This window comes from Toxotes jaculatrix, chromosome 1, assembly GCF_017976425.1.
Source record: "Toxotes jaculatrix isolate fToxJac2 chromosome 1, fToxJac2.pri, whole genome shotgun sequence".
NCBI classification, from domain to species: domain Eukaryota; kingdom Metazoa; phylum Chordata; class Actinopteri; family Toxotidae; genus Toxotes; species Toxotes jaculatrix.
Genome location: NC_054394.1, coordinates 20444600 through 20588778, shown reverse-complemented (window position 1 = coordinate 20588778; position 144179 = coordinate 20444600). Strand labels below are relative to the sequence as shown.

At 40.5% G+C, this 144179-nt stretch overlaps 1 protein-coding gene across 10 annotated transcripts; it reads right to left on the bottom strand.

The window, feature by feature from the left end:
* Positions 1–48029: 48029 nt before the first annotated feature.
* tjp1a (tight junction protein 1a) lies at positions 48030–110726 on the bottom strand. Of its 10 annotated transcripts, none has more exons than XM_041050948.1 (30): positions 110673–110726; positions 77035–77091; positions 75802–75926; positions 75502–75604; positions 74967–75294; positions 74595–74701; positions 73657–73825; positions 73348–73483; positions 69166–69305; positions 68701–68806; positions 68237–68387; positions 66192–66300; positions 65857–66076; positions 64208–64392; positions 63828–63923; positions 62831–62857; positions 60547–60629; positions 59955–60165; positions 59180–59280; positions 58697–59047; positions 57535–57786; positions 55439–56275; positions 55209–55291; positions 54798–54974; positions 54501–54607; positions 53987–54246; positions 53015–53169; positions 52709–52929; positions 52195–52338; positions 48030–48967 (listed from the first exon to the last, which is right to left on the bottom strand). In XM_041050948.1, the coding sequence occupies exons 1-30, from the start codon at positions 110685–110687 to the stop codon at positions 48873–48875; spliced, it is 5151 nt and encodes a 1716-aa protein (XP_040906882.1). In that variant the 5' UTR covers positions 110688–110726; the 3' UTR covers positions 48030–48872. The 10 variants fall into 10 exon arrangements, with proteins under 10 accessions (XP_040906882.1, XP_040905241.1, XP_040909248.1 ...); XM_041049307.1 differs by lacking the exon at positions 110673–110726 and adding an exon at positions 95359–95775; XM_041053314.1 differs by lacking the exon at positions 110673–110726 and adding an exon at positions 95359–95775 and having other exon boundaries at positions 52234–52338.
* Between the last annotated feature and the right edge of the window lie 33453 nt (positions 110727–144179).

The window sequence follows — 144179 nt, the reverse complement described above, 5'->3', positions numbered from 1 at the left end:
ACCTTCACTGCCAGTTTGTTACTTGAGAGTAAATATGTAGTTCTGGGGCATTTAGTGAAACAACTGGTGATACTGCTCTTCTGGGGGAGGACGGTCTCCAACATTAAGGTGTAAACACTGTTTCATTTGTAGACTTCTACATAGAATTAGTTTGAATTTAGCAGAAATCAAAGTATAAAAAAATCCTCCCCAATTCCTAATAAATTACAGAAAAATTACAGTGGACATGATGTCAGTGTCCTCATTGGTAGCTGCAGCCCTGTACGTGCAGCGCGTGTATGTTTGTGTATCCAGCAGGAGCACAGTGGGAGATAGCTGCAGAAACATTAACAAATGGTGTAAGAAATATGGTGGTGACAGAGAAAGATGGCAGGTTCTAATCTTTACGAATCAAACATGAATGATTGTTTGAGTGTCTCAGGCCTGTTCGAGCAGGCGGCAGAGGGATGAGCATATCCCTTGGATCAGAGCAGAAACATGCTTCGGGTCCAGCCTGTCACTCTATAGGTTAATGGATGCATCACAGAGTCACACCACACCACCACTGAGGTGCCATTGGTGAAACACTTGTCCTCCCTGACGGCAAGATGCCTCTGTTGTAGCCACAACGCCAGTTCTCAGTCGAAGAACTGCTGGTTGTGGCTATTGTTTGCAATAACCATTTTTAAGGGATCCACACCGTTGTGAGAGCTTAAAACATGCTCAGCTTGAAGCGCTCTTGGGTATATACAACAGCGTCTCATTTTCATAGAAAACAACTAGGGGAAAAAAAGACACAAGCATTGAAAAAAAGATTTGCCCAGCAGAAATGAGGCTTTAATATTCTTGGGACCTAGAGTGTAGGTCGAGCACTCGCTGGCGTCGAGATAAACCTTTGTTGCTCAGTTGATTAATGCATTACAGTGGAAGGCCAGAGCAGCAATGAGCTTGAATTCACTTTCTGACATTATTTCAATACACAGTGAAACATTTCTAGGCTATAGAGAGTTTAGTTAAGAAAACATTTCCTGTGCTTATTCCACAAGCTCTACCAAGCAGGGTTGGTTCCAGCTATATTATTACATGGTATTTTAGATGTGTACAACATAAATGTACTATATGTAAGAATGTGAAGCAAGTTACATGTGGTACCATTTTTTTTTATTGTATGAACGAATTGTAGCGTGAGTTTGAAAAAAAAAAAGTGGGGGAGACTCCCAACACAAAACAAAATGTCTGAACCTTTTCTTCTGTTTTTGCATGTAACTACTTTTGTTTTGCATTGGTCTCTCAGCCTTGCAAAATGCAGGTGACCTACAACTTAATATTGGTGACCTACAACTTAATATTGTGCCTGAATGCATCGTGTGTAGAAACACACAGATCACCCAAACTGCTGCTGCAGTGCTAACATGCTGCTCATGCTATGTCCCCTGATATTGTGTAAAAGTTTACAGCTGCTTTAGCAGCTCTGTGAGGCTGTCAATGCATGACAACGAGCTAACAATGACATGGGCGCTAGAGGAAAAAATCAGGGGATCATCGAAGTCAGTGCGATTCATCCTCAGGGTACCATGAATGCCTATACCAGATTTCATGGCAAATCATCCAGCATCTGCTGGGATATTTCAGTCTTAATCATTTGTGGCTTTATGTTCCATACATAGGAATGTGGTTCTATTGTCTTTCAGAATACCTTCATAAAAAATACTGTCCTACTTAGAATAAGCTCAACAGTCAGACTGTTTCAATCTACTCAAACATAGTCAGTGGTACAGGGAAGCACTGTGTGACTCACCTACACAACCCTGCTTCAACCTTGTGCTCTCTCTAAGGACAACTTGCACTTCCTCCCTGTGGAAACATGAACATAAAGTAGCTGCTCATGTTAGACTCTTACTGCCTGACACCTCACAAGTGCAGTGACCGTTTCACCTCAAGAAAGATGTGCCATTCTGTCATTTTAAATATCTCCATGCTAGTATCAGGTCACTACAGCGTAAATAATGCTTTTTCTGTATTAATGGAGCAGCTAAACAGAATGGAGGCAAAATTAAAATAGAGTCTATTCTAACTCTAACCCATAAAGGGTTTCACTACCTACACTATCCTGTCTGTACTTTACTAAAATTAGAGCTACAATAGGTTGTGTTCAAAATTGCTCTCCATCTAGTATACAGTGTGCTACATTTACCCCCTGCCATTTAATTTGAGTGTAAATTTTATATTCTTCATAATGGTCTCAAAATTCTCACAACGGAACATAAAAAGCACTTTCTGTACTTTCTGCCGGCAATCTCACAACACATAGCATTTCACGTGTGCCAAAGCACACAACTCCACTTAAAATGACAACTTGTTGTTTTTTAATTTCAGTTTGTAATTGCTTGAACAAACATGATACAAATGAATTTAAATGTGATGATGTGTATTTTTAACTGTGGACAGAGCCAGTCTTGCCATTTCCCACTGCTTTGAGTCTAATGCTAAGCTGAGCTATTTGTCTCCTGATTGTAGCTGTTAACACACAGACATGAGTGGTGTTGACCTTCTCATTTAACTCTCAGCTTACATTCAGAATTCAGTGTACAATACTGCAAGTCACAGAGATGATGTTCTGCTACTATAAAGGGCTGTGCTGTGATTTGCATAGATTTAAAGTGAATTAACTGTACACTTACACTAAACAAACTAGTGATAACAACAAAGCAACACTTGTTGAGGCTTCAGAACATAAACTGCAAACTGCACACTATCACAGTGTTGATTCCCTACAGGGCAAACAAGGACTTGTTGCCCTCTAAGTCTGTCTCTGTCTTTCTGTGTCTAAACACATAATCCATCACAGTCACCAACAGCAGAAGACTGCAGGTAGTCTTGTCTTTCTCCTGGCTCTGAGCGATACAGAGTAAATCTGCCGTGGCATTAATGCAGCCGACTATACTGGATAGAAAGCTACAATGTTTATTAGCCGTTTCAGATAAGGCGGAGGAGCAGGATTTCCTTCAAACATGGACACAGTGTGTTTTCTTACTCCACTGAACACAATATACACTATCAATAAATCTTTCAAGTAGAGTTTACAAGGAAACTTTGTGGTCAACAGAATTTCATATTCAAAACATCTCCTCTCTCCACAATAGCGCACCTGTTTTTCCAGACATCTTACACACATCCCGTCTCCAACCATCCAAACACTGCGCTCAGCGTCATGTGCCGACTTGACGGCAATGTGTCAGAGCCAAAGATATTGCACAAGCTTTATTCTTTATACCCTGTCTCACTATTTATAACTCATACCTGTTTCTCTAAAACTTCAGGATAAATACAAGGCTCCTAAAATACAGACTGACTCAAAAACATTTCATGATATGTCAAGAATATTGAAGTAGCTTTGCAATGAAAAGGTACAACTTATTTTTACATTTCGTTCCAATTGTTTTAAGGGTGCAGTTATAGTGGTTTACAGTTAAGTCTATGCCATAAATTAATTAATCTATGCCATAAATTATTTAATTAATAAAATACACCCATCACAATTTCACTGAACCGTAAAGGAGTTGAAAAGAATATGAATATGCTTATTTGTTTCTTTGCCTTGAGTTAGATTAAACGGTTGATAACATTCTTAAACCCGTGTTTTCAGCTTAGCATAGCAAGACTCAAGTCTTGAGATAGCCAGGGAAGACCCATGCATACAACTTTGTTTTTTTTATACAAATTAAACAAGGTGCTTGAAGGTGGATTTTGTTACAACCAGAGCAAACTATTCCTTTTAGTGATGTGTTTAATTTGCTTGTTTGTCCAACCACCTGTTCAAAATCTGAAGATAACTAACTTACAGTGCCATAAAATAGAGAAAAATAGTCCAGTCCATACACTTAAGAAACTGGAGGGATCAGCTATTTGGCATTTTTGCATAACAACAGATGGAATACTAGTATACAACAATTAGTAAAATAGTTATAAAAGTTATTAAAGTAGTTGAAGATGAATCATCTGTCAACTGACTAATTGAGTAATCAGTAAACCCTTTCAGCACTAAATTGTTTTGCTGAGTAAAATCTGAACCTGCCCAGATATGAGACCAATCTCAAATACATTAGATAACAAAACCTTTAACACACATACTTGAACAGTATGGAGAAACTCCAGTTATTAGGAATCACGATTCAGAGCATGGCCACCCACATTTGGCACATGGGTTGGTGCAGCATTGCCAAGCCTGAAAGCGTCCAGCCGGTGTATTAGTCACCTGCCAGTCAGTGCTGGGTCGTGGCCAGAAACGGAAAAGCTCGGCTGTCAGGACTGAACATTAGATGCTACAATAACAGTCACAAAAGACACACCAGATATTACCTTTTAGACTGCTCTAAAGACAGGGAGCAGTGACTGCGGACTGACATTTCTGTATACTTGCAGGTTCAGACTATTCCAGTAAATTAGTCGTGCTTTTTAAGGAAAGAGAGGTAAGAGGATTTAACTCTTTTACAGTGCACAACGTGTGACCAATTTCTACTCACACCTCAATGATGGGATATTTCCTTTGATCCCCAAGAGCTGAAATGATTCACATCTCTTTCTCTGGTCTAACATTACACAAAAGCAAAAAAGGAGAGGGGAATGGAAATGTAAAGGGGGAGGATTCAGGTGGTGTATGTCTGGCAGGGACGCAAGGTGATAAAACTAAAAGGAGTGAAGCAAGTGAAAAGCAGTGAGAGGAGAGGGGTGCACACGATGAAGTAAAGCTGCATTATTTATGGTATAGCATGAAAACAGAGTTGAGCTGAGGCTTGTAGTTTGTGCTGTACCCCAGACCTGAAATGATATGTAGACAGAGAGAGATCATCCTCAGAAACAAGAGAACCATCATGTATTTGTCTGTCTGGTCTGGATGGGGTTAAAGTGAGTGTTTTATTTTATTATGCAATGGATCACACATGAAGGTAAGGGAAGTGTGGGCTACAACATACACTTAATGACATCAGCTAAAGGTTTTCTATCTCTGTTATGGCAGACAAATGACCTGGAACTCTTGGGAAGGAGAGACATATTTCACCTTCCAGACAGAAAGCAAGCAGTTATTTGTCAAAAGTCCAAAATTTAACTTTTAGCAGTTTGATAAATACGAGCCCAGGTCCAGTATCCTGTGATCTGAGCTCCGGATGTGCTGCTTATACTGCAGCACAGGAATTTCAATCTAGAATGATGCTATGAGTGTTTGAACGATTTTTCATCTGTGCAGGCAGACACAAGAAAAGTGAAAACTGAAAAGACTTCTGACTGACTTTGGTGCTATAGTTTCCAGGTCGGCAACTGTGAAAACACAACACTGGAGTTGTGATCCAGGGATTCAACACAACCTGAACATGCCCCTAAGTTGAAATCACGTTCACAGACACTTACAGTTTCTATAGCTGCTAAACCAAAAGAATGATCAGCAGCAAGGTTTGGACTTGTCACATTGTCACATCTGTCACTTTGTGTTAATAATCTCAGTAAGGGGACTATTTATAGGGTTACACACTCTGCACATATTTTAAAGAATTGATGACAGATTTTATTGTTATATAAGTAATGATTGATTTCCATGTTTTTTGATGGTTTGGTTTGTTATAGCAAGAGCATCCCAGGTAATCTTACTAGTTAGGGTTGTATTTATTAATGCAGTGTGTGTACTAATGTACATGTGGTGATAGTAAGTATGTGTCTTGTACGTCATCACAACTCCATCAACCCCACCATCGCAGTGAAAGACTCCCTCTTGGGTATTATTACTTTGTTCAGGGCTGTTGGATTAGCGACTGAGTGTGAGTGCTTAGAGGACACTCACCACAAGAGAGAGCGGCCTCTTCCATGACACCACTCCGATCAGTCCAGAGAGCAGCACCTGGCAGAGAAAACCCAAAACACATGCTGTAAGAGATGAATGATACTGACAAGTATGTGGAAACAGATGAACATATATTCATATGATGGATGCTCCTATGGCTGCACTAAAGATAAATTCCAGTTTAATTCAATCAGGGGCTTATTTTTATAGTTTGGGTCAGTTTTACATTAATAACAACATCATTGTAATCACCAAGTTAATTGCTGTGGCCTGGGAAAGAAGGTGATCTCATCAAGAAGAAGTTTGGTAGTGCCAGAAATGAGAAGTCAGATGATCATACAGAGCTTAAATCTTGTGTGTTAAAGAGTGATTGGCACCTCGACTCCCATCCTTTGGAACTGTATTCAACCAAATATAAATCTAGGTTTACTATGTATGGAAATATCTCAACTATTGGATAGATTGCCATGAAATTTGGTACAGAAATTCATTCTTCTCTCAGGATGAACTGTGAAAACTTTCGGGATCCCTTATTTTTCATGTAATGTCAGCATCTGGTCAAAATTTCACTTTGTCCCATGCTTTGCTTTACAACCAATTACCTGCCAAACTAATGACATTCCCATCAGCCTCAGCTGTACTTTGTCTTTAGCAGCAAATAGCTAATGATAGCATGCTAACACAATAAACTAAGATGGTGAATATGGTAAACATTTTACCTGCTTAATATCTGTACCTCATCATTATCATTGCATACATGTTAGCATGCTGATTGTGTTTTCTCTGAAACTCACCAGAGTTTACATGTTAGTTAGTTTGAAACATTGAAGAAAATACCAGGGAAGCCAAATAATCCACTTTTCTGGGAGTGTAAACAAATGCAAATGATTACACAGATGTCTGTTGTAAACATCCATCACAGTTTAACTTAAACTTTGACTTACAGTAGAATCCATAGTTGAGCACATACAATTTCTTTGTGTAATGAGGGAAAAATTACCAATGTTTCAGGTGCCCTCATTTCTCATTTTAGCTCCAACTGAAGTGGTTTGTATAATCCAGCTAATCGGTCAGCTTGTTTTTTGTAGTCTGTGTGATCATCTGACCACTTGTTTCTTGCACCGTCAGACTTCACTGAAACACAGTTGTCTTGTTCCCAGATTTCAGCAGTTACTTCAGCCAGTACGATGTTATCAGCACCCATTAAAATGATGCCGAAAATTATGGGAGATAAGACCGAAGTTGTAATAAACCAGCAATTAGCACGGCATCAGTTCAAAACCCTTCAGTCAAAACCCAGATTGATTGAAAAGATCATTTTCTACATGATGTGTTGAGAAGTGCACAAATCAGGTGGGAGTTGTTGCTCTTGTTTGACAATTCTGTGCCCATCTGCCATCTGATTTGTCACCCGTGTTTCAATGTTGATGTAGATCTCTTTGTCAACAAGTCTTCAAGTATTCTCTGGTTCACTCTTCCACAGATTATTTTCCCTTTATCAGGGAACAAATGGATGTCATCCTGTAGTTTGAGGTGGTTAATAACAGAACATTGAATGCAGTGAGCTTTTGTAGGATTGCAATATGCGTAAGTGCAATGCCACATTTTTTCACAGTTGGTTAGGATTTTTAAAGCTATTCTAATGTGTTCCCAGCTTCTTGTAAGTGTGATTCACTCCTTACACAACCTGATCCCCCATACAGGAAACTGTGTACCTACTTCTCATTTCATTTGGCTGCTTTCCAGGGACTGAAATAAGCTGCAAAGGCTGCTAAAAGTCTTCACTTTGGTCCCACTGGGACCTCAAGATGTCCTGGTTTTATTTATTTGTTTAGCTCTTTAATGGCTGACATTTATTTCGAATGTGGTACAATGTGGTATCATAGATCATCATAGATTATCACTCGGCCTGTGAACAAATAAGAAAATGCCTTCATGTGTTGTTCTGAAGGGCTGTTAGAAACGATGTGTTTTGTCATTTACTTTGGAGAACTTATTGAAAATGCATCTTGTGTTGCTTCTAGACTTCATCAACCTGTCTCTCAGGACTTATTGGTACTCCACTCCATTAGCACTGATTTGCTTTTCAGATTTTGTGCTCCAGCTACCTGGAACCAGTTACCCTGAAGCTCGATGCTGAAATGAGACAACTCAAGCAATCTGGATCCATTTTACTGTGAGGTTTGTGCTTCCGTCTAATATTTATTATCCCCATCTGTTATTGATTTGTCTGTTTGATTTAAATCCAAGTTCTTCTACCTCTGTAACACAAACTGTTTGCGTTTTGTAAGGATGTAGCTCCAAACAGCAGATGTTTCGCAAATGAGATGCCTGATTAAATTAACTTTAAGTTTGAAAAAAAAAAAAAAAAAAAAACACCCATTGGTTTTCTCAGCATGCTTCACTCGGGGTGTGGTGTTGCATTTTACAGTTCTTGTTACTGTAGGTGTGAATTCCTGTATCACAGAAATGTGAGTGAACAAAGGGTACTCATAGCCTCCAGTGCTCTATTCCTCCACAGTCGCTCTCTGCCTTCTTCACCCTCCATTAAACACCAACATGCTCTCCCCATTTTTCCCATCTTACTCCCTCCTTCCTTCTCTCCACTGACTTTCTGGATATCCACCTTCTCTCTCTTTGCCATCTTTCCCTTTCCAATTTCTCCCCACATCACACTCCATCTCTGTATTTCTTGCTCCTGCTCTGCACCCACACAGTCACAGTATATTTCTGCACTTACGGACTCACTTTCACTGCTCCCTACCCAGCCTTCTCATTTCTATTTCCCTCTCTGTCTTGTTCCACTCTCTAGTCAATCTTCCACTTCTTCACTCACCTTGATTCTCACAGGACCTGGCGAATGGGATGTCAATATTTCATTTGAGGGCACGCGCACACATACACTTACACACACACAAGAACGCAAGTTTTGGGAGCCAGATAAATAGAAACCTGGATTAAAGGATGAGGCTGTGCTATTTTATCTTTTTGTAAGTATCAACAAATTTTACAAAAGGATCGAAATGGACAACAAATTTATCCAACTCCATTCTCCTCCAAAAAAGTGCTTGTGTTACTAATATATTTACTGTTTTGGTCTTTATTTAATATGATTTAATGATAATAAAAGGAGAAAATTATCAGAGAACTATCATCAAAAGGTTGGTGGATAATCATTTGTAAAAAATTCCTGTTTACTTGATTTTAGATTAAAGGCTGAGAAGCCGACCAGACTTTTCTTTTGGGGAATTCTAAAGTTGTTGGTTGTTATGATTGGTATATATTTACAGTTGCAGTCAAGTCTGCAGTCATGCTTGGATAGTACCAGAATAAAGGCTGTAGCCCCTGCCAGTGTCCACTGGGTGCAATTATGTCACTGACCAGCTCTGATGCGACTGCCAGAGCCAATCAGTAGCCATTCTGGCCAATGTGTCACTGTCCACTGTCTCTTTTATTATTCTTCTACCTTCCCAAGCTGGGTCTATTTTTGCTAACACTGTCTGCTCTTAAGCCTGAAATACACTTGTTAATATATAAAGGTCTACATTTATATGGGTTCTACTATTTCCTTGCTAATACACACCATTTAGGATTTATAGATTAAAAAAAACAAAACAAAAACACAGCATTCAATGCTGTGCAGTTAATTGAAACAAGTAAAGAACAGCCACAAACTAGAAAGCTTCCTTATAACAGGTAAACTGCATATGTGAGAGTGACCGACATCTGACCGTGCCTCTATGCTCTGTGTCCACTGTGTCTTCTGTGTTCATTGCTGCTGAAAACTGCAACATGCAGCAGGAGACAGAGGCTTGTGTTACTCCTGTGTTGCTGCAGGTACCATTCACACTCTGCATGCTGGCGTTAGGCACCCCACCACAAGAGTCCAGGGATGTTGTGTCACCATTATAAGCCTCTCTCTCTCTCTCTCTCTCTCTCTCTCTCTCTCTCTCTCTCTCTCTCTCTCTCTCTCTCTCTCTCTCTCTCTCTCTGTCTCTCTGTCTCTCTCTCTCTGTCTCTCTCTGCCTGGAGCTGTTCCTGGCTGTAGAGAGCAAATGAACTGCCCAATGCACAATCAAGGCTGTACTGAGAACCTGTCCTCCAACTATTTCAGTCTCAGAAATGTTCATAACTGCGCAACTTGGGATCAGTTCATGGCATTCCCTTTAGGAGTTTAGGAGCTAAAAAGAAGTAAGGCATGGCACTGGACAAATCACAGACTGATTCACAATATGTATACTTTATTCCTCTAAAGTTTGTTGCAAACCCTTCACAATTAAAGGGTTTTAATTGTACACGCATTGTATAGGTGTAAGGGTATTTATTATATATTTATTTATCAATTTTAAGATCCTTTTTGTACTTGTAGGTTCCCCCTTCTAGCTTACAATTATTGTTTTTTTTTTTTGTTTGTTTGGTTTTTGTTTGTTTGTTTGTTTGTTTTTTTTGATGTTTTGAGATGGACCCTCTAAAATTACTTTGAGACATTTATCACCCTGAGCAAGTTGGATGATCAGCCACACCTGTCAGTCTATTGGTGTGTATGAATATATACATATATGGGTGTGGTATCCAACATCAGTGCACATTGACTACAAGGCACAAAATCTATGGAAAATGACGTAAAAGTGTTTCAATCAGATCTCCACCAGGTCAAAAATGCTCACCATACCATAAACCTGTATTTGATGTTTCACTTCCAATGGGGTGTGATGAAGTGGGCAAACAAAGATCAAAGGACTGCTGGCATGTTCAGACAAGCAGGTAACTGCAAACAGAGGCTTCAGTTTACTCAGTATATATAGAGAGTTTTCTCCATACACAACACATTACTTGTATGATGCATCTGTATAATGGAATAAGAGTGCAAACATCTACTGAAACTGATGTCAGATATCTCAGCTGAGGGTCTGTGAAGCCCACAGTTATCATTTCAAATCCTGCTGTATTTCACTTCAACACATCTCGCTATTTTATTCCATTTTTTATATCATGATTCTTACGGCATTCATGTCGAAGCATGGAGGAGGTGATGCACTTGACCCAGAGTTCTTGTGTAACATTATGTGAGTAAGACTGCACTTTCGACCTTCAGTCATGTCATATTGCTGTAGAGTGAAATCAAACACACACACATGCACACACACACACACACACACACACACACACACACTGATAGTTGAATGATCAACACCACTGTAGAAGAGACTGAATGTAACAGAAATGTGGGAAAGCTCTTTCTTTCATCATCTCATCCTGAATTTTTTTTTTTTTTCCTCTTGCCAGTCGCTCTTGTCCCTCCACCATGCTGTGCATTGCATGTGCCCACACATACATGTGCCTATGTGTGTACCTGTGTGCCTGTGGTGTATGCCAGGGAAATTTCTGTGTGAGCAGGAACCATGTGATAGCTTTGCTGGTCGTCAGTCACTGGAGGCTTTTCCCCTTGGCTGCTCATAGAACAGGATTAACATGCAATACTTAGCAGCATTAGTCACTGAAACCTGGGCAGCACGCACTCACTCAAATGCTACAAAAATGCTGAAGCATATTTCAATATGTTTGCATATTTCGTGGTTTCTATACTAATTTATAAACTGCTGAATAAAAACAATGACAAGTTCAAAAGCTCATTATGAGTAAAGACAAATAAAACAACAGAAACAGGGCAGGGCAACAAATGATGAAATTACAAGTTTGTACACAAAGGATATTTTTAAAGATACATTGACCCTGGTAAAGTATAAGTGCTTTCATAAATTGATTCGAACCTGGACAATAGAACAGATTTTAGTCCGTCGCCTTGAGATGGGTTAGTGCAGAAATGATGCAGAAAACATCATAAAATATATTTCAAATAATGAAAGTGTTGAGTTGGAAATTTTAAGTTGCTAAATAATAAAACATGGAAAAATGAAATTGTAATAAACTTGACGGAAACATTTGCATAATTGCATTTAAATATATTTTTAGGCAGCTTTGAATTAACTGTAAATATTTCCTAGCAGAAGGTTTTATGATGACAGTCAAACACTGAGGACTTTGTTCAGGAAAAATAATCAGTGTCTTAATTTTGGTGCTGGATAAGATTTGAAGCCATCTAATAGCAGGATGTTCAGATCATTAAGCATATCAGCTGAAGTGTCATACAGCCGGTGGGAAACAAGTTTAAAATGACAGAAGGCATGATAAAGTGAGTGCAAAAAAAAAAGAATTAATTTTTAAAACTGCAACTCTTCAGGACTAATGTCAGGAAAATGTGAGGATTTTCTCCGTGTGTCTCTTATACCTACACACATACACACACACCATGCTCACATGCAGATTCACAAGGACACACACAGAGAGTACTGACAAGTGTAAATGGAGCAGGGAGATAAAAGCAGGGCTTTGGCTTTTCACAGGACAGGATCAGAGGAACCAGTGTCACAGCCATGAAAGAATGCATTACTCTGGTACGGTGACAGGGACTACTGACACCCACACAGAGCCTTGCAGAGGTGACATTTCATTTGAGGCCCACCACAAAGCAAACATTTAAAAATACAACAACTTAAAATTCCCTTTTTACAGATCAGCGACTTATTGCAAAGTCAGAGTGAAAAGGTTGAACTCAAACTGCTTTATGACAGACAAAAGGCACGTGAGCCCTGCTGGATCCCGGGATTGAGAGAAGCCCCAGTAAGCGATAAGTCTCTGCAGCTGCCACAGCAAATTCCAGCTATACACACAACACACAACGAACGTTAGCAACACAGTACACAATTTCAGTACAGGAAAATGTGGGCTTTACTATGGAAGAAAAAAAAAAGAAACATGGACAAGTGTTTTTTATATTTGTTACAGAAACTAGCACTAGCACATTCTGTTCTTTATGTCAGTTACTTTCATTTAGGGTCTCATTTGGCAAACTACAAAAATTAGAAAATAGGGCTCAGGATTAACACTGTTAAACTTTGGTTTACTTAGTGGTCTGTAGACTTCTATGGCTGTAAGTTGGAGTAACACTTCAGTGAGTTACAGTAGTTATTATTCACTCGCAGTGAAGAAGTTTTTTGCTCTTCAGTTTACACTGTAGGGCATTATTAAGTGTAATTCTTATGAGTCAGATAAATACAGGCCCTGAGCTTTAAACAAAGCTCTCAATGTCTCGTTCAGTCTTTGCACCAACCTACGGATACAAACAGCTTTTTATGTCTTTGTCTGCTCTTAGTTTATGTGATAGGATGAGGAGCTCAGTGATTTAGAAGGACCTTTATATTAAGCCACTTCACTTTGAGATGAGTCAGTTAAAGTGGCTGAGACACTTAAGGCTGCTTCCTGGACACCTCTCCTTGAATATGTTCTGGGTACTAGGAGACCTCGGGGCTGATCCAAGACACAGCGCAGGGTTAGGAAACCCCCAGGAGGAGCTTCTGGCGAAAAGACGTGGGGTTCTCTACTTTCTACCTTGTTAGTTACCTGACTTTGATATTAACTTTGTTTTTTGGTAAGGTATATTAGCAGGTATTTAGCGGTTAATTACTGGGATCTTTTCCAAAGTCATTTTGGAGGATGTAGTTTGTGGCATTATACAGAGATGTTTATTACTCAGCCTACCCCCACTGATGTGAACTGGGGAGGACAATATAATAAAAATGCCTGTCAATATAAAACTGGTTCTTCCCCCTGTGATCTTCAGATACTGCTACATTGCCTTCTCTCTTAAAAACATTTATTGTCTCCAGTTTTCATTTAGGAAATTCTTTACTTCACCTAGTAGGCAGTAGGATAATACATCATTACTGCTGGTGTACAAACTACATTGATACAACATGGATAAAACTGATGAAATTAAATAAAACTTTGTGCTTCTGTCATTTTGTCTTTCTTTGCTCCCTTTTCCTGTTTTCATGTACCTTGTGATTTAGCAAATATTATAAAGGGCCACAGACATATAAAACATAAGGTTGTTTATCATTTCCTACCCGGTTTGTTACACACACAAACACTTGCCAATTATACAACATTAATTGGAAGAAGGGGGTAAACAGTGAGTTATCCCATCTTATAGCTCACCAGTTGCTGAAAGGGCAGATTTGATGATTAATAGAAGTAAGACAAAGAAGCTTTGGTAAATATCAGCCCTTAGAGTTTTGTTTAATGACCACCCTGCAAAGATGTAGTATAGGATTTTATGTAGTTTTTGACTGTGGGTTGAGCTTTCCACAATATGGTGAAGAATGTATCTCTACAAGAAATGGAGCCTTTATGATGCAAGATAATACATTTTAGAAACAGTTAATGATTAAAGTTTGGCTGTGTTTCTTTTTTTCTTCGTTTGTAAGTGTGAACCCAGACTACCTGCCTTCAACAGAGCCAAACTGACCTGAACTGTAAACATACCCAGCAAAAGTTTCTTATAAGATCACAAAAAACAAATGGCAAATTTACACAGTGTCACCAAGAAAATAACACATAAACAGAATTTGTTGGGGGACTGCTGTATTGCATTGAATTTCATCATACTTGTTTTTTTTCTCTTTCAATCACTCAGTGTGTATGCAGATAAAATCAAGTGGAACTATTTCTTCCAGCAAGTAGGTCTATAGATAAAATGACAATAAATTATGACATGTAAAATCAGTGAATGCAAAGGAAAAAAAATTCCACCGCTATAAATTTATGTGCAGTAAAATTTTAATGTAAAATGATTTATATGTCTTATTTGTCTTGTTTCTTCCTATTAAACAACCTCTTAATCCTGGTATTCACATTGAAGGCTTCCTATAATAACCAGGCAGCAGTGGAGGTGTTTATGGCTCCATGCTACTGATTCGAGAAAAAAAAAAAAGAAAAAAAAAAAGCTATGCAAAAGCTGAAACTGCTTCGAATTCTACCTAAATCACAGTCACTTCTATTCTTATTCATTTATGCATGGCACCAATCAAAGAAGCCATTACTGGAAGTGAGGGTTTAGAAAGCAGGCCGTTTCTCAAACATCATCACAGCCAAGATGGATGGAGCCAGTGCGGTTGCCGTGGTAACCACAAACTGGCCATTTGCCAGGATCCATAATGATTTCCCATCAGCTGAGAGGAGCAAGGGACCCTCGCTGGTTCAGACAGGCTCATGTACGAGAAAATGCACTAGAATCCCCCACAGCCACCCAAAATCACCCAACACACACACACACACACACACACACACATTCTTGTCCTCCAGTCTTTGTGAGGACATTCGTTTACATAAAGCATTCCCTGGCCTACCTGCCTAACCTCCTAAAACACCTAGTCCACTAAACCTAACCTCCTAACCAACCAAACACCCCTACTGAGAGCTCTGTTGCTCAGAGGAGAGTCAGTTAGAGCTTCTGCTCCAGGCTGCTAAATGGCAACTGTTTCATGTAGGCATCTGTGGAGCCGAGGTAGTAAAAATAAGCACTCACTGAGGAAGAGGTGTCTCCATCCACTGCCCTCAGTGTCACCACCTCGGTCTCTGCACGAAGCAGAATCAGAATCAGAAAAACTTTATTATTGTTGTCCAACTCTCACGTGTGTGGGTGAGATCTGATCCTGAAAGACCACAGCTCCTGTTTGCAAACTCTGCAATATTACATCATTGCAGTAAAATCTAGTATGATGATTCTAACCTGAACCCTAAAACATCTTAATCCTAAAACAGCCCTTTAAAGTCATGAGGACCATAATGGTTCCAAACCAATTTGTCCACACAACCATGGAAAGACACGTACTCAACAACAAATGTGTCACATGGTCATTTACAGTAGAATGTCTTAACATGGTAAAAGTTAACACTGGAGTGGGAATAGACAGAATAGACTCACAGTAAAGCACAAACTGTCCGAATCCCTGTCAGTCAGCTCCTCTCCTGCTGTTCTCTTTCAAGTGAAACAGCCCCTTTTATTTCACTTTCACTTTATTTTGGTCAAGAGAAGAAAGTCTCTCCTCTCAGAGCTCTGCAGCCTCTTAGCACACACAGTAATCTGACACAGTACATGTGTGAAAGTGTGTGTGCAGCTTTGTGTGTCTGTGGCTTGCCTATGTGAGTGCATGTGTGTTTCTCCCTATAGGTGCAGGCATGTGTAAATCTGTGGAGACTGAACAGAATATGCCTGGGCTTTTAATGATATGAAGAGCTGCTAATTAAATTGACATCTATAAGGGAGGTGCCTTCTTTTTTTTTTTTTTAAAGTTAGTTTGTCAGTTGGTCTGTTGATTCACCACTTTGATCCAGACTGAAATATCTCAACAACTATTTGATGGACTTGCATGTAATTTTGTACAGTCATTCATGGTCCATAGAAGATGAATCCTGAAGACTTTAATGATTCCCTGACCTTTACTCCAGCACCACCATGAGGTTGACATTTGCGATCCCTTTACTTCTCATCTAGCGTCATTATCAGGTCACATTTTTTATGCCTATTACAGTACATGCCAATGCCATCTTGAATTTTTTGTATCCCACCTCATATCTCCCTGATTTGTGTCTGTTGGCCTCTACATTGGAGGGATTTATTGTATTGCTTTCCCAGCTGAATCCTGTACTGCTGCTTAGATTGACTGAGGAGCACCTAAAAAATGACTCAAGCTGTAAGTGCTCCCATATCTTCAAAACACAAGAGCCTCTAAAAGAAAGTGAAAAGCAGGAAACCATATTTTTAGTATGCATGCTACTGATTTAGAGTGTCAATCGATGTGTCTACGTTTTGCTTTTGAGTGGTGAGGACGGTTTTGTTTTAATTAGATTCCTACATTGGTTTGATGGAGTAGCATTTCATTCCTCTATGAAAAATGCAAATGTAAAATCTAACGCCTAATTCTAACATTAATGCCATGCAGAAGTTTACATGGGGAAAAGGAATGAAGCTCTCAATGTAAATGAGATGAGAATTAAAAAAAAAAAAAAAAAAAAAAATATATATATATATATATATATATATATATATATATATAATCAATCAATCAATCACCAAGAACATTTCTTTCATTTTGTGTGTGTGTGTGTGTGTGTGTGTGTGTGTGTGTGTGTGTGTGTGTGTGTGTGTATGTGTGCATGTGTGTGTGTGCTTGTTTACCAATCCAAGTGGATCTGAGAGCCCTTAAGCCCAGGACACAGTACTGGCAGAGCCATACATGGTCTCTTGTCCAACAGACCACTGTTAGTAATGTACAAATATGGGTATGTGCGTGTGTGTGTGTGTGTGTGCGTGTGTGTGTGTGTGTGTGTGTGTGTGTGTGTGTGTGTGTAGATGTACATGTCCCCACATTAAAGACAAATGAAGGTGAGCATGTAGCATCAGGGGAGCTGAACTCCTAATGCTTGTGTGACAATTTTGGCCCTGCAGGCCCTGTAACCTTTACTTGCCATGAATGAGCAGCAAAAAATGTGTCTCTATTTGTGTGTAGCCTACTGTATGGACGCGTGTTTTTCTAGGAACATACGCAGCCAGTGTAAGTATGAGCCACAAAGAGCATGTAAAGCACTCTGAAGAAGGTATTTGAGGCTGCTGTGGCCGTAGCTCCACAGAGCCTCTGCACTGCAGCCTGTCTAATTCGTGCTCGTGCTGACAAAGCGAACAGACGTGAACGTTTGGCCTCCTTGAGTGCCTGGTGTTCCAACAACAGCAGCAGCGGTCCTCCTCAAGATTCCCCTCCTCTTCCCTGACAACCGTCTCTAACAGTATTCTCTTCTCTCTCCACCCACCACCTGCTTCTCCTTCCTAACCCCTCCCCCCATCTTGTATATCATCGCTCCACTTTGCCGCTCAGCAGCACCTCACCACCGTTACTATGGAAACAGTGGCACAACAGCAGGTTGGCTACTGCTGCTGCCTGGGGGGTGTGGCATCTCAGCCACCTTTCGCTCCTCTCCATACTCTCATGGAGGTCTCCAGTACCTCTGCTGAATCCATGAATCGAGACAGAGACATCCCTCAGTCAGTACAACAGCTAAACAATATACCACACATATTGTACTTAGCAGCACCTCTGTGCTGCAGCTACAGCAGGAGTATGATAATGTTTCCATACAACATTTACATGGTTCCATTAAATAAAGATACAAGCATTAAACTTAATTTTATCATTTCTGTTTGGCCAATAAACAAGTTCCTTGTTGCTAAGTAATGCACACGCTTGCTTGTTGCTCTCTGCTCAGTGGCGGAGTGACACTGCCTCAGTGTTTTAAGCTATAGTCTCAAATACTGAGTTTAAAAGCATGCCTGCTTAAAGGGAAGGATGAATCAGCCCAAGCACATATTGCTTAGTTCAGAATGAACCTGAAAGTACTGTTACATCTGTGTCTTTTGATAGAACCATGCCAAAGCTGTCATCATCCTCATAAACATGGAGATATTATCTCACAGGGGCAAAAAAAATAATAACAGTTTACCCAGTGGAATGCTCATTCATTTTATTATGGCCTCTGCAGCCAATGAAGAGCTAGTCTGGGTATGAAATGCTTTTTTTCTCAGAGTAATAAAGAAGAAAAAAATGAAGGGCACCAGTCTTTGGTAAGCAGAAATCACAGCACAAGTTTTGGACTGGGCAAGAAAGATCTGTGTGTGTTTTACACACTGATTTCTTGGTATAGGAACAATGCCACAAAAGTCACTGCTGCTTGTCTATATGTATGTATATTTTTAAATGCACGCACTTCACAAGATAAAGATGAATATGGTTCCTTCCTCTCTGATGTGAGATCATTGCGCACCCCTGTTTCATCAGTCACAGTGTTCTTCCAGCAAAATGTTCATTTCAGACAAAGTGACTGAGGCCAGGATGGAGAGACGAGGGCGAAAAACCCTTGACCTGTTTCCGTGCATCACAAGTATCGTGAGAACAGAGCAGATCTGATTGGCTGTGAGTGAGCTGAGAGGAAAAAAGAGAGAGGAGAGGAGAGGCTGCTCAGTGACTCTCTGGCTTCTCTTCCTGATTTAGATCAGCATCAGACTCTCTGTATCTTGCACACAGGCCTTCACACATGCACGAGCATGCACGCACGCAGGCACACACGCACGCACACACACACACTCATTTCACAAAAGCTTCTTTGATGCTGCAACAAATGAATCTGGAGTATGAAATATAAGGAAAAAAAACACCAATTCTTTCTTTCAATTATCCAGATATGTTTGCACAGTGGGACCCAACTGGCTGCATCTCTCGAATGAAATTCAATGCATGACCGAATCTGTGATGTCCGGTTGTTAAATCTGCACGGCAGAGAAAATCAACAAGACGACACAACAAATTCACACAGAGAAGTTTGTAGACACGTTACACAACTACTACAAAATACTTTGAATGATGAAAGACAACAATATCTGTATTTTCCCTCCTGATGGTACATCACTCAAAAGGTTGAGTTGAATTATACCATTCTGGATTACAGTCTTCTTTCTTGAGAGTTGTTTTTTTGTTTTTTGTTTTTATTGACAGTCACTGTTGAACATGACGTGATATACTGGGTACATGGGTGTAAGTGCGACAAAGGAAGAAATGTAAGAAAAAGTGAAGACAGATATAAGCACTGATTTGCATGGATATGAAGCTTAACCACCAAACTTCTGCTTTAAACTTCAGTTGGAAGTCCTTATAGGCACCTTTGGGCCTCAGCAGCTATAATTCAGGAGTGAAGGGCCACAGCTTTCAGCAGTGTGCAGCAGCAAGGCAGCCACACATCTATCCTGGATATGGCTGCAGTGACACCAACAGCTGAATCAGGCCTTCAGTCCTGTGCTGACAGGATAATCTCGCCCTGTAGCCACCCGGATTTGACAGGGGAGCATGGTGGACAGAGAGAGAGAGAGAGAGAGAGGGTTTGTGTTTGTGTGTGCTGTTTGGTGAGTGTGTAAACTGTATCCTCTCATCTGCATCAGCTAGCTGACAATCTGACCAAAATATCCCCGAGTCTTTTTTTTATAAATATTTCAGACTATTGTTGCTGTATTTTCAGTTTTAAATTAATGTATGCCACAGTGTGGTGGCTACAGCTCTACACCTACAAGTCTACACCCACAGGCAAAATCTAATCAAAGCTGAACTTTTTGTTATACTACTACTACTACTAATGATAATAATAATAATAATGATAATAATAATAACAACACACTTTCTTAGGTCTCAAGAAGGGAGAAGAAACTAGTAAATTAGACCTAAACCACATAGTTTGGAAATAAAAACAAAAAAAAAGTTTCTGCTGATATCAAAACCCACACCACATTAAAAGAGAATACTGAGTTTACCTGCTTCCGTCCATAGACAGGGAGTTCCATGGAGTTAATTACTTTCACTGAAAAAGAGTCTCTGAATTTTTGTAATGGAAATGATCGGTTGGCAACAGATTTTTTTCATCTGTATTTTCACTCACCCAAGCGATGCTGTGACACCGTTCACTCCCATTTATAGGAACAAGCACAGATGAGAAAATGCTTCATGAGAGAAAAGATAAAATGAACACGAATAAGCTGCTGATTAAATGTAAAGTCCATATAAGTTACACAAACAAATTCCCATTTTCAATTTCTGATTTCCACTTTTCTTCCTTCAAAATAAAACCCATAAACCCTGATTTTTTTTTTTTTTTTTGTGGTTTAACAAAAATCTTGTATCTGCAAACAACTAGCACTGTCATATAGTCCAGACTATAGTCCATAAGATCTTTAAGTTTTCCATCTGCTGCAAACTCTTTATCCACTAATGAGATTGTCTCCATCAGACACTTCTATTCTCAGTGCTGCTGGGAAAGCTCTCTCGCTTCACAGCCACAAACTCTGCAAGTCATTACAACAAACTAAGAAAAACACCAAACTGTCATTCACAGGGAGGCGGCTGTGCAACACTTTCAAGTCAAGAAGCAATTAACGCTGAGAAAGGCCTCTGCGAATGATTACGGCCTCGAGCTTCATTCAGTGCCTTGTAATTTCTCAACCACACACACACATACACGCACTCAAGATAATAGATCAGAGATGAGTTCTCCACGACTTGTCGGAAGCTCACTGATCCAGGTTTACAGTCCGAGTGTCAGCAGCCTTGATCTGAAAGAAATTAATTTGGGTGACACTTAAAGGACGGCTAGTGGGTTTCAGTACTCCCACTACAGAGTGAACATCACATCTAAATAGTGATGGCCGCACTGAACTGAAGCAGCTGGCATCCGTTGGTTTGTACAACCCTGATTAAAGCAACAGGATTTACTGCCACTGTGACTGAGCTTTAATTAGTTAACCAGGCCTTTATGAGCGCACGTGTGGTGTGTTTGTTACACTACATTAAAGAAAAATCAACTGCAAACTCTGGGCAAAGTAGAACTACAATCTTCAGGTGTCACCATCAGCCTCTAACCTCGCTTTTACATCAGCCTTGGTAATTCTGCTTATTCTATATCTGAGCTTCCGGTTTTTTGTTTTTTTTTTTCCTCATAAAACAACAATTTTATGGTTGTTTAAATATTTCTGTTGAAGTTTTGTCTCACAGGACAGCCAGCCACCGGGTAATGTTCTCACTTACATGTCAGCCAGGCGCTATGGCCTCTGGGTGAAAGCAGTTCACATGATACAAACTTACACAACGTTTGAAGAGAGTGGAAGAGACAGGCGATAGCACCCACAAGGACTTTACTGTACCACCTCCTCCCCTCTCCAGGAATGAAGCAAAGGCCAAGTGATTTACAGCTGCACTGCCACCTAAAATCTATTCCGTATCAAACACTCCATAGTTTTGAAAGTTGGACATAAAAATGTGTTTTTTTCCTTTATGGATGACAGAAGCTGTGGTCAGCTGAAATTCATTTAAGTTGGTCCTGAATCATTATCTTTCACATCTAATCATCATTTACCTCTCAGCTGTTCAATGGGTCATAAATGGACAAGCTACCATGAGATAGGTACTTCCATGTCACTAACAATGCCCTCGTCAAAGCTCTGTCAGTAGCTGTGTATTTAGTCATAATTTTGTGTGGTGGTTGCAGAATGTTGTTCATTTTAAATTTGTAAAATTGTAAAATTGTTTTTACGCCTGGTTGGTGCATAGATACAGTAAGAAAAGGATTTTTGTATGTGTGGTAATATTACATCAGCTTGGGTTTTGCATCTTTTTATTGGCAGTCGTTCTGCAAGCTATTGCTGCATTCCTGCTCTTCACAACAAGATCCCCAAAAATGTATAAAATAAAACATGGTAGCAGACAGAATCACAGCATCAGTCGGTTGAGAAAACAACTTAATTGGTAAAAAGTAATCTGTAACTTGAAAATCGCTATTAGTAATAAACCCGCAGAGAATTGCAACCTGAATCTGAGGCACCCCTCAGCTTTAAGCTGTTTTATAACTAGTTTCAGTTCATGGTTCAGCTACAACTTTACTGTCCTGGTTCATTCTCACTGTTCTGAGTAGTGGTGTATAAGGGAACATTAGCCAGCTGTTTTCTACAAAAAGCCTCTAAAAACTCACTGTACTCTACTTCTCAGCACCAAGCAGCAGACAGACACCATCAGTGACTAACTGGTGAACATAGTGGAGAATTTAGCAGCTAAAGTGCCAGATATTTCCCTCAGGAGTAGACTCCAAAAGCAGAGCTAAAAGTGAATGAATAGTGGAGTTACATTCACCAAGTGACTAGATATGTCACTCCAAATGAATGATCATGCTGCTTCGACTGGTTCCCAATTAGCCTTGCTTTCACTATGAAATTCTGTCTCCCGGGAAAATCAAAGCTTGATTTATGGCACAAAGTGCATCTGCCATTGTGCAACCAAAACAAAAAGAGGATTGCGCTTTTGTTTTCTCTGGTAGCTTTCCCCAGTTAGCAGAAATGGTGGATGGTTGAACAACCAGAATAATTATGGAAGCTCTACCTGGCAAAATAAAAAGAGCCCGGTTGTCGGAGAAGCCAAAGAAGGTGGAGAGTGATAGAAAAGTGAACCTCGGGCAGGCATTCACTCGATGGAGAGAGCTCTGGAATTTGAGTGGGTTCAAAACCAACCAACATTCATTTGGCATTATTTCTACTAAATCAGCAAGTAACAAACCTGCTTATTAATACAACCGGGTGTCTCACTCTGCTTTTATCATGGCACTGCTGTAGCTACTTGGCATGCATTTGTTGGCACCATGCACTTCAGCTTCCTACATAAACAAACTTGCCTTGAATTTCAACCAAGAAGCTAGCCACCCCCCAACCACTCATGTCAATGCTTTTTAATCATCTTTACATAAAATAAAATTAAAAGTCCCTGCAGTAGCCTTCACTGTTGGCCGTGTTTGACTTTCTTGGCAGCAGTAAGTGAAGAAGCAGATTCATTGTTTAAGCACATAGACAAATGGTGGGATGGCTTGTGCAAATAATTCAATACATTTTCTTTTTCTGATTTCAAATGTACTTAAGATTGATATTCATTGAAATAACGAAATAAAAAGCCACAACCACCACGAACATTAGTGGGAACAACCTTTTAAACAAAACCAGCAGAGCCTTTGGTTGTCCACCAGAAACAATATGCAGGTTATCTACCATCATGGAGCACACTGCCTATATACAGTATATTTACAGCAGAGTCTTACTTGTCTGAGTCAGAGAGAGAAGGACAACAACTGTTAACTTATTTATTTGGGGAGATTTTAGTTTGGTTACTGGTTTTAAAGTGGGGAATTCCTAACCATAAACTGATGGTTAGGCTCCAGACATGAATGTGGAGCTACTGTCATCTAACTGAACCCAATTCACTTAGTTCATTTTAAAAGAGGCAGTAACCACCCGCTGTACAGAGTCATGCTGTAATTCTGAGCTTTTCAGGAAAAATGTAACAAGATTGAACCATTTTTGTTAACAGTAATGACAGAGAAGTGTTTTAGTGCAAGAGGTTTCAAATTAACAATACGGAGAGACACACAGAGAGGAAACATAATAGACGCATAGTGTTTTAACAGCCAACTCTTTCCCCAGCCCTCTCATTACCAGAATAATTGTGCGACAACACCCAAGAAAAGCATTCATCACAACTAATGAACACACTCAGCTTCATGTGACCGCAGTCGTCCGCGCAGCACATTCATCATTTCATCAAGGAGAGCATAAACAGATGAGCAATGCTGACTCCCAGCTCACTAAAAATTACCAGTGTGGCCAAGTACAATTTCCACACTGGAACACTAATTATAGTGTATATGTGATTATGCAGCATTACACACCTCTACAGCAAGGTTAGAAACAAAATAAAGAGTGCAGATGGGCAAATTTACAGTGTAACCTCAGAGCTGTATTCTGTGACTTCATGTGAAATCACTGGGTCGTAATAATTTCTATATTTAATCCACTGGGATGTGAAAGGTGTGTGTGTGTGTGTGCACTTGCGTAGGTGTGAGATTGTGTTTGAATGCATGTGAGAGGGAGACAGAAGAGAAATATCTCAAAAGCCCTTAGAGAATAACTGGAATAACTTCTTTTTTAGAGTTTTGCAAAGGTCTCAGTTTTACAAAGAAATACGTCCTTTTTTAAAAAAATCTGCTACATCATTTTTGCTTTGATTATGCCCTCAAAGCATGCTCCTTCTCCAAGCATTAAGATTTATGGTTTCTTCTCAGAGGCAGTTTTTATAGGGATGTAGGAAATTAAAAAAAAAAAGCATTTTGGCAAACTCCCCATTTGAACTGCTAACATTTGTTTCTTCAGATTACACCCCGCAAATTAAAGAGTAATTACTTTGTATATATGGGGCATCAACAAAATTCTTACTGGGGAACTTAAAAATACGTACCATAAATACAGAGAAAGATGACGAGAGATTAGGGAATAAGGGGGGTAACAGTAAAAGTTCAGTAGAATTATTACTGGATAGCAAGGAAGGACAAACGGGGAAAGTGGTCACAGGGTTCATAGAGTAATGAAATGAACGATGGTGTCATTTATGTTAAAATACATATTTGCACACATAACTTGAAAAGAAATGTATAAAATATTTGTCATTATCAAGCTCTAATATTTATTTAAACTTGGGAAGAAGGATGTATCTCTGGTCTTATAGGACCAAAGTTTTAGAGAAAGACCTAGACACACTTTAATGTCCTGTCATATTATCAGATCAAAAATATCCTCGGTAATTTTATACCTAATGCGCAAAATATTTACACTTTAATTTGGGGGCTATAATCTGAAGTGTTCTAATTTTTCTATCCTATTACAACTTCTCCTTATGGGAAGGGATTATTCTATTTTCCCCTCTCTCTGTCCCAGACCAGCCCACCTTCCACCGCTAAAGGTTTTACTTAGATTAGATTAGTTGTTTTGTTTGTTGCTGATGAAGTGCGTTGCTTTGTGTGGAGTCAGCGTTTTATTCTACTGCTGGCTCTGTGCAGTTGTGCTTTGTTTGCCCCCTCATTTTTAATTTCACGGCTGTGTGATTAACTTTCAAGGGCATTTCTGCCCCAATTAATTTCTGTCCCACCACAATGTTGTCTGCAAAACACCTGAATACAGCATCACTGAATGCATAAGGTAAATGTCAGTTGACTTCTCTCTCTCACACACACACACACACACACACACACACACACACACACACACACACACACACACACACACACACACACACACACACACACACACACACACACACACTGCATCCAAGAGTATTTTAATCTTTTCATTTCTGTAAACACCTTCCTGCTAATGGAAAGCAGAAGCAGTGGGCTACAGCTGCACTGATGATAAAATATATCCCACCTACAGAAGCTCTGCACTGTATTAAACATAAATACAAAAGATGTTTTTTTTTTCTGCGTCTTCTGCTTTGAATTATGAACTGCATGTTGGTAGCTGTCATTCTCTGTAACAAATGAATGCACAAATGAGCCCCCACACTTTCATAAATATTAATAGGGATTGTCACCCACACATTAATCATTAGCATATGAAAGTAATTGGCAGAATAACTGTCAAATGTCCCCTAAGTGAAGATCCCCTCTCTCTTTTTAAGGTGGTCAATAAGTTACAGTACAAAGACTGAAAAAGAATCAGATAGTGTTTATGAATCAGGAACTTTTTTGTACTGTAGACTGATCCATAGGCATCAATTCAAAACTCCCACACACACAACAACAACACAGAGGGAACCAAGTGTTGTGCAATGGACCAACACAAACCTAAAACCCCCTCAATTTATCAAAGTGGCCCCACAAATCAATGTGGATTACTTTGGGAGAAAGCATTGCTCATGTGGCAGTGCATTTCCATTACCACACAACAATATTGGCCTTTTGGGAGGCTGCGGTAATTTTGTCTATTGATCAAATCACAGGCAAAGATCACATCACCGTGTCTTAGTTTAGGCAATAACTCAAATACAGAGAAAAGGCAAAACCATCATCTCTGTGTAGATAATAGCTTATGAACAACACACACACACACACCTATGGGCGCGCGCACACACACACAAACATACCCTGACCACACAATCACACCACTGTAGAGGTCAGACCAGTCTCAGGTAACATATTGTCAAATAATAAAGGGATTATCCCTGTAATCCAAATGGTGAACACCTCCACCACAGCAGTGGGTGTCACCTTGTCTGATGTCAGCGCAGCCGCCACACTGCGGTGATGAGACAACTTCAGCTGCAGCTTCAAACCATCTGTGAAATTCTGATAAGCCCACCAATCCAAATATGCACAGTTTAAGCCTTAAATGAATAGTTCCACATTTTGGGGGGAAATACGCTTATTCGCTTTCTGGCAGAGAGTTAGATGAGAAGATAGATACCACTCACATTATCTGTCCATTCAATATGAAGCTACAGCCGGCAGCTGGTTAGCTTAGCTTAGCAGAAAAGTGAAAAATTGATGAAGGCTTAAAAACTGGAGGGGAATATTTCTTTTTACCTTACTTTTTTTTTTGCCTAAAAGATAAAAATAATTCTTACTTTCCAAACCCTTAAAAATCCAAACTGATTTTCTTCTTTCTTCCTTACAAATACTGGTTTTCCAGCCTCTTGTCGCAGATGAAGGAAAAACCGGCGTTAATCACATCAAACCCATCATTTCAGTCATTTGCATTTCAGCTCAAATATTCTTCACTCCCCAACACAAGCAACACACTGGACTAAAATCACATGGGAGCACATCCTTAGTGTTAAACTATTAAAACCGAGGAGGGGTAGTTCTTCTGAAACCACACTGCAGCCTTGGATGAAACATGAAGTCAATGCCACATGAGGAGAATCAATGCACTAAGCAGTCATGTTTGAGACCTGCTGCTCTTCATTTATACGCCTCAGTCTGAGGCTGAGTAGAGAGTAAAGTTAGCCTTGTTGTTCATTGGAGAATAGATTTCAAATGCTGCTGCTCAAGAGAAACTCTACTGGGAATTTAAAAGGGGGGAAAAAGCTGCAGTGGTGTTTCTGTGTGGCTATAAACATCAGCTGACCTTGGAAAGTGGCTCAGCAGGGAGTGTGACAGTCAGACACACACTGCGAGGGGAGGATACTAATAATGGGAGTCCTGTCAACACTTCTTACACTCTCCTGTTATCCATCTCACACATATTCGCTCCTCTCTGTCCACTTAAAATCACTTATACCTTAAATGAGAAATATTTCCACTGGATATGGCCACAATTTATTTGCCATCTTTTCCTCATTTTAGGGCTGTAAGCAAGGATTATTTCTGATTTATCTGTTGATTATTTTCTTAATTAATTGGTTAATCACTGGGGCCATAGATTGTTAGACCACTGTGAAAACTATTCTACCCAACCATTAGGCCAAAACAAAAAAGATATTTCATATAGTAAAAAGAAAGATAGAACAAAGAAAACCCATGGTCAGTCATATTTAAGAAGCTAGAAGCAGTGATTGATCAAATATAAGAAGAGTTGCTAATCAGTTTTCTGTTGAGCAACTAATCGATTAGATCGACAGCGCTTCAGATCTAAAAGTCTTCATTCGGTTGCATAAACATGTTTCTATTCCTGGAAAGATGGTGAGAGGATAAAGGAGGAAATAAATCAGTATTGAACTGCCAACACCAAATCCTGTGAGACACACACAGCACCTTTGAACACACACTGCAGTGATAATAGCTTGGATATGTGGTATTTATCTGCTGGGACTGAGCAGAGATCTGGACACTGCTCTAGAGCAGGGACGCACGGTTGCTCCTGCCACAAGTTTCGTTGTGCAGCACTGCAGAGAGCAGGGTTCAGTTTCCAGCAGTGGTATGTCCAGCCTCATCAAACATAATTATTACTGTTACTGGTGAGGTATCATGTCCTTGTTGCACCAGTGACTTGTTCTGGTTGGTCTATCAACTCTCTGCCTAAGACAAGAGAGATGGGAGTTTGCAGCAACAAGGACTGCAGTGCAGTTAGAAGACATCACTCAAACGAACAAATTGGAAGACAAAGAAGACAAAAAAAGCCAGCAAATTGATTTTAGAATTAATGCATAATGTTCATAGTATTTTTATAGGTACATTTTGGTTATTTTGGGACATAATTGTACAAATAATGACTGTAGAAAAATCCACTAGCAGGAAGCACACTGTCCTCCTGTGCCTGCATAGGCCCAGCAACATGCTTTTATACTCAAAGGTCCAACTCTGCTCTGCTTTCCCCTGACAGTGTGACATTTTGATCAGATCCTCACTTGTTATATTTCAAAGGACTGCTGCCCCTCCCTGTTTGAAGCCCACAGGTCCATCAAACATGCACTGAGGTCTCTTTTCATGTGCTCCGATCAACACACTTGCCAAGCAGGTTGTTGACGGGTGATTCTGCAAAAACACAATGAACCTCATATTTCTGAACTTTCAGTTTGTCTAATGACAACTTCAGTATAATTAAGGCTCGCAAAGGTTGTTCTGCCATGCTCCACTGTTTCAGCTGATTAAATTCTTAATGGGGACCTATTTTGCTCATTTCCAGCTCTGTGATTTTGTTCTGGGACTCCACTGAAGTAGAGTTTTTATCATTATCACTCTTTAAAAAAAAAAAAAAAAAAGCCTTAATCATCTCACACTCCCTTTTATGCGGCCCCTCAGTTGAGGATTTGACCGAAATTAGCTCTGGGCTCGTTAAGGCCTAGGAACCCATCCCAAGAAGCCCACTTTCTTCTGATTGGCCAACTTCCAGAGGGCAGAGCAGTCGCAATGCTTGTGAGCACCACCTCATCCTCTTAACAGAGGTATTGAGGTTCTGAAAACAAACTGTAAAGCTATTAAGTACTGTAACATAACTGATTGGAAATGGCAACTTCTCATATCCATCTGTACATGTTTGAGCCTGAATCCGATCTGGAATATGAACATTGACAGCACAAACATCTGCAGCAACAAATATTACAGCAAGACACTGAGACAGCCTAGTTCTCTAACAGCCTACCTGCCACGTACTTTGAAAAACTGTGCACAGCCACAGCGTGGAAAGTCAGTGCTGTTTTAAAATTTTAAAGGCCAAATTTTCTCTTTACTGCATTTTGTATGACATTAATTGAATTCCAAGAACAACATTTCTGTTGCAGTGTCTCCCTTCTAATAAAATTGTAGCTGGGGACAAACCAGCAAGTCCCTCCCTAACAACAATAGCACATTTTTTGTATATACACACACACACACACACATATAGAGAGAGAGAGCAGTTGATGGTGCTGTATACAGACGTCACACATGGCCTCACACTTATTGTCCTGTCCAGTCTAACTGCTGTCCATCCAGGATCAGCAGAGAGTACAGGAGAAGCCTGAGAGTTAGTAAGGGTTGAGCTGTTGCACACATAAACTAAAGTTGTCAAACACTGCTTCTGTCCTCCAGTGCCAGCTAATGAGAGGGATCCAGAGACATGGCCAAACTCATTACTCCATAGAACCGCAGCTGTAATTGACTTCAAACCAAAACATTTCACTCTCCATCCTCATTCCGCTAATAGAAGTGAGTCTTCTCTGAACCCTTTTGTTGTTCCTTTGCTTTCATATTTCTTGTTCTCTCTCTCTCTCACACACACACACACACACACACACATAGCGTATCATTTCACCCATGACAGCCTCTTGTCACTGTGATCTTCATGTGCTACAAGCTCTCTCTCACACACACACTCGCTCCTTCTTCCCCTCAAAGCTTATTTCAGCAAGGAGAGAGAGAGAGAGAGAGAGAGAGAGAGAGAGAGAGAGAGAGAGAGAGAGAGAGAGAGAGAGAGAGAGAGAGAGACCCCCAGTCACAGATTCCCTTACCTCCACTCAAATGATGCTGACTGGCAACAAGCCAAAATAACTGTCCCTGGTTGCCACGGTAGCCGACCTTGACGAGGTCCTAATCAAAGTCGACACTGAGCAACAATATTGCTTTTACAGTCACAGAGCACATTATTAGGAACACCTCTAAACCTGTTTATTCATGCAGTTATGGGTTGATTTGAGTATTTCTGAAACTGTCCATCTCCTGGGATTTTTCATACACAGCGGTTTTCACTCCGAATGGAGCAAAAAAACAAAACAAACATCCAGTGAGCGACAGTTCTACAGACAGAAACACCTTGTCGGTGAGAGAGGTCAGAGGAGAATGTCCAGACTGGTTGGAGCTGACAGAAAGGCTACGGTATCTCAGATAAACACTCTTTAGAACTCAGAATGCACAACACACTGAACCTTGAGACAGATGGGCTACAACAGCAGAAGACTATGTCGGGTCTCACTCCTGTCAGCCAAGAACAGAAATCTGAAGCTGCAGTGGGCACCGGCTCACCAAAACTGGACAGCTGAATTAGGATTCCCCAAATGTGGGAATTTCGACTGCATAATTTTTATGAATTTCCCTTAGGGGTTGAATAAAGTATCTATCTATCTGTCTGTCTAGAAAAATGCAGCCTGGTCTGATGAATCTGGATTTCTGCTGAGACATACAGATGGTAGGTTCAGAATTTGGCATCAAAAGCATGAATCCATGGACCAAACCTGCCTTTTGTCAACAGTCCAGGCTGCTGGTGGTGGTGTAATAGTGTGGGGAATGTTTTCTTGGCTCACCTTGGGCCCTTTAAGCCTATCTGAGTATTGGCGCTGACTATGTTAATCCCTTTATGGCCATGGTTTACCATTTTCTAATGGTTACTTCCAGCATGAAAATGCACCATTTCACAAAGCAAAAGTCATCTCAAACTGGCTTCATGGCCACGACACTAAGTTCAGTGAACTTCAGTGGCTTCCTCACTCACCATCTGAATCCAGTAAAACACCTCTGGAGATGAATGCATGAATATGCAGCTGACAAATCTGCAGAAATGATGTGATGAACACATGGACCAGAATCTCAAAGCAATGTTTCCAACATCTTGTGGAATCTATACCACAAAGAAGTGAGAGTGTTTGGGGAACAAAGGGAGGCTACAGATTGCCATTGTGTCAAGATGCTTCCATTTCCATTCTGGATCAAAAACCTTTTTATTCTTTGGAGAACTACTGTGTGTTGTGCTTTACTTGTGACTGGATCACAGCAGGTGTGGAGAGGAAAGAATTGTATGGAGCTGGTGGCAGGCACGCACGCACGCACGCACGAACGCAGGCACGCACGCACACACACACACACTGTCATAAGGCAAGTTGGTTTTTTTTTTGTTTTTTTTAATTTAGGCCCCGTCTGTCTCAATTCTGTTCCTGACTCTTGTAAAAGAATTTTCTTATTTTCTACAGCACAAAAAAACTGCTCTGTTTTTTGTGAATGAAATGTTTACTGCCACTAGCAAAGTCTTTGTTGAGAAAGCTTATTTTATTGTCAAATGTTTCCATGACAGCTACTGAAATACCCATAAGTCTCACCATCTCCTGTTCAGGAAACAACACAACCAGAGAAGCTCTCAAATTTGTCAAACAGCCTGCAACAGCCTCTAGTACTGCTTCTTTATTTCCTATTCAAACTTATTTCATGCCCACAACTCAACTTACTTTCTGACAGCTTTAATAATGATAAAGTTACACTAAAGAAGAAAAACTGAACTTTATTGAAGGTCAAACTATTTCACATCACTACTAAAACAATGTTTTTCCACTGTTTTTTTTAACAGAAGAAACACTCACTATAAATAAACCAACAAACAAACAAACAGAAAAGGGTGAAAAAAATAACCTCCTTGCCGAAGGTAACTAACAGTTTAATGTACAAAATCTTTCAAAATTGTGAAAAATTTTCTGCGCAATTTCTGAGAGCCCAAGATGACGTCTTCTAATTGCTTTGTCTGACAAATAGTTCAAAATCCAAATATGTTCAGTTTACAATGACAGAAAAGCATCGAATCCATCACACTGGAGAAGAAGGAACTAAAGAATGCTGCTTTTTTACTTGATGGAACGATTAATCAATTGTCACTCTGTAGATTGACATATCTTTTTAGTTCTAACACACACGCAGAGGGCTCTCTGGCTCTGATTCACTCTTACTAAGCACAGTGAGAGGGGATTGATCAATGCAAAGGAAAAAAAAAAGCTTAAATGCAGCAAATTCCTAGGTTTGCCACTGCAGTGCTGTGGTAGTGATGGAGACGTTTGCTGAATAAGGAGTTAGAGTTAATAAGGCAGAAATGTTTTGCAACAAAATAACACACACACACAGACTGAAAAGTCTACAGAAGTACAGAAAGAGGAAACTGTGAAATAGAAAATCAGAAGACTTACTCGTAGATGTATATTTTCAGAAGATATATACACATTTATACACACACACACACACACACACACGTATATAGTATTCACATATATGTAGATTTATTTAATGTTTTAGGTTGTCAACTTCCTAAGGTTTTCAGAGGGTGGAAAAGGAAAAGACACACTGTTTCTGTGACATTCACGCTCACTCCTGAAGTCTAAAAAGATCCCAGAGGTGCTCACACTCCTGCAGCCACAGCTGAAACATGGATCCTACAGAGATGCAACCTCCAGGGACAGAAGCAGGCAGAGAGTCGGATCAAAAAGAATGTAGATTATGAGAAGGTGGGTGGGGGATGAGGCTTGCTAACCAAGCTGAAATGATGCCAAAAGAAACACTCTGAGCCGATAAGGGGGAGGAGGGAGCTGAAATATCAACCTGAGGGAGGAGCTGATGGCCCAGGGGCCGGCTGGCCTCCTTCACACTGAGCAAACACCCACAGATTTCCCCATCATCCCCTGCAGCGCAGGATCGAAATCTGCAGTAATGCCCCCCTTCTGCTTTTATTTCAGCATGAATCCATTCCTCTCTTTCTCTAAAAGCACATTTTCAAAAAAACAACTTGTGAATTAAGAGAGACTAAACAGCAACTCCCACAATCCACTCCAGCCCCAGGACAATTTGAAATAAATGAGCATTTAGTACGATGCCCCTCAGCAAGAGACAGTGGGGAGAACAGATTTTTCTCTCCCCAAAACCTGCGATGTCATCCCAGTTCCCCACAGCAAAGACTACAGATACTGAAAGATGCAAAACGTGAGTAGGCAGCAGCTAATATGGGAATAAAGTCACATAATCTGAAAAGACAGCAACACAATCACGGTTGATTATGTAATAATTATAAAGAGAAAAATACAACCGAGGTGAACACACAGACTGCCGACAGAGAGACCCACAGAGCAGCAGAGGTGAAGTTAAGAAGCAGGACGTCGTTTCTACAGAGGAACCTCAGCTGTGGAGAGAAAATAAGATTCCCCCCCCACCCCCACACACCTCGCCATCTTTTCTGGAGGCTTTTGCTCTTATTAAAGTCTCACCAAGGCTCTTCAAAAAGGCAGATGTGTTAGACTGTAAGATCAATCCGTCCTGTACTTTGTTCTTTCCTTCTCCATCTTCTCTCTTCTGTTTTACACACATATGCATGGAGGGGCAGGCAGATATACACAGAGATTAGCTGCTGGCCTGTCTCTTTGTTGCCGGTCCCAACAGATACCATGAGGAAATGCATCATTCAGGCTAAATGACTTTAAGAGCAAGAGCATGATGCTGGACTCAACCAGGAGACAATGGTGACAACATAATAGGCGAGAAATCACTGCTAGACATTGAATGATTTTTGTGTTTGTGTGTGTGTGTGTATCCTCTGATCTGATACCCTTTTGTACACCATTAACTGCTGTTAAAGATTTGACCCCCCGACCTGTAGAATTTATCCTCAGGGCTCATTTATCCTGACAGACAGATCACATCCTTGTTACCCATTTCCAGCAGGAAATTGGTGTCATTTTTCTTACACTCATTGTATTTCTGAAGGTACAGAGAGCCGAAGTCTTAACGTCACCTTAGGGCTGTTCCGCGAGTTTATGCCGCACAACACAATCTCTTGTTGAAGGTCTCTTTTTTCTGTCTTTCTGAAAAAGAGACTTGTGTTCCTGTCCTGTTTAAGGCCTCAAACCAGGGCTGCGACTAACAATTATTTTCATCACTGATTAATCAGGTTGAACACAACCTCCCTCCCGATTCTGCCAATTAAAAAGAGGTGTTAAGATGATCTGACAAGCACTTTGTTTGAAGCACACAGCGTCACCACAGCCTGAACAGCAAAACCAGCATTGTTAACATAGCAGCAGCCGCTTCAGTCCTGAGGCCTTTACTGTTACTCTAAGATGAATGAGTATCTATTACACAGCACTTAATAAAGTACTTGCTTTAAAATTTGAGCTGTTCATGATTTTGACGAACAATTAATTTGTTAGCATTCTGAAAAACTACACTCCCATGAAATGTTACCAGCACGTTATCTTGCGTATCATCAGAATGTAAGATCACCCAGTGATCTCCTCAAATATCTTTTTTTTTTTCAACTTCACACTTGGTTTGCTTTGCTTTGATTATAACTGTGATCTCGGATGTCTAAACATGTCTAAGCTTTGCCATTTGACACTGCCCTGCTATTTTAACAGTTATGTTCAGAGAAGACGACTTACAGGTCCACTCGTATGTCAGTGGCTATTCAGTGTTAGTTGAGTTAGTGAGATACGTAATGGGAATATTAATTAAACAACAATATCACCGCCTTTTTTAGAACGTATCATTCTTTTTCAGACACATGGAAGTTCCAGTTTAACTTTAACTCTATTTTAAAAATTTCTTTTGATGCTCAGACTAAAAGTTTATGCTGCAATGTGAAGATGGGGAAAAAAGAAATGGAACTGTGTGTTTATGTAAGCCTCTCAGGTTGTCCTGGAGCTCCTGATTTATCTTTCTCGCCGCCAGATTAACCTATTGAAGCAGTTTTCAGCTCAGTGGTCGGCAGCTTTCTGAGGGAGTGAGAGACAAACAGATAGGGCAGACAGACAGACATGTTTTTACATGCTCTCTCTTCTTGTTTCTGCAGCTGGCAGCCTGATAAACACAAATATCCCTCTTGTCCCTCTTCTGTCTATACAACTCTGTGGTCTGCATTAAAACAGATAAAGGAGGAGGTATACAACCGACCTTTATGTCTGCTCCAGCTCCATATAGACAAATAAAGGCACATAAGCACACATTCACACACCTATGACCTCCCCTCCCACATATGTACAGACATAAAAGCACCATCCAACACAACCCAGTTGCTAATCATAGAACAAAAGGAGGCTCCAGTCAGCAGGCTTCCCCCATTGATCAGCTATAGAAAGCAGCAGGGAGGAACGACAGTCAACTTTGTTACAACAGGAAGAATTTACAGCTCAATAGCAGGTACAGAATAGAAGTCAAACACATCAACAAAGCTGCATCTGTGTCTGTGAGCGCTGATATTAGACCTTCACGCTGATGATGGCCTGTTGCAGCATGCCACTGAAAAGCGTTTCTTTTTTTTTTTCCCCAATTTTGTTAACATCTTCACTCAGGTCCACGGCAGGAGGAGGAAGTGGGTGTCTGTCACTTCACTGGAAAATAAAAACTCTCTATTCAGCCCGAATAAAAGATGAGTCTGCCTCTTAAAGCTTCTCTTTCCTGTCGGATTTGACATGAACACAGTAGCAGAATAAATGTAAACACAGGTGTTGCACAGTTGCAGCACCTGTGAGTGTTTTCTTCAGTGCTCATCTTATAAACCAACAACAGAATCATTCATGACAGACGTTTGCCTCTGGTCATCTTCTGTTTCCCCCTCGCTGCCCTGGTCTCTCTATTCTGGTTTGGCTCCCTCCCTGTGAGCTCAGTTCAACCCTGTTGGCCTTTTCTATTCAACAGTCTGCAGGCAGACCTGCTGGCAGACAGGTCGAGACTGTTTGTAAAGAAGTGCAGCATCAAGCGTTCTGTCAGACACGTCCTAGGCTGCGGGTCAGACTAACACAGAGGCACACTACAAACAAGAGCAGACACAGAAAAGAAAAGGAGGATTTATGAGAGAGATCAGAGATATATGCACATACAAATATATCACACATCCAGGACATAAAACAATTTCTCCAAATATGTGACCTCATCATTCTCGTTCTCTCTCGCTCTCTCTTATCCTGTCTGTCCTCCCCAAATGCGTCTGAAAACGTCCAGAAAAAAAATAAAAAAATAAAAAAACAGAAGACCCTACTGCTTTCATCACACATCAACCAGCTTCACTCTTCAAAGATCAAAATGAAGCATTATAGAGGCTGTTTGTGTTTTTATGTGCGTACATTTGGGTGTGCCCACATGCATGAAAGTGTCTGTGAAAAAAGAGCGTGTAGGCACTACGCCGAGATGCAATGTCTGTGCACACATACAAGCACAGATGTGGGGTCATTCTGGGGTCTTTAAAGAGCCCCACCCCCACCACAACCACCACCATGATGTTTTAAGACATACAAATACAGTGTGGAATACTCATTTGTGTCAGATATGGTCAAAAATACAAAACAAATCAGCTCATACATACACATTAAACACAGATTTAAGGTAAGCACAGAAACTGATGAATGCGAAAACAACCTTCCATCGCCAAACCCTGCACATTTACATCATTCTGCACAGTGAAGGTCAAACATCCAAGTGAAGTAACAATAAGCAAAGCACTTTTGAGTAGACAGGAACTTAAAATATTTCTTAAAAGTTCACAAATGACAATTTTCTTGATTTTCTCTCACAGTCAAATGGATATTTAGGGGTTTTTGGACTCTTGAGAGGACAAAACACTATTCTATGTGCCAGAATACTGATATGAGTCATTTTCTTACATTGTACGCTTGTACCAGTTTGATTGACCAGCACAGTGCTTTGCAAGATGACGATGCACTGCCTTGTAAATGCACTGCCTTCTAATTGTTTAGCCAAGTTCAACTTCTTTGCACAACCCTGTGTTTTTTTCCCTGGATTTTCTGCATCAATGCAGTGAGAGCTGCATCCTTTCACACAACCATTGCCAGTATGAACCAGGCCTCAGTGAAGGACTGTTTGTTCACAATGCGGCAAAGAAAATTCCCTTTATTTGGCCTCCTCACAGAACACAGCACGAGTCACCAGTGGATACAATTAATATTGTCAGATCCTCCACAGAAATACAACCCCAACATTTATCTTTTCTTTGGCATGGTACTACGCCTGGTTGACAAAGCAGTCATATGTGAAATGCAGTTTTTCAGCTAGGTTGCTTCTTTGCTTCATTACATAGCAAAGAGAGAAAAGAAAGATGGGACGGCATGTGACAAAGGGACTTTAATCTTAACATGGCACGCACCGAAGAAGCTCAGATCATCCTGTTCCCGCTGTTGAACACGGATCATGAACAAACCAAAAATATCAGAGTACAAGTGGATGGAGGAACGAGACGAGGCAGAAAGTCTGTACGTGTCTCCAACGTGTGACGGCAAAGCACATCTTGAAAGGGAATTAAGTAAAGCTGAAATATTAGAGCCTCTCTGGAGAACTGGTTGCGTGTGTGTGTGTGTGTGTTAAAGTGGTAGCAAGGACAAACTGTTCTCTCTACCATTGTGGCGCTCACTGGTAGCACTGGAGTGGGGGCAGGATGCACTGGAGGGTCCTCAGAGTAATGAGTAGCAGCAGGCTGAGTGCCTACTTACTTATTATGGAAAGGTGCGGCAGGAAAGTGAATTACAACTGTTCAGCGACACCTCGGGACTGAAACGACATGACATCACCACACACCTGGGTTAAATACAAGATTGAGGTCACTGCAGAGATGTTAGGAAAAAAAATACATCAACAAGTCAAGCAAAAATTGAACACAAGTCAGATGATTGATGGGAATCCATCTAATTAGCTGATCAATATGAGATTTAAGACTGGCCGGTCCAACCGTGAGTGGTCCGGTCTGAGAGCATGTGTGCTGACCGCACTCTCCATTTAATCTAAACTGAGGAGATGAGTACAGCGGCCGAGGAGCCACGTCCTCTATTGACAGCTGGGAATAAATGGCTGTATCAGAACAACAAAGTGGAGCTTTGTGTCTCTGTCACAACAAGACGGTCATCAAATCATGTGATAATGTGGCTGCTGGACAAACTCATGATGCAGTTACATAATGTACAGTTGTGACTTTAAATATCACATCACAAGGAAAAGCTTTCTTCTTCAACTGCAAAGGGGATTTCCTCTGAGCCTCTGCCACAATCTGTGATTCATTAAAGGGTCATTTAATCTCAAATATATAATGCATTATACTATTATGATAAATATATATAAAAACATTTTTTAATATCCTTCTAGTTGCACCAAGTCATACATATAGTTTGGGTCTTAGTTCCAGGTTTTGAGATATCTCACTCCAAATACTGTGGAGGTGAATTAAGTTTATTTTGTGGGTCTCACAGCACTGAAAAATTGTACTTTAAAAACATTACAACAGCATCTCTTCTCCAGAATCAATGTCTGTTCCTCTGGATGATCCACAGAATGTGCTGTCAAAAGTTTTCATTTGGACATCTTTCCAATGAAGAGACAGTTTTCTTGTGAAAACTGTTCTGTGGATTATGCAGAGAGACAGTTTCTGGTGAGAAATGTTGTTTTTGATTTTTTTTTTCTTCTTCATTTTTAATGCTTCAATCCTGTGAGCACAACCAAAACATCTTAGAAATGGATATCTCAAGATGGGGGAAAATGAAATAAACTATCTGTATGTTTCCACAAGAAAGTGAGAAAGTGTGTTTTGACCCTTTAGTTCTTCCTTGGATCCTGACAAATATTTTACAGTATAATATCTAAACCACATGCTGCACAAGAAAAAAAAAAAAAATTTGTTCTGATAATGACAGCTTCTATTTTAGATCAATCAGTCTGTCCTAAAAAATGCAACACTAGCAACTAACAGATTCTGTTTGTTCATATTTAAACCTGTATCAGGTCTAACACTTTACCCATCTCTCTGACTCAGACTCAATAAGCTTTTCAAGACTTCAGTAAAACATTTCCAGTCACTGAGCAGAAAAGGCAAAGGAAATCAAAGCTACACGAGTGACACCAAAGGGACATATATTACTTTAATGAAATAAATATCAATGTATATCTAAGCTCAAAAATACACTGATTCACAGCAGATACTCAAATAGTTGGCTGTTCATGCACTACATTATTAGAGAGTTTCATTGGAGCTGAAGCTATTACTCATATGAGCTTCTTGTAAAATCATACAAAAAAAGGCAATAAACAGCTTCACACTCGTTTGACACTGGGGTGAAAGTGCCGATGTTCGCTTTGAAGGCAGAGAAAGACGACTAGATGTAACATTCACACCTCTGTTCACTTTGATGTAGAGTCACAAGCTACACCAAAAGAACATTTTTTTTAATAAATAGTGCCTCAGAATTCCTCGCAACCACATCTGTATCCACATCATTCTTATGCAGACAGACAGAAAGCCTTTTCATCAAAATGATGAGGATTTCCAAAGCAACAATACAGACTTTTCTTCAAAGCATGAGTCTAATGTATGGGGTGTGTGTGAGTGTGTGTGTGTGCACGTGTAACTGCGTCTTAAGACCTGTTGCCAGGATACTGCCTAAGCAAGTTAATAAGCCAGTTAATTAATGATGATTCACACTCCCTTGCTGCAGAAAAGCAGAAACAACAGATCCCAGCAACTAAACAATCAAATCTTTGTCTTCGTCTGCTACCAGAACTGCTGCTCTCTATTCCTCAAGAAGACTCCTCAAGACCACTCAAGAAAACGGGGGTGCTTTCAAGAGTGTAAGAGATTTTCCTGCAACAGCCAGATTAGATATGGCCAAATCCAAAATCTTTACACTTAACGGTGGACCTGTGCCCCTTTCATCTTTCATACTTTCCTGGTTATTTCCTGGGCGTTCCAGTCTCAAGACAGCACAAAACACAAAGTCTCGATGATAAAAGTGTTTTTGTATTTAGAGTCAAGGTTCAGGACAGAAATGTCTTGAAACAAATATACACAAGCAACCCCACTAGCAGTTCTTTGACGTTGTATTTAGGCACAGTAAGCTGAATGCTAGCATCAACATGCTAACATGCTCACAGTAACAGTGCTAACAGGCTTATGTTAACAGGTTTACTGTTTACTTTGGTTAATGTGATGGGATAAGATAATATTGGCTAACTGGCACTAAACATAAAATACAGTTTGTATAAAGGCTGATGGGAATGTAGTTTGTTTTGTAGGTATTTCATCATAAACCTTAAATAAACATTGTAAAGAAAAAGTCAATGAACAACACTTTGATCAGTTCATCCTACAGACGTTGCAATAATGCAGAGGACAAATGAAATGTCAGTGAGTCAGTGGGATTCATCCTCTGAGGACCAGGATTTTTTTTTTTTTCAATAAAATTTAATTGTAATCCATCCAACAGATGTTGAAATGTTTTGGTCTGGAACAAAGTAAAGACCAACATGATCCTCCTTAGAGCCAAGCCAAAGACATAAGAGCCCCCCAATACACACCCCCACAACATAGCCATCCCCTTACAAAACACATTGGATTCAAACACACACACTCACACACACTCAGGCAGAATTTGCTGACTGTTTGGGCTGAAAATTCAGTAGAAAGAGCTGCCTCACAACAAACACCAAGAATACCGTCTTAAGCCGCCTTTGTTAAGGCAGTCTGCAGACTGTTGAAGTGGTACTTTTAGAGAGGATGTACACAAAATCAACATTGCTCTTCTTTCACACAACCAGGAGAGCGGGGGAGGAAAAAAAGAGAGAAGTAAATCTGTTTCTTGAGCTGGCGAGGAGAGGAAATATCTTAGTGAGAGAGAGAGAGATAGAAAGCATCAAAACCTAATGTGAATTTGTAAATGATGCCTGCAATAACTCCTTCTGATGGATTTACATATTTTGTGTAAAGTGTCTTTTATTCTCTGTGGCAGGAAATGAGAATCAGTTTATGTTTGCGAGTTTGTGTATGTGTGCTCGGACACTTGGATCAGTTCCGAGCTTAATTCATGGAGATGTGAGGTGGACGGTAATTTGTTCTGCATGTCAGCTGCCGACAGCTGCAGAGGCCCTTTGGCTCGCTCGTTCACGACGTCTCATTTATTGGCCAGACCTGGCAGGGCGGCGTGATTCACAGCCAGCAGGTAAACCTGCTGGTAATGTGGCAGGACGGGGCAGAGCAGAGGCGACTGAATGTCGGGCCTCACGTACTCTGCAGCCCCAGAGTCTGCACTGCTCATCGTTACAGCCCTGCGTCATCTTTTTTTTTTGTCACCCGAATTACACCGACAGGAAACGACTACGGCTGGCTGCTTGTCTGCCGAGTTAAGGAGTTACAGCAGGGTTGTGGGATAATTACAAGCCTCAGGTTGAGTGCAAGAAAGAGCAAGATATTTGTAGGATTATTCTCTGTTGGCCAGGCAAGTGTGAGCGTGCATGTGAGATATTATGCTATCAAACACACTGCGCAGAACATCAAAGCTGTAAAAATGTTGGAGTGTGGAAAACAGAACGGCCGATATGCACAACACTGAGATGGGATATATTTGTGTGCATGTTTCTGAGCATGTATATATGTGTGTGGGTGTGTGTGTGCGTGTGTAGAAGGAGGAGGAGGGACAGCCAAGCTCAGCAGTGATTGCTCTGAAATTCCACAATACCAGTCATCACACAGAGATCCTTAATGATGTCCCACAGTGACCACACACAGCCACCTACAGAGTGCACACACACACACACACACGCACGAGTGGAGATGGGTTGAAGATTTGTCATCACCATTAGCACAGGTCACCAATATGAGAGGAAGCTCGATGAAAAAGGCTTCAAGGTTCAGTGCTGACTAGATTTACATGCTCAAAGAATCACGTTGTAGCTGAGAGTTATCGGTTTGCTCCTGGTGACAGGGAACCTCATCTACAATACATGAGTGTTTCATATAAACAACTTAGCCCATTTAGGACCTCAACTCAAATACGGATACACTGCACTAAAGCATCTGAAACACATTCAGGATGACGGCCTCCTTTCTAATTCTGCACATTTGGCCCACCACCGTGAGGACTATTAACTGCTCGCACACATCGAGCCAGAGAAAAGGAACACTTTCTTTCTCTAAAATTAGGAGTAGATTAGCTCTGCAGAGACTTAAAGCCGTACAAAGTGAGCTTTTGTGTACAAATATACTCATCTCATTAGATTTAATCACAGAGCAGAGCCACAAAAAGCATAACATCGCAGCTAACTGAGACGCTGTTGATTTGTCTTATTTACTCAAACAAAATTCTCGATAGAGAGGGACACAGTTTTTCTAATCAAGTCAGCTCCCAGGTCTTTCCCAATAACCCAAGACACCGCATTTTCTGCCGACATTTAAGACCGTATTGTAAAACCTGATGCCAAGAAGTGTCACAGAGCTGACAACTATTGTTTTCCAGACCACATACTTTACACAAAAGCCCTGATTGCTAATTCTGTGAAGATTTAAAACGTATTTCACTGTGTTTTCAACTCTTTAAAACTCTTTACTTTACAAAGACTGACTTCCACTGTGTTTGCTTGTAGGCAAATGACTTCCATCACTAAAGTCTCCAGATGGAGACCTGGTGTCAGCCACATTATCTGGCGCCACTGTGGCCGATGGCTCTTGCTGTCAGCAGGCTTATTTGTATCCAGCACCTGAGTCAGACTGAGTTACAGAACTAAACCTCTGCTCATCGGGAACATTTCCCTAAAGAGTATTTCTTTCTTATTTTTTCCAGTTTACAGTATCAGTTGATGCTTGGTACAAACAAATTATGAATTCATGAAAAACAAACAGCCATGGCTCTGGAGGTAGAGCAGGTCGTCCACTACTCAGGTTGGTGGTTCGACTCCCGTCTCCTTTAGTCCCACTGAACCCCAAATTACTGCCAGTGTGCTCCTGTGGTGTATGAATGTGTATGTGTTAGTAAAAAGTGCTGTATGCATAGTAAATGCCCTTTATGAATGTGTGTATGTGACTTGTAGTGTAAAAGCGCTTTGAGTTATTACCATAACAGGCAGGTGTACTGGTCTCCCTGAAGATAAAAGGCTTTGTTTGTTATGCGATTCAGGTAAGACTGAAGATGAGGTTTTCATGTTTTATTGCTCACTATATGAAAATTTAGGGGCCAAGCCTTTTAGTGAAGTGTCCTTCATCTTTGAGCTTCTTCTAGATGGATGATAAGAAAAAAAAAGTTATGTTTTATGAAGGTTTTTGTAGTAGGCTTTGCTCTTTGTTTGCAGTAGTAAGTATGTAAAAAGTTATGCACTTGTTTTACCCCTGCAGCTGTGTTTTTGGTGTTTTATTTGTCTGGGCTGGGAACTTGTATGTACACAAAACAGCAAATAACAAACAACTAACAAATTATGCAGAGTTTACGTTTCCTTGAGGCTGTGTGTCAGGGCACAAAGATGCTTCAGGTTTTGGTGCACAGAGATGACAGAAGGCAAGACGCAGCACAACAGGCTGACAGGCCTGAAACACGTTCCACACAGAAGTTTGTCAAATCCCAAGCCCAAAACGCTGATCAAGAATGTGTGTTGACCTTCGCTCCGGTTACTAACTACTCCCCTGTAACGATACACTCCCACACATACAGGCACTAACAGCCCCCACCCACTCACCCCCCACTCCTCACACACAAACACACCAACCACACAGATGGCCCTGGTGCCACAGACCTCCCCTCACCCCTGCACTCTGCCCCACTGCCTCTATAATTAATGGACCAGCCCAGCCCCAGGTCTCTGGCAGAAAATCAAGGAAGTGTGTGTTCATAAATATTTACAGAAACCACCATGAAAATTTCACATATACAAAAACACAACATCTCAGTGAGATTCCTCCAAACACATCCTGCTGTGTACACGTACACACACACACACACACACACACACACACACACACACACACACACACACACACACACACACACACACACACACACACACACACACACAGGAAGGAGCACAGTATCACGTTTAGAATATCCACCTCCTCCACTCCAGTGTGTGTGCGCTGCTTCACTGATTAGGCTCAGCAGCCAATTAGTTTAGTTCTCTGCCAGAGACTAAAAAACTGGATGTCTTTGAAATTCAAAAATCAAGTTATAATATTCTTTAAATGGTGAATCAGTAGTGACCACATAAAAATTTGGATCATCTTTGCTTTAATGTGTTTTAGTCAGTAGCCCGTGAGACCAATGTAGGGACAATTGACAAATATCCCTCTTTTGTGGACACAAAAATAAACAACATCCCCATCATATTTCCCTGCTGTTGATGTCTCAATAGCCAATACTCATCTGATCTTTCAGGTTTAGGCTTCTACACCGTTTCGCTTTTTCTTCAGAAGATGAAAACTTACATCATGTTTGATTCATGCCACCAAACAAGCATTGTGTCATTGTTGTACTCACAGAAAAACCTGCCCAGAAGGGACAGGAGTGCCGGACCCTGGGTGATGTGGTGAGAGCCAGAGCCGCGAAGCTGACGGCCAGGATGAGACTCCCCAGGACCATCTGAGAGACTCCCAGAGCCAGCATGATCCTCGTCCGTGTCCGGTACTCCCTTAGCCGGGACAGGCTGCGGGACAGCGACGCCGGACTCAGGGACCCCGGGCCGCCCATGCCGCTGCTGCCGCCGCGGGGCAGTGCGTTCACCGGCATTGTCACTGAAAGATACGACCAACCGGGTGAACGACAAATACAGCTGCACCTGAGGGGGACAATAACATCCAACGGCAGCTGAATCTTTGTGTTTCAGCCTGCACTGCGCTGGTAAACGGTGTTAACTCGTGGTCAGTGTCCGGTGTGGATGATCTCCATCAATTAAGATGCTCGGAGTCGCTCCAATTAGAGATGCGCTGCGGCGGATGGGAGGAGAAAGGTGAGAAAAGCGCGGACTGGATGAGGCACCAGATGTTTACCATAACACGCACAAAGTGTTGATATTTTCAAGGCGAAATATACACAATAAACCGCTGGAGGTTTATCTCGGGGACAGCTCCGGCAGAGAGCCCATTCCTCAAAAGTCGAAACGCAAAATGGCAAAAAGCAAAAGCGCATCATCCTGCTGTCAACCAGCCTTGCACCATTGTCATGCTGTCATGCTCGCCTCTGCGGGCTCTCCAGCAACTCCAAGCGAGAGATGGAGCCTGGGTGAGACGCGTGAATCAGAGGTGAGCCCACACCAAGCAGAGAAAAAAAAACGTCCAAATAGTTGAAATCACGCTGAATTTTTGTGGTTTTTTTTTTTCTGGTGTCTGAAAATATCCGCAGTCCTGAGCGAGCAGCGCTTCTTCTCCTTCTGTGTGAGGCACCAGCCGTGGTTTTCACGGACGACAGCAAATCTAACAGCCTGGACAGGAGATGCACACTGCGTATTGGAGATGTGCCACTCTGCGCTTCTACATGGCGGCGAGCTGCTGCGCGGTGTCTGTTTTACTACGATGGTGAAGGAGGGGAGGTGGGCTTTCTCCTCTCAGGCAGCATCCACCGAAGAAAAAAAAAAAAAAAAAAAAAAAAAAAACCTGCGCGTGATTTGTTACCGCTGCTCGTGATGTAGTGGTGGCTGAAAACGTGGTAGGATCTCATCTCCAGGCGAGGATCACCATAAATATCCTGTACAGTACCAAAAAAAAGAGCTTTATTCTCTAGGAAAGAGAGCACATTTTTTGATGTTTAGTGTTTGTCAAAAGGCGATAGTCAGAGTCTTATTAAACCTTTTTATAATGCCACCAGGATTCCTTGGAAAATTAGACTAACAGACTAATTACAGGGAATTAAAATGACTACATTCAGGTGGGTTTACCTTATATTAGACAACGTGACTGTAGATTAACCTCAGCTCCAGCCGCAGCCTCCTGCATCAGCACTGCATTGTCATTGAACGCTGGTTCTGTGTGATCTGCCCTTCATCATGCAGGCGATGGGTAACGGCAGGTGGTAAATGCAACACACCTGGTGAGGATTTTGCTCCATGACGTGAGACCGGAAGCACATGATTAAATAACGAATTTTAATTAGAAAATGTTCTGACAGGTTTGGGTTTGCATTATGAGTTTGTCTTGCCCCGTGGCTCCCGACATTTTCGGCTTGTGGCCCATAAAAAGGAATCAAAATTCTACTCGTGGGGGTCCCGACCCACATATTGAGAACCGCTGGTAGCCAACATCCTGTGTAACTCCTTTAATTATGCAAATGCTTGATAGTAACTACTGTTTCCACCCCCCAAAAAGTCAGTCACTGTGCAATTTTCTCAATATAATTTCAGGAAAACACACATTTCAAAGGCTTCTGCATGCAAGCGCATAACTTTAAGGTCTTGCGGCTAAACACAAAAATTAAAACTTTAAAAATCTTTATCCAAATGCTTTTTATCACCTGTAGGCTGCAAGAATGAGAAGAGACTTAAACGAGTAAAACTGAAATATGGAGGTATTATGATGATTTCTCTGTTGAGAAGAATCCTGAGTTTTAAGGACTGACCTTGTGTAGCAGATTCATTCAGAGCTCACCTGCGCCACCTAGCTGTGAAACCTGAGTCGTGGTGCTGAGATGACCATTTGCAGCCAAAACTAACTCTCCCAAGTAGAACTAAGACAAACAGCCATTTGACTGATTAGTTAAACGAGTTAATCTGCAGTTACTTTGATAATTTAATCATTTTTCAAACAAAATGCCACTGACTCATCAATGTTATGAGAATTGGATGCTTTTCCTGTGAGTGATAGTAAACTGATTTATCTTTTGTACTGTTGGTCAGGCAAAACAAGCAATTTGAAAATGTCTGATGGTGAATCCTGATGAGCATTTTTACTATTTTCCGACATTTTATAGATTAAAAAAGTGAATCGATTTAGAGATGAACTGAAATCCTACAAAAATTATGTATGTGACAGCAACAGAAAGCCAAATAGATGTTGATGAGTTGAGGTACGAACGTAGCACTTTTTAGAGGATTAAAGTTCACAGTTCACTTTGTAGTGAAAAAACAAAAACAAACTTCCTTTAAGACACACTCTTTACTTTAAAAATGATTTTATTTATTAATACAGTGGTATACTTAAAATTGTGTTGCAGAGGAGAAAAAAAGTCAGCCACACGTGAAGAGCTAATATCCAATTAAAGCCGTGTTATATCTAAAAATAAAATGGTACTGGTGTGCCATACATAATATATTGTCTATTAGTACAAAAATACATTTAAGGGCACACAATACAGCATCCAGTATCACAAATCAGTGAGGGGGACACTTTGAGAGCACACCCTTTGAAAAGAACATGTTTTAAATGTATTTTAGCCCAAGTACTTTCCTGATCCTTAAATAGCCATAAAAAGACCTTTTTCTGAGCTGTAACATAGCGCGAATATATTGGTAGAAAAGGTGTGATGTATTATTGTTAGGTTATAAGTTCCAAGGCTTGAGGATACAGATCCAGAATACAAAGATAACCACGTTCACTTTCTTCCACTTTTTAAAACATGTTTTCTCTCGGTTTTATACAAAAAAGAAAGACATACAAAAAGTTCATTTACAAACAAAAGAAACAAGGCAATATGCTAGCTTTATTTACAGCCACTTCTTTTCCGTTTTGTTGTTGTTTATTTTTTTTAAGTAATGCATAGCAGATAAACGAAGAGCATACCTTTGTTATCCTTTATCAACTGTTATTGTGAGCTAAACCCAAGTTCATTTACAGTGGGTTCACAAAAAAATGAAATGGCAAAACAAATGACATACCATAATTTATCATAACTTATTTTTTTCCTTAATGAAAAGTGAATAATTTGCAGATAAGGCATCACTGCTTATTTGTGTGTGAGTGCAAGAGTGCACAGACAGAAAGAGAGAGAAAGAGAGAAGAAAGGAAAGATAGATAGAGAAAGAGAGAGAGAGAAATAGATGTGAGGAAGGAACTGAGGAGGCTACTGGACCTGAGTAAAGAACATGCATAGATCTCCCTCAGGCTGGAAGGAGAGACGTGGTACTCTGTAAGAAAGTAAGCTACGAGATATTATTGTAGGAAAAGGAAGAATAAAGGAAGGAGTGAAGGAAGAACGTCTCTAAAAGTGTGCTGCTTGGGTTCAAATCCAGCTCATGCTTTGCCAACTCCTTCAACAGATACCTGCAAATGTCACCATCTCTGGGTTTTATTTCACGTCTGTCTCAAGCCTTCATTAAAATTCCCTCAATGTGGAAAAAACATGGAGATACATATTTGTTTTCAGTCACCTGAACTGAAAAATAAGATGTTGTCTGAATTCATGAGTAAAATTTTAGTAAATCTTCTCTATACTACTATATATACTGTATGCATATATAGCATAAATATGTTTGAAGCATGTACACTGCCTCAAAAGCCATCCATCCATCTATATTCATGTCAAAATTACATTAAACATTGCTTTATATATAATGTCGATCCTCAGTGGCATGGGGGCATGCATCAATGGTTCCATTTCACATCAAAACTTCAAATGGGGAAAGAGTTTAAAGAACAGCTTGTAATGATCATCAGTGACTCGCCTTCATCCATGGGTGCAGTAAACAGCACTGACTGGATCTTCTTCATACTCCGTAATGGTGTGTGTGTTGGTGTGTTTGGAGTGGACCTATCAATGTGTGAGAGTGTGTGTGTGTGTGTGTGTGTGTGTGTGTGTTTATGTGTGTCCATCCTCTTCATTTTATCCACCATGGTCCCACATTCAGTAACATCACACCTGCCGACTCGTCCTTAAAAGTGGTCAATGAGCACAGAAACACAGTTGGCTCCCACCAGGTAGTTGGGGTCCCCAGGGAGAGACTTGTTCTGCCAGCTTTTTGGGTCACCTGAGGACAGACAGACAGACAGGGAGGGAGGGGGGGTGGGGTGAGTGATAACAGCTGCTTTTTATGGAAAATCCAAGCAGTAATGCATTTTATAAGCACTGTTCACTTGCAAAACCCCCTCTTCACACCACAGAATCTGTTTTACAATAAAGTCATGAAATACCACTCTCATTTTAAAACTCCACTGACTGCAGAACTTGATTATATCTATTGTCTACAAGTCATGTTAAGTGATATTGCAAGCTTGTGGCCTATATCCAAGCACAGTAGCAAAACAGACCAGTAAAACCAATTTCATTTTTTTATTGAACATCCCCAGTCTCTTGTTGACTGCAAATTAAACCTCAGGGACTGCGAGGTCTCAATGTAATTGCAATTATAAACATACAGGTCTGAGCCAAGTGGAAAGTTCCAGTAATCAATCAGAGTAAGCGGAGCCAGCTTGGCAGAGGTCCACTGCTACAGCAGACAGACAGACTGTACATGCGACAGTATAAATAAAACCTCCTCATTGAGATCAACTGATCTTTAAACTGCTGATCCTGTGGTAAAGTTTGGGTGATACGGAAGTGACAATAATCAGAGGAACATTCTTCTGCTTAATAAAAGAAGAGGGGACAAAGGCTCACACATGACTCAGATCCAATGCTTAATTTCAAGTTCTACAGATCAATGTTTTGACACACTGCCTTCATCAAGTGCTCAAGGTTCAGGATCGATCCTGAGCTCTTCCTATCAATATGTCGGGCAACACTCTGAACTCCAAATTGTTCCCAACGATCAGGCTGGCAGTCTGCATGATGGCTCTCTGCCACTGATAACTGATGACAGACTACCTTTACCTTTGTTTCCCTTTTGGACAATCACAAAACAACACTTGTTTTTGACCAACCCATTGACCACTTGTAGGTCTGTACTTGAGCTAGCTGCTGATGTAGACTCTAGGTAATCTCAAAACCACCACTGGCAGCCCACCTTCAAATTCCTTCCTTAAAAGGGACCTTTAGACTGTGCAACAAGTGTTGACATCTGTGTTAAAAACTCTAAATTACTGACCTTGGAGTTTTTGCTCATATAACAAAAAACTGTTGTTTTTCTTTAAATAAATATTCAAGTTTATATTCAGTGATTCTCACCAAAGTGCATTTTGTGTATCCTAGCTGCAACTAACAAATACTGTTATATTATTAATTTATTGTTTTGTCTATAAAATTTAAGGCAATAGGGAAACATTTCAATTATAAATTGACGTTTTCCAGAGCTTTCAGCCATATTTTGTGGTCTTCATCAACAGATTGCTCAGTGTATTGCTTGTGTATGTACATGTTCATAAAAAAAAATGCTCCATTATGCCATTAGTGGTCAAATACTCTACAGGGTACCTGTGACCTTCAGATAACATACTGTATAATTTGCTTTTATAATGTACTGTGGTTTATATGGATGCATGTTTAACATTTTAGTAGTTTCATGCGGTTTTCAAACCAAACTTGATTCTACATTAACAGAAGTCAGTATTTGTTTTGTACAGAGCTGTAAGTTAACACAGTGATCCACAGAATAACACAGTACACACAGAGGACAGGCAGCAGAATGCAGAGAGTTGTATAGGAGCAAAAAGGAGAAGCAGGGAATCAAAGTGAAAAGAAATCCACAGAAGGAGATAGGAGGAAGCCGGACAGTGGCCTTGCTTTACAATAAGAGGATTACGACGCAGCCTGATAATCCTCCCACAATTCAGCAGGACAACGGAGCGGGCGGACATCATTCAGCCCTCCAAGTCTCATCCTTAAAATGAGGCTAATTAACAGCTAATCCTGACCGCTGCCAAAATTACCACTGTTTTTGAAGACAGGGTATGAGAACGACAGTATTAAGAAAAGTGAAAGGAGGCATTTGTTGCTTCAGTTCGGTTCTCCTTTTTCTTTCTTTGCAGACGTCTGACTTGTATATGAGCCCAGAGTCTTTCTGAAATGTTAGTTTGTTTGCCTTATACATTAAATAATGATCTGCTTAAAGCAGTTTGTCCTAGTTTTGATCTCCATTAGTATAATGCATACGCAGCATTATCTCCTTATTTAATTTCTGTCCTGAATACATTACTGATCAATGCTTAATATAAATATGAATTACACAAAAAGTGCGCTCCAGGACTCTGTGGCTTTACTTTCATGGTAACTTCTTTGTTAGGTGGTTAACTGTAGAAATCTTTTCTACTGTATCTATTATGTCCATTCTCAGAAACACACATTAGAATTGATGTTTTTGGGTCTATCGGGATAGAAAATAATGAGAAAACGATCAAGTGAAGAAATCTAAATTACAATTCGTTGATGGTGGAGGTACAGTTATTTTAAGAGATTTTCTTAAATGTTCATCTCCTGCAGCCAATCAGATCTGTGAATTGTTTACGTCTTTGCACACTTCTGCCCCCCAATCCTTTTTGCAAACGAACTGAAGCAAGTCTGAAAAACTATCTGACAAGAAAACCTGTTTTCTTGCCACCTGAAAGCTACCTTGAAATAAGAAAAAAACTTGGATGAAGGAAGCTAAATTTAGACAGCTATATTTTGACTTGGTAACAAAATGTCTTTGTGTAACTTCAAATCAGTTTTTTAAACTTGTAAATCAGTTTTTTTTTTTTTTGGAGGATAATGACGGGTATTATTGGTTATGACAGTGTCCCAGTTTCCAGAAGATCTGTATAAGCTGTTCTTCAGGTCAGGATTTGGGTGGCTATGTGAGAAAATCACTGTTAGCAAAATAGCATGCACTATAATTCTACCCGATGAAATTAAATTATAGAACAGCCAAGCATCTGGTGCATGCATGTTAAATGAAATAAGAGAAACTTGTTAAGGTGACTCAGAGGTGAAAACCAAGGGAGAAATACGGCAAGTTCAGCATGTAAAATTAATAAACGCCACATAATGAAAACCAGTGATACAGCAAATGAGAGATAGTGTGGGTGAGTTAACTAGTGTAAATTATGAAAATCAATCAACCCAAAGCCGTAAGTATGAAAAAGACAGATTTTCCCCCTAAATTGATTCTCAGGCATTGTGAAAATGAATAAATTATATAGTTTAAAAATTTTCAAAGTGATTTTTGAATAAGAGGAGAACCAAAACTAGGGGTAAAATCTCATTAAACAATGACCCACAACCCTCAAATTGTCACACAGCCAGCCCAAACGACCCCGGAAGAACAGAGAGAGCGCAGCATACCCGACGAGGAGTCGGAGGATTTTAGAGCAAAAGACCAACCATCAGGGGTCATTGACGCACAGTGAGGTAAGCGTAGCTCCACAGGCTTCAAAAACTTGAGGCCATGAGGTCCACACATCACCAGGGGGCTGAGCAGAGTCTCTCCTGTACACGCACATAAAGAGCATGGTTACAAACCCAGAATGAGTACAATTACAAACACAAACATCTCGAATGCAATTTTCTCTACAGTTCTCATAGGCTGGTTTTATATTACTTAAAGTAAATAATCTCATAATCAACAGAGACATCCGCAATTGGTGACTGACGCTTCACAGGTCGATAGTTAATCAAATTTCGGCACAGTCCTACTTTATATTCAGCACGTCTCCCTAAAGGACCACAAGAACAGTTAAATTTAAATAACTAAAGCTAAAACTCAACTGGACAACTGGCCTCATAAAGAATTCAATAATTCAGAAGGGAATAAAGGAAACCCTCTGGCTGCTTCATCCCTCCATCTTTGAAAAGTCACCTTTCTCCTTGTCGAGTGGTGGCAGGATGCTGTTGTCTCGGCAGACCTTGAAGTAGATCTCCTGCTCCACGCCATCAGGGATGGCACCTTGTGGGATTATTATGCTGACACCTGTCTCGATGGAGCTCAGGACGCCACCGTTACAGTTGAAGATACCCCGAGCTGTTGCAACCACTGTGTGGCCCTCATCTTCATCATCTTCATCATCCAGGGCGCTGGGGCTGGGAGACAGATACCTTTACTGTCAAACTCACATATTCAACTGAATACATTCGATTCAATCTGTAATCAGACTGAGCTTGTTACCTCACAGGGATGGCCTTGGGCACAGCGTTGATGTTGTTGTGCTGGTATTTGGAGCGGTGGTCCATAGTGCGTGTGAAAGTGTCCAGGCCACTGTCATGGTCTGTGTTCTGGGGCTGTGGAGGTATCTGAGGCTTCACTGGGCTGGAGCTCCGGCCCTGTTCCAAACACAAGGGGGTCAAGAGTTATAAACAATATTGTAACAGCTGTTTCAGATCAATCTGTTCTCAGTAATAAAGAATGACAAAGTGTGGGCATTTCTTAATTTTATGTCAAAGCAATGAAAAGTTTTCCACTGTTTAGTTCACACCAGCTGCTGTTGTGTTGATTGTGTGATGAGTTCTGAAGATGTGAACTCAGTATAGAGAAATGCATGTAACCACCTGTTATAAGTATATGGTATATAAGGACATTACGAGATGAAAAATATGAATAATCACAGCAAACATACTGTATAGATAGCTTAATCATGAAATATATCAATAAATTGTTGAAGCTGAACTCATCACTGAGAAATGTTCTTCTCATTTTCACAGTAACAGCTTATTAAATATAGCAATTTGTTTATAAAAACTGACTTTCCGGGCACCGTATAGTTCACTTGGTAGAGCAGGTGCCCCATGAGCTGAGGCTATAGTCCACTCTGCGGCTCTTTGCTGCATGTCATTCCCCTTTCTCTCTCTCTCCCCAATTCTTGTCTCTCTCTAACTGTCCTATCAATAACAAAGGCACAAAAATACTTAAAAATAAAAAAAGACTTTCTTAAAACTAGACTACCTTGCTTGCTTGCTTACGTTTGACTTGGCTGCAAATCTGAGAGCCAAAGTCACACTTATGGCATCATAAACCATGTCACCTGTTTATTTGATTTCAATTTAGGTCCACATGGAATTCAACAGTATGGCCCACCTTGCACCATTATATATTTGACCCTCTTTACTGCTGTAGAATGATCACTGGCCACAATCTGCTTACCTTTGGAGCAATCTCTGGCTTGTCATTGGGCAGAAGGTTGTGGTTGAATTTAGGACTGTCGAACATGCGTGCAAAAGGCCTGGCAGAGGTGGTGTAGGGCTTGGGCACGTAGCGGTTGTAGCTGGATGCTGGTGGAGCCCCAGTGCTAGTGACTGTTTTTGGAGGCTGCTCACTAGTGCCATTAACTGGAGACTTCTCAGGGAAACTCTTGTGAGGCAGGAAGTTGGTCTGAACAGTGTCCTCTCGGGCAGCAGGCTTGGCTGTGGAAAAGCCATGAGGGTCAGCCATAGAGCTTTACAGTGTGTATCTCTGAGTTGTAGAGCTTTACAGTGTGTATCTCTGAGTTGTAGACTACCTGTATGTTTTCATTTGTATGAAATAATGTACATTTTAGCCTACACAGCAGGCAGTGTCTCTCAGTAGACAAAGTACAGTGTGATACAGTACACAGATAGATCTTGTATAAAACAACGCCCTGACTGTTTTTCCCTTGAGAAAATTGAATAAAATTTACCTTCAGGTGAGGGTTTGGGCAGTGTGGCTGGTGGCAGAGATGGTGTCACCTGAGGAACAGGTTCATATTTTTTCTCCACTGGACTTGGTTTCTCCACTGACTCTGTCCTATATCACAAGATCAAAACCAACTTAATATGACCACACAGGAGATGTGACCAAGACATAAATATAAAAATCATCAAGGATGTTAAAGTTATTTCAGAGAAAATTTGAAAAAGACACCTTAATCTATCTGATCTAAGAGGAAAAGGCACTGTACTCAGAATGCTTGGGGATGTGGATGAGTGAAAATTACCTGGGGTAGTTGTGGCTTGTTTGTGCTTGTGGCTGGGGTTTGTTGGGGCCAGCTTGGAGTCGGTCGAAGTAAGACAACTGTTTCCTGTAGTAGTCTTCATCCTCATCAGGGTCGTAATGGTTGGAGCGCACAATATCATCAGCTACCTTGGATTGAGGCTTCTGTGGCTCTGGTGCTCTGGGTTGGTGTCATAAAAAAAAGGTAAAGTAAGTAAAATGCTAGGGGGAGATGGTGAGAGCAGAGGAGGAGAAGAAGAATTTACAAAGACAAATGCCCAAAATAAAGATGGCTGAGGATAATGGTCAATGATGTGAAAACTAAAGAGACTAACTATGCAATTTATTTCCTATATTGCTCTGAAAAACCAGGGTGAGTGAAAACACATTAACAGCAGCATAAGCATGGGCTTACCTAAAGGTCTTCTCTTGATCCAGGTTGCTCAGGGAGTTTGCTTTAGGGATTACTCCACCTGCCTTCAAGGGTAAATCAGCTGCCTGTAGGAGTGAAAGCATTGAACCTTATCAGTAAGATAAAAAATTATGAATGTTCACCTCTAATGTGCCACTACTTACACTAACAAGCACTCTTACTCTTACTGTATAAGCATAAATTATAAATATGTACAAAGCTAAACACTTTACCCTGTTCCCAGATGAATCCCCTGTATCTCTGGCTCGGTCCATGGACACAGAACGTTTGTTCTCAAACATCTTGACCCTCGTAAGGACTGACTGGGGCCGCATAGCGGGGTCATCGTCCTGTTGCTCATCTCTTGCAGGTGCAGGTTTTGGAGTGTCCACAGCAGAAGGTGAAGGAGCCTCTGCTTTGGGAGGAGGTGTGGGGCTGGTTTCAGAGTTCACAGGAACAGGGTCATACTGCTGAGGTTTGTAGCCTTTTTGTTGCGGTGTTGGACCCTGGTTAAAGGCAGGCCGCTGCGCAGCAGGGTCTGGGGAGCGGGCAGCAGCGGGGTACGTATTCAGGTGAGAATCCTGGTCATAGTGCAGGTCAGGCCCCGGGGCAGGAGGTGGAGGATCATCATAACGGACAGGTGGGGGACCTGTCGGTTTACCGTAGCGAGGCCGTCCGTCAAATCCCTGCTGAGGTGGAGGCTCGTCGTAGCGGAGAGGAGGGGTGTATTGGGACTCAGGGCCGTCGCTGTATGGCAAACGGGGGTCGAAGCCCTGGGAGTTGGCAGTAGAGAGCGGCTGGCTGTAGGGGTTCCACTGTTGCTGGTCGTAGTGAGGCACACTGTTCTCGTAGGGTGGGTTAGAGTCATAGTTACGGTACTTTGGTTCTGGGTAACCACCTCCACTGCTGACTCCGCTGCTGCTGACATCATACCGACTGGGTGGGTGGTCGTAATCTCTGTATGGCTGCTGGTCAGGGTGATATCCCTGCTGAGGGTTGTAAGTCACAGGCTTCATGCTGTGACCCATTCTCCCTGTGTTGTCTGAGTTGTATGGATCCTTTTGAAACATCTACCAGACAAATACACAAGAAAGAATAAGGTTAACAATTGCACAGGATCCACTAACTAACTAACTAGATATAAAATGTGTGATATAAAAAACTGGACATACAAAAAGGCAGTTAAAGGATGAGAAAAGGAGAATATTAAAACAAGTCTGTGAAACTAATAGCTGAAGAGGAAAACGAGAAGGGAAAGACCTGAAATAGAGAAACTGAGAGGGAGGGGTTACTGGTCAGATATTATATTAGATTAAACAGGAATTGTAGCACAGCCAAACACTCATTGCAGCATCACAATGTACCACTGCAATTCCAAATTAAACACTGAAATTAAATAAACAATAAACAAGTTGTTAAAGAAAGTACAACAAAACAATGGGTTCCATTTTTCTTAACTCTTTTGGATTCCTTTGTCTTAACTGACAAAATGTGAAAATGGAATATAGACACAAAACTACTTATAGAGGATCAATCGATAATTTGACTAATAATCTGCAGTTGTGTCACACATTACATGTGCACTGCTGCATTCAAGGGAAAATGGCACCCACTGTCTTGATGCAATTATAAAGGCAACTTAAACATCCACAATAATTTTTAACATTACAAGCACATACCCATTATACAAAAACATATTTAAATCCTCATATTTAAGAAGTAACCATTAATTATCCATCCAAATCTTAGCGGCCTTTTTCTTTGGTCTTTGTTACTTGGCCATGGCTATATTTCAAAACATAAATAAAATGGTTGGAAAATTATTGGCTACTTTTACAAGGAAATGATCCATTCAATCTGACTGATCAATACAGCACAAACCGATCTAATTCTAGTGGTTAACAGAGAATGAGGCAAACATGTTGCAGCCATGCAAAAAGGATAAGCAACAGTGAGAGCTGCAGGATTTCCACTGCTCTTCTGCATGTAGGCATATCAGCGCAGCCATCACCTCCGAACCCACTGTTGTTTACCAGCGTTTGCTCGCACTCTGGCACGTGCACACACATACACATTCTCGCTCACACAATAATGCCCACACGCACGCACGCACGCACGCACACACATACACACATCTCTGTCTCTTCTGGGCAGCACTGTGGTCAGCACACATGCAGGGCGGAAGGAGAGAGAGAGAAGCGTGGCAGCAGGAGGTAGGTAGGTAGACAGGAAGCAGCAGCAGCAGCAGCACAGGAGGTCAGCCAGGTCAGACCGAGCTGAGCTGAGCCGGGCCGGGTCACGGAGCATCCAGAGACGGTCAGATGGATACCTTTGGTTCAGAACTGGCCAGTCCAGACTGTAGAGGTTCTGGTGTGGCACTCTGACGGGCTAGCTCAGGGGTGGGTCTCCTAAGTGAGCCAGCCTCTGGGTTGGGGCTTGGCTGGCTGTGGGGAGCTGGAGGAGCCTCGTCAAGGCTCAGACCCCCTACAGTTTTTACAGTAACGTCGACAGCAGGGGGTATTGTCTCAGCCAAGGGCTCAGGCTGCTGGGGGATGCTAGGGATGGCAGCGGCCTCTGCTTTCTGTGAAGTGGTTCAGAAATGTTTAATAACACGCGCTGACACACTACGGTGCAGTACTAACAAGTGCTACTACCTTCATAGCCCCTCTACATCCGTCTGCTCCTCACTTGTGCCTACAGTTTACAAACAGCCAATAACCCGACTCCACATTTAACAGTAGCAGTAAATCAACCAATGCCGTGTGAGGGTTAGGAATTAGCAGCAGGACAAGTTTTCACTGTTAGAGAATACTACTGTGATTTTAATTCTACGGTTACAATACAATAATTTCTTTTTTCCCCCTTTTTATGTTCATTAACACATCATGAGACGACAAATGTTTAGATTTGGGTATCACAACGGCCAATCGAGTATTGATCAACACATTTCACAATTACACTGGTTTAACACGGGCATTCCCAGCATGCACATAATACTTTCTGGTGTCATATTGTCACAGTCTCAATCACAGGTTAAACAAACGTAGGAAGTGCACATAGGTGAGTACTGGTACAGACACGTGGACAAACATTAGCTTCTTTTCCCAGTGACATCAGCAACAGTAACACTATTAAAACAGCTTATTGTAATACAGAGTTCAAGAGTAACAGTAAAACTTATCAAGTTCTTCTCTTTTTCAAAAATAAAAAAACACACGCTCACAAATATCAATCAACAAACATTTAGAGGCGAATAGATTAAATAAATATAATAAATATAGAATATATATATATATATATATATATATTTATATATTGCAATAAATACCTGACCACAAACGTTTTCACTTTCCCACTGATATTGTTTTGTAGATAGAGAGAATAACTGTAAAAATAAAAGAGTGCCTTCAATAGCGCCTCCAGAAAACCCTTCTAACGCACACCACGTCCTCCAGACAACAGGGGAGACGTACAGCTCTCAGAAACGCTACCTGCTGCGGCACTGGTGCCTTGAACCCAGCCGGGTCGATGCGGTTCAAGGGGTCCGGCTGCACTGTGTGCTGGTAGCCAGCGTAGCCTGGGGGCTCCTGGATGACAGGCGGGTCTTCACGAACAGGCTCAGAGGAGCGGGTGATGGCAGGCTCCGTTGGTGGACCCACATCGTCATTCAGTGTTTCGTCCAGCTCCTGGTCGGTGTAGGCGCCACCCTCTGTGTCCGTGTCCTCGTAGTCGGAGGTGTGACGGCTGTCGGTGCTGTACATGGAATACTCACTGCCTGGTGCCGACAAATAGGACAGACGGTCGTCGTGGATGTCCAGGTCATCCTCAGCTGCTCCATCAGCCTAGAAAAAAAAGAATACAGTGTGAGAGGGAGCAAGAAAAGTTAAATTTCAGTCTGCAATTGTCCTTTGGGATAAATAAAGTACCATATCTGTCTATCTAAATGTTTGTTTGTGTGTGTGTGTGTGTCTTACCTTGCCCTCTGAAACCCACACCAGCTGGTTCTGCTGCTGCTGGATTATCTCTTTCAGTGCTCCAAACCAACCATCATTCATGCTGTTCAAGTTAATGGTTGCTGAATACACAAAGAGGGGGGAGCAAAGGAGAATAAAAAAAACACCTCTCCAATTAAATGAGCTCTGACAATTATTCACTCAGCAATTATGTACAACCATAGCATCATAATTAAAAGTTCATTTTAGACATGCACTTTAATCCAGAAATGCTCTGCCACTTTTGCAAAATTGGCATCATGTTTGCAAAGGACTCCCGAGTCATTTCTAAGTGACAAATCTGGCAACTTCTCCATTTGCAACCCAGTTAAAAATTTCTGTGCTGCTCAAGTGTGAGTAAAAGCAGCCACATTGACAGTAAAGGCAAGTGTGTAAACCAATCATGGCATCCCTCCCATGCTTTAAATGTGAATACTCTCTACCACCTCTCAAATATGTTTATCTCCAACAGATGCTCCTAAAGCATGGTCACACCACATCCCTTGACAGGAAGAGTGCCCGCTGAGAAAGGGGCCTGGGGGTGCTCTTGTGTGACGGTCAGTGCTGAACAAGCTTTTATATAAGACGTTTGACAGAACAGGGCCAGGCACAACAAGTGCAACGTGGCCACACTGTGACACTCAATTGTCAACTGTCTGTGAAATGTGCGCTTGTGGGATCTCTCCCATTCAAACCATCCCGTTCTCCCTCCCTGTGGATCACCCATCTATTCCTCCCTCTCTAATACTGGACTCACTGGTGAAGAGGTGGTGGTTGTTCTTTCTTAATTTGAGGGCTCGATCGTAGAGCTTCCTGGCGCTCTTCCTAGACTCAGGGCAGAGGCGGGTCCTCATGTTCTTGACGCCTTGCTTGGTGTCGGGGTTGAGAAACACCACAATCGGATACCACTGAGCGTAGTTCAGACGGTCCACTGCATTAGGGGTGATGTCCAGCACTGCATGCTTGTCCTTTATACACAGAGAGAAAATATGAACAAAAACATAAATGTGTTGCAAATGTGTGTTTTTTTTTTTTTTTTTAAAGCACTGTCTGACAACACCTTAATGATTTTTTTCCACATATTGTGTGCAGCAGATCAGGAACCCTTGAGGTTGCACAAGTGAACCTGCCATAATAAAATTTGCTGAGCTTCAAGCACCAAATAGTACTAAAGAGCGAGGTACACCAGAGGGCAGCAGTGAGTTGTGAATACTATTGTGGCTCACTGCCATCTTTTCATTACCATAACAAATCTGCCAAAAGATGTTTATATCTGTATCTTTTGTATCTTGTGTTATTTTATATGAGTGTGTGTGTGTGTGTGTGTGTGTGTATCTAGATTCACTCACTCGGTCAATGATCTGTTTAATGGTATGCAGACGAATGATGCCGGAGCTTTTCTGGTCGGTTCCTGCATCCCTGGGTTCGCTCTCTATGGAAGACAAATGTACAGAGTTACTGCATTACATCGGCAGAGACAAACAACAATAAACACACGCTGCACACCAATTAGACATCCTATTAGCGTGCAGTTGTCGACTCCCATAAATAGAGCATTTAAATACAGAACAATAATCTCCATACAGGAGAAGACAAGTGTACGTTTATGAAAAGAGCTAGATGGTAAAAAATGAGAACAGCAGCCAATCCATGCAATAGTCATTAGGTAATTTGGGTAGATTTAGGGAAATGAAATTCAGTGTATAATCAATGTGTGCGTGCAACTGCATGTAACAGTATAAATCATGGTGCAGGAAATGTGTTATGTGAGAAACACTGACATGAAATATGCACATACAAGAGCGAGAGGGACAATTCAATGAGAATAAAGTGTCATTGTAAGGCTCAGGGATTTAAGCAAGGATGTGTAGAGGGATTTTTGATTCAAACAAAGATAAGCAATGGTTTCCTGCCTAGAAACACAAGGTTCAAACGAGGGCAGTCATCTCACCAGGATGTTCAGTATGGAAATGAGTCAAACTGGGCCTGGCTTAATTTCTAATATCCTAATAGGATCTATGATCTGAAAAACACTAGTCATAGCTATCCAAACCATTTAGATGTTTCATAAAGAGCATATAAAAAAAGCCATGCATGCAGAGGTTCAAGCATATGCAGCAATGTCAAAGAGTAAATGTTGTGATTCCGTGTTGTCCCTGTTTTCCTAAATTTTAGGTAGGCATTTTTGGTAGTGATTGGGACATCGAGCCGTTCAAATGTTGACACTTATGGGCTTTACACTTTCATCACTGCATTATGAAAACTGGGACGGACACAATAACACACTACTGACAGATCTGTACAAAATCTGACTCTTAAGCTGTGAAGAGCACCACAGTAGCCCACTTTTAACTGTGGTCTTAATTTTGAGCCATCAAATGATAAATTATGGTTACATTTTATACTAATTAATTTTTGGTCCTGCACTTACTTGAAATCAGGCTTGCTCTACATGCAGGGTTATACACACAGATATATTTTAACGCATGAACAGCCCACAAACATGGCTAATACTTTTTATATTTCCAGAGATGTTTAACTATTTCATCTTAACTGATAGTTTGAGAAAATATATGGATGAGTTCAGTGACTCTCAACACCATATAGCTCACTGCACTATATAAAGCCTCAAAACTTGGTCAGTGTTGACCTTTGATTTAGAGCCTCCCGTCAATTTGCATTAACTGCCATTTTGATGTGCCTTCACATTTTTAATGTGGTGTAATTTATGGGTAAATTGGGGAAAAAAACGAAGAAATCCATAAAAATGTGTAAATAAAATAAAGTCAACATTCCAGTCTAGTAAGTAAATGCTATTGTATTGTTCATTACTTTTGATTTTTCCATTTAACTATACATATGGTTTCTAAAATTTTTCAAAGACCTCTACACAAATCTCATTTTCCACTGCATATTAAACTGCACAGCTCATCATGCTGCTTTGCTGTTGTCATTCTATATGATGCAACAGTGTTTCCCAAATAATTAGATTCTACTTGTGGCGGGTTGCTTTACCTGGTCTGTAAGTTAAAATGACCACAGTGTCCGCATCTTCCAGAAAACATCTCTCTCTCTCTCTCTCTCTCTCTCTCTCTCTCTCTCTCTGTTTCTCTGCAAAGTATGTATGATTCTCACTAGACCCTTCTTGCAATAGCAGAACAAAGAGGGATAGAGTGAGGGGAGGCTGCCCACTTGTTAATCAATAGCAGATGGTGTCGCTTTCTCAGATGGATAAAATAGTAAAAAATAAAAAATGCTAAGATAGGTCACCAAATACACGTACGCCCCGCCTGAGTAAAGTCTATGTGTGGGAAACACTGATGCAACCTGCATTAAGGAGGGGAATATCACTGAATTTAAATATAAAATTATTTCCATTTGCAGGAAGGTATACTTAACATTTATCAACATTTACTCATCTCTTCTGTATCTACGGACAGGAGAAGATATCACACTGATGCATATATTGGACTGTTAAATCAAGTGTTATTCCCCATACGCATTAACCAGACAATGGCTATTGTTTAAACATCTACAGAATAGGCAGCTAGCCACCAGACACTATTTCATAGATTATCTGCCATTCACTGAATCAAATAAAACAAATAAAAGTTGATGCACTAAGTGACATACTTTCTCCTCCTTGTTGTTGCTGTGTTTCTGAAAAGAAAATACAGTTACACAAATATCACTGTAGTTGTGCAAATAAACATCAAGGAATGGAATCACGTTTTTATGGGGGTGTGTACTGAATGTGTGTGGTTGCACTGGCATGTGTGTTTGTGCTCTCAAAGTAATTGAAATTCAATACTGAGTGTTAACATAAAAACCACACATTAAAGAAGCTTGCAATTTCATCAAGTAAGAGGGGGCATATGAGGACTGAAATGAGAAAGAGGGCGCAGATCTTCTTGGAGTGAGGAAGAGTGAAAAGATAAACAGAGAAAACGGAAGAGAAGAGCTATAAATAAATGGGGGAAATAACAGACACAGCTTGACTAACCTGATTAACTGACAAACTAAAATGAATTGGGAGTATCTAGTAGTGGTAATAGTATTCTGGAGTTAATCAGAATGCCACCCAGTAAAAAGAAACTTCGTGGGAAAATATTTTGTCTAGGAACTTGGTTGGAATCCATTAGATAATGTCTATTTGCTGGACTTTGACATCTTAACCTATACTGTTTGAACAGCAGTGGTCTATTACAACAGAAAAAGGCCAAAGACTTAAGGAAAAAACTACTGAAGTAACTTAGTAGCATAGGTTTAACTACATGGAAACAGCAGAGGTTGTTGTGTTTTCACACATTTCAGTCATAAAATTACTGTGACTATTACAATTAATTGCCAAATAAACATTAAAGTAGGAGTGCTTTTATATACTTTTGATGAGTAAAATCAAGCAGAACAGCAGAGAAATGGAGTTAAAGAGCAAGGGAGAGTCAAAGGATTGGATATTGGATTGTGACCACTAATGTGAATATTTGATGAGAAGTTAAAAAGCCCTCAGCTTTGGTGAGGTGTGATGCATAAATTAAGAGTCTGGTCCCCTATCACGTAAGACACACAATAGCACATTACACAAATCGTGAACGTTTGAACAGAAGGAGACAGGTACTTTATTACTTACTCGCTAGTTCAAAAATGTCTGGCTCCTCCCTGGCCAGTTTCTCTCTGGCCACATCTGCTATTGGCCCAAAGATAACCACAGGCCTTAGGAACCCAGCTGCACAACAACAACAAGACCATGTTAAGGAGCTTACCAAAGGTTAGCGTAATGTAACACAAGGACAATACTTCCTTAGAGTACACATAAAATACACTGTGATGAGTAATTGTTGACGTGGTCAGTTAGCTCGACCTCACAAGCGTCAGGGACAACCTTGTACTTCTTCTAGCTATAAAGCTGAAATCTGTATTCTATTTTTGTAAATTACTGTTACAATAATAAAAAGATATGCGGCAGTCTCCAGTTCATTGCTGTGACTGCCTTGGCCTCTGTACTCTTACCTTCCCTCAGCACCACCCTCTCATAGGCAGGGAACTTGGTCTGAACTGGCTGGGCTGACAGGTCCTCCCTGCTCTTCCGCAAATTCCTCTTGGAACTTCGTAATCCTCTGAATCTCCAGAAGTCTGCTCTGTCACCTCCTGGTGTTTTGGGGAGGGTGTACTGCACACTGGACAGTTGTTCAGCTCTGTACAGAGAAAGTAAGAATAAGGCCAGCTGTTAGCACTTCAGTGTAATTTATGCCACTTTTAGAAAGCACCGTTATTCAGTATTATTTTTTTAATGGTTTAGAGCAAAAAGACATGGTAATATACTGTAATTGTAATGCCACTGTACAGTACTGAACTGTAAATGGTTGTCAAACTGATTATAGAGTATTTGTCATGAAAATGCTGGTGATAAATAAAGAATTTTACATAGCTTAAAAGCCATTTTGTAAAGCTAACTGAAATGCTCTCTTTAGGGTGAGTACAATGTAATTTACAGCTCAATGTTCACATTACAAAGAGCCAAAATATTCTGTAACTCAGTGATATTTTTCTGTGAACTAAAGGCTTGTCTCTAGTTGGCAACATAACCGTCAGTATTTTGATATCATATTACTTTAAACATCAAATATTTTCTCAAGATAATGACAGGGTATTGTGATAAAGACATTCCAGTGATGCTCCAGTATAATCACAGTAACAGTATACTGTACAACAGAAACTAATGCAATGTTCTGCAGTGAAATAATAAGTCTTATGTATAAAATGCTGACATACTTTTCACCATGACAGATTTGCAAAGCACACATTTTTTGATAAAGGCCACATATGTTTCGCAAAATTTCACAGGCCAATAGGTCAATATATTTTTTACACAGAAAATCAATGGAAAACAGCACACACAGGAACAAGGGACAAAGTGAGAGAGTACTTGGCCCTACAGGGGGGAAGATCTCATTCCGAGTGGTTTTGAATAATAATGATCTTTCTTTGATGTATGTTTTTAAAAAATATTATTTTAAATATTACTGAAGTCTGAGTGATTTCAAAGTTTCGTGTTTTGAAAGATTACCAGGGGAGAGAGGTTAAGCAGAGGAGCTGAGATATATTTCAAAGTGCTTAATGTATGTGATAAAAATGCATGCTCTGTCTTTTCTGTCAGCAGGATAGAGAGGAATCTCTGTATAAACACTCCTTGAGCCTGTTAAAGGCTGCTGAGACAGGCCTTGATAAAACAATGCTGTTGGCTAGATTATGATGTGCAGTATACTACATATCCTCAGACGCAAATGCCTCAGAACGTCCTTGCAAACCTCACAAAGTAAGTAGATCCTTATAAACCACGTACCAGACACACAGGAGTAATACATCCTGTGTGTATGCCCTACTTTAAAAACACTTCTAGTATATAAAAGGCTATAACACAAAACTGAAGATTTCTCTAAAACAAAATTAAAGAAAAACAAATAATAACAATTACAAATGTGCAAAATACACATATTAAACAGATTAGTAAATAGAAATCATCTGCACTCACAGATCTTTCCTTTCTACTCTGAGATCAAGCACAATGCTTTTATTATTTTGACTCCACCCTTTCCCATTCATTAAGTGTCAAAACAAGCTGTACAGGTATTAAAGGTGTGACCTGAAACTTCATTTACCTGTTCTTGTTGGGGATGATGCCCCTTTCCACTTCCTGATGGTTCTTGCCAATACGGATCGCGAGCCATGAGCCTAATTTGCCATTGTAGAGAGTGTCTACTACACGGAACACCTCGCCCTTGTTAAAGCTCAGGCCGTACGGTGACTCTTTTTCATATTCAAAATGCGTCCGAATGTAGAAGGAGTCACCCACGTCCGACTCCACTATCCTCCGATACACTGGTGAAAGAGCAGAAAACAAAAGAGATGACTACAGCAACATTTTAAATGCACAGCTTATGATATCTGATGTGTTTACACTACTAACACAGTACTTTATTATGCCATCACCCACCATCCTTTTTCTTCTGAGCCAGAATAGTAACTTCTTCTCCTCTTGGGAGATCCAGCAAAAACAGCACAGCCTCCTCCCGGATGATATTCGCAAAGTCCACATTGTTCACCTACACAGTCCAAACAGAAGAGGCAGAAGAAATAAACTTACAGTGCAACTGAAGGACTAGTGAACTATCAGACAAAACAAATAAGCCAAACCCTAACCCTAACAAAAAGCAAATTATTAAATCTTAATTGTGGCCAACTTGATCCTATAAGTTTATAAATCACTGTTGTTAAATGCTTAAAAAATAGTTGAAAGCTAATGGTATATTTAAAGCACACTCTTTTCCCATTTTTTCAACTTTAAAAACTTTTTTCTTCTTAAAAAACACAACAAAAATCAAAATAAACTCTAAGTGCTATCACTCAATCACTCTTTTAATTTCTCACAGACTGTGAGAAACAGAAGAAAAGTTGTTCCTCAACAGAAGCAGCAAGATGTATTCCCCCTACAACAGAGCAGCCTCCTCCTCATCTCCTGCTGCTGTCCCAAACACAATAACCGCTGTTTATTGACTCTACTTGAGGGGCAGCAGGGGAAGCAGAAACACATGGGCTGAGTCACTGAACCTCAGAAAGACACCTTTATCCTTCCCAGAAACAGGAGGGCTTGATGTCTTTATCTGCACTAGCACACCATGACCAAAGGGAAACCGCCTAAAGATGGAAAACAATGTCCTGGAAGTCTCTAAGATGTGTTTGTACGGTGGGAAGAACACACACACAGGCACAAAAAGAGATCTACGTCGAGGACTGGGGGGAACATGAGAAATTGTATATTAATTAAAAGAAGAAGCAAGGTAATGCATAGCTTTGTTTGTGAGATAAATGTAGTTTGTGAATGTTAATGTCATGGGAAAAATGCGTGGTATCCAGCCTCTGTTGCACAGGATGCAGCTGAACTAAAGACCATCACAGTTACAGCAGGTGTAATCCTTGGCTTTTGTATAAACATAGCAGAATGAATCCAACACTGACATCAAGAGGGTTTCCATCATCCCATCAACAATGTTACTCTAGTATTCAGTGAAACAGACAGTCAACTGTTCCGAGGTCAGAGTGCAAGAACGACCTCTATTGTGTTTTCATATTGGAAAACAAGGGGAGTTTTGACACGAGGCACAGCCTGGGAATGACTCACAGAGCGACTGATAAATTGTACTGTATTCTCTAGATCTGTTTACGCAGAACTAAAATGATTGCGACCATGGGATCTCATAGTTTCAACACTGATTATCTAAGTTAGTGTGGGCAGCTATGGCTTGCCTATTTTGACAATAACACCAGATGTTCTTCCCACTTTCATACATGTGACATGGAAAAAAATAGTAATGAACTCTGACAGAAAGCACTACCTTGAAATCATTTTACAAGCTACATAATACTAGGACAGCACAATGTAATGACAAGGCACAGGAATGAGGTCTACTTTGCAGTCAGTCTATACAGTACATCTGAATGTGACTTAGGTGAGCAAATCAAAGAACACATTTACACACTGGTTAGTGTTAAGCCTGTGTTTACATGCAGCAAATTTCTGTTCCTTGTACATTTTTTCAGCAATGGCTGTTATATTTAATATATGATGATGATGCAGCCTAAGGAGTTCTTTTTCTTGAAGCACATTGGCTGTGCAGTGAAAGAAGACCCCCAGTTGTAGGAGAGGACAGCTGTTCCAAAAGTTTATAAATAGCCCACTTCAGCTGTGAAAACCAACTTCGATCTACTTATTTCCAATTTAGTTTCATTTATTTTGAGTCAGAGCAACAAATGGTCTTTCCTTTCAGCCCACCAAACCGCGGCCTTTATGATACCCTCCCTCTCTGAAATATTTATTAAGTACAAAGAATACAGAGTACATGGTCAACAAATCAGGTTTCTCCAGCAAAACACAGCTAAGTTAAAAGAGCCTCTTGATCCCTCAAAACTATTTAAAAAACAGGTCAAGCAACTGCAGAAAGCAAACAAGTCATGTTGTTTAAATGATGGAGTACACCATACCCTGAGAATCTGGTCTCCTTCCTCCAGCCCCTCCTTGGCTGCAGGACTGTCCTCCAAAACTCCTGCCACAAAAATTCCCACGTCGTTCCCTCCTGCTAACCGCAGGCCGACACTCTCTCCCTTCTTGAACTTGACCAGCTTCATACTCGGCCTGCAGGAGAACACAAGTAGACAGACAGAATTAAGCAAAAAGGTCAGCAAATCATTGTTTTAAAAACAATCATTCTAAGAGACACAAAACACAGCCAACTATTCAAGCAAGCAGAGTGTGGTGAAACAACAAAGCCATAACAAAAGCTGACCAGAACCTCTGACCTAATCTGAACTAACTATAAGGAACTAAGTATATGGCAGGTAGGCTAATTTTCTAATAGAATTATAAAGTTTACTCATATTATCAACATGAATAATATGCACACTCAATACTGTGAGATGATTTGGCTGAGAGCGTCTAAGGCATTTACCTGAGAATACTGTCATCATGAGCAGCGCTGGGTACAGGGGCATCAGAGGGGCTGACAGGCAGATCCACATCGGGCTGACCGGGCTGTGCGTAAACTGGCTTTGGTTCTGCCACAAATAAAAACATGGTAAGTAGATTAACACACTTACTTCTAAGAAAACCTGCATAAACTCGGTGCTGACACATATTAAGTTGGATTAATTTGTGACAAAGACTCGCATTGTCTTTTTAATAATTTATGATCAGGTGTCTAAAACTAACAGACACAGCTCTATATAGAGAAGAAAACACTTGCAGAGAGGATTAAACTACAGCAATACGCAGACTGGGTCTTTGCTTTAAGACCTGAATGGTACTTGTCTGTACTACCAGCTATGAGCTGGAAAAATATAAAATGTGGTGGAAGTTGAGACAGATGTAAGGGACTGAACTTATCCCTAATGATGGTGAGAAGAGGGTTTTATACCAGGCAGCGGAGGTAACTGTTTCTCATCTCTGGAGCTGGCCTGGTCACTGGCCTGTGACAAGACCCCATCATCAGAGCTCTTGACTGGTGTGGATATGGCCCCTGGTTTGGCTATGCGATCCTCATCTCGACTTCGATGGCTGAAATGAAAAAATAAAAAAATAAACAGGCAAGTACGAGTGGACAGTCAATGCTAGAAACTATGACAGTTTTAAGCTGACAGTTTAGGTTAATGCATTCCTTAAAAGACTGCCACATCTTTGTTGATTTCATAGTGTGTATGGAGGACCTTGTGTGTTTTGTATATGTAGTTTTGTCCTATGCTGACATCACCTGAAAGACACAGACACTAATATGAACCTAAAAGAAAACAGCATGGACCATGAGTTACGTGATAAGGGCACATGGACATCAAGCCATTTAAAGTAGGATGTGCCGGCTCTGTCAAACAGACCCTGCAAATGTACTTTTTTCTTTTTTATCTCGTCATACCTAACCAGAAACTGATAAGTTCCACTGGCGCAGATTGGATTTCTACATGTTTTAATTTCCAAACTGCATTTTTTTCAAAGACTGATATAAACTGACCATACAGTCAAATTTCCAATAAAAGCACACAGGGAGACAAAGAAAAGAGACCAAGTCCCCTAACATAAAGTCCTGAGTTAGGATAGTTTTCAGTCCAAGTTCCTGTTTAACCTAGATAGAATAAACAAGGTAAAACTGTGTGTGTGTGTGTGTCTGTGTGTGTCTGTGTCTGTGAGTCTAGAAGGCTATGTCTGACAGAGTAGAAAGGGCTCTGCTGCTTAAAACAATGGTTGAATTCCAGTCTGATCACATGACTGCCTGCTGGCACAGTACTTGAGCAGTATTCAGAAGCTTTTGTAGAGGAATGTGAAGGTGCAGGCTGTGCCACTAGCTCAGACTAGGCAACTTCTGCCATACCCATTCTTTCATTGTTGTTCATGCAGTATATGTATATCCATTTACTGGATATGACTGATACTCAACTGCTGAACCTATTTAGTGTTGGCCAACACAGAATGGCTGCTTCTAGATTTCTGATTTTGTCCAGCTGCTCTATAATTCGCTCCACTACAATTCCGTTTTACACATAAATCTGATCTGTGCAATTTTATATGTGTGCACAATCAGCATTAAAGAGACCAGTATGGGAGTTAGTTGTTGAGGAAGAAGGGTAAATTAGAGCTCCAGCCTGAGGATAAATAACAGAATTGAGAGGCAGACAGTGCATGTGTGTGTCTGTGTGTGTAATGGATGAATGAGAAAGAGAGTGTGACACAGGGGGGAAAAGGACAGAGAGAAACAGAGCAAGCGTGAGGGACAAAAAGAGAGAGAGAGAGGAGTGAGAGAGAGTGTTGTGGCCTAAATCTGCTGTTCCTTGCTGCAGAATGGTGCTAAAAAAAGGCTTCACGCTGACAAACACCATTTGACAGAAGCCTTTGTTCAATCCCCTCGCTTAGACATTCTTACAGGTACAGGCGAGAGAGTGCAAACCAATGAGAGACAGAAAAAGTGAAGAAGCAGGGGAGATGTGGGTGCAGAAATATCAACAAGAAATGAAAAATATGGTACTACCACACCACAATCTCTGAAATGCATAATAGTCCCAGTCTTCGTAATTTCATATCCGCCTACAAGCTTCAAAATATCCACAGAATAGTGCTGACTAGATATACTAACATCATTTTGAGAAACAAAGAAAATTCCCCAAAGCAAAAAATGTACTTTTGCAAACTAATATACTACTAATTAAACATATCATTAACAAAAGCTAAAAAATATTTTTAAAACAAAAATTAATTACTCACACGAATGTTTCTGCAAGTTGAACCATGACGCTTATTAAGAGGATTTTCAGTTTAATTCCTTGAAAGACAACAGAGAGCTTTTTGCCTCTGCACAAAGTATACTCATGCTCACTGAGAGATGCTTTGGATGAAGGGCGTTTTTGATGATCTGCTGTATTCAGAAACATGGAACAGCGCTATGTCCTGGGGATAAGAATGCCGCTAAGTCCTACAGCCAATCAGGTTAGGCGAACCATCTGGCTTGGGGCAAAGCTCTGTGGGAAGTGTGTCAAATTCCTTTTCCCCTCCTAAACTGGGGGATAGTGACAAGATTCCCCTAAATCACAGTCTAATGAGTCAGACTGTTATTACCTCAGTTACCTCTTAAACCACACGTGAAACAGGTGTAACTCCTCTTATGACAATTTGTGTATTTACCAGATTAAGCACTCATACATGGTAAACAAGAATAAAAGAATAAAATGACTAGGCTTTCTTACTTCTGGACAGACGTACATTTGATACACAAAGATAAAAGAGGGGTCAGGGACAGAGTAACAAAAGTATTAGTGATAAAAGCTCAAAATAAACACATACTAGCCTGTTATCAGAGAGAGATGCATTCACTTACATTTGGAAGTAATCCAATGTAAGTGAATGCACTCATGCTTGTTTCAATGCAGGATGAGTGAGTGAAAAAGACACAACTGCACAGTCTGACACAATGTACCATCTAATGAAATGGCAGCACTGGAGGTCAATCTAGTCATATGACATGACTGACAAGCAACTAGTAAGTCATACAGCTAAACTAGCAGCAGGGTACTAAGCTATCATCCCAGCTATCATCCCAGAGCTGTTTTAAGTGTGTGGCCTGTGCAAATCAAATAATGTATGTAATGTCTCAATACATCTACTGGTTTTCCAGCTAAAGTTGAGCTTTGCGTACCATTTCCAGTGAGACATTTTACCCTTTAGGAATAGAGTTTATTATAAACAGCATGTTTGGCAGTCATATCTTACGTAGCCACAACTCAATCTCACCAAGATCACAGAAGTCTGGAGAAAATTGCCACTATTTGATTTGAAATGAGTTGGAAAATGACTGCCTCCTGAAATAGCACCTCTGCTTAGTTCTCTATCTGGCTACAAGAACTCTGTAGGATAGTTTTCTTTGTTTGGAGAATAGCAGCTCACTGTGTGTGTGTGTGTGTGTATTTGTTTGTCTCAAGGCCCATTTAAACATGATGAAATGGAGGTCTGGTTACAGTAGACTCTGACAGCTCAATCCAGAACATGTGCTTGAAGGCAGCATAGATTCGGGCCGCTGATTCAATAACCACCCCTACTTCACAGTATCAAACTGAACTATTTACTGTGAACCATTTAGACTTAGACTTAAACTTGTTTTTATTGTCATTCAACAGACACACCGTCAGTGTATATATTAAACAAAATATCGATACCTTGGCTCACAGTGGAGTGGACACATAAATTGTCCAAAATACAAAAATAATATATTCACAGAATATAGAATATAAAATGTAAGAATTTACTGAAACAAGCAACATACCCTCTGTCTTTTCTCACTGCAGCCTATGACAGAATTTGAGTAGGTCTGTTCCCAAAAGAGGCAATCCTGTTTCACTACTTGGCCCTGCTTTATGTACTGGATTCAAGTCTGCAAGAGCTAGTCATCTTGACCGATTCAACCAAGATCAGTATCTTATTCTTACACTACCGACATGTTTATTTCTTCCTCTAGGTTGTTTTTTCCACCTATGTATTTGTTGGCTACAAGAAGCTATGCAAGCTCTAAACTACAAGAAAGATAACTTACTGAAAACACCAACTGTCAGAAAGAAAACAGGACAATAAGGAGACAACACAGACGTTAAAATGAATTGAAATAATAGCACATGGTGTACACAGAGTATATGTGTATGGTATCTGTCAAACAGCATTGCGTTCAATGAGCATTATAAAATATAGTATGGTAAAACTTGTGTTAAATATTAAATGCACCTAGCGTTGCATGATTCTAGGATATTTTTCAAAACAAGCCCTTAGTCCATCAGGAGATGGATCAATCCCTCCTCTCTTCCCCAAGCCCTCTCCCAGAGCAAAGCATTATTGAAACTCAGTAATGGCTCCAGAGGGAGCGTGATGGTTTATGCATGCTATGTCTTTACTATTGATTTATGCATTAGTGGTGCAAGGTGCTTACGTAGCATCCACTAATCCGTGGGTGTGAACATGATATATGAAGTTGGAGTGGTGGGAGTAAGGATGTATGACTGTGGCATGTGTGACAGCTGTGTCCCACCACCAGAACTGCAGTCACATGTGTGTGCATGTGTACTTCGCTCACCTGCCATTGCTGATCTGTCGAGGTGAGTGACGGAGATGCTCCGATGGTTCAGTCCTGTCAGGTGAACGTGATCGACTACCTCGCCCATGGGATCGATTGGAATGATCAGATGTCAGTGAATGTATTTCTGAAATGTCTGTGAAATTAACATTAAATATGTATTAGCATTTAATCAATGGTATAAATCAGGGCTGAGTTAAAATAACAAGAAAACAAATGTAGATCTGTCTTTTGTAAAAACAGGCACAGCTTGAGCAATCAAATCCTAGCAGCATCCAACAAGGGACTGCTCCATGTGTGTTGTCTCACCATCTCTGTCGGAGTTATTAGCTGATGGGATACTGTCATCAAGGTCAGGAATGTTGAGCAGCGTGGCTCGCTCATCTCTCTGCACCACCATCTTCAACTTGCCCTTTGACCTCTCAATCAGCTTCTTGGCATCTATCAGTGATAGGTTCTCTGTAACTGTGCCATTGATCTGCGAGAGGAAAAGAAGCAGGTCAACACAAGAACTGAATGGACAAGTTATCATCGCTGCAGAATTTTGCTGTAAAGCCCACAATGTGCTTTTGAAAACAAAATCATCGAAAGGCAAAGAAGAATTATGAATGGAGTAGTTCTACCTCAGATTAACATTATGCTGTAAATGGAAAAAAAAGTTTAGGAGGCTATTAACAAGTTTAAAAGTGTATGATAATTGGGATAGCAACACTTTGAGTATTGTATCATATACACTGTATAAAGCCAAACTTTCTTTTCTATATTCAAGTATACCTTTCTATTGGTGCTTGTCCTGCAATCAAATTTCACTGAGAAAATGTCTCTTCAGAACTACTGATACAATAAATTAGATTTTGAATGCATCTCTTAAATGTGAAGAAGGACTTTTTCCCTCCTCAGAGACTGAGTGGATAAAAATTCAGAGGAATAATGGAATGTGTGGTATTCCTGCTGGTGAGCCTGCATACTAATGATCTGTGACCTTACTCTACGGGCCACTTTCAGCAGCTCACAGATTACCCCAGAATACCAGTGAACATTTTTTCATCATAAAGAATATCTGGTACTTCCTCCTCTTCCACCCCACCTCACTCCTTCTATTTATGAAATTATTTGAAGCCATTTCTTTACACATTCGCATACACATTTATTCTAATGATGTTTTTATCATTTTACCTCCCCATTACTGTTATACCCACTCTGAACAACCCTGTCTTACCACATGCTCTCTGGTGCTTTTCTCTCACCTTCAGTACAACATCTCCCTCCTGGATGTTTCCATCCCTGGCAGCAAGGCTCTCAGGAGAGATGTCCTTCACAAAGATGTGGCTGGCCAATCGGAGTCCATACTCTGCTTGTTGATAAGCATAACAAAGTAATATTAGCAGAGCACACAAATTTAACCCTTTAACTAGTCCCCATTTAACTAGTCTTGTCTTCTGATTATACTGATTTACCTTTACTGTAAGTGCCACGAAAACTGAGAAACTCCAGAATCTGTCATTTCATTTATACATATGTCTTTAATAATCTGTTTCAGTATTTTGTTATAATATTTTTTGAGTTTTATGTAAATTGGATGTATTCACAATAAGAATAGTCATCTTTGTGTTGCCCACCTTCGTTTTTGCGGGACTTGACAAGGGTGACCTTGGCAGGTCTGGGTGGAGCAGACGAGGCTTGCGATCGGCGATCAGAGCGGGGTGAGATGCTCCTCTCCCGTGAGGCACTGTGATCCCGCCTGCCACTGCTGCTACGCTCACGATCGTGACGCCTGCCAGTGCCCGTGCCTCCACTTGCTCCTCCATAGGCACTTTGGCCACCACGACCACTGTGGTGCTCATAGCCATCATCCTCATCACTGTCCTCTTCCTCGTGCTCTGACATTGTCTCCCTGTCTCCTGGCCGCGAAACAGGGATCTGTACTTTCCTTTTCCTTCGGATGGTCTGGGAAAAGGGGACAAAGTTCTGAATGTTAAAAAGGTGAAGACATTATTTTCTCTAAAAGACTCACAATAAAATCATTGCATTCTGTAATACAGCAATTCGAAGAGAATAAACACAGTCCCATAATAGTGCTCTCTACCATGAGGCATCATTGTAAATGTATTTCACCCTAATCCAGGCTTGATAAATACAGTCTGTTGAACTCACTATCTTTGCATTTTTGCCACTCTTGCGGAGTTGCTGCACAGCGTAGGCATGCTCTACATTGTCCATAGAGACAGCATTGACCATCACCACTCGATCATTTTCTCTGACAGGAAAAAACAGAAAAAATAACATTAACAATGGATAAATGCTTTATGTCTGTCTTTAACAGAATAAAATGATAATTCTGACTTCAGACTAACTTTGCTCCAACAAATTTTGTTTTATTTCAGCATTAACATACTGAAAAAGATTCAATATTATTATCAAATAATAATTATAGCTATGTAGTCAAACACTCACTGTAGCAGTCCCTCTGCAGGACCTCCTTTCAGCACATCGGATATCACAATGGATGTCTCTCCACTCTGGAAATGAGGGTTGTCTCGTCCACCTGAGATGGCAATGCCAAACCCAAATCCTGGGGCCTATACACATAGAAATACATACAAGACTGACTGATATGGCATAAATAGCAGATACATTAGACTTGAGCCTGGGTTTGCTGTAAACAGAATTAGACTAAATTAGACTCTCTGCAGGCTAATTATCAGTAAAACTGTTACTTAAGTGATGTTTTGTGCAGTGAAGAAGGGCTGTAAAAGACTGAGGCACTTACTGTAGACAACAACAAAACCATGCATTTGAAAGTTATTTTGCTAATTTTCTAAGATGTTTCCATGGAGGTTTTGAGGACTGCTGTGTTACTGCCTACACTAAAGCCAGCACCAAGGGAGCAAACCATGTGGTGTAAACGGCTAATCTTACAACCACAACAACTCAGGAGAGCAGCAAGGCTGAGAACTGCAGGCCACACTGGGCCGCTCCTTCAGCTTCAATAAAGCTGCTGCTAATTAGATTACAGCAAGCAGGCCAGTCTAGACAGGTGCTCTACGAAATCCCACGGCACAACAGCATCAAATAAGGAGAGTTTACTGTCTCAAAGCAAAGTACATTCAGAAGTTCAGCCTGCAATAAGAGAATGAGTATGTCTGTTCTCTGTGGGGGAATATGGCGTTGAACAGTTTGATAGTTAAACAGATGACGCGGATTGTGCCAGAATATGGTGATATTGTGATTGTGATATTCACCAACCTTACAATGGCTCCTGAAGTTAGGAAATACAATCGATCATAATTACATGTGACAATACTCAGAACAAAAAACACATGTCCCAAAACTATCCTCCCTCTTTCCCTGGAGTTGTGTTAAGGAGAAGAATATGTTGCCAACAGGAAGGAAATGAAATGAAGTAGTAAGGAAGTGGTTACTGATTTCTGTCTTCCTTAGCATTGTTTCCTGCCATCTGGGTTCCCTCACTATTGTTTCATTACCGCACATCCTGCTGCTACAGCTGGCCCACTCAGTGCAGAGTGAGAAGAGAGATGGATGGGCAGAGGACAGAGAGGAACAGTGAGGAAAAAGTGAAGAACACACAAGACATACAACAGGAATAGGATGCCAAAGGCAGGCAGAGAGGGGAAAAGACAAAAAAGAAGAAAGGGGAGAGTGGATTAAAGAGTTGTAAACACTTACCCTGTGAAGGGTCACTGTGTGCTGTTCCCATATGACTGTTTCCTCCATCGCTGCACTCTGCAACACAAGACACAAGAGGGAAAGGATCAGTACCCTAAGGCCAGTTTATTAGATATATGTGCGCATTCAAATGCAGTCTACAATAACCCTGCAACATATTCAATCTTTGTGAACCATAGTGTCAAAAATCATCAGAAAGTGCAAAGGAACCATGAAAATTGCACATCAAAAAAACAGGTTTTAATCCACTTAGAACTGAAAAAAATAATCACTAGTTTTTATTGTATATGTATTGCTGCCTTTTTTTTTAAATTTGTTTTACTGTGAAATCTTTCTGTTCCTATAAGGACGTGGAGTACTGACACAATGTGGGCACATTTAACCAGCCAAGCCTTAATGCAGCAGGAAAGAAATACTTAACAGACACATACAAAATGTCACTGATTCATGAAATTCTGCAAATAAAACACTGTTTATATGTAGCTTTAGAAAAGAACTGCAGTCTAAAAGCTACATGTATACCTAGTGCTTCCATATCCTGTTCAGTTTCAGTACAAGAGTTGTTCTTTGGCTACCAGCAAGGTGCTGCTTTTGCTTATTTGCATGACTAAGTCGTGGAGTCGCAAAGGTCTACATGTGAAAAGATTATGAATGACAGCAGCATGAGTAAACAACTGGCAGAGCCTGACTGAGGCTACAAAGATTGAGTGAACATTCCTATATTATTTCTGGCTGGGTCATCTGAGAGAGCTGAAGAAAATAAAGTATTTAGCTGCTCCTCTGACCTGCCACACTGGATTAATCTGCTGCCAGACAGGCATCTTTTGCTTACACATTCTCTAATTTAGTTACGTCACACAGGTTTCTCTTTCTGTCTGATTCATCTTTCAGTAAATTTCTATTTTATTAATTAAAAGTCTTCAGGACTACCAGTGTCTTTCTTTGATTCACCATTGCCGGTTCCACCACATGGAGCAGAGAAAATTCTAGAAAACTCCCAATGTGAAATTATAAGAATGTGATAATGTTACTATTATTAGTTCAAACAGACACTCTTCAATTTCTGTCTCAAAGCACTGCTTTTTTTAAAACCCAGACTGCTTTGTCCCAAGCTTTAAATTACAGCTTTACTCTGCTTCCCTCCAGCTGATGAAGCAACGCTGCTGTCCTGTCTGCCTGCCTGCCTGCAGGGAGTGATGGTACAGCTGTCTGTGGCAGAGTGCTGAGCACGGACTAATGTGGCAGGAGAGGGAAAGACATAAACACCAACACACGTGGCAGGGTACTCATTTACTACACCTTCTATAATCAGCCTTTTAAAATAACACACCATGTCATGTGTGCACCCTATCATCGTGTTAATCTCACTCCCTCACCCCTTAATCATCACCTAATCCCCAAACCTTCTCACCCATTATCATGGTCATTACTGTCATCAGCTTACCTTATCCTAAATACACAGTTTACAGAGGGTTCACACTGCAGAGTTGCCTTGTGCATGTGATGAGGAGACAGACCAAGAGCCAACTGATAAGAGTGTCTGGTGTTTGTTGACATGTCCAGACACATCATATTGTTCGCTGAGAAAAAGACACGACCAAAGAAGGAAGCTCGATATGAGATCTAGATAAGATGCAAAGAACCAGTTTGCTTTAAGTTTCATTAGTGTTTGTAGCGGCAAGGCGTGGAGTCACAGTCAGCACATTTTCACATGAATACAACTTTCAGCTGAGACCATTATTCAATTAGTCGATTGACTGAAAATGAATTGGCAACTGTTTTGATAAGCAATGAATCATGTGAGTCACTTTTCAAGCCAAATGTCATACATTTGCCTGTTCCAGCCTCTCTCATATGAGCATTTGCTGCCTTTCTTCACCTTACATAATTGGAGTATGTTTGGGTTTTGGACTGTGTTAGGTTAGTGTTTACAGGTGGCCCTGAAAACACTAACCTATGCTGCATTTACTGTAGGTCTCCTAATCTGGGTTTGGGCTGCAGTCTTTCCCTTTCACTACACTGCAATGTATAACAATGAATCAGTTGGCCTTAACCTCCAGAATGCAAAGCTAACCCTTTGACCCTAATTTCCATGGCAGCACTGTGTGGATGTTATTTATGTCCATAATTGGCACAGAGGGCTTGGGTGTCCCCCCTCTCTATCCCTCCTTCCCCTCTCTCCCCTCCCATGTCTGCCCGTACAACTCCCACAGTAATGCCACTATTGTGTGAAGGGACCTGACCCATTTAACCACGGCTCCCCCCAACATTCCCAAATACATGCAGTCCTCCAAAGTGTTTTGTGATATATTCATCCATCCGTTCATCCATTCATTCATCCAACAGTTCAGGCAGACACAGAGGGGCTACGCCATGAGAAACAACGTCCTGTGATCATGTGACAAGGCGGTCAGGCAGGCAGGTGGCCTTGTCCTTGAACTATGGGTTGCACTGAGAAGCCAGGAGAGAGAGGAGGAGGAGGGGAACAAGGATGTGGGCTGCTTATACAACGTACATTTACAGTACAGAGGGGACAGGGTACAAAAAACTGTACCAGAGTTCATGTCAAAAGACATGATTGTTTTTATTTTCACACAAATTAATGATAACCATTAAACTAAATCCCTATTCAAGGCAACCTGAGAGAATGAAAAGGGCCAGTAAGCCCTCTTGTGTAAAACATGTTTTGCTCCTCCAAGTCTGAAGTAATGAACACCCACATCTACTCACCCACACACTGACCATAAGCCCTGCAAGGGAGTGCTTACAGTATAAGGGAGGCTGTATGAGCCATAAGGGTGTAGACATGCTTGCACCAGTAAGTATATGAGTCCTAGGAGAAACCAAAGACTTAGAGATTACTGGCCTGACTTCAACTAAAGTTCTATTTAACATTTGAGTGGGTGCTGTATGAGAGAAAGAGTCATTCTCTGTCCAATATACCATGGTGGAAAAGTGTAGGGAAATGTGTAGTTATGTTCAGCTCGCAAGAGGTAAAATCTCTGCCCCTCTGCAGGCCACAGTGGGCCACTCCTTCAATCTCAGGTACAGAGAGATATACAGTACAGCCAAGACATTTGAGATAGTTTGGTTAGGACTGAGGTAGGCTGTTAATTCAAATAAGATGTATCTAAGACCTGATCTGTCTCTTAGGCTACTTAGAGTATTTACTCCATTGGGAGCACAGCTCTGTCTCTCAGATGAGATTATTATAGTAATTAATCACTGCAATGTGAAGTGATGATTAAAATACTGGTTGACTGAGTCTAAGATATAAACAGAGGAGAAAGTAGACAGCAACAGAGTGTAAGCCTGAGGAAAACTTTGAAAGCCCTGGTCATAGCAAAATCAAGTGGCATAATCATGCCAACAGTAAGATTTATTAAGAGACATCAGAACAATGACACACAGTTCAATCAGTTTAATTGAGTGAATTTCAACAACTAATATTAAATGATGTAGATGAGGGAGACCAATGTGGTCTCATCTTTCATAAAACAAAAATCCACAGAGAGGAATTTTCTGTGCTGAAAAGATCTCACCAGTTGCGTTTCAGTGTCAAAGGTCATTTCGTTATCTTGTGTATTTTGTTACAGGCACATTTTAGATCATGCAAACGCAAAGATCACATAACATGTAGGGCCAAGACAAACATGAACACAAGTGTGTCTCATTTTCTAGAGTAAAACAATAATAAAAATACTGACGGGAACAAAGGATGAGGTTTATCTCTGAAGTCACAGAGTTGTGTGAAACAATGGTGCGCTTGATGTTGCACAAACTGACGGCAGCCTAGTGTGTTTTATACATCCATATTAGTCAGACTTGAGCTCTGGCCAGCAAAGCCTAGGGCTGGGAAACAAAGAGCACCCATCAAACCACACACGTGTGTACTTGCACATGCACGCACGCAAGCAAGCACACACACACACACACACACACACACACACACGTACACACAAGCCATGATCTAACACTACAGGGCCTCTTTGTTAACGCTACAGCCAGCCTGGCTTGGCCCTGCCTGGCCCACCATAACACACAGTCCAGTACAGATGATAACAGCTCACTCAGGATCTTCAAAGGCAGAGACTAATCCAGTTCTTTGGGGCATACTGATGAACTTGACTAGAAAAATGAGTGCTAAAATGGACAATAATAACCTGCTGTAGAAAGCTATGATAAATAGGGTCAGGTCAAGCATGCAAGTCTTCAACGCATACCTCTCACTCTGCATATTCATCAAACTTGTTCACATTTGCCTAGAGTCTACACAAACTGAGCACACACTGCCAAGATCATAAGAATCTGTGCACTGTAAGCCCATCCACTCTGCGACCAAATAAAAAGTCAGCTGATGAGCATCACTGAACTTTTGGGAAATAGAAGCATTCAGCCAGAAACAGCCACAAACATGTTGACCTGGGTCACATACCCAAGTTGAGGGTATTGAGTACACAGGAATAATTAAGCGCAGAGATGTGCAGTCAAACACATCCCTAACTACCTCTCCTTTTCCCTTACTCAATAGAATTCCATTCTTTAACATGATAAAGAAACTGACAAAGCAGCAGGTGACAATGAGGTCATCTTATGAGTCGTGAGCTGAAATGCAGTTTGGAAGCTCTTTATCAGTGCTTCACCAATGAAACTGTTGTTCAGTGGTCCATTACTTACCACCTCCCTTCATCTGAACCACAGGAATGCTCCATAAAGTGGGTGTATAAAACAGAAAGTGTAAAAGGCACTTTTAGAAAAAAAACAGACAGGTTAAAATTTGGGACAAAGATGAAAGAATGGGTCATGACTGACATTTCAGTGAGAACAATTCGCTATTCACGCCAGGCCATTCTGAGGAACACAGAGGAATACTGAGCAATGGGCTAGCAGAAGCGAGTGTCTAGATGACGACAAGTGTGAGGAAAAATCCTGACAAAGCTTTAGGTCAGTGTGCCTGCTCTTCTCTGATAGCCCGAGACAGGATGTAAGCAAGAGCAGCCACAGCACCCACAGGAAAACACTCCACTTCCTGTTTGCAGGAAATAGCTTCAGCTTCTAATCCCTGTGCACACTATTGAAAATTCCTCCTTGTATAGCTCACCTCATCTTACAACACACAGCCTTAAAAAAGAAAAAAAAAAATCAAGCCTCACTTGGAGGGAGTGTTAGAAGGCAAGTGGCCACTGCATTAAGGACCAGGGCTGTAAAATATTATAAAGGCTATTTATCTCACATGTTTTTATTCAAATACACCAAGGTCAAATTGCTGTTGGTCTTAGCTGGCCTTAGTTTTTCTTCATGGCTATTAAGCACTCCTGTAAACACAAATACATACACAACCTCAACCACAAACATGGATCGATGGAAGGGGGAAAAAAAAAAAAATCAACCCTTTACTACATAAATACCCAGCTATGTTGCTCAGCTGTACTGCAGAGGGATCAAAACACTGCAACAAAAACAGCTAGGATGGTCATATGTATTAGAGTCCTATAAATTCATGGATAACAAGAAAGAGAAGATAAGAGAATAGGAGAAGAGAGAAGAGAAGAGACTAACATTTTTGGGACTGTTTAGACTGGCATATCCCACAGAATCACCACCCTGTACCAGCAGTTCAACCCATCACTGGGGCAATTGTATCCATGGTAACCATATCTTCCCCTCTGACTGGACCCAGAGGAAAGAGTGAGGCAGCAGTACAGTCAAACAACACATAATTAGAGACACATGCTCATGCTCTTTCTGGAGGGCAAGCACTCAACAGCAAACATATGCAAGTGCATGAAAGCATCTAATGTAAGCTGTTACATTCAGTCTTTCATATTTCTTTCATAGTGTGTACTGTCCTGCCCTATGACGTGCACATGCAACAACAAACCCAGCACAATAATTGCTGTCACCTTCAGTGTTAAACAGATGAATTCAGCAATAGCCATTTTTAGGGCAGTTTGCGATTGTGTGGGTGTGCAGATGAGGGCAAGTAGCCAATAGGCAGATGACGTTGATGATGCAGAGCCTCAGTCAGCAATGATGTACTGTTGTGCTGACATGCTCAAATATGCTTGAGGTAATTAGTCTCAAACATCAGCTCTATTCTGTCACACAGCTCTGTTAAAAACCCCTCAATCAGGACCGTCCTCAACATAACATACAGCATACACACACATACTCACACATCCACACCTCTGACTGAAAACTATCTGACACAGAGTCACTGCTAGAATAGTGAGGGTAGGAATAAAATACAAAACCTATAATCCAGGCTTTTGGATTAAAATGTTAATCTGAGCCATGCTTCCCTCTGAAGTCTACTGCTGCTGTCTCATGAAAGCAGACAGAGTGAAATGGATAGATGGATGGATAGATGGATGGATGGATGGATGGACGGATGGATGCAGAACTGGAGAACACTGTTACAGCAGCAAGCATGGCTCTTACAGTATACTGTTAAACATTTTGGACACAGATAAAAGTCATATTAAAGTAGCAGGGAACATCGGTGAACACATCTGTCTTACTGCTGTAGTAGCCTGCCAACTAGCAGATGACTAGTCTATGTTTTATCTAACCTTCAACTACACATGATTCTGTCACTTTACAGAGAGATTACACGTCCAGAAACAGATAAATGAAACTGTGGTTTTTAGAGATGTCCCAAGATGAAACTAAGGATCGGTATCAGGGCCAATCTAGGGATACTTCAGTGGCTTGGTATCAGCTAAAATAACGCAGATCAAAATCAGATCCTTTCATCACTGTACTCTGCTATGTTTTGTACACCTCAGCCTAATTGTGCTGCAGCTCCTCTCCTTTAAGACAGCCGGGTTCTACAGCGCAGCATCTTGCGGCATAAGTCAGAGAAAATTAGCGAGTGAAAGTGAAATATTAATTGGGCGCAGCGGTGAGTGACTGAGTTCAGAGACTCAGGTTGGAAATATACTTAGATTCACTGAGCTCTGACACTAAAAACCATTAGCAAAGCAGTGCAGCAAACATTTAGCTGCAACTTCTCATTTCAGTCGGTGCTGAACGTAGCTTTCGGTGGTTAATGACAAACATCACCGCTGGTAGTTCATATCAGCTGTCGCTGCTTCATGTTAATTCTGTCAGTAACTTGATAACAGTCCTAAATTAAACTTGGCTGTTGTCGCTTTGTGTGCTCTCTGCACGCCACTGCCAGTACTTGTCAAAGATAGTTTGTGAGGGAAGACCCTCTGCTTTGTAACACCATTGTAAAACCACAAATGAACTTAGTGTTCTTTTAGTTCTAACAGAGAGAGTAATTTCTTTGTAGTGGATTGCTTCATGTCACTGTGGCAGATGGAATTCAAGCTTACAGACCTTATATTTTTCAACCATGACCTTCACTATTTGGATCAAGAAGTTAATTAAAAACAATGAGATTAACTAGCCTACAGCTGTGTTATTTCAATGTGTCAGATTCACAGGCTACGTAATGAACATTTAAGTAACGTAAATTAAGTAAAGGGTTCAGACTTGGTATTGGCAGATACTCAGTATTAAAGGACTCGGATCGTGGCCAAAAAATCTGGACATCACTAGTGGTTTTGATTGTTGTAAAATCCGCCACTGACGAGTTCAAGCTTCACCTTTTTGCCTCTGTGAGATAATATAATGATTTTGGTACTGGAAGAGAAAAAGAAATCACTACATGCCTAGCTCTTGGTAGTTGATGATGAGTTACCCATATCTATTTTATATATTATGCTCAAATACTGGAGAAATTCTTGTTATGAAGGATGTTGTGGCAGATGCATATAACTTTATTTAACCATGACAGGACATAGCTGAGATTGAAACCTCTTTAACAGCAGTGCACTGACCAAGGTATAAAAACCATACAGAATATAAAATGTGAAGGTTACAAAACATAAAACACAGACCTATAATGAATTAGATAAAATATGAAGGAAATAATGAAGGATTACAAAACACATAAGTTAGGAAGGGTAAAATAATGAGGAGCTGTATGTAGATTCTTCTATTAAGCACTTCATCTTCTGAACAGGGCTGACTCATGAGCATGCTTTTTACATCACAGCTGCCTACTGAGGTGCCTGAGGTAACACTTAACATTTTAATTGATTATACTATTAATTGTAGGAACATTTAATCTGGCATTTAACATCTATTTGCAACCGGCCCGTTTTACTCATAGAAATCATGTGTAAAACACAAAGGCAAAGTATATCTGACTGAAATAAAAATGAAAGCCTCATTGAAGCCTCTGGGTCAAGTGCAGGCTCTGATTATTTTCACTGACCATAGTGCAGCTCCACAGAGTTGATGTGCAGTGGGCTGTTCACTGCTATCCACTGACCCAGACACACGGCTAGGCTAGGCTAGCATCTCATGTGCAGCTTATCCAGCAGCAAAGTCATCCCAGCTCAACCACACTAATTGTTCTCTGCCTAGAGAGACAGGAGTGTCAAGGTCACAGAACAGCAGTGGTAACTTCTGGTGGGATTCTGACTTTCCATTTTCCCACAATCCTTCACATTGGTTTAGTTCAAGCTGTGGGTTTCTCACAAACTCCAAAGTTTCAGTTTCAGACAGTGGCCCGCCCTCACCAGTGTGAAATGTTTAAGGGTTGGAAGATGTTTTGCAGAAAAAGCTTTCTGTTTTCTCCTTTGGGGGGTGCAGGTGGAGGTAGGGGAGGCAAAAGTCCAAAGCTAGAACTGACTCCCAATAACATATGTAATATATTCTTATGTCTTACATCTCTTATCTTACTGTGATCTCTCTGGTCTGTCGTCCTGTGAAACTATGATTATTTTCCGCCTTTCAATAATAAATGAAAGTTCAGTAATCCCACATACACATATGGTGGCTGATATGAAGGAGTGAATATGAGAGGAGGAAAGCACTGAATGCTGTAAGGACACATAGGTGATATATATTCGCTTTTCAGTGTTGTCTGGATACACGTTCGTTTTTCATTGTTGCTTCGATATACTTTCGTTTCTCAGGGACTATCTAGACATGTGCATACAAAAAAAGTGCTTCTACAAAAAAAAACAAAAAGAAAACCACACAGACACACACCCACTATACTTGTGTCTGTGGAAATCAACAGTAAGCCAAGGCACTGAGAACGTTAACCAGATCCTGCACTGGAACATTTGAATTCAGCCAATCACCGTGAACACAACTATCAGTATTCTCAACCTACCCCGCCCATCACACACACAGACTCTACAGGAATGTGCAGATAAGGAGACAAGGCCCAACTATGCCTGTTTCTCATTTCAAATGGTTTCACTCTGGATCTTTCTACCTAAACATCTCTATCTGTTTTGTTTGGTCTCCTTTCCCCATCGTCTCTCTCCTTGACAATAAGTACAAATTAAACGGCCACAGATCAACATAACCACCAAATATAATGTAACTGTAACTGGGTCAGTTTAGAAACCCAAAATACCAAATATCAGTGACTACATCAGTGACAGGTGTCAGTGACTGTAAAAGCGAGGTAAAAAGACTCATAGTTTGGTAATGGGAGTGTCAGCAACCACTGTCATGAGTTTTTTAGAGTTTCTGAGAAGTTGCCATGATGTAAATGGATCTATGATAACACTAAATCATATGTTGGTTAATAATCAAACCCCCAAAAAAAAGAAAAAAAAAACCTCTTGTGTTGACGATGGCTCTGATGGTGTAGCACCTATGCTCAGCTCTTTCATGTGTGTCTTCATCTTCATGGTATTTAATTAACAACAAAATTACATTTACATCAAGTATCATCAGGCAACTGCCCATGGAAATCAAAATTTTTCTTTGCGATGTTTCATACCAAGTGAGTATAACAGGTTGTTAAAGGAGTTCAAAGGTTAAAGAAGTGTCCATGTTGTGTTACACTATTGTGTAAATATTGAGAAACCAAAAATTTGTAGTGTTGCAGTCTTAGTTTGTAACTGAGGATTTTCACTTGGCTGGGATTGACGGTGGCGAAACTCAATGTACCAAATGGGCAAGCAGCCCTACACACACACACACGCATGCACACACACACACACACTCACACACACACACACACGTTAATCAAAGGGGTGATTCAGCATGGGGTCTTTCAGTCTGCTTATGTTTCCCTGCCTCCACTGTACACACAGAATGACCAAAATTAGCTACAAGCAGCAAGGGCAAATGTAGAGTCTCCTCTGCCACAATTCACAATTAAATCGCAAAGACTACACAAGATCATGTTGATAAGAGCAACATTTGAATGTTCAAACATAAACTTGGAGCAGGCAGTTGGAATGTTTGACACAGAAGTAAAAACATAATGCCTTTCAAATTTCAAGTTGCACAACATCATTTAAACTACGCAACTCTGAACCACAACTCATAGTCTGCAGATTTGAATGTTGCCATAAAACAAGAGGCCAAGCCCACTCAACAGCATTCCCAAGCCTTCTGAGGACTTAGCTACAATAGGCATGTTGTGGGGCAGAATCTATACTGAATTAATGAGTTACTGTTGGAGCAACCATTTTCCCAGCACTCAATTGGCAACATAATTACCATTCCCCCAAGAGATGAGAGATAGGGAGGGGGTGCACACATTCTTTAACAAGATGCACAAGCACAGAAAGATAATACATAGATGACTTCTAATGACAAGTAAAAAAGAACTCAAAGCACCCTTACTAGGGAGGAAGCTTACACCCTCAAATGCACCTAATTAACTAATTACAATGTGCAAAGAACAAATGTTGCAAATTCGTAATGAAGCCTTGTTATTCAGTAGTGTAAATACAGCTAACGAGTGAACATCACTACACTGTTTTCAGAGGGCTGGCCACCGCTGGCTAGAGCAATAACAGAAACACATCCATTCTCTCCTGATTACATTCTCTGCCCCCTGATCCAAGTCCTTTACTTTTGAGTATCTGCAGAAACTAAGTCACAGTTTGTTTATGACTACAGCTGCACAGTGCATACTTAAAGAAGTATCATAAAGGCTTACCTAAAGCAATTTAAATAGAACTGATCATGGAACATATCTACATTAAGAAAACCAGTATCAAAGCTTTCTTCTTATTGAATCCTGTAATAAATGTGTGGTGTCTTTTACCATTGTCGATAGGTGAGAAAAGTGTTCTGAGCCACAATAACAACACATGTGGCTCTCCTTGCATCATTCGCTAGCCTTCATTATCATATCGTTAACTGAAATTGCTAGCTGCTGCTGTTTGTTTATTTTGTGCACTCAGCAGTTCACCTGCAGTTATCTCACTTGCAATGCTGTGCCTTTCTAGTGTGCTAAGGGTATACATGGAGCATTTTGACAGCTGATATATATGAAACAAACAAAGCAACAGAGAGATATTGAGCTTTGCAAATATGACACATTAAAAAAAGGCCTGGCTTGGCCCACATCAATTGCAGATCCTAAGGACTTACCTACTCTACACTATAGAAAAGACAACAGGAGTGGGATCTGTATGTGTTTTTTTGTTTTTTTTTAAATTAGTGGCAGTTTTAGCCACCATGTTTGGTGATACCACATTGGTATGAATGTAGGAAACAACAGCAATAGTTGGGAATTATTTAGCAAACAGATAAGACATATTTAAAGATGTGCATATGGACTGAGTGTGTATTTGTTTGCAGAATGATTAGCAGCTATCAGCCTACTGTGTGAAAAATCATCCCAACACGAAGAGGAAGTCTGAAATCTGGGAAATTTACTGCTAGTGATTCTTTATTTCAGCTAAAGCAGCTGACAATGTCTCCCACAGGCTAATGACTCTGTTTCCCAGACAGAAAAGACAGTGCAATGGCCCTAACACTGTGGAACATAAACAAATGAACACACTGCAGTGTGTGTGTGTGTGTATGTGTGTGTAAAGGCATGTAGGGCAACAAGCCTTGGGATGAATCTGTTCCAGCCTCTTTCTCTCTTCCCTAACCAGCTGAGCCACGGCTGCCACACGCACCCTCTCTTGTCCCTCCCCTCTTTCCCTCCCTCTCCCTCTCTCTCTCTCTCACTGTCCCTCTCTAGCTCTCTCTGTCTCACACACACAAAACACCCTGTGTCAAATCCCTGATGCCTGTAGTAGGAATGATAAATCCCTGCAGAGACCTGCCATGCCAGAAGGGATGCAGGGAGTGTCCTAGCTCTGCTAGGCTGGATGATTGATAAGGAGCAAAGGACTAACCAAGACTTAGGGTTATATGACATTTCCATCCATTCATCTCAATCAAGAGCTTCAGCAGGTGAGTGACAGGTGGTGTGTCATTTTATTTCAGCAGGCCATTTATTTGAGCAAACTAAAGTGCAAGTAAAACTTGAGGGCCTAAGGAAGGAGCATAATACTGACATATACATAATACTGACTATCCGATAAATATCAGAGCCCAGACATTCAAACAAGAGAGAGGGAGGTCATGGAGATCCTGGGCAGACCAACATTTACTCCCCTCTTCTGTGTTTTTGGTTCTGCCTGCAGTGCCCTGCTGGCTTAGCCTCACATAGCCACATTACAGCTGGAGAGTTCAGCTTTCACAGACAAATTTAAGTCTAAAAACATACACTAGAAAACTAATTCAGCCCAGTCAGATTCAAACATGACCAAGGAACAAACATTTGAACGAAAACATGACTATCTGCCACATCAAATGTATAAGCCTTGCTGACAACTACTAAAATTAGGCACTGAGGATCTAAACTGAAGCATGATGATGATGATTGGACTACGTTGCCCACTTGTTGTGTCATATTTTTCAGAAATGGATTCTGATGAAATGCTAAGGAAAAATCTTACAATTAAGAACCACACCCATGCTGTTGCAGAAACAGCTAGTGACCTTTGACAGCCCAGCAAGGGGAGGATTTATCCAGTAAACTCATGTTGATGTCTCAGTGAAGCAGATAACGTTCAATCCCCTATTGTACAACCTACTTTGAATAACAGCCCCCTTAAGATATGTTATGCATGACACTGCCAAACCGCAATGAACAAAATAAAATTTGTGGACTGTTTTTGCAAGGCTACTGATAGTCTTATACACACAAATCCCAGACCCACATTGGGCGACATAATAAAGACATTTCACTTCACTAGAGATAGTTATTAATGAGCTTCACAACATGCTTTATTACATGAAAAAGCCCAACAGCTATAATGTTGTGATTATAGGAGAGAGAGGCCTTCATGACATGTGACTCAGATTATAGCTGACGCATCTCCCCCTCCCACTCCTTCCTTTCTCCATTTCACCCCTCCAATAACCTTTCCTCCTACATCACCTCCTCCCTCAGAGGACATTTTCCCTCTTTTTCTGACTCTGCTATCCACCTGCCTCCTGCTGTGTGTATCTGCCCTGGATTCCCCTCCAGAGATGAGAGGATAAGCAGGTCAGAAATCCTTGATAACTTCAGAGTATCCTGGTATTACACAACCAGCTGCTTTCTCTCAATGTTTTTATCTATTGTCTGACAGAAGGTGATACCAAGGAGCATAACATGTTGATCACAATTCACTGACTTCTCTTTTTCAATGAAAACTGGACTCCTATCTTCAGGAGTTAAGTATACTGAATCTGGGCATCTGGCCATGATCATACTTAAATTTAAGTTAACTGAGTTAAAGTCTGTTGTGTTCCATGGACAATTGCCTAAATATTGTTTTTTTTTTAACAAATTAAATTATACTTGTGTCCAGATCCAGATAGGTCACAGCCAAGAGCAAACTAGCCAAAAAACTAAAGCCCAGCTGAACCAACAGGCCCCCGGCTGCTGTCTTCAATACGGGCAACTGGCAGCCATCTCATCTTATACAAAGACAGCTTACACCTGCTCTGCTTAAGGGCTGTGAGGACCCTGAATCAATGGCCTACAATCAAAGACTCGCCTGTTAGTGTAAGAAGGAATAAGTGACAAAGTTTGTTTACAGTGACCCACGCTGCACTGATCATGTGTTGTTCAATCCTGCCCAAAACTGTTCCTTGTTAAGTTTTTAAATACTGACCACAGCTTTTATATTATTTAGTCCTTCTTTTTCTATTTAGTAACAATAACAATAACAACTTCTTATCTTATCTTATCTTTTAGCGCCCACTGCACACCCTACCATTGTATGTCTGTAGCACAGTTTATGCTTTCTGAATGTGAATAGCCAAATGGTCTACGAGGGTCTGTGTCACGTAAATTGTGTTGTATGAGCATGTGCAAGATTCTGTACTGACTGTCCACATGTCAAAATTTATGACCCAGTGGACTGCAGGCATTGGCAGAACGTCTGTGTATGCAGATACCCAATGTCATGTGCACCCACATCTGTTTTGGACTACATCCAGCCCTTCTTTGTCCCTGTTCACACTGATAGACTTGTTGAGATAGGGTAAAATGTATGAGAAGCCCATGGGAAATCACATCACATGGTGTATCAACAAAAAATTGGGTAAACGCTTCATAAATTGATCGTTTAATTTCTTGTCACAGACACCAGACATTAGCTGTTCCATGCTCTCTTTATCACCTACCACATGAGCCCTGATTCTCCAAAAAGGACGGGGAGCCTAGGACACAGAACAAAAACACCAGGACTCTGTTCTGCTCCCGAGTTCTTGGTCCTCTAATTACATTTGCCTCCTTCAGTGATGTAAATGGAGATGTGTAATCATCAAAGCAAAATAGAGGCCGCTGTGCAACTCTAATTAATACAACCTCCTCCATACAAATGCATTTTCCACTTATTTCAGTCTGTCCTCTCAAAACACAAGTCTAAAGGCTGGAGGGGCTGCTGATGCTCTAATTTTTTTTTTCTTTTTTTTGTGGTGCATTCACAAAAGCAAGCAGGAATGGCCAGAGGCCAAACACAAAGAATGAGGCCAGCATTTATCACAGTGACAAAGAGATAATGTCAACTCTTCAGTGGATTAATGGTTTTCAGCTAGTTTGATATTAGTTAAATGGCCAATTCATTTGCACAACAATGTCTAAAGACATCAATAAAATTGATTTTTTAATGATACTATAAATAATATGATACAACAGGTAAAAAAAATTATCTAGTGATCATTTCCATGGCTAAATAAGTCAGTTTTATTAGTCTATATTTAAATGATGACCAAATAAAGTTTTAATTAAACATTACTTTTTATTACTGCATATGTGTCATCCTTTCATCAAATATTAGGCAACATCGACAGCCTGATTTTCACAGTGTCTTTTAAACTATTAACTGTAATCGTGTATCCTGGGATTACAAGTTATCCTGAGCTGTCTGACTCTGACAGCTTTGTATAATCACTAACTATCTATGACTGGCTTGGTTGTTTCTCTAACTGGGTACAAGCTATTCATGAAAGTAAAACCAAAACTTTCTTGAATGGCTATGATGACTGTGACTGTGATTCAAAGGTTTGGAATCAGGGTAGTTTTCAACCAAATCTGGAAACAGAGGCAAGCAGAGAGGCTGTCCTTTCCTCTGTCTTTGGTGCTAGAGCAGGAAGACCAAACAGAAAGATGTTTCCCTTTCCGTCTTCACAAAAAAAAAAACATCCTCCTCTAAACAGCAATTAACATAAACAGTTATTTTGTAGGATAGATCTATCGTGACTAACTGAAAGGCCACCTCAACTAAGACTGGGTTAAACAAAGTGCTTTCCTTCTCTTCACCACAACTGTTTTTGCCGAAGATGTCACAATTGATTGAATGCTAAATACGTATTGAAACACTCTACTGGCCTAACGACACACAATTAGTACACGTTATTGGGCAATAACAGCATTACTGATCTCTGAGACATGAGGTCAACACACCCACAGGTGTTATTGTATTCCTGAAAGACAACCCCACAACAATTTATGGCAGTTTATCATTAACTGTAGCTTTACGTGGTGTGTGACTAACACTGGTGTGATGGCAGTTTATCGCGACTCATCAGGTGGGAGTAAATATGTGGATATTGAGAGATGAACTGCAGAGAAGGATAACACAGTGGATGGAGAGTTGTACTTATTTCACATATTATGTCTGACTACACATGATGGAATCCATTACCAGAAAATTTAGTAAGGGCGTGTCTGTCTCACCAGGTGCAACTTTGGAAGTTTATTGCATCTAGTGTCTTTTCAGAGTTAGTTCATCAGTGCAGTGACCCCTGATAGTGACCCAATAGGTGTTGTTAAAGGAGACACAGCTTTACTGGACTTTTAGGGTTGGGCAAAATAGAAATAAATAAAAATAATAAAATAATAGTTCAGATAGTTCAGGATATTTGTTAGAAAATGCCCAGTCTCCCATAAAAAACTTGTGGTTATTGTAGATGCTGAATGTTAATAAAATTCTCACTGATACAGTATATTTAGTTAAAATTCTACAACCTTAGTAAGTTCTTTGTTTTCTTTTTTGGTTTGATTTTAATGTTTTCTTGAAATCATAATTTTGGCAGGAAAAGTTTGTAAGAACAGTTACACAAAATTTTATAATTACATCCAGATTCCACTGAGAGTCGATAAATGATAAAAACTGATTATAGAAACCCTCTATACATTGGTTGACACAGTATAGGCTAATGGAACATTTTAGCTTAGAAAGAGGACAGAGCTCAAACTGTGCACCTTCAGAGAGCATAAATGTGTTTGAAAAATTGACTATAAATGACATGTGGCCTTCTATTCACTATCACACAAGTTAGTTAAGCTGCCCACTAATCACAACCAAGTTGCCTCTACTACTTCCACTCCTACATTTCTACTGATAGCAGCCTGATCTGTTCTAAATTGTAATTCTAAATTTTTCACAACCACAAAGCCTTTCTCCTGACGATGAAAAAGGAAATGTAGTCTTAATTACTAAGGACAGTGACCATGCTAACTCATTGCTTGACAAAAGCCTAGATCAAGATCCTTGATCCTAGAGCTATGTTGCTCTAAGGATATAGTTAATGGAAAGCAAACACCAATATTCAAAAGTTCTGCCTACTGCATAACAAACTTGAACAGAGATGTCCATGGTAATGGAGAATGATAAGGAACTGAAGAGGAAACACTGGAATTACAAACAAGAGCATGAAACACTTTGGCTCAATACCAACCACAAGCATAACACAGTAGTAAGTTTAATGTCAAGGTGTGACTGAGGCCATCATGTACAGTCCAGCATAACGTCACCAGCTGACATGATGAAGCTGGTTTCGTCTAACTGGAACAACCGCCCAAACCTGAATATCACCACCTCTGTTAGACAAACACAGCACATTCCTAACTTGTCAGAATGAAATAAATAAATCCTCTCCTAGAAAAAGACTATAGAACACAGAGTGTAAAAATATTTAGGTCTACTATGAGACCTGACCCACTTAAATTCTATTTACAATAACTTTTTATGTTATTATATTCAAGTTGTTTTTTAATATTACACATGGTGTGTGGAAATGTAGAATTCAACTAGTGATTAAAGCCTGCAGTATATACTCAAGTTTCTTCTGCTGCCTGTCAACACCTGGCCTGACCTAGTTAACAAATTCTGCAGGAATGCCTCACTGATGACTTACAATCTAAAATATACCACATAAAACTACAAAATATGCAAGGCTCGACAGATATTCATCCAGCTATTTCCCAAATGGAAAGCAACTACACACAGCTGGTACAGAGCTGCAGGTGGAAACAACACATGAAGCTAGTGGTTCCCCAAAATGGGCTTCAGGGACCACAACTGGAACTTGACAAGCAAGTGAAAGTTTTATGTTAGTTTGTTAAGAATTTTTTAAAGATCAATATGGTTAACAGGTAGTTCTTTCTCCTCAATAGGTATCATCACCTTACTAACATATCTTCCATGAAAGACAACCTACAACAAACCCTAACCCAAAACAAATACATTCTCAGAATGGGCTTTCATAGGGCAAACTTCCTCAGTTACATTTCCTGCCAATGTTTTAATAAACTATTAAAACTGGGACTCTAGATATCAACAGGTAGCCGAGCTTAGACCTACTATGAGTCACAGGTGGGTCACTTACTAGTGACAGCTTATCAACTGCCAGCCAGTATAAACCAGTATAAGTTATTTTGAACTTAATACAGTAGAAACAGCATGGCTGATTGTATACTATGCTGCTAGGTGTAGATTTCAGAATAACCCCTAAGCAAAACACACACACACAAACACAACCACCATTATGCATACTAAATTACCACTACCAATAGTCTATAAAGTTATATAGAAAAACTACAGTACAAAAACCACTGTTAGCCTTTCAGTTTACCATACATATTACATAAGCCTGCAGCACAATCCTGGAACTAAACACTTCAACTTGAATTTTATTCGTTCAGGTACCCACCTTATTTGAAGCTTTGGAGGACATTTTACTCTCCTATTCCGCTTCAAAAGTAGCAGGTTAAAAGTTACTGTTGTCTTTGTTTAGATAATCACTTGGGAGAGTGCGCTATTTTCCTTCCAGTTGAATTTTCGCCCAGCTGCCGCCACGCCGGGCTACGCTGTTATTTTATTTTATCCGGGACGACGGGAAACATGTCACGAAAAGCCGTGTGGAAAGTCCAAAGTTCATTATCTTATCTTCGATGTCCGAAACGCTAGCGTTAGTCCAGTCAGGTATCGAGTCATGGAAGAAACTCGAATTGAGAAGAAAGAAAAAAGCAAATAAGACCACCTTTCTTTGACGTTTCGTCGCTAACCGCTGGATGAAAAGTTGGGAAGAGGAGGCATCACCCGGACGGCGTACAGCAATGGCAGGCTGACTGAACCTCTCCCTGCTTTCGACTCTGTGAGCAACGGTCGTGTCGCGTCTGTGCAGAGCGGACCATTGCAGCTACAGAGGGGTGCAACACTCGGGGGCATTGTCCATTTAGCCCGAAAAGCCTTCTTTAAAAACGACTTTGTCGTAGAATTACAATCAGCTATTCATTATTGCTTCATAGTTTTACTTAATTTTCTATTTTGTGTCTATTTTTATGGCTGCTATAAAAGTGCCACCCCTGTTATCCCGTGGAATAAACAGTCCGGGATACAATAAGGAGAAGCGACGGCGCTGTCTCTGCTGATGCTGAATGCTCACTTTCACCGAGCAATGATGGTCAATGTTGTGTTGCTATGTTGAAGACGAGTTACAGTGGTCTTTAAAAAACTCAATCTGGAGGGAAAACACACACCCAAGCTATGATGCTCCCCTGTCCAATGCTGCAAAAATCGGTGCACAACTTGCCCATAGTAACAGGAAGCCTGCCCTCAGAACACAACGTGAGCTGAATACTAAAAAAGTTAGTCGCATAATGACCATAAATCTTTTCTTTCCTTAGTGTTTGTGCAGTGTTTTAGAGTAGTGCATATGTTAGATTACAAAATTAGTTAACTTAACTCAAAGGGGACCCCTTATTTGAAAGCGTTTCTTGGAACAGAGAAATTAGCAGCGTTTGTGGTTAAGTCACCTCACAGGAAACCACAAAAGCCATTCAGTTAAGTTCCTATGACTTCCTAAACCACACCCCACCCACAGGATGCAACAATCTCAGCTTGCATTGATTCGCAGTTTACTTCTGTTTCCTGCAAACAATATATGTAATATTAAAGCAAGCCACAGGAGAAACACAAAATGATAGAGTGACATTATGAAAGTTATCTGTCCACTGTTACAGTACATGTGTTTGTGAGAATATGAACACAGAGACACACCCTGTCTTTCCCAAACAAACTGAGCAATCACATTCCCTCAATCTAGCTTGTCTAATGATTGCTTCCTCTGTGTCTTTGTTGCTCAGATGTGGAGGAGGGCTTGGCAGCAGTGTAGGTGGTCTTAGGGGTTAATTCCCACCAAACATAATCCTACAAGGCTAAAATACCGTCGGTCAGGAGTAGCAGACATGTCTTGAGGGTTGCAAGCAGAGGATGACCTCCAGAAAGGCCAGGTCACACAGAGAAGAGGATCAAGACAGATGAATACCTCTAAAACCTGCAGCCATACATCAGCCAGGGAAGCACCCATTTCTAAAGTATGTCTGAAGAAGATATTTACGGCGTCATACAGTTTACATTACAAGGGTTCAACAAAATATTTTAATTAAAAAAAAAAAAAACACAAGAATGAAGAACACAAAAATGTTGAACACGCCTTAGGGATGATACATACTAGTATTGATGCCAGTCGCTCGCTCCTTCTGAAGCTCCTCAAACGCCTGTCGGGATCGATCAGTGCGGACAGCAGGATATTTAACATGATCACTGATGTGTCGACGAACAATAATTTGCAATCAAAATAACCAAACTTCAGCTACAAAATATTGCTAATCACCTTTAAAAATGACAATAAACAGAAGCCTCTCCTCTGCAGCTCGCCTCTCACTCTCATCCACACCTGTGATGGTACCTCAGATGTTCTGACAGAGAGGAACAAGACATTAGTGACACTCCAGTGTGATCAAAGCTATCTTTGTCCATGCTCGCAACCCTGCTCCCATTTCCCTCTCCCTCTCTCTCTCTCTCTCTCTCTCTCTCTCTCTCTCTCTCTCACACACACACACACACACACACAAGCGTAGAGACACAGCTCTTTCGGGCAACGGGCAGCTTCAAAGCTCAGGTGCGCTCATGGAAGAGCAGGCACATGGAAAACAAAGGCGAACATGCAGGCCCACATTTAGTTGAAGCACATCACAAGGTTCATTCAACCCAGCTTCTCCTGCAGTGAAAAGGCTAATGTAAAGTGAAACAGTATAATGTGCTCACCCTAAAAATGTAAAGCTGGCAGTGGATGTGCATAGAGGTGTTCACAGGAGCAAACACACACACAAATACATAATGATGAATAAAGAAGAATGTGATGTTTGATTTGAACCAGTTATTTTCCAATGGTGAACGTTCTTAAACAGATGTTCTTCTTCTGTTTTCATCTGTCCTGAGTTAGGTGTCTGTGAGAGGCTGTATGATCCCTCCTGTGCCCTGTTGACTCATGGCTGCCCTGCAGGTCTAGCAGAGGCTCTGTTTCTACTTACTAATAGGAACCTTCTGGAGACATAAGAGCAACTGAAGTTCTCTATCAATCCGTGTCACATTACTGTGGACCAGGTCAACTGCGGCTACACTAAGAAGCCATTCATCTGCATTTTTTTTAGTATGCAAACATTGGTAAACAGTCATTTGTGTAGTGAAATAACCAGTTCAAATGATAAGGCTGGTCTTATGCATTTTTTTCTTTTTGTAAAAAAAAAAATTCTAATGAAAAAACTGAAACCAACAATAAGTTGTAGGCTTTAGTCCGTCGCAATACCTTCTGGCTTCACTTCCTTATCTATTTGTTCTTACTCAAGATGTAAATCTATGAAAATGAGTGGAGAAAAAAAGTTTTTGAAAAGCTGAGTACTGCAGTTTTCAGCAAAAGTTACTCAAAAAGGAGTAACTAGTCATTTTCCACTGCAGATTTATATAAATTTGATGGATCTTTGTCTGTGAGGCAGACTCAAAATAAACTGAACTACAGTGCCCATGTTCATGGTAATGAAGGAGCATGTCTTTGGACAAGAGGCACAGAGGAATAAGCTTTTTCAAGCTTTGAAAACACAGGCAGTATTTGTTACCAGGATCAATTCATTGTTGGTTTTGGTCTTTTCGTTGGAATTAGTTTACGTTAAGAAAAACACTGAATATTGCCAGCCTTACACTTTAAATATAATTTTCGCCTGGATTTCATTTTGAGAAACGTTCACTTACTGAATATTATCTGTGCAATAAAAGCCACAGTAGTGTAGTGTAGTGTAACCCCGCTAATGATCAGTATACAAATGTCACATCTCTGCTTAAGAGGCCAACCGTTTGTGACCAGATTAGTATCATATGACAGGATTAGCAGGCATCTCTCAAATTTATCCCCTACCTTCCAGGTCGGTATTGTTCAGGCTTTTGTGGGGGACTAAACCAGTAAACACAAATCTGGTGTCAGGATTTCAACAAAACATGGAGTTTATATGTAATAAGACATGGTTTAAGGGTCAAGGTCAAATGTATTCATGCATGAAATCAATGCTGATTATAGAACATGGGAAAGAAATATCTATAAAACAAAACCATAAATAAAAACTATATTCCACAAAAAAATGCTCAAAAGGTGAGCTATAAGAACCACTCAAACAACAGCATGAAAGGTTTAAACATTTTACTTTCCACATATCAGCTTAACTATCGACTGTGTAAACACACTCCCTGACAGCTGCTTTACATCAGAAAGAGTTTTCACACAGTGCAAACAAGGCCGACAGGATGAAGAGTATACACATATATCCTTATAATAATAACTCAGGTCTCCATCCTCTAAGAAAGCCTCAACCTGATCTTCCACTAAACCTGTCAACTGTTTCCAGTCATGCAGTCCCTCTCTTCCATATTCACTAACAGCGCAGTTCATCAGTCACACCCCGGCACATCGCATAGTAAGCACACCAGTTTCCAGCAGTCTCTGGCTAAACAAGGATCCTCAGCAGGGTTAACATATTAATGGATTAAATAAAGAGGTTTAGATTGAAAAAATAAGATTGAAGAGTCCATCGACATGCTGGCAGCATGAATGTACAGAATTTCATAGCAATCCATCTAAAAATGTCAACCTGCAGGTGGCAACAGAGGTAAAGCCAAAGATGACCAAAGTCAGAGGGACTCATCCACTGGGGACCATGAATGTCTGTACAATTTTTTATGGCAATTCTCCCTACAATTTTTAAGATATTTCAGTCAGGACTAAAGTGGTGGCCTTACCGACTGGCTGACCAACAGACCAATATTGCCATCCCTAGAGTCAGGCCACTAGCATATACTCTTGTTGTGCTTTTGTGACCTAAAAAGATGAACGGTTATTTTGTAGTCATAAAGCGACTGCAATTAATTTCAAGTATATCAAAGGATACACAGCTCTGGAATGGCACTTAGTAATAAAGAAATTGAATGGAAACAAACAGATTTTCACATAAAGTAATTTTTAACTATTAAGTTATTAAGTTAATGCTCCTGCTCTTGTGTTTTTTTTGTGTTCTTCCCCAATTCATTCACAACCACAGAAGAGCAGTTATCCTGTGTGAGAATAGTCTGGAGGTGTTGTAATTTGGAGAGACAGTTCCTCTTAGCTCTTGTGATGAAGAAAAAAGTTTTTGGAGTTCTAAATTAACCACGGAGGGTCTTCAGTCACTGATAGTGAACCAGGCTACTTTTAAACTTCTGAAGACATTTACTCCAAGAGGCAGCCTGTGATCAACCAACCAAAAAAATCTCCCATTTTCATCTTTCCCTGCTTCTCTCTTGCTCTTTCTCTTCTCAACAGACAAGGACTGCTGAGCCTTTTATAGCCACAGAGCAGAGACTATGCTGCAGTGAACCTGGTTGAACTCTGCTCCTTAGCAGTATCTCAAGTAGCTTAACAAGTAATGGCCCAAGCTGCAGAGCACGATAGCAGGTCTACTTGAAATTCCAACACTTTCCAACTTCTGTGATTATTTCACAGTAAACAGGCTGTTATGATTTTCCTCCCCTGAGCCAACCTGAATACTGAATGTCGAATCTCTATTTTTGTTTAGCGAGCACCCATTAACTCAGTATACTGTGTAAATTTGATGGGGGAAAGAACTAGCTTGTTACGTCATGCCTTCCATCCACGTGACGACCCCATTGTTTACTGCAGAATGAGACTGTAAATTAAAAATATTGCAAATCCCAAGGTACAATCACACTGCACTCAGCTCAATCTAGTGCGTGTGTGCGAGTGTGTGTGCGCTTTGCCAGTAAATACTTGATGAAAAACAATTCAGCCTTTTCCCTTCATTGTTGCGATAGCATAGCAGACAATGCAACTGTATGTAACTTCAAGCAGCATTTTGTTACTGCCCAGTCTTATTTGTTTGTAAAGATAAATGTATTACACTGTGTCTGTGCTGTGCAAGTGTGTCCTACAGCTCATGACGCAGAGACAAAATACAGACTGTTCTCTGATGTTTCATATCACACTGTATGGCTAATCAAGGTAATGATACACTTTCTTAGACTGATAACAAAAATCTAGCGAAAACTACAAAGAAAACAATTTTAATTACAAAAAAAGAAAGAAAGAAAATCACCATGAAATAAAGAAAATAGGGATTTTCAGTTGTAAAGACAAGAGGGGAAAAATCTGTTGTTATAACAGAGATGTGTTAAATAACTTGTACCCAGGCTACACCTATATGCGATTTTTATCATACAATTACACAAAGGTGCACTAAGTGACAGATGGGAGCATGAAAATATTTTGCTGACATGTTAACATGCCGGGTTCCTGCACCAAACAAGCAATTCAGCAATGTGGGAAAAAGAGTGAGAATAAGTAAAGCAGACTTGAATTTAAGGCAAAATATTTTTAACTCATTCATTTAAGTGCTGCTTCTGAAGTAGCAAGAATGATGTGTAATGTGAAATATAATGGGATTTCTCTGGGTTCTTTGGAAACAGCAATGTCAAGTTAAAATAATATGACTTTAATTCAAATCACCGAGCATAAACAATGCTGTTGTGGTGTTTTCATTAAGGACTGATGGTTGTACAGTGTTCGTCACTGCCTCCCTATAATCAGATGAGCAATGCTCAGCTGGATTTGTAAAACACATGAGCTTAAGGGTCAAAAAAAAATAAAAAAAGAGAGAGATCACATTCAAGCAAGTCAAAAGATGGAAAATTGCTTGTGGGGAACGAAGGGAGCTGTGACGAAAAAGTGCAAAAAAGTGGAAAAAATCTGTGCCAACAACAGCCTGACCATACAAATCCACTCACATAATCAGATACTCATAATCACACGTTAAATAGCATTCAAAGGACAAGTGCAAGTAGTATTATAATCTACAAGGGCTGGATAAGATAACTCTATACCCTGAATGATTACAAAATATAGAACAATAGGCAAATGAATTTAATCTCTGATTTGTGTGGCTCTATATACAGTTAGGAAAGACACAGGAGAGAAAGGACAGTACCTTATGTAGGTGGCAATGCAGTGCTTGATGTACATATCAGTGAAAGCCTCACCTCACAGATATGTAGAGTAAATACACTTGAAAAAAAATTTTTTGTTACTAATAACAAGCACACCCTAAAAGCACCACAGCTGCATTGCTGTAGATATGCCTGGGAAACGGTGAAACAGTCTGCAAAAACTTGAATGGCTGATGAAGTCTTAATTATGGACGATGTTCATCCAGTGCTCCACTTCAAGGAGAATGAACCTTTTTAAAAGAAAAGAACTTGCTTCATCAGTTTATGTCATCTGTCAGTGAATTGCTTTTATTACAATGCATAGCTTTGTCTAGCATGGCTGAAATGAAGAATATTAGCCTTTTCTCAACTTGCTGCAAAAGTAACCTCAAGCAGACCAATCATTATTCTTGCAGTATCCAGGTAGTCCATGTATGTGCTCTTGTTAAATAGTTGAAGAGGTGCATGTCGGCTATTCTCTAAGTACGTGGCTTAGGAAACAGTGAAGTAGAGGTAATGAGGTACTGCAACACCTCATGCATAAAAGTCGGCCTTAAGGCCTCACCTGGTACAACTCAGAAAAACAGAACACTGACACTGGTAGCAGAGACACATTATCAGGCACACATTAGGCAGCAAAACAGAAATATACAGCAATTTTGCTGCACTGTTACTTCTAACAGGTTTATATGTCACCTCAGACAGAGTAAGAGAGGGTGCAATAAAGGCAGCAGTTAAACTGTCTGGAAGCACTTACAGTAAATGTCCACCTTAGGCCGTAATAACAGAGCAGAAACACAATCTATACAAGTTCACTGATGAAACCTTAAAGCTTATCTTCTTAATCGCAATGAATCACAACCTCACTTGGTAATCCATAGTTGTGGACATAAATAGAAAAACAGCGCAGTCAGAAAGTATTAAGACAGTGAGATTGATTTCAGCACGATGGTTTACAATAAAACCATAACTACAGGGTTAAAGTCCTGACTCTCGGCTTTGAGGGTGGTTACATCCACATCAGATGAATTTTAAGCTGGATTGAGGATTGTTGTGTTAGGCTTTAAAAAGTCCTTGGTGGCATTGTCTATATCATGTATTTGAAAGAATATTGTCCTGCTGCATTGTCTCATATTTAGGGACTGTCTAAACATGGCTGTGAATTCTACAGTGTTCAGTCAGTGTTGCTGATACTCACCATTCAGACTGTGATTGCTGTTTAATTACAAATCCAGTGAGCCGAAACAATGAGTATAGCTGAAACAATGAAAAACACATCACTGTCCTAGTACTTTCGAACTGCACTGCAGGCCACAGAGGTGAGATTAAACCAGAGAAGGACGTCAGCTTTGTCATTGTGCAAGTGCTAACATGCCAACGTGTGAAAAGCCGAGCATGGTGTGAATCTACAGCTTAATAAATAGGCAATAGACACAAGGGCTCCAAAGCTGCCCCACTTACAGTGAGAGGCAGAATTATGTCTTGGTAAGTCCAACAGCTGCAGCTCAAGTTACAGTGTCGACAGCAAGCAGCAGGCACTAAAATGCCATTTGACACATACTGTAAGTGGCATGTAATTGATTTTTAAGGAAGAGTAAAGATTTACAAGTCTAATACAGACAGCAACTGCAGATTTCAGGCTGCCACGCTCTGGGAACACAATTAACTTCCGTCAGGGTAAAGATTTATTTTGAAGGGGCCCAACAGCACAGCTGCAATCTCATCCGATGTTGCTTGGGCCAACTCTAAAGCGATTTGAAAATGCCCCTTAGCTTCAAATTGTGTTCAGTCTAATTTCTATTAATGGCAAAATTTTCAAATTGTCTTTTAAAAGTTAATCAGCCAAATAATAAAGAAAAACTCAAATCCTGTTCTTTTAAACTGGTTTAACTGAAGAGTAAGAGTTATTTTACCTCTGTCCACACCAAGCACCACTTAGGGGCGTAGTCAGGTGTATTTTTTTTTTTTGTACCACTTACAATGATGTCATGGTGTCCCAGAGTACACTTCTACATCACTGCAGAAAAGTGTGAAGTTAAGTCAAAACAAGCTCCATAAATAGTCACTGGCAAGCAGCCTTGTTTACATTACCGCCATGATGTGGTAAAGAGTTTGAAAGGACAGATGATTTTGACAAATATGCCTTGTTGCCAGCTTGGTGTTTTTAAACAGGCTGCACAATTAAAATTACAATGTTTATTCTCTTCACTTAGAATCTCTGTGGTCATTTATTTTGCATTTGAATGTAACATCAATAATGCACACTTTGTTTTGTAATAAAATATGAGTATTACCACTGACCTTTTGAACTGAAAGCAGGGAGAACAATATGTGTTTTCAAATTCAGTGCTGCGGACATGGTTTCAGACATAAAAAGCTACTGAAGCAGATCTCAAGTTTAGAGAAGAAAGGGCTCATTCCACTTTCCCACTTTGTTCTGATTGTAATTCTCTTCTGCTTGTGTCTGAGACTTAACTGCAATCATCTTTTTACCTGGAGAGAAATCTGCAGGTTCATGGAGAGGTATGTATGTGTGTATATATGATGTCAAAGGGAGACAATGTCACTATGATAAACAATGACATTCTCCATTCACGTAAAGCTGCAACAAACAGTCTCTGAGGAGGCCGGTTTCAGTGTTTGTGCGTGCGGATGTTAAGGATGTTAAGGAAATTCACGTAATAAACCTTTTACTGTGTACTGTTAGTGTGAATGTTGACTCGTTTACACGGTTTAACTGTTTCACATGATTTGCCTTAACTCTTCATGAGGTGAAAGAAAGAAAAGAAGTCCTATAAAGTTACACCACGTGATCTCCACTGTTTCCAGTGTAAACACTGCAGTTACAACAACCGTATGGTCTGACGTGGTGTCTATCCAACAACACATGTAATGATATTTAGAACCATAATGACCAACAGTCTGGTACGACTGTGGGTGATGTGTTTGTTCATTATCTTACATTTAATATAGGATATGTGAGTGAAACTGGCATTAGCCTTGACGTAATGAACATGTCGATCTTCTCTCTTGATAACAAGGACAAACAGTGTTTCAAACTGTTCTCATTAAAATCAAGGCTGCAGAAAAGTAACAAACTGGTTTGAATGCATTTTGTTCTGATATTGCCACTTGTAATCACAAGAGCAGATACAGAGTTGTAAAGTAGCAGAAACAGCACACTCAGTCTTTTTTCTCAGTGATAAATGTTTGTGCAGAGAGAGAATAATCCCATGTGAGCGTTCATGTTTTTGAATGTGACAGCGTCTCAGACCTCAATAGAACAGCTAAAATTAGACATCTGTACAATATTACTGTAAACAGATTTTCATATAAGGCTGGAACAAAAGATTATTTCCATTATTAATGACTGCCAACTAGTGTCTTGATCAATCAAGTAATTGTTTATTCTATGAGATGTCAAATAATGAAAACTGCCCATCACAGCGCATAAGCCCAAGCTGGCATCTTCAGATGTCTTGCATTGTCCAATCAGTTCAGTCCAAAATTCCAAAATATTCAGTTTACATCATATCATACAAAGAAAAGCAACACATTTCCATGGTTGAGAAACTGGAACTGATGAATGCTTGGGGTTTTTTTTGGTGGAAACAATGTCTTAAACAATTAATCAAAATGGTGCAGATTAATTTTCTGTTGATCAATAGCCTCTTCAATTAAATGTTTCAGCTCTATTAGAATATTTGGCACACTGTAATGGTTCAGAGCAGGTCCAAACACGCAAAAAAAAAACATGTAAAATCTGAATAGCTTCAGTACAAAATAACAGTTTACATCCTCTGCAGAACAAAACTGTGGCAGGCACATCAGTGCGGTTTGTCTCTGACACTAAAGTGACAACACAAAATGATGAAGAGAGGAAAGGAAAGGAAAGGAAAGAAAAAAAATAAAAAAGTAATAGTAAACAGGGGAACTGCAAGGGAGAGCAGAGCAGAAGATGGGAGATAAATGATGGAGAGGCGAAACGGGTAAAAGAGAAAGGTAAAGGGATTAAAGGGGGGAGAAAGGAGTGCAGCGGGAAAAGGAGGTGCCAGCTTGGAAGAAAAAAGAGGGAGCATAGTGTAATTTAAAAAGTAAAAGTTGATGGGATGAGAGAAAAGGGAGAGTGGTGGGAAAAGGAAAGAGAGCCCAGCAAAGACAAGAGAGAACAGTAGATGAGATAACAGAAAGAAGGATTGAGCTAAACTACACTACACTGTATCGCAAAGTTGTGACAAATGAGGGAATGTTTCAAGTCCAGTGAACTCAGCGTTGGCCTGAATACGGGACGTGCATCTCACCCCCCCATCCCTGTCAGTGACTCTTCCCATGGTACTGCCTGTTACTGCTACATTCCAGCAGTATGAAGCTGCTTGCACCAGTCAAAGGAGTGGAAACAGCAGGAGCTTCGAGAGAAACAGGCCCTGGCACTCTATACCCCACAAGAGGCACGAGAACAGTTCCAGGCGAGACGTGCCAGTCAGACAAAAACCGTAATTCTGTAAAATCAATTGAATTAACTCCACATTTACTGCTGTGCAATAAATGTGATTTAATGGTTGAGTGATAATGAGGTAAACTGATTTCTAATGACTGTTGTAATCTGTATCGACAGACAACATCAGAGATGAAATCAGTGAAGGGTCAGGCGGTGAAAACCTTTGTGCTCTCTCTGTATTCAACTGAGTTTTTGAAATGCTGCAGTAGATTGAGAAAATAAGAAGCAAACTTAACTGCTTGTTGTGTACTCAGTTATCTTATCGAAACATGTCTCTTCAGTGTGAGTTTCAGTAGGTAGACAAAGTGCATGCAGCTGGAGCTGTGTTAAAAATACACAGATATACGTGTGTTTGCAAAGCGTTTTGAATCAAGACTATTCAATTCTCATTATCTTTTCTCATCTGAGTTAAAAAGAAACACAAGAAACATTGATGAAACAATGGAGCCACTTAACCCTTTCGGGCTCAAGTTTATGACATCACATGCTCCTCCAATGAAATCACAACCCTACAACAGGAAATGATGTTTTGTTTTTGGTAGAATGGAAGGAGGAGAAGCGTTTGGAGGACGGGAACGAGACCCAGCCAGCCAGAGAGAGGCGGATGGAGACACGGCAGCCACAGGGGCCGCTTCAAGCCTGGTGGTGATGAGATGCGATGGGACCCGACCCTGCAGAAACCCCAGCCAGTGTGTTAGCTTACTAATCCTCTTGCCGTCCAGTGCCAGGATCCAGACTCATCAGCTTTGGTGTTCTCTTGTCAGACTCATTTTTATAACGTCCCACTGGTCAATTCTAACCACTAATGCCCAACACAACGGCCCCTAATGCCAAGTGATTATGGAGTGCTGTTTTAGCACATTTGTCGCCTGAAAAGAAAGAAAGGGCCACAAGGCAGTGGGCTGGCTCCCTGCTCAAAGGACCAGCCTGATGAACTCAGCATAAAGGGAGCGGACCTAAAAGCCAGTCTAAGCCACCTCTCTCGGGGTGGGCACTGTGGGGCCTGTGCTGGGTCAGGACTGAGCTGGGTGGTGGGCAGGGATTTACAGTGCCCTATTCTACAGCATATAGACAGTTCCTGTGAGCTCATACGTGAGGCCAGACAGAATGTGTACATCCTAACCCTTCCTGCATGCCAGGCGGAGAGATGGAAGGGTGCAGGTTTGATTTTAAAGCTGGTGGGAACACAACGGTAAATGAAGGGAATCAAGAAATGATTATGGGATTGTTCGTAAACAAGGCAGATTTACTTGCTGTAAACTGGCACCAAAGGGGTTAAAGGTGGATGGAGTAATACATGTACAAAAATATCATGGCTGCAACTTATAGTTACTTTTGTTATGGATTATTTTCTTGATTAATCACTTGGTCTACAAAATCTCTGTGAATATTTATAAAATTGTGTACTTTATTAACCTTAAATATAAAAAATACATAGTGCCATATCAAAGTGTTAAAAATGCTATGAGTTACGTCCTCCCATTACCCACACTTACAATACAATGACCCAATGATAGCACAGAGAAGTTGCAATGAAATCAAATCAAATTAATAGGACTCCATACATTTGTCTTTGATTATAACTATCATAGATTGGATATTGAGATCAAGTTCAGTATTTTTATATTTATATATATTTTTTTATTTATATTCAGCCAGATGAAATAGAATCTTAAGTTAGAGCAAGGATGAGTGATGAGGTGATGTTGAGCAACTCATGCTCCCTCTGTACTTGTCCAGAACACATGACAGTGTGGATGGGATCCAACCAAAATAAAACTCTTTTAGCCTTGAGATTACAAGACAAAACAGAGGTAGGGATATTCACTGTTCGGATTGTCTCTTTTTTTAGCTGATAACAGTCTAATAAAAGCAAAAATGAAAAATAAAATTGACTAAACAGAGAACAGATAAATTAAATGCAGAGTAAGTGTGTTGTGTTTGCCGGTGCTGCACCACCACCAGGGAACACAGCTTTGTGTAGAGATGTTATCTGCCTCTGTTTACCTACTGCTCTCGTATCACCTGGGGCCCCACTCAGTTGGACTAGTGCCACTGGCCTAACCATGTGACATGTACAGTAAACAACATATGGAAGCAGCACTGATGGGACAACACCAGGGCAACACAGAGTAAGAAATTAAAAAAAAAAAAAAAAAACACTTTAATGCTGCACTACTGTTCCAGTCATGTTTATTCCAAGCAGACAAGCGAGCTCACTTCTGCTATCAGTGATATTACAGGTTTTATACACTGCTAAGCCGAGCCAGCTGAAGAAGCCTGGCTTATTCAGATATGATTACACTTATCATAGCAATGTTGAAAACCATAGAGAAACACTGGTTTGCTGCAGTTAGGTCCAAAGAGCAAGAAATGTAGAGATAACTGCAAATTCACATTTCCAATCCTATAAAAGTGGACACATTAAAGATAAATTATTCTTCAACAACATCAAATTAATGTTGAAATAAATAATTATTTTTAAAAAAAAGCCATATGAACATACATCTCGAACTTTTACTTTTAATAATTCTGTTATTGACTTTGATTGGAAACCTAATGGTCTAATTGCTGTCCATCCCCTGTGTGCAACTAATGGAACACACATATCTTTAATTACAGAGGGAACATTATGCAGGCCACAGCTACAAGGCTGTGATTAGTTCTGTTGTCATGCTGTTAAACAGTGTCTAATATGCAAGAGCAGCATTCCCGCGGGAAGGTCAGACTGTATGACACACTTGGACTCTGCAGAACAACAGCATTGTATATACCAGAAAGGATCTGAATCACAGCAGTTAACCCTGGATAGAGATATAAACATAAAAATATATTTTAAAAGTCTGTGGCACGCTGGCTATAGTATTGTCATGTGATTTCTATGATTAATTTTAAGCTATTCTTGTTTAGTTGTAAGTTCTATTCAGTACAATGTAATCCACTTTGAAGAAAACTGTTACTGCAGTTAATATTCAGGTGTCTCAAAAAGTCTTGATATGTTTCGTGGTAAGCCTTGTCTCAAATCTACGACAGGAATAGTAAAAGGATGAAAATAATCCCCTTTGTATTTATATATAAGCTACACAACATTATGCATGGACAAGATTAAATGGATTTCACACTGAAATCCCTTCATCGGAAGAAACACTCAACAGCAGGCATTACATAGAAGCTTTATGGGACTTAACTATGAGAAAAACTGGCCATTATGCATTATCTTTATGCTAAGTGATGCATTTTTTCTGCATTAGAAAAACTGTGAATACCAGTAGCAAAAGTCCAACATGAAACCATTAGGTTAAAGCTTGCTAGAGGACATTCATATTTGGATTAATGACAGTTAAATTATGCTTTTTTTTCTGCATCTTCTCTATTCTATTTAGGGGGCAGCGGGTAGCCACAGCGCAGGGCCTGGGATCCAACTCCAGTTCAGTACAATACATAACATGCATGTCTTTGAGTTGAAAGGAATCTATAACGTCCCCAAGAAACACATACAAACATGGAAGACCATAAAACAGAACACAACACAGAAAGATGTTTGAATCCAGGATCTTCTTGCTGTGAGTCAACATTTCTAACCAACCAGTGAGTCATCAAAGCTCTGAAGCCTCATTGCTGCCAGTGGTCAAAAGGCATTTTAAAATTAAGATTCATAAATTCTCTTACCAACTTTTCTACACCTCTAAAATTTATGAAACAGTAAATTTCAGAAAACGTTTTGGTTTTATCTCACCACCCTGGAATTTTTTTTGCGTCACCAAAGCCCACAATACAGTTACGACTGTAAGATCATGCAAATCGACACACAAAATACTAGCTTAACATCAACACGCTGAGTTAAATTTACTTCACACAGTTCAAATACACTAACAGTCGCCCTTGTCATACTTACAGAGCACAGAGTGATCAACAAAAACGAAATATCCTTTGCCTGCAGTAAACATCCAGCTTCAAAAAACATCTCCTGTCATCTTTCTCCAGAAGACTAAACATTTAGATATGATTAGCATGAATTAAACATATTAACATCACACGCTAACAAATAATATATCAAGCTGGTAAAATAAAACCACTCTGCTAAACTGTAACCTTCCAAAAATGGCACTCGGTTAGCTCTGTGCTCATCATACATTATCAAACCGTCTCTCACGTTCACTCACCACACATGCGTGCATATGCCTGCACACGGTCTGACTCCAGCTATGGTTAACCCAGAGGGATGCTTTTGCCCGCGTATGTGTCCCTCCGCATGCACGAGCAGTATGCAAGTCAGAGCATTTGCCTGTGTGAGTGGATGCAGGGTGATCCTCAGCAGCACACACTGTGGACTGAGAGCAGAGCCAACCTGGTGTGACATCTGTGAAGGCCGTGAGATAATCTACATGACACTGCCACTGATAGCAGTGGAGATATTGATTTAAAAAGCAGCAGCTCTAAAATTAGATTCCTATGTGTTCTGATCGGGCCAGAGGCATGGACCTCTGTGGTAATATGAGCCCATGTGCCGAGCTGAGTGTAGTGATCAAAGCTTTGATGATGGAAGCTCCTACAACTCCAGCAGTCCTGACTAAAGTCAACCTAACAACGGTGGGGCCCTCTGGCCTGACCTCCTGTTCCCTTCCTCCCTCCATTCTCTCTCCCTGTGATAACAGAGACATTCCTGAGCTCGTTCCCTGCCTCGCCGCAGGCCTCTCCCTTAATTCCAGAGGAGTGTGTGGAATGTTGGACTGGAGAGCCGAGCAGCCAGGGGCAAACAGACGAGAGGAAATGAACAACATTAATAAACTCAGGTCTGTTATGGCTCCTGGTGCTTGAAGCACCTGGGTGCCCACAGCAGGATGGACCGGCACATGTGCATGCGAACACACTCTCATACACAAACACACAAGCAAGGAGAACATCTGCCATACAATGTGCAAATCTGGAGCAAGCCTGTCCATATGTAGCTGTGTAGTTGGATTAACTATGTAAGAGAATCAGATGGCTGGATTATGGGAAATGATGGGATCTTTTGAACATGCAGATTAGACAGATCAGATCAATGTACTGCTTAGGATCCCAGCAACAAAATGTCGAAGAACTCAGCAAGACAGAGAAAAAACACTGTGCTTTATGAGAACATTTTACTTAGCAATTCATAAAAATGGTGTTTAATCTTTTTCTGTGATATATGATCTGTCTAAAGATGTGCAGTACTATTACCATGATGCTAGATGCATCATGAAGTTGTAGAAGCACTGCTTTGCCTCTACTATTACTCTGATCTATAGCTTAAGCCACTCAAACAGAAAATCAGCAAAATGAGCAAATTCCAGAAAGTCAGAGCCTGGTTCATGAGAGTCTGGCTAATTTCCCCTTGACAACTAAAAGGTGTGTTTGTGTAAGACAGAAAGAGAAACAGAGAGAGGCAGAGCAGATAGAAATGTGAAGCCATTACAGGCCAGGTGAGCACAGCACATGGGCGAATAAAATGAGAAGATAAACCAAGAGAAGATCAAAGGAACAAAGGAAGAGATTTGGCAAATGTTATAATCTCAAAAAAAGAGGGGAACACTCTGTTCTGAGCCTTACAGTCAGAGGCAGAGTGATGGGCTGGAAAAAAAAGACGAAGGGTGATATACGGCACTGCAGCGGAGTCTGACTCGGAGCATAAATTTCCACCACTCCTCCGTGCTTCTGAAAATCAATTCTCTCCATTGGTTGCTGCTTTATTTATGGGTCACCATTAGGGATAAACCATCAGCAGCTGAGATGACTGAGTTGCTGTTACAGAAGCAGAGGTGGAGCTTGGTGGGGCAGAAGGGGTGTCACCAATACATCCAGCTGTCTCAAATGAGCAACGACATTTGGGGCTGCAAGCTTAAACTGTAACTCTTGCAAGCATGTAGGCTATTAATCATCAACCTGGGACAAACACTAAATTAAAATTTCCTCACAGCCTAAAACTGTTTACACTATTTCCACTTTCATCTTCAAGTCTGTGACCATTTGATTTGGTGTTGGGGGAGGGTGGGGGGTTGACAAAAGCAGGTGATGTTTCCCCATCCAACCAGTTTTGCTCCTGACAAAGCCAATGGCTATCAGTGTGTGTGTTTATATGTGTGCCTATGTACACAAATGTGTGTCTGGCTGCAAGTCTGTCTGACAAGAATGTAGCTCTTCACACAGAGAAGACAGGATCAAAAGCGACAACGTCACAGAGATGTCACGTTCGCTGCGACTGCACCAAACAGAGGGGTTTGTAGTACTGTGACCTTCTCCGGCAACCACTCGACACGTCTCCCTCTCTGCCCAGTTTCCCTTCCACCGCGACATCCCTCTCACTGTTATTCCTGCCCACCTGCTTGGCTTCTCGTCTGCCTGTCTGTCTGCCAGCCTGCTTCAGGACTAAGGAGGCCGGTCAGTTTTATTAAAAGAAAACAAGCAGGAGAAATAAGGGATACAGGTATATGAGGACAGTTAATCTGCTGGCAATGTCACTGAGGCTCTCGGGGAGCTTCGATTGAGAATAAGCCAGAAATATAGATGCTGTCTGAGGGTGCCCCGCTGAACAGGGCTCCTCTGACAAAGCTCTTTAGTCAAACTGGGGTTGGGATTCTGAAAAAATACCACCTTTATTCTTTGCAGCCCAACTGAACTGCTAGCTTATACAGATGGCACCAGGCAGACTACATTCAATGCTCAAAAGAGGCAACAGAAAAGTAGAAAAGGGATTTGATTCACAGGCAATAGAACAGAATAGAAAGGGGTAGGGAATTGTTTTTGTCAGTCTCGGAGTGTTCTGGCAGGCTCCAAGAAAAGGCGCTGACCCATAGATGACAAAATCCCTATCACCTGACTGATCAGTCATCCCCCGCTGCTATTCTCTCTGCCCCCTCTCTCATTTTTAATGAAATATCTGCAGCTAAGACTTGACACCACCTCATAAATGTGAGCAGCCGTGCCGGGAAGTTCATATCTCCCTATTCTGTTTCATCAACAAGAACAAGAACAAAACATCAGAACATTTTGTACTCGTTGTCCACGCAGACTTCTTCAGCTGCTCCCTGAGCAAACATCTCTTACACTTTGATTTCAAGGGGCCATGCTGATGTTTGGCTCCAAAGCTAATGTTCAGAATCAAACCAACCACAGCTGCTCATTTTAATGCTAAAAACTGACTGTTGACTGAATTACTTCACATCAGCCAGTAGATAAAATTTATGATGTTGTTGAATTGCTAGTCTGGCAAATATTTGCCAAAACCCCTAAAGTGCAGATGATTGTGTTGCCATCTCTCTCTTTTTTCATCCTCTGTTTCTCTGATGCTCCACAGCTCTGCCACTCTGCTTGGCAGTGAGATCCCCAGTGGGCTTTTCTGGAATGTCGATTTCAGTTAATTAAATTTTCTGGCATCTGCTTTGCCCATGAAGTCACAGGCAGCCACAATAGTAGAGGCATCTGCAGAAGATCTGTCATAAGTTTTACTGTGAAATAGTGAATGGTGAATAGAGATATACTGTATATACTTAGCCCACATATGAAATTATTGAGGTTGCTTACATGGAACTCAGAGACTGTAGACATTTACTAATCCATCAAAAGGAAGAAATCCACCTTCTTTGGACTCAAGATTGATGGAAACGCAGCTGACAACGAGTCTGCTTTTATCTATCGGACTCTTCTTTACCATCCACTGTCTTTGTCTTTCTCCATATGTGAACATCAGCTCACAAATGGCTTACATATGTCAAAGATATGAAAAGTGTTTAAGCGTGTATAGACACGTGTGTGACATATGAAATATATCTACTTATGCTGAAGAGCAAAACCATCCCCTCCAGTTCAGACAGTTAAAATGGAGACCGGTGCTGAGGAGGTCAGTGGTCTGCTCGTTGGCTGTGTTAAGTTGGTTAGTGGTGAAACTCTGCCCTCTGCAGGATCAAGGCTCTCATTGACCTGGTTTTTAGACAGGTTGACTGGGGAAGAGCTTCAGTGCTCTATTAATCCTTTCAGTGTAGCTAAAGCACTATTAGTGGCCACACAGGTGTACTGCACAGTAGCGTTGGAGTAAATAGTTTCGGTCCACTGTAAGTCCCTCATTTAGCATTTATAAGCAGTAAGCATTTAATAAATTGTTTATATGGCACTTAAATGTAATTCTAGTAGTTTTAAGTGTTTATTCACGTATTTGACAACAACCGTAACACCTCCTGTGGGTGCACATAAGTGGAGGCTATGAACAGATAATAAGACCAGACAGATAATATAGTAAAACATAGTAATAGTAATATAATAAAATATGTCTAAATAACATTATACTAACATTAATATCTAATGTTTCTATACTGCCTATAAATGCTGAATGGGGGGTTAAGAGGTAAAATGTTAACAGTGTTATTTAAGTTCATGAGCCAAACAAGAAACTATAAGCCTAATAATATATGTGTGTGTGTGTGTGTGTGTGTGTGTGTGTGTGTGTGTGTGTATACACATATATAAAAGGTAAATACATGTATTCAATTTCATGCCTGTTTAAACATGTGTATCATAAATCTGCAGCCACTTTTTAGCTTGATGTGACCTTTAACCCTAAAGGCCCCTGAGATCAGCTTGTGTCCCTGTGCTGTGACAGTCAGTCAGCAAAAGATGCTGACTCATTTTCCTCAAAGAAACACACAAACACACTCACACACACACACACTTTCCTATCTTCACATGCACTCACTTGAATGCTGATTAATCAGTTGCCAATTTATTATCATCTGCAGACCTTAAGCGTATCTTTGGGCAAAATCTTGTCCTCCACAAAATGATGGATCATTTATCCATCATTCGAGTAGTGGCAGCAAAAGAGAACACAGCTTCACTCTCTGTCCTGTATACAGTATGTAATTCCACAGAATGTCATGCCAAAGCACAGACATCTCAGCTGAGGTCTTTAAGACAAAACTGCATCAAATGTACGTCATATGTGTCGTAAACGGATGTGTCAGAGATTAGTGATTAGGGGATAAATGAAAAATCATTCATAGAGGTAAAAAAAAAAAAAGCAAAATAAAGCAATTGATGTCATAAACTATCTGAACTAAAATAACTGGTCAGTTTGGGAAAATAGGTCCCATCCCATTTACTCAGCAGCGGCACAGGCCATCTCTGCCTTGTTTAATGGACTTGGGCGGAGGGGCCATCAAAACTGTGAGCAGAGTACATCCCTCAGCAGGTAGCATCCTGAAATAGCAACCTTGATCCTAATGGTGCACAGCACAGCCCCTGGCTTCTGATGAATCCATCCTGAGAGCCCCCCCTGTCCCCGAGCAAGCAGTCCTCTTGAGGCATGCACACACAAAAGCAGACACACACACAGACACACACACATGCAGTGACGGACAGAAAGACACACACACACACATATCTCCATGCACCCGTCGGCTCTGATTAACCCATTTCCTCTTCTTTTTTTTTTTTTTTCATCACTTGCTTTACTCTTCTCTGCAGACAGACGCCACAATGCCAGGTTGCAGGTTGGCATCATGACTTCCCCCGGGGGCATCTCACTTTACAAAGTTTCACATTTCTGGTGGTCAATTTAGTTGAGAGGGAAAATAAAAGTCATGAAATGAGAGCCCCTAGAGGTGCCCCGATGGAGGGAAAGGTTAGAGACACAGAGATGTTTCTGTATACCTGCAGCACTGAAGAGACTAACGTTGTTGAAAGAGGGCAAGAGACAGGTGATAAAATGAAGTGAAGGGACAAAGGTGACACTAAAGTCTGCACTTTCACTGATATGATAAAGACATCAGATAAGTAGCAGGTATATTCTGTTTAAAAACTGATCATATTTCAAGACCTACAACAAGATGACAACATTTCTTCAGCTCATCACAGTAAACACTTTTAACATATTCGCTAATATGTCATTTATATGTAAGGTATTTTATAGGTGTGCACAGTTACAGGTTTTTCTGTATATAGCTCAGAAACGTTCACTGTTTCTGAGAATCTGTTTAGCTGTGGGACGTGCAACCTGTTTGTGTGAGATTCAAAATAAGGCAGAACAGATTTCATTTATATCTTCCTTTGTCATTTTATGCAGGCATTTTTATGTATTAGGTATAAAGATCCTGTATTTTCATGTTGTGCAATTAATAGTTGAAACCTTGCTTTCTAAATGAACCTAACACTTAAACTGCTTATGATGCTTTCCTTTGCGTCACTTCTCTGTGCTAATATAAATGATGAACTGACTGACCTTTAATAGTGAGACACACCATCAACTGTCTTTCACAAACACAGTATTAATCATCCTGATGATCTTAAATGTGGTAAACTGAGAAGATACGATTTAGTGTTTTATGTAGAGTTGCTACAATTACACAATTAATTGATTAGTCTGTCAATAGGCAACTATTTTATTAGTCATCTTTTTAAGCAAAGGTGCCAAATGTTTGCTGCTTCCAGCTTCTCAAATGTGAGCCTTGTAAGGACAAGCTTGAATATTTTTAGCTTTGGATTGTTGGTCCAACAAAACAGGAAATCTGAAAATGTTACATTAGGCAGTTGGAAATTCTAACATATTTTTCACAATTTTCTGACATTTCATGGACAAAGCAATTAACTGACTGGCAGAGAAAATGACCTATAGATGAATCAATACTGACAATAATCGTTAGTTGCAGCCATTAAACATATGATCATTATATGGTGGTTAAATAGCAAATATTCTGTGTGTTATATAACAGTCATCCTTGATGCCAAGATAGCTGGCAGTTTGAGGTAAGCATCAATGGAGGAGCAGAAAATAAGCTCCCTTCACAAGCTACAACAAAAAGACTTTTCACCAACTGAATCACTAAAATCAAATAAATAAATAAACAAAAAACCTCTTGATATAACTGCCCACTTCAGACTGGGTTCTCTCTGCGCTCACTCAACGTGAAAACTGCCCATTCACATTACTTTAACCTATGTGCATTATCACCCTAACCTCCCAAACCCAGGGCAAAGCAATTGTGTTGCCATGGAAACAGGGGAGAGGGCCGAGAATCCATCCCATCTCGTTAGACGAGGCTGCTGCTGCTGCTGCCACGTGGTGCGAGATGAACGTCGAAGTCATAAATTAACCCAATCTTCTCTTTCATAATCCAACACATCTTATGCACGAGCCATCGACTGCATGTTCACAACTGACACGAAAGGGTTTCCATCGCAGTGCACGAACCACAGCCAAGAAATGAGATTTAAAAAAATGAAAATACAACAAGCCAACGCTCTTACAGAAAATGGAGAGTTGTAATGCCATTTTGCTTAATTTAACTCAAGACTACAAGGTGTTGTGATTGCTTTTAAGTGTGATAAATTATTCACAGCAAAACATTTCAGCACTGAGACTGGAAATGGAGCTGGGACCAACGCGGGGACGCATGTGAAAGCAAAGCTAAAAATTACATCAAAACACCAGAGCTACAGAAGGTCATTGAGGACACCGTCAGTCAGTGAGGCTTAAAATGACTACTAAGTGTTTAATAAGAGAATTACATTTAATTTCATTAATAAGAGAATTACGTGTTGTCATTACTAAATGAATGTTCATCTAGCACATGCGCCTCGAATAGAGTTAGTGGAAACACTGGCATGCCACAGGAAGGCAACACAGGGCTACAGTGTGTGACACTGAGAGCGCTGTCATGTCAGCTGGTCTGATTTGATCAATAAAATTAATTCTGCTCCTCCGCTGAGTAAACATCGCAGGGCAACTACAGTGCTTAATGTTATTTATTCAGTATTGACAGATACCTGCGTGGTGGTGAGCAAAAATGACTATTAATATACTGTAAACAAACACGTGAACGAAGAGCATGAAGGCGAGAACAATAGGTCATCTTTAACCAGCTGTAGCACATTAAATCAATACTACAGAGCAGGGGTGGGGTGGGGCCGAGCTTGTGGTCATGTGAGCGAAACGACGCCAATACTTCTACTTTTCTTCAATCAATATGTCATTCATCATTCAACTCTCTTTTAATTTTCCGCCTTTCCATCACTCCTTGTTGCTCCCCTCCTTTCTTTACTCATCTTCCTTGTGCCCTTTAGTAGTTCCTCCATGCCTCCTCTCTGCCCTCCTCCATCCTGCTCCTCTTCTGTCCCCATTCGAGAAATGCTGACCTGCAGACTCCCTAATGCGACCAATCAATATCACACAGAGGACAGCAGACCGCCGGACATACTAATATGAAGATAGACTTCCTGCAATGTATTCAGCCAGGCATCCCCTCAGCCACTTCTTCAAAGATCTCATACACACGGCACAAGCATACACACCCTGCAAACCGAGAGTGACTGATTAATTTAATCTAATTTCATGTGAAGTGTTCCATATGACCCTGTGTTAAATAAGGCCCCTCACTCACAGGCTGCTGCTGTGGATGCCATAGATCATCACTTCATCTATCTATAGAACCAACATTGATCCTGCCTGCCCTTCCTGTTTGACATTACAGATGCATAGTGCCACGGGACGAGCTAACATGAGGGGCAGGGAGCAAGTCATTATGCAGAGGACTCCATGTATTTAAACTGCTAATGAATCACTCCGATCAAAATCAAAGCTATAGGGAATCTGAAAGCTACAGCCTATAGATTTGCTGCTGGTTAATGGCGAACGCAATTAATGAGAGGCTTCACTGGCTGTCCCGGATGGCAGGCATGAACCCAAAGGCTGCAGAAGTGATCAAACACTATGAGCTGAAAAAGTAACTTAAACTGACAAGTGAAAAGCACACAGAGGAATGTCAACAGAGGTGTCAACCATGGCCTTTATTTTGCTTTTCTGTTCCTGTACTTTTCTGCAACTTTATAAATTTGATTTTTTTTATATTCATTACTTTTGCTGTTATTATCATCATCATTATAGCAGTATTAGTGCTCAGAGACAGAAGAAATATAAAGCTCATAATATTTAATACTGTTCTACATAAACGAGGTAAACATGCCCCTGCCAGTATGTTAACAGCGTTTCTTTTCAAATGAAGCATATTCCTATGATTTATCATGCTGTGTAAATAAAAATGACTCCATTATAATTTAATATATGCAGATATGTAACCTCCCATTCCCATCACACACACATCATTCTCATTGTAGTAGTATGACAACACTGACTTGATGTATTTTTTCCTACTTTGATGTTTTTTTTTTCCAACACCATTCAACATTGATGTCATTATCAAATCAATACAAAAGACATACATACAGTACCAAATACAATATGCTTGGCTTTGAATTTATGTACATCGCTGTCTATAACAAATGTATTGGAGCTGCCCCTAGAGGACAGTATGGACAGAGAAGATCTCAGTTAGATATTACCTGCTGACTCCATGTGCAGCTTTCTTTTTATTGAATCATATATCTATATTATAGCCATAGTCTTACTCTGTGCGGGTGTATATGTGTCTGTTTGCGTGTGTCCAGAACAGTAATAAAAAAGACTGCTGTAAAAGTTCAGGCTCATACACAACACATGCATTTTCATGCTCATCTAATGCAGTATTATAACTTAAATGGCATCAAATACAGAGACTAACTTCTTTACCGGCATCTGTGATGTCTGTTGAATTTCAAGGATGATTTTTTTTATGTACACATATAAATACATATGAAAGGCTTGTTGGCCCCTAAAGAAGTAGCAGGTGAACCGATAAAACTTCAACTTCAACCTTCAACTACACATTCAGCAGCTTTTGGCTGATGTCTGGTGTTAATTTCCCACACTGATGACGAATATGATGATGATCCCAGAGGCTTAGCTCTACTGTAGGTTTAATAATTTGTTGAAAAACTGTTGCTGCTGTAACGTCACATCCGGTCCAAACACACACGCAAAGGTACAGCCACAGCACAGGCAAACACACGTAATCACAGAGGCTGCAGACTATTTCCAGTGGCCTGTTTCAACTCAGGTAAGATAAACGACTTGCATGTGGAATGCAATTTTGTCCTGTTGTCTCTTGAGAACAAGAGATGAAGAGAGTGAGTTACAAGGTGTCTGTGGAGCCTCCTGTCTATCCAGGGAAAATATATTCATCTAATCGGAACATCCTGCACCCTGCTGTCAAACCATTCTCTCATCCCTCATACGGCCCATCCATGTCATAACCTCCACTCCTCCCTCACTTTCATCACTCTGTTTTGTAATCTCTCCTTTCCACTCTCTCTGTCAGGCAATGTTTGAGTGTTTGCCATGTCTGCTCTGCACCCATAAGCCTAACAGAGAACCAAGAGGTCTGCCTCACCACTGAGTACACGATAAAGTATGTTCAGAGTCAACAGGCACCGTCTACAAAACAGACTTTTCCACACAAGGTTTGAATGGACACGTGTGAGACAATTAAATCTAACTATTTTCTCCACTTGAGCTCTGCTTTTGGCGCTGACTACTTGCTTGCTTGGATTTTTCTCCTTTGTTTTATCATCAAGAACGTCTCTATGCCTGCTTTCGCTCAAACGAATAATGGGCATCAACACACATTTTTTTGCCAGTGGACATTCACCTGTAGAAATCTCAGAGACTACACTATCAGTTAAATAGAGCGGATTTTACTGAGGTCGATTCTGTTGATACAAAGAGGCTTTTTATTCTGAATTCAACCAATTAGCAAGGTGTGGTCACATTAAAAAAACACTATCAGCATGTTTTTGTTTTTATCTCTGCTGAAGAACTGATTAGGACACAGTTTTTTTTCCTTTCCCCTTTCATCTAGTTTCATTTTCCCTACTTCCAAGGTCTTCAGCTATAAATGTACACATGCCTGCTTATCTATATCTATATCTATATCTATATTTATTTATTTATTTATTTTGGCAGACACTGTAAATACACAGATGTACAGTATATCTGTTTGACTACATATATAGAATACTACTGGTGACAGGGTGCATGCACCTCTAGAGGCAGATATAAATATGTGTGCAAATAAATCTACTGTATAAACAGAGGGAGATACACGTCTATATATTAAATTTATTTTTATCATCATCTGGGTGATGGAGTAAGTGGGAGGAGGGTTTTGAAGACTGGGTTGGGGGATGGGATGAGTTGGGGAATGAGTGAGAGAAATGCTCTGCAAATGCGATTACAGCATGATGCGATACAGTGTTTCACCGTGCCTATGTGGTATATTCAAGTGTACTGTTATGCATCCACCTATGCAAAAACTCAACACAAAAATAACTGTCAAAAAAGAGGAATGAATTAAGATGAAGATGGTAAAACTCTCAGTTTTCTTTTTGACAGTTAACTTCCATTTACACTGTACAGTGCTAACATGAGAGGGATACCGAATTAGCATCAAAGACGTGTGATCACAGTAATGCCTGAAGAGTAAAATAAGAAACCGCAGGGCTCTGGGTTCACCAGGAAAACAACAGCATCAGCTGTTTGTTGAAATGCTTTAAAGGAGCTAAGTTTAAATTTCCTGACTGTGAATCCAGTGCAATACATAGCTATATCAAGATACAAAGCTGTAGAGGGCTGCTGGCCTCCATACACAGCTCCCTCACCCGGGTTGTTAGGTCATGAGGGGGAGGATGAGGGTGAAATTAAAGCTTTTGTTTATTTAAGTTTGTACCAGCCGAAATCCAAACACACATTCCTTACTTTGATATTGCTCTCCTAGCTACCTGGAAGTCTTTAATAAATATAGTTGCTAGAATTAAACCAAACCTGAAATATGTAGGTGGCAGATCTTAAAATACACTTCTGAATTGCTTTTGAAACAGCAAACCAAGTCTTTGGAGGGTACCGAGAAATCACCTACTACTCTTTTCCTCACTTTTAATGGTCCTCGGCTCCATAAGCTGAGAAATTTTACATTATTTGGACAGACGAGGAAATGAGAGGGAGAGGAAAGTTGAGGCCACGGTGCAGCAAGATCTATCAGAAATCAAACCAGAGCCCAGCGATCTCACCAAAACAGTGTGTACTTTCCGCTCAAGGACTTTGCATATCAGGTCACACTTCACACTTTAAAGCAGCACACACTCATACACACACATTTATCTAGCATCTGACGTTGTTGAAAGGAATCAATCCTTTGCTGCACAGTGAAGTGCACATTGGCAGCTACTTTGCATTAGAAGACAAATAGAAGAGAGGAGTTCTCGGTCTGTATTGAATAAATAATAGCTGAAATCCCAGGTGAGTTCATCCAGTTTAACCACAGACTTTTCAGATTCTCTTCTCTACAGCCTTCACAGGGCTGTTTTTATCACACAAAAATAGCTGCAAGTGAAAGAAAGGAAACACTGCATTATGAAGTAGATCATTTCTTCCATCTATTATTCATGCTTGCGACTTACACTCATGGACATCTTGTGATGGTCCACAGCAAGGCACGAGAATGGAAGCCAATCTATTTGTGTAACACGCTACGAGCAGCAGATGCAGTTGCATGGAGTGAGAGTTCAGTGAGATGAAATGGATACCAAAGCCTGTTTGTTTTTTTTCAGTCTGCATTTTCAATATTCTTGATGCAAAACAAGAACGCTTGACAGGCACATACAAACTCTGACCTCAGCTGAATATAGCACAGGATAAAACATGTTGCATATGGACCGAGATTTATTTTCTGTATGTAATGTTTTAGTCTGGAGAGAGAGAAAGGCTGAATAGATTGTAAAAAGGAGCGAGGTTTACTTCTGAAGGAATTCTAAGGTTCTCTTGAGGCTGCGTTTGAACACTATCCTTGCTGATGGATGGTCTTTAAAGATAAAACTGTGAAGCATCACTATGACTCTTGTCTACAGTGATGCCTTTCTGCAGCATTCACTTTAGAGACAGACAGATTAAGAAATGTAAGGCTTGTGCCAGAGCAAGTAAAAGCTAAAGAGGCTGTGAGATAGATTTCCTTGATCGTTTAAGTCTGAAGTGCCAAAAATCATATGTTATTTTCTTCTATGGTAAAACGTTGAATAGAATCTATATTGAAACCACAGTGTAACAACTGAGTTTTGTTGTCTCGGCTGTTTTGTGGTTAATGTGCTTTGACAGTGGCTGTGATCAAGTGTCCCACTAAGTTTCAACAGTGAGTTGGCATGAACAATACCAGGACCCTAAAACTGAAGCAGCTAAACTGTAATTGACATGACAGAATGTCTTCTGTGAAAAAGGCCTATTTGCATAGCTGCATGGTGTTGTCTGTACTATTTACACTTAACCAAAAATAGTTTTGTTGAGCAGGAAACCCCACTCTGTACAAAATTTGTGTTTGAATAAATTAAGAATGAGCTGTATTGCTTTACTGTTAGAAAAAAAGAGAAACAGAGTGGTGAGTGTTTCTGTAGATCACCTCATGTCACTTTAAGAGACGTAGCTCAGTAGTTATACTGTGTAAATGACAGACAGCTTGTGAACAGAGTTGTCTAAATATCCTATAAAAGTCTAAGCACATCATAACATTGCAGCTGGTCTTTAACAGCAGATTGTCTTTATTACCATAACTAGTTGTTACCAATCATATAACATCAAATATGAATATCATGATCATATTTGAATATTGTTGAGTAATGACAGGTTCAGTAAAAAGTAAATATAAGATCTTTATAAAGCTGAGCTAAATTCATACTTTTTCTTTAAAAGAAAAATTGCCATGTTTGACTGACCAGTTTGAAAAAAACAAAACACTCAGAAAGACCTCTGAGTCTTTCTGTTGTGGATTTCTCTATTACATTAAGTTAAAGTTTAGCTTGGAAAACAAAAAAACATCATAAGGACTGACGTGTGATGGACTGACAGTGCTGGTAACATAAGCTAACAACCCCACCACTGTCATTATATATTTATATTATAAAAAAAGAACTCCTGACAGCTGCACAGAAATAAGCGACATTGTCAGACTGTGAGAAAAGTTTAGAAAAAAAAAGTACAAAAAAGTAAAAACAGAAATCTCTATTTCACTTTGCAACTTTGGCAGAAAATCATGTTCATGCAGGAGCCCATCACGTATAGAAAAGAGCTGATTGGGAAAATGTGTTTTCAGGGTCTTCAGCATTGCAGTGTGTAGACCACTACACAACTACCAGCCTGGAATTTAACATACAGGAAATAAACACAATTGAAATCACAATGTAAGTCATGAAAATGACAATTAGATGTTTACCTCAAATTGCTCAGCCCTATTTTTACCCCAGTAACAGAGCTGCTATAGTTAGACAATATATCTCCCCGTCGACCCAAAGAGCTCCATGAGTGCTACAAGTTTTTGTTTTTGTAGATGACATAACACCAAAGCCACATCTAACTTTCATTCACCATCTGCCCCTGCAGCTCCACTACAACCCACCACACTGCTCTTACTTCAGTCACGTTTGAAAAGGTGAGAGAGAAAAAAAAAAAAAAAACAGAGAAAAAACTCTGATTTAGGCCAGAGGGCTCACAGCCAAGTATTATGCAGCAGAACACTCAAGGTTGTTTTAAAAATCTATGAGATATTTTCGCCTCCGTCTCAAAATTAGAAACTGACAGGAAACTTCATGCCAGCAGTCAATCAAACTGACAAACTCAGCCAAACAGACGCAGATGTGTGTGTGTGTGTGTGTTGCATCATTCAGGTTGGCGGGGCTGTGCTGAACACATCCCTGGTTGTCACCCCCACCCTGCGACTTCCGCTGTCCACCTTCAACCCTCCTTCACATCAATAATAGATTAACTTGTTTGAACTGCAAATGCTGCCTCTCTTAAACGTAATCATAACGAGTCCCTCTCCTGCTCTGACGACAGGCCGGCTGCTGTGCAGGGGAAGAATAATGACCCCTTACACAGACACACCACGCAACTCCCAATTAAGGCCAGCTAAAATACTGAACACCCAACGAGCACACACACTTAAACACACACGCATACACACTGCAGACTGTTAACATGGAGAGGAAGGATGGGGGTGGATGAGGAAACATCACACTGTGAACATTTATTAAAGGAGACATCTACAGAGGGTCAAGACATAAAGAAAGCAGTCGGGGGGAGAAAGACACATTCAGTAGTGCTGTGCAGGAGAGAGATTTATCTGTTTCTGAGTGTCCACCACGGTCCCATGCCACAAAAAAAAAAAAAAAAAAAAACAGCCTTACCAAGCATGCATTAGTAGAAGGTTGGCATGCTTTTACATCATAAACCGTTGGTTGCTTTCCCAAAAGCCACATCACTCATAAGCAAACACACATAGGTACACACACACAAGCACACGCACACACACAAGTACGCATGAGTTGACCGGAGGAGAGCGTGGGCCAAACGCAGTTCTCAGCTCAATGGACAATCCCAGAGTTAGTAAGGGTTTTTAGGTCCAAGCAGCTTACCCAATCATTTATCAGATTAATACTTTTCATGAGAATAAACCAGTCATAGAGAGAGACATATGGAATGTGTTAAACTGTGCTCATCTGAAAACCAAAGAAATATTGCATAACCAGAGGTCATCCTGTGTGTGCATGTGCGTGTGTATTAGTGCAGTAGCTTGTGCAAATCTGAATGGAACCATTAGGATGAAAAAAAAAATGTGTCTGGACTTCTTGGACATTTATTCTCCCTTGAAATCACAGTAACTGTAATTTTGTAAATGTAATCGCAGCTTATATTTAATGCAGGACTATAAAGGACACTGCTTTTTACCTCTCTCTGTTTCCATAATGAGATGACACAAAAACTAGAAAGAAGAAATTACAGTTTTTGTTTTTGATAATTGAATAATCGTTTGGTCATTTTTTTTACAAATACCAAACTTTTAGTAGTTTCCATTTCTCAAATGTGAAGGATTTAGTGCTTTTTTGTTGTAATACATGACAATAAGATGAATAACTTTGGGTTTTGGACTGTCGGTTGAATAAAATTCAAAAAAGTCACCTTGGAGTGTGGGAAATTGTATCAGACATTTTTCTACTACATTTTATAGACAAAAACTATAAATCAATTAATCAAGAAAGTAATCGGCCGATTAATTAATAATGAAAATAGTTGTTAGTTGAAGCCTTAGTATCTTGCACTCAGTTTTCCCTCCGTTGTGTGTACGTGAAGTTGTGAGTGAGCCTTACATTGGAGTCGAGCAGATCAATGCTGTCTAGGCTCTTGCTGCGGTGAATGCGGCCTTTGATGCGACGCAGAGAGGGTTTTCCCTGGCTCATGGGCAATGAGAGGGTGGAGGTGGCAGGCATTGCCATAGCACCAGCGCCACCGGTAGCACCTATAGGCCCATCTGAACAGTCACCACCTGAGGGGGATGCATCGCCATCAGGCGGGGTCACCCTGCAATAGAAGAAGAAACAAAGGCAATATTAACTCTGATGCAGACAAAAAAAAAGTTGATGTCAACAAAGCAGAATGATACATGATTTTCCTTTTCATTATTTACCACAGCCACACCTTCCCTGCCTAAAGTCATGCTCATGCACTCTTGTAAAAATCCTTCAAGAAATCCGATTACCAGTGAGAGACAATCAGGGATCTTCTTTGCAATGTAGCTCTGTTTACTAGGTTTCTCTTAATCCCCTAACCAGTCCCTTACTGAAATCACACTGCCTCAGAGAGCAAACAAAAATCAGGGTACTTAAAGCTGCACCAATCAATATGTTTATATGAACAGTTGGTCTGTTTTCACTTCAGCTCATCGGCGTTGTTTCAAAGCCAATGTACTCTTCCTGCTTTTAGCAGCTAAAGAGCCACTTACGTCCCTGAGGAGCTGGTGGAGACCACAACAGAGCTAAAAGCCCAAAGGGTCAGAAACTAACTTCAAACCAATGTTAATGTTGTTCTGACTTGGATGAATGTGTTAATAGGTGACATGTTTGAGAGGGAGACAGTCTATCAAAGTTGTGTTTACGCCTTGTTGAGCGAGACTTTAATGTGTGTTCCATGAATGCACCTGTTACATTTCATTTTAAGCTTTATGCCGTGCGGGGTGTAACCGAAGGCTTTTAGTTTCACAGGAATGACATAGTTTGACAGCTTTACAAACATATCTGAGACTTTCAGGTATGTTTTAAACCCTTGAATGTTTCTGATGTTGGAAAGCTTGTGGGCTCAACACCTTGACATAACCACATCGAATAAATACCACACGGTTCACAATGGCCAAGTTTTCTCCAAAGGGCAATCCACACTGCACACCGTGCACACAGGCACTGCTGCATATCTGAGGGAAAACATTAAGATGCCTGGAGGATCAAAGTGACATAACTTTCCTCTTGCTGTCTTTTACTTTTTAAAGGACATTCTCTCCTGTTGGCTGTGGTGACATTCAAGCAAGTGTGAATAATGGGGCTGAATGTCAGTGGGTTGCCTGCAAATGGAGCTGGGTATGGAGCATCCACTTGTCTCCTATCATTAAGCCACAATGAAGCTGCTTTGCTTCTTACATGCGTGGCTGAAAAGGGAATGGGTTTCCAAGGTAATTTAGCCTCATGCCTTAAAAAGCTAATAAAACACATACACACAAAAAAAGAGAACAAAGCCATCGAAGTTATTTTAAAGTTCTTTGAAAAGAAAAATGTTTATAAGCCTACATATATGTGGTTTATAAACTGCTAGGGCTAGAAGACAAAAATGATAGTTTACTGTATGTTGAGTGTATGTATAATAATCTTCAACAACAATTTCAGTGTAGCCAGTTGACTGGTCAATTAATTTATTAGTCAATCAGCAGAAAAGAAGGTAATCAGCTAATCTTTGGGTCATTTTTCAAGAAAAAAATTCTAACATTTGGAGGTTCGTAAATGTGTTAATTTTATTCTTTTCTCTGTTTTGCATCATTATAAATTAAATACCTCTGGGCTTTTGAGAGGTGGTTGGACAAAACAAATCATTTCAACATGCCTCCTTGGGTGCTGGGAAACTGTGACTGGCATTCATTCACAATTTTGTGACATTTCACACAAAAAAATGATTTTTTTGGTCAGTCAAGAAAACAATCAGTGGTTGAAGCTCTACATTACATTCACACATCACTGCACGAAGACTTTGAAAGACAAGATGGACTGTTTGTTGTACTTGGGATGTATCATAATGACAAGTCACCAGTCAGTTCAAAGGCTTGTACAAAAGTATTAGACAGTGTTAGAGTTGATGACACATGACAGTCTTCAAAAAAAGATAAACCTACTGACAGCCTGTCAGTCTCTCTGGGCATGAAGAAGGCTGGACCACATTCACACGTTTTGATCTCCTGAAAGATGATCTATTTAAAGATAATCTACCAAACACTTCCATAAAGAGACTTTTATCTCAGTCATTAAAAGCTGGAAAACCCAGACTAAAAACTATGGACATGCTGTATTCAACATGTGATTGCAACAAAAAAAAAACAGGAGAAGGAGGCACCACCTTACTAAGATTTATAGCTGCTCTTTATTATCCAGTCCCTCTAAAGGTTCTTTTATATAGATCCTGATTTTAGAGCAATGGTTCGCATGGCATTTACCTCATAATTGAATGTAACAACACATATACAAGGCAAAATTAGGCATTTATTTTATTTTCTGACTGGCTGACTTTTTTCCTGTTTTCACCACAGATAAAATAGGCCCAGCCAGTCACAACAAGCAACAGCACCATGGCAACGTAACAACGATGATAGATCACCTTACTGTTTACCTCTGGCACCAGCCAGTGCTCTTTGATAAAGTGACTTAGATCCAGTTAGCAGTAAAATGAGAACACATGTTCTTGTAAAAGGAGCTCCCACTCTCCCCTGTCCTTGGACACATCAACCTGCCATAATAGGCATGGGTTGACAAAAAAAAAACAAAAAAAAACCATTCATCAACATCATCATTAACTGATTATTTTGTGCCATTTATTTGTGACTGTATGCTACAAGGTTTTAATGCTTATAATGTTGTTTCATATGGTTCCAAAAAAGGGCTCCTCTGAAGCAATAAGTTGTAAAGTGCAGAGTGTTTCAGTGACATTGCTGCAATACAATAATGCTGACTACCTGTAGATGATCACTTGTTCCTGCATTGTCACAGCATGTATGGTAAGCACTTTCCACCTGCATTTAGACCTAAAGCTCTGTCAATACATGCTGCTTTCACTTTTATGTCCAGTACAAGGTATGGATTTCAAAATGTGTCTATTGATAGAAGGGTCAATAAAAACAATGGAGACAGTGTTTCAATTACAACCACACACTGTAGAAACAAAAACATTCGTTCTTTCCGTATATTTAACTAAATATATTTCTTACTTTGACATTTTCCTGTTCCTTTCTATGCCAGTGCAACTCCGTTCTGATGTGGAAAAGTGAGAAAACTCTCAGATCAACCTGTATGAGAGCTGCATTGTGTCTCAGCAGAATACTTCTCATTTAGCAGCCTGGAGACCTGCTTAATATCTGCTTTGATTCATGCCAAACAGATTGACTCAAAATAAACACACGGATGTTGATTTACTACCTTGTTGCCACCCATGGAAAAATTCAGAGCCAAAGAAAGCAGTAGGCACTGTGCCCTGTTGTACCCTGGCTCCTCTTACAGAAGAAGAAAAGTACTATGATAGAATATCTTCCTGAAGTAGGTTACTCTCAAGTTTTACTCTGAGAAACAATTACTTGGTTGTTGTACATATACAATAGTTATTAATATATTAGTAGTTAAAAGTCATGAATGTCTGTGCCAAATTTCATGTAAATCCATCCAATACTTGTTGAGATATTTTACTCAAAACCACTACTGGTAATGATATTTTACTAACGTATTTCATTTGTTTTTTCTGCAGTAAGGTCAGTACTCAGTTACAGTCCAATAGTAATAGCACTTAAAATGTAATAAGTCCCTACCAGTCCCTGTCCTCTACAGTGACCTGTACACAATGCATTTGTGTATTTACAAACAGGCAGGACACACAAAACAGAATCTAGAGGAGCCCGGTCTCTGTCACTGTAATCCCAGTGTGGCTTTTACAAGGGGACTCCATTCACACATCCAGAATCAGCTTATGGAGCTCTGTGGGTTTTAACAACACTGTTTCTAAGAATGAGAAGTGCTGACATGGACTGTACCTGTGTGACTTAAGGACCTGTAGTTCACTCTGCTGATCTTACACTAAAAGATAATATTACTGAGGAGAAACAGTGAAAATGGACTATTTTACTCAAGGGTTTTATACGTCAGTGCTTCCATGACGCTGTTTTTTATGATAAGTAATGACTGTGTCTTGGAATACTGCTGTTTTTTTAGGAAGATCTGGTCCAATTCTGTCATTCATCTGGTTGAAAACTATACAGACATTCTCTGATAAATGTGGCTTCATTAGGATGAAAGCAAAGATTGAGTACCTCAGAACTGCTAAGGGACAATTTTGAACCAATTTTGCAAAAACAAGTGTATTTGTCTTTGTCAGAAGCTTATAGTTTTACATTTTAGAGGTTTAAAAAAAAATCTGATTTTGTGACCCAGCACAGACTAAAAGACCTTGGTTAGAATGTAATATTGCAGTCCTATAACACTGCCAGACTTACGGTACAGTTTAAAACAACAACAGTCAAAGTCAATGCAGCACAACCAGAGATATTACTCTTTTTTATTGCATGTGTTCTTCCTTATAAAAACCTGGCACAACCTACATTACCCACAACATTGAGATTAAGGTGTATTATTCTAGCAGCGTGCTGATGTAGCCTCGAGCTTGTAGCCTCATGTAGAGATGAGGAGCAGGCTGCATAGGTGTGGTAACCTCAATTCTTTTTTACTCCACACCTCCAGATTTTTTCCTTTTTAAAACTTATAGCCTTCAGACCCAATTGACACTGCCTCCGTATTTTAAAGCTAATACACTATATGTACACAGGCTTACACCAATATGATATGAGACACCTACATGTGGAAAAAAAAAGCCAGAAGCTGAGAGTTTTGCTGATCTACAGTCTGGTCCAGACAGACATCAGAGTACAAATATTAAAACTATACGGAACACCAGAAGGGCCGCTCACTTGCTGCTGACCAATGAATGATTTATCATCAGTGATGCTGCAAGATTTTAGGAAGATATATTGAGCCATGCGAGCCGGTGGATTAGCCCGAGTCTGGCAGTCTGTGCAGACAGAAGTTTCACTTTTCACTGCCACTGGAGAAATATGGAGAAACTCACAAACAGGCTGGAGTGCACTCACAGCGCGTACCCAAAGTGACCCCTTCAGCACAAACAACAGACGATGCCAGCATCTTATAGCAAAAAAAATAAAGAAATAACAAGAAACATTAGGCAGTGACTGCGGTGAGAGGCGAAGTTTATGAATATTACATGAGACTTCAGCCCAAAATAGAGAATCTCCCTCCTGCCCTGGATTTAAGAGGTCACTGGAAAAGCTTTACAGATTACCTCATCCCAGAATCCCAGCAATGTGTAAATGTTGGAGCCTAATTTTAGAAAAATCAGTAGTTGAATTATTGGTTAATGTATTGGCAGAAAAGTATGTTGATCAATTTTAATATAGTTATATACAGTTTGAAAATATAATTCAATTACAGTAGATAACACTAATAAATTTATAAAACCTAATAATTAACGAAAAAAGGAATTTGTTGCAGAACATCATTTAAAGATTATGAAAGTTATCAAACCCTCAAAACTTCTTTGACTATTAAACGCACCTTGTGGAAGTACTGCTGTTTCAGCTGCTGCTGCTTTGAACCTCAGATTTTGAGCCAGTATGGACAAGAAGTCCGAGAAGTGCAAAGAAGTAGTGGAAATCTGAATCTCTACAACTGCATGACAACTGAGCAAACTATCCGCTGATGAAGATCATGTTATGCGATTGAAAACTCTAGAAAAGCCACCAAACGGAAGTGCAATTGTCTCCTCATCATTTAAGGATGTTTTCAGATAGTGAGCAGCTGCTGTGGCCTCCTCGGTTGTTTTTGATGCCAACAGAAGCAGCGACAAGCAGAGGTAGGGTTCCTCTTAAACATCATCGATCACCTACAAACCAGCCAGCTATATTAAACATCTTAACACTTTTAAATTAATCTGAAGACTTCATGTAAATTTAAACCAGTGAAATCGTTTTTGTAAGCTTGTAGTCACCAGTTTAACAGGCTTGTTTAGGGCAGGGGGAGGGGGGTGGGGGGTGTGGCTACCAGGCTACATCCTCCCATCACCTCGGAGGTATTATGTTATGACAGATCTTCAGACAGAGAGCACTTTGCAGAACAATTGTTTCCGCTTAGTGAGGACTACAGGGAAAAAAGCAGGTGTGTCTCATCCCCATCCTGACACTTCTACTGAAGCAGCGAGGCTCCCACTGTCTCACACACACACACACACGAGCCAGAGATCTGATCCCCCTCGCACATTTCCTGTCCCCATCCTCTTCTACACTGGTGTCTCTTAAAAACTAGAGAAGAATGTCTCACTATCCTTTATCTTCATCTGCTTTTTATATCATGTCCAACAATAATGGACTGTGATCTGACCAAAAGAGTCCTGATGAGATGCCTTTCCATCCTGGGATTTGCCTTTGTTCATATCTTCCAGTTCATCGGGCGACAGCAGTGCATCCAAAATAGCTCCACTGACTTTTCCTCTTTCCATTTATATTCCGAAACCTTTTCAACTAAGCTTTTAGCCAGCAAGTATGTTAGTCATTTTTTTTACTTTGCATATAAACACACACTCTTGCTGGGGCCACAGTCACACAGGTGGGAAAAATAAAAGTTTGAACAAAAAGTTAAAGAAGTAGAAACTAAAGGAGACAGGTGAACAAAGCATGAAGAAGCAAGGTGCTGAGGGGCAGAGGTGGAACAAAAGGGGCCGAACGACATAAGGAAAAAAAACCATAATGCAAAGGGACAAAGGACAGAGGGACACTGTCAGCTTATGGCTTGGAGGTTGTCCCGACTGCTTCGTAATGCTTGACTGTTCAGCCGGAAGTGATGGCAGCTGATGAACATGCATCATTCTGCTAACGGGCCCCCCTCCTACTTCAGGGGACAAGCGATGACAAGAGGTGCATGACACATCTTACTTGATCTAGATAACCTCACTGACCCTCCCTAACAGAGGAATGAAACCAAATGACTAATACGATGGCTGGCTGAAAACATCCTTGAAGCAGTCTGAGGAGAAAGAAAAGAAAACAAAGAAACACATTTCAAAGGCTGTTATTTGTTTGTTGTTGGAGTCTCTAAGCCCTTTAAAAGCCACCTGGGCGGAAGACGAGGGGTAAGAAAATCTGTGGCGGGATCAAGACTCTGATTAGGCCAGACAGGCCTGACAGATGGACAGATCAGATTAGGCATATAGACATGTATCAAACATGACGGGACAACAGTCCTGTCCGAGTGCTGTCTGACCCCTGCAGAGAGGAGGGTAACAGGCAGGTCAACAAAAAACACTGCTCCCAAACATGCACAGCAGACATCAAGACAAACAAACACAACCTCAGAGCACATCAAACATCCATGTTTGAGCTGATCTCCTAAGAAGACGAGATAGGATAAAACGCAGGAGTGGAAAGTAGCTTGAGCTGCTGCCCTACCACACATGACCCTACAAAACCATAAGTATGTTTTATATATTTTACTTGGGGACTGTTCAAAAATGAGTCTACAAGCAGCAGCCATTTTGGTGAAAAGCCAAGAGAGATGTCAAAAATACTGATGATTTTTCATGTTTAGGCAACAGAGGTTACTTCAGCTCAATAACTAGAGAATACTACAACTTTTTTTTTTTTTGACATGATTCCTTACTTTCCAGGAAATAGCTTGTCTCAGTTCAGGTCAGTATCCTACGAAAATCAACTTGCAGAGACATAAAACTTCCTTACTCTGAGCCACTACTGGACAGGTAATCTATAAGTGGTCCACTTAAATTTGTTGTCATGCCATTATTATCACTTGGTACTGAGCAGGGACCATTAAATCCTATTAAAAAACACTCTCTTTCTGGTACATCCAAGTTCTTGAGGAAACAGCCACAAGTTTTTCAACACAAGAAACAACCAAACTTTTTATTTTATCCTGTTCAAAACATCCATGTTTGTTTATCATTGGTTTTTGGGTTTGATTTTTCAACAATCCAGCAACATTTTTGGTAACTAACTTTCAAATCTTACAATGTCAGTAATAATATATAATTTGTATTTAATGAGCTTAAACAGGTATCCCAGTGTGCAAATGTTTACAACATTGTGTAGTCATCAGTCTTTCTTTTTTCTTTCACTCGCAGTATCTGCCACTTTTTAATTCTCAGACATGGTCTACTACACGACAGTATAATATTGTAATAATGTCCATTAAGCAAAATGAAAAGTCTCTATTAGTCAGTGTATGTAATAAAAAAAATGAATGGTGACAGACAGATATAAACCTGCCAAGCAGAGGAAAAGAAGAAAAAAGAATAAATTGAGGTTTCTGTCAGACAAAAGTGGATCCCCTCCACTGTGTCCTTCTCTGTTTGTGGGACGGCAGTGATGGATTCCGTCTTGTCAGCCTCCTGCGAGCCATCGTGACAGTCGAGAGTCACCAGAGGCCGAGAACGTGTGACTCACAGATTCTAAAAGTCATTGCTGCTCCGTGCTTGACTCTGACCGGAGACGATGAGTCTCTGATAGGCCTCTGCTACCAGCACTGCCGCCAAGGCTCTTTAAGTGCCCATTACCAGACCCTGGTTACCAGTTACGCTCAACATCACATGAATCCAGACTTGCCCTGAGTTAGAAGTGCAGTCAGAATCAAGGAGGATGCAGCTGGAGAGTAAAAGCTTTATATCACTGGTACAACACTTCATGACAAAGAGACTAAAATGGTGAAGACTAATACAGAACAAAGCATCTTAAGTAGAGCAACTGTACATTTTCACCAAGCTATAGCAAGAAGGTGCAGATAGTGGTTTGGTAAAAAACCTTATGAACCAAATATGGCTGGATATGATTTCAGATATTTCATTACTGGCACCATTACAAACTGAGGAGCTGAAAGACGCCTGAATGAAGAACAATCTAAGCTTAGCAAAATTGCTATTCTGACAATGAAAAATCTGAATAATCAAAGAATACGTAAGACTAAGAATCTTATCAAGCACCTGATGCCATCTTTCAGTCCAGGTTTCAGTACTTGATTCTACAACACATTTTGGCCAGTGATCAACAAGTACATACCCTGCTCTACAATAGTTATGAGCCTAATACATCATGATTACAATCTGTATCTTGGCACAAGCAGAACATGCAACAAAAAGTGCAGCTTCTGTTGTTGTCTTTTTCTGTCTGTTCAACCATGCTAAGCTATAGCCCCTCTACGGTGTACTATGGTGAACTGTAGCAACACTTACTGGGCAGTAACTGTGTTGATGCTGAATCATATTTAAATATGTCTACGGAAAAACAATCAATCATGCAAGCTATTTTGAAATTTCATGCACCAGAGTCTGTCTACTTGTTATCTGTGCAACATTTTGTCATTAAGTAGGGAAAATACTGACATACTGGCTTTTGTTTTCATGTAGATTACTCACTGGTTACATATTTTTGAAACAGATTTTGACATAGATAACTTACTTTTGTGTAGGGCTGGGTGATAGGATGTATATGGTAGAGGTACATCTCTTTGCCAACTTAAACGGTCAATGTAATTTCCTCTAAATGTCTGCCTCTTTCAGCGTGTCAAATACAAATCTCATGTGTCAAAATGCTGTATTTTTAGTCTGGCAGAATTATTTTTTTTCTCCCCAGTTATCATTATTTAAATCGGACCCAAAAAGTGATCTCTAAAGGCCCTAACCCACAGACAAACAAACACACAGACACACTCACACTGGCACAGACACCCACAAGTCCACACTCACACACACACACACACACACACACACACACACACCAACAAACAAATAAACACACACCACAGGATGCTCTGAGAGCGGGTGGGGGTAAGGGGGTGAGCCACGAGTCAATAAACCCTGTGTAATCTGTTCCCTTTAGTGGCATAAACCATCTGAGAGGAGATTACAACCGTTCTGCCAAAGTAAGAACATGCGAGTTCCTAATGGACAGAAACACTGAATACAAACACAAACACACTCACAAGCACAAACAAATACACATACACGTGTGCACCTTTGCATAAACTCTACAAAGATTGCGGAGAGTAAGAGTAGTGTGTTCTAAAACAAGAATAAAGTCATGACTTGTGTTTTTAAGATCACACTTCATGACTTTAACACAAAAATGCTTTTTTTGACTTTAGGGAGAGAGAGGCAGAGAGATGCTGAGCAGAAAAAAGGAGAGTATTTCTGCATGTTTTTCAGAAAAGTACTGATTATCATGACAGGTCCACCCTGGACATGGGATCCTGCTGAGGTAACTAATGCGCTGCATTGTCAGTTTGTGTGAGATTACGCATCATGGCCTCCACGAGCGGAACTGGAAGAGTGGAGGGGGTAGGATAGGAGTTGCTAAATGTGTGTGTGTCTTCTTCTGAAGAGCTGGGAGGGAGGACGTGTGGATAGTCAGATCAGAGGGGCTGCTGCATGTATGTGTGTGTATCTTTCTATGGTTCTGTGGACAATGAAACCACCACTGTCAGGACATTTTGGCTGGTCCTCACTATTATAAGGGGTTAAGACTTGGTTTTAGGGTTGGTTAGTTAGGGATAGTTAAGGTTAGGGTAAGAGGCTAGAGAATCCATTATGTCATCAAGTGTCCTCACAAAGATAGTAAGACAAAATTGTGCGTGTGTGTGTGTGTGTGTGTGTGTGTGTGTGTGTGTGTGTGTGTGTGTATTGGGGGGAAGAAGGGACGCTGACTTTATGCATCATTAAGCAGGCGGACTGAGAACACCAGGCGGAGCTGTCACTGTGGAGGGGAGCAGAGTAGACATCTGGCACACAATACAGGACGATACACCCACATGTTAGGAAGAGCCGCGGCCAGTTTAAACACGCGTCATCAAGCTAATTATTATTTATGGATCATCTCAAACTAATTACAGTGCAGTGGATATTACAGACCATTGTGAGTTTTGTGTAATAACAATTGGTTTTTCTTGTTTTATACAGTGGCAGGTGTCATAGACTTAGGGTTAACTAGCAGTGTGGCAGATTTAAATTTTACACGTGGCCTGAGGGTGCATGTTTTCAGTTTCAAGTTTTACATTATTTCCACTGTGGTAAGACGGAGCAGTTATTCCACTGAGATGAATAAATTCCAGGTGACCTGGTAAGAAAGCCACCCTCTGAATGAGCTGCCTAAATGCACAAGGACTTACAAAGATTGCTGTTGTTGCTTTTCACATTATTCAAATTTCATTCTTGTTGTCTCAGTCACATTATAGCAACACATATGGTAAAGTAAAGTAAAAGTACATTATTGTATCTCAAAACCACCTGGCCAGGATATGCACTTAGCACCTTTTAGCTTTACTGAACTTAAATTATGATAGCGGTTGTCATGTTTATCTACAGAAACCACTAACTATCATTTGGCCTTCATCATCACCCATTTAAAAAAGCTAAATACTTCAACAGTAATGGAGTAAATAATACCAAGTTAATATTTTTATGATTATTTATTGCATTGCCAGTGCAATGAACTGCTCTGGTAAACATGATGGATGGATGAGAGTAGATTTTTAATCAAGGAGGTCGAGTGTTTAGGAAGATCATAAAACCATCTGGACCACAACCACCTCCTCATCTGTTATACTCGTTAAAGCAACAATCACACCATTTCCCTTTGTGTTTTGTGTTGTTTTAAAAATCTGAGTCAGTTCTAAATCGTGTTACCCCTGTGTGTTTACGTAGCTATTACTGTTCTGTCATGTTGTGTTTGATTTGAATTTCACCATCATCATTTATTTCTGCAACATCTCCTTCACAGCGACTCAGAAACACGAACAGAAGGTATACCGGTATTTTGCCCCCAGTCCTTTTCAACAGTCTATGAGTGGGTAAGTTTAGCATACTGTAGTGTTTACTGAACAATCTCTACTGGTCAAATAACTCAACTATGTATTAACAGCTTATTCTGTTTCCTTCCAATGTTCTGGTTCTGTGCGCATGCCACAAAAGTAGAAAAGAAAACCAAATTTAAAGCAATATGACGTGTCTACCGTTGGTGGTAAAAATTTGTTTTCGTGGGATTATAGAGAATTGATTATCATATTGCAACTAATATTACAAGTAGCAGTACTTGGATGGATGGATGAATGGATGGATAAAAATAATAATTCTGATTTCTGATTCTGACACTCAAATTCACACTGAATAAACAAAGACACAGACAATACATGGTGACTCCATGAAACCCACACTGCAGGCACACGCTGGCTCAGCTTCCCTTAGTTGAAGTGGCTGTCGGAGGCGATACAGAAATCCTGTTTTAATGGCCATGACCCTTCCCCCACCATGATGTGATGGCCTCAGACACACCACCGCGCCTCTCTTAAGGGAGAAGTGTCAAAACGAAGTCACCACATTGTCCTTTGCGACACATTTGACAGCTGTCACACGAGCTAAGAGGAGAAAACCTATCCTTTTCCCCTGTGTAATGACCTCTGAATCTGTCAGGTGTGCTACTACAGGCGATCGTGCATGCAAAGTTATTATTTGTTCCTATATTTAGGATGAACTCCTAGGGAACCAATTTGGACATCCATTACAATAAACCAGTGTTTGTCTTCTCACTGTAAAGTAATGCCAATCTGGAAGGATTATGCCTAATCCTTAATGTTATCTATTTGGATTACAGGAGAAGGAAAAGAACTGAATGTGCCCATTTTAACAAAAGCCTATAATTAGACCAAACACTACTCTGCTTGTCATGTTTTTGTTTTTTGTTTTTTTGTTTGTTTGTTTTTTGGGATTTACCATTGTTTTTTATTTTAATAAGTCTTGTTAGCAAATTAGCAAAAAACGAACAGATTTACAGTTTACCTTAATCTAACCTATAGTGTAACCATAAATGATCTGGTATAACAGCCTTTGTCATGTTGTCAAAAGCCAAATAAGGTAACAGACTTTAATATCAGTGCCTTGTTCAATTGTATCAACCAGCTAATTAACTGGCAAGTCACAAAACAGTGAGTTTTCCAAGGGGCAAGGTGGTATATTCCTCAGGCATACAGTATAGATGCATAGATGGATAAACAACAACAGACTTTGATGATGGAAATATATATGTAAACACACAGATACACACAGCCAATGATAGTCATCCACCTCGCATAACTCCTACACGTTGTGATCTAAATGCAGACGGAATGAAGCTCCTGAATAAGTGATGAGAGTGGTGAAATCAGCCGACATCTTTTTTTTTTTTTTTTTTTTTACTATGGAGAATACAGAGACTTAGTGGGGAAAATACTGGAGAAATAATGGAGAAAACATGGAGTGCGTGCAGGTGCAACTGAAATCATTTCAAAGCAGACTGTATCGGACGGCGCTCAGCGTTGTTTTATACTGTTGTTGTGAATACACCTGCTCCGTATTGTCCGCTTCTCCGACCGCTGCATGTGAAACTCACCCTCACCAGCGGATCATAACAAACAGAGTCCACCAGGCGAAACACAGATAAACACAGAGGGACAGAACGCACGCACGCACCCCCGCGCGCGCACGCACGTACGTCGCGCACGGCCGCACAGAAAGCTGCTGAACTGTACGAGCCTCTTGTCCCTGGGTGGATGCCTGCTGCGTGTGGACCTCACCGGTGTGAATATGAAACAGTTGTCTGAGGCAAAGAGAGATGGAGGCAGCCGACTTCCGCCAACAGCTGCTCAAGCTTTAACTTCACACGAGAGACGCGCAAAAAAAAAAAAAAAAAAAAAAAAAAGGCGAAGGGGGAGCTTTTCATGACAGCACAGCTAAGAGGCTAATTCTAAAGCTATCTTCTCCACATGAAAGAACACACCACCTTTGCCACTGTTTTTCACGCACGCACCGACAAACACACGCTCCCATCCACACGCGCACCTCCTCCTCTTTCACCATACTCACCACAGCTGTCTCTTAGTGGGGAGGCAGTCTTTGTTGGAGGCTGTCACTCCCATGGCCATCTGCATCACCGTGATGTATTTCTGGTACTTCATCTTGTCCTCCTTTACTACTACTACCGCTACTACTACTACCGCTGCTGCTTCTGCTACTTCTACTTCTACTTCTAGGAATCCGCGCGCCACAAAAGCGGCACAGGTGAGCGTGCATTCAAATGTCTGTTATTGTCCCCAGGCATCCGCGGCATCTTCGGTATCAAAAACGCCATTTCCACGTCTGGAGGACTGCTGACAGGGAAAACGTTCCCCGAAGAGCTCAACGAAAGGTACCACGCCGCCGCGACCCATGTCTGCGCTGACTCTCTAATCTCATTAGAGCTCAGAATAGATTGGCTAATCCATTCAATTTTAGTCAGGACCGGGTCATTGTTGTGGTTCGCTCCTTTGCGGCCACTTATTTTCCTTTTCTTTTGTTTCTTTTCTTTTTTTTTCACCCCGGTGTGTCTCTGTGGAGTGAGAGTCAAGAGAAAGAGACAAACAGAGTCAGAGATGGGATGCAGCGGCGGTGGCACCCACACGTCTGCGTGGTTGCAAAGAGAGTGCGCGCGTGTTCAACCAGAGAGGGAGAGAGAGGAAGGGCGGGGGGCGGGAGGGGGGGGTAGCAGGAGGAGGAGAGAGGGAGCGATGTCATGGCTTAAGAGGGGGGGGGGACCTAACTGATGCTGAGTGAAATCTCTGTATTGTAAAATGGGAGTCAGAGGCGTCGTTTTAGGTGAAATTGGTCCATCTGAGGCAGAATTAAAACATCAGGGTTTGGGTTATTAGAACACAGGTAATGAGATAAAACTGGAGTTCAGACAGGAGGAGGTGGGAAGAGGGGGGATGGAGAGGAGAAAAGCAAGAATTAAAACGTGGAGAAAAACAGAACAACCAAATAAAATAAATCATTTTAATTCGAGTTATATGGGGTTTGCGCAAAATGTGAAGATATGACTGCAAAATGTAATGTAAACCTACACTGAAGTTTGAAAAGCAGGACACACTCCACAGAACAAATATTCCTATTCTAACTCGTTTTTTGTACTTGCAGTGTGCCCACCCCTTCATGTTAATGTCCAAGACAATGTATAATGTATTTCCATGCTTGTAATGTGAAATGTTTGTAAAACCAAATGCATGTACAGCTTATTCACTGCCCATAATCTCTAACATTGTAACTAGTACCTCACATTTTCTCTCATGCATCTCATCATCAATTATACACTGACCTGTCTTGAGTTTTTCCTGTTTTATTTTATTCGAGGTATGTATACTTTATTTTAGTTGTGTGTGCTATAGACTTTGTGGTACATAAATGTAAAAAAAATGTTTTTGCATATTACATGTTTTTATCAGTGTTGGCATCAAAAGTCTGTATCAGTGTGGCTGACGTATTTATTTCACTATGTGTATAGAGCACAAACATTCCCTGGATCAGTAAAAGTACATCTTACCTTATGTTACCTGTTATTATCTTATCTTATCAACAGGGTTCTTTTCATCTCATATAGCTGCTGACCTTGTTGTTGCTTAAATCTCAGTCTCCTTAAATAGCCACACAGCGTTGCTCTGCAGGTTTGACCGAACAAGGAGACGAGTCAACATGATCTCAAAGCTAAATAAGAAACTGCTCCGAACAGGCAAAAGTAACACTAACAACAATAAAATTCAGGGGTCTTGTTTATTTTATTTGTAATTTATTTTATTACACTTAATAATTATGTACAGTATAAATACATAAAATGTCTGCCATCTTTCAATAAGAGAGAACAATATTATGTATACTTTGATTTTTAAGTTAACTAATATTAGTAAACGTTCTGCAACTCTATTATTAGTCAGTTGTTTTCAGGCTTCTTTGATAACGTGTTTGATTCTATCTTATGTGTGCTATCTCTTACTGCCAACCCACAGAGCAGTGTGAGGTTCAGGTTACGTTTACTCGCCCTTTAGGGGCTCATAGTTCACAGAGTCTCCGCACGGATGCTAATCAATTCAGTGATTGATCTGGTATCAAATTCAAATGCCCAGTAAACACAAGTCTTCGGTGAGTCCTCAAGGACGAGGGGGACATCAGGGCAGTACATATGCACAAGATATAAGTTAAAGTGACTCCCTGTGTGCTGGTATGTTTATGTTGGTACGGCGTCTGTCAAAGAGGCAAAACAGTGTTTTCTTTAGGACTGTAGAGAGATTAGGAGGGTATGATGTAACCATAGAGACTGATCACAGACTCCTTCTGTATAAATCCCTTGGGCAGGACCATTAACCTTTAAACAAGTTGGCAGTAGAAGCCGGAGAGCATCGCACATTTTTCACAATGAAACTGCACCATGAGGTGAGACAGCCCATCACTGTCACTGTATTTACATATTTGTTCAGCCTAATAAACAGAATGAAGGAAGGGAGAACTGCAGTGTGTAAACCACAGTCCTCTTGAGATGGCCCATGCACCGGAAAAAGTAACTTAAGATATAAACTCCATCAGGAATGAATAACACCACAATAAAATTGCCAAGGAGGAAAGTCAGACAGCCAGTGCAAACGCAGGTAACTCCTGTTGGATGGGGCAAGCTGGTGAGCAGCTGGTGGGGAAGGTCAGTGGGAAACTGCTGTTATCAGCACTGCTTGATATTGGCATCTACGAAAACAACAGAAAATTCACCACAGATATCTCACAAACACAGTCCACCTCGCTTTTCCTCCTCTGATGTGTATTTACAGTTCTTGGGGTTGGAAAAAGAGGATTAAGTAAACACACACATACACACACACAATCACACCAGTGGCCTGAAGGAGACTGAGGAGGGTGAGGTCACCACAGCAGTGATATGGTTTTCAGCCAGAAGGACAGTAGAGACTGTGAATGACGCACAGTCCTCAGCAAACTGTCAATATTCTCTTTAATCTCTGGTAATAAACAAAATTTATGGGTATGTTGGTGATACTGGCTTGCAAATGAGCACCATTAGCCGAGATACTTAAAAGAGATCCTTGAGGGGTCTGAAATTACGTACTATTACTTTTGAAGTGCTCAGTGTGCAGCATGTGTTCACTTTGCTGGCCTCAAACATAAGAACTGCAGAGTGGTTCAGTTATTTGTCAGTCGGACACTTGCTTGATGGTCACAAGCAAAAGTCTTCATCTTTAAACTTTACACATTTGCACAGTAAAACTACAAGACGAGACTATTTCATCATCTTTATAGTCACATATATAACTGGCTAACCAGCTGTCACAGCTGCGATATTACAGTGGGTAAGGGATAGATGGAGAAGAATACTGGATTGGTTTAAGAGTGAGATTTCCCTCAGGAGCAGCAACCATCCAAATGTGTTGATCCCCCCTCACCATAAATTACACTATCCCCTGGCCCCTGGCCACGATTAATCACATGACCACAGCAGCCAGATTAAATCTGTAGCCTTGGACTGGTCCCCTGTCTCACTCTCGCTCTGCCTCTCTTGCATGCACAAGGCATACAAATAATCAACAAGCACACCACAAGAGCAGACACATGGACAACATCAGCTGAGCATATAGTAGCATACGTACGCAGATTACTATGTCTGTGTCAGCATAGAAATTAGCCACTGAGTGGCCGGCGTGTGTCATCATCCACCTGTTATCTGTCACTACTAGAACAGTTACCACTACCCATCCTGAACACCGCC

Coding starts and splice junctions, on each gene's coding strand:
- tjp1a (XM_041049307.1), bottom strand. CDS start 95,382: ATGTCCTCCAAAGCTTCAAATAAG. Junction 68,807..69,165: donor ACAGTTACCTCCGCTGCCTG/GTATAAAACCCT, acceptor TATTTGTGGCAG/AACCAAAGCCAGTTTACGCA. Junction 63,924..64,207: donor GAGGGTGGTGCTGAGGGAAG/GTAAGAGTACAG, acceptor GTTGTTGTGCAG/CTGGGTTCCTAAGGCCTGTG.